Raw genomic sequence first — 131623 nt, 5'->3', positions numbered from 1 at the left:
ACCCAGAGCTCTGTGGGTGATCAGCTTCATGGAGACCTGTACAGTCGTGCCCCGCTTTACAATTGCCCCGCATTATGACGAAATCGCAATATGATGATGTTTTTGCAATCGTTCTTGTGATCACAAAACTATGATCTGAATAGGGTTTTTTTTTTGTTTTACGATGATCGGTTCCCTGCTTCGGGAACCGATTCTTCGCAAAATGACGATTTTCAGACAGCTGATTGGCGGTTTCAAAATGGCCGCCGGGTAAATAAAATGGCTCCCCACTGTTTTCTGGGATGGATTCCTCACTGCACAGGCACCGAAAATGGCTGCCCTATGGAGGATCTTCGCTGGACAGTGAGTTTCCAGCCCACTGGAACACATTGAAGGGGTTTCAATGCATTTCAATGGGCTTTTTATTTTTGCATTACAACGTTTTCATTCTACAGCGATTTCGCTGGAACGAATTAACATTGTAATGCGAGGCACCACTGTAATGGTCAAAACCTGTTTTTTTAGTGGTCTGTAAGGTGTGTGCATGTTTGGCCTGGAAAAAGGTGAAGAACCAGAGAGAGAGAGCAAGGACACAAAGATGGAGACCACCAGGACAAGAGGAACTATGGGACTTTATATTTCTGGCTATAAGCCCTCATTGTGAGAAATACAACTCTTGTGAACTTTTTGAATGATGCTTTCAGTATATTGACAAAAACCATCTGCTGCTAATTGAGGGAGTAGAGCAAACTCGGGGATTAAGAAGACCCTGGTAGAGGATTCTCCAGAGCAAGCACATTCCACAGTTGTCCACTAGTGATGGAAGACCCATTAAGCGTAAATAAAAGTATTCTATACTTTACAATAGGTGATATAAACCATATATCTAGGGGGAAACAAAGAAGCATTTAATGTGCATTCTCAGCTAGCAACCTGCCCCAAAAGAATATAAAAGGAGGGGTCTGGGCAACTATAATTTTTCTGCTGAGACCAAAGGCTTTTGGAACCAAGTACCATATTTTTCCATGTATAAGACACCCCCATGTATAAGACCCCCCACTTTTCTAATCCAAAATTAAGAAATCTAAGTGGGGCTTAGCAAGTGTAGGGGGGAAGGGATCAAAGCGCTGCAGAGTTGCTTTGATCATTGCTTTCCCCTCCACTTGTTTTTTGTTCTCTCTGCAGCTTACTTCCGTGTATAAGACAACCCTCAATTTTTAGTCTAAAGATTTTAGACAAAAGTATAGTCTTATACATGGAAAAATAAGGTACTTTCTTTGGAACTTGGATGATGCAAATCAAAAATTCTTCTTTCTTTGTTGAGTTTGTACATGGCCTGAATGTGTTGAATGCATGAAGCCCCTTTTATTAGAATTGTAATCAATAAGTAATAAACTATACTCATTTTGCATTTATTAATGTGTCTTGTGAGGTCCTTTGCTGTTTAATACATAAATATGGTATAGTTCTTCTTGGGATACAAAAGATCGAGTAGTCATCTTTTATGACAGCCTATATCTGAACTGGTTGGCTGGTTCAGTGGTTTAGGCATCTGGTTGTGTAGCTAGTGGTGAGGAGTTTGAATCCACCTGTATGCTTCTTGTGAATAGAGCCAGCCTGTATGGCCTTGGGCAAGCTGCACAGTAGAAGAGCACCCTCGGAAGAAGGGAATGGCAAACCACCTCCAAATATTCTCTACCTGGAAGACCCTGAAAAAGGGTCTCCATAAGTCAGAATTGACTTGACGGCATTAAAGATATCACTCACCCTTGGCTACCAATTGTGTACAGGGACCACTTTTTTCTTTCTTTCTTGCTCTACTGGTTATCAGTTTCTCCACAAATTATTCAGTGATGAAAAGCCCATTATGTAGTCCAATTCATTACCCCTAAATTAGAGCTTTTATTGGTGTTACATGCTAGGAAACATAATATCCAAAAGTACCTCTGCCTTACTTTGTGAGACGGTTATTCCAGCACTCATCCTGTTCCTCTTGTTTTCTTTTCGGCCAAAAAAGGGAGAAGACACAAGTCAAAAGTCTCTGCCACAGGAAATGGAGATCACGACCGTACCTACAGTTCTTCATGCTGACCCCCTTAATTTTACTGACCAAAATGAAAACGATGAGTACGCCAAGATGTACCTTTTGTGGAAAACAATGAACATTGTCTCAATAGTAATCTACAGCATTGCTTTTGTGTTGGGAGTTGCAGGAAATGGGCTGGTCATTTTCATCACCGGCTTCCGGATGAAGAAAACAGTCAACACGGTGTGGTTCCTGAACCTGGCCATTGCTGACTTTACCTTCACCCTCTTCCTGCCCTTCAGCATCGCTCACGTAGCCTTGGAATTTCATTGGCCACTTGGCTTGGCCATGTGCAAACTCATCAGCGCCCTGACCTTCGTCAACCTCTACGCCAGCGTCTATCTCCTGGTGGTCATCAGCATAGACCGCTGCATTTTTGTGAGGCATCCTGTGTGGGCTCAGAATCATCGGACACCCCGGCTGGCTTCTTTTGTGGCCTTGTGCATTTGGATCATGGCTTTGGTGTTGTCCTCTCCAGTCATCTATGTCAAAGATACAGCCCCAAGTCAGGACATTCCAGATGCAATTGACTGCTACAGCAATTATGGGGACACCAAGGAAAAAAGATGGCTGATGCACCGCGCAATACTCATCAGCCGTTTCATCCTTGCCTTTGTCATCCCCTTCTGTGTCATTGTCGTGTGCTATGGGGCAATTGTTCTGAAGCTGAGAAGAAACCGGTTGAATCACTCAACCAAGCCCTTCAAGGTCATCACAGCAGTGATTGTAGCCTTTTTTGTCTGTTGGTTCCCCCATTATGTCTTCTCTTTCCTCGAGACAAGAGCTGATGCGCAAGAACTGCACTTAGTGTTTCTCATTGGTGTTCCCTTGACCTCTAGCTTGGCTTTCATCAACAGCTGTCTCAACCCCTTCTTGTATGTCTTCATGGGGCATGATTTCAAGGAGAAAGTGAGGCGCTCCCTCTTCTCTGCCTTGGAGAATGCTTTTGCTGAAGATATCAGCCATAGCACTGCAAGCACCAAGGTCAAGTTTTCACTTGAGTTGGAATCCAAGGATTGTAGTCAGTTCTGAAGCTGTCTTGTTTAGCCTTCTGATCAATACAGGAAAAAACAGAACTAAAGCATCCCCAGCTAATGATTGTCAAGCTATGTTTAAAGACACCCAGGGAGAGACAGACCATGATGTTCTTGACCAGTGGTGGCCAATCATGGGTCCCCAGATGTTCTTGGACTAAAACTCCCAGAAGCTATCACCACTAGCTGTGTTGGCCAGGATTTCTGGGAGCTGTAGTCTAAGAACATTTAGGGACCCAAGGTTGGGAACCACTGGTTTAGACAATTGCCTCCATTGTTGAACTACTTTTAGTATCAGAGATTTCTCTTTATGTTCTACCAAAATATAGTCCACTATAGCTTAGGCTGAATGGAGCTATCCTTGCTTTCTGGCCTGGTGAATATGTCACCTCAATGTGCTTTGAAGAAATGTGTTCCAGAAAAGTCTCATTGAATGATAAGAGTTCAACAAAGCTTTGTCAGATACTACATTACATCCTAGTAGTTCTGAAACCAGTTGTATTGGCTCTTGCCTTTCCATTGGACTATTTCATTGATGTGGAGAGGGGGGATTTGCTGCTTGGGTAACAGCCTATCCTCCATATTATTTTAGCAAGGCTTCGTGCCCTGGAAAGGACACTCCAGCTTCGCATACAGTGTCAAAACACTAGACGCTGTTCCAAGTCCTCCATACAAAGCACGTTACCATAGTCTCTCGAGACTGAAGGATGCCTATGATGAAAGGCACACAAGACCCATATCAGCCTGCCAGTCCATTGAATAGAGTGTAGAAAATTCAGGTGTAAGAAATATGTCTCTGAGAATAACTCGGGGAACTACATTACAGAAAAGGTAACTCTTCCAAGTTTTTGCCACCCAGAGTGTTACCTGAAGTTTTTCTTAGCATCTGTATCACTCAAAGTGTGGCCATGATGACCAGAAAGAGGGACTTGTAAGTGGTGGCTCCTCATTTTTGTAATGACTCACCTGTGAAAGCTTCTTGGACCTTCACTATCACCTGGTCAACAACTTCTTTTCATGCTTAGAAGAACTGTTGGTTTTAGCAGTGCAAAGTTGGGGCCAATTTTAGTCCTAATGTCCACTCTGAAGAAGTGTTGCAGTTTTAATTTGTGATGCTAAAGGCAAGCCCTGCATTACTTTAGCTGTGTATCTTGTAGTCAAGAGATTTTGAAAATCAATGTAAACCTTAATGTATGCATCCATGCATTCACTTGTGCCACTCAGTTTTTACTGGAACGGTGGCATTTAGAGAGGGTGGATTTAACACTTTGCTCCTTGACCATAAACACAGTGTAATCACTTCTGCTCTTCAGTTAGCATTATGGCGGAGATACCCCTCCCATTCAACGGAGGCTTGTTGTGATTCTTGGTGATCAACCTGATCTGGGCTTTTATCTGAACTTTATAGAGTGCTCCAAGGGGCTGAGCTCCATCCTCAAAACAGGTTTAGCCCCTATACCAGTGGTTCCCAACCTTGGGTCCCCAGATGTTCTTGTACTACAAGTCCCAGAAACCCTGGCCTGAACAGCCAGTGGTGAAGGCTTCTGGGAACTGTAGTCCAAGAGCGTTTGGGGATCCACGATTGGGAACCGGTGACCTAGACTCCTTCCTTTAAATTCCAGGCTAAACTTGGAATGGATGTAACACCCACCTACAGCATCAGAGTCAATAGCATCTACTGATCCCTATTGGTACCCTATTTGAAGCTTGACTCCTTTTTTCATATGTTTTGTTCTCATGCAGCCACTTAATGTGTGTTTGTTGGAACAGACAGAACTTTCAGGTGAGGATATAATCATGTAGATAAAGACAACCTACGTAACCCTGCAAAATGCATGTACCCCTAAGACTGTGGCTAGAATAAGCAGCAGAGCAGGGTTGCATAAGGGTTTAATCCTAAAACTCGAAGATATCTCTCTCCTCCCGCCCTTAATGACAAATAACCTTTTCAAAATTTCCTTTAAAGTACGCAGATCTGTTTCAGAGTAGTTCCAGTCAACTGTTTATGTATAGTATCGTTTTGTAGCATGTGGTTTAATGCTATACGATAGGTCTTTCTCCTTGTTTCCCTTGAAGTACAACTATCTGTATAAAACAATTTATTGACAGCTATTTAACAGAACAACTTAGCTGTATCAGAGTAACTGCCAACTGCATTATAATTGCTCGTGCCTTCCTGTATGTGAATAAAAGCTGCTTGTTGTTGTGCTGTTGTCTGTTGAGTGTGAATTTGCTTTGGGTAATGGCCTGCTGCCCTTCAGAGAAAATGAACATTGTCTGAAGACCATGGATTTCAAACAGCATAATCTATCCTTAGGCTTTGAGGCTTTTGAGGTGCCTTCTCTGGAATCTACCATCTTCCGAGGTGTGTTTGGTGGTTTTAGAGAACTTTTCACTAAACTAAACTAAACTAAACTAAACTAAACTGAACTAAACTAAACTAAACTAAACTAAACTAAACTAAACTAAACTAAACTAAACTAAACTAAACTAAAAACTAAAGAGATCCCTTTATATTGTTTTATGTTGCAATTGTGTTCTCTTATTTACCTTTGGGCTGAACTGCCTTGACTCCTGTCTTTGGGAAGAATATAATAATAATCTTAGAACTGCCAACCTGGAAGGGACTCTATAGATCATTAAGTCCAGACCCAGTCAAGAGGCACCGTGAGGAATCAAACTCTTAAACTCTGGCTCAGCTTCTTAAAACACTGAGCTAGATTATCAGGTTAGAAAACCAACAAACCAACCAAACAGATTTTGCAGAAGCTATTCAAACTGCTGGTTCCTTTAATGCTAGGTCAGAGACTGGATGGTAGTGGTGGTGGGGAGGCCTTAAGAAGACATGAGAAGGCCATAACACACTTTAAGCAACAAACGCCATTTGTTGACTTCTTGAGAGGTGTCTCTTCTACAGGTGGTTCAAAAGGTGAATTGCAGAAGGTTCCCAGGCGTGGCAATTCATTATTTTTTCTACCAAAGACTTTTGTTTTTGACACGGTGATGTGGGAGAGGTCTAGAATCAAGAAGAAAAACCTTGAGGGACTTACAGGTGCCTTGGGGCCCACAAGAGCTCCATCAACTCTGCAAGGCTGAAGAAAAGACCATGGATGAAGCTAAGAGGCTTGAAGTTCCAGGTCAAAGTTTGCCATGAAGAAACTGGTCTTAGAGAAAAGAGGGTAGGAAGGAACCAGTCATAGGGTGTGACCTCAGTACAGGGGTTCTCAACCTTGGGTCCCCATAGACCCAACTTAGACTACAATGCCCAGAGATGAAGGCTGCTGGGAGTTTTCATCCAAGAACATCAGGAGACCCAAGGTTGGGAACCCCTGCCTTAGTTTATAAAAACATAGAAAAAAAGCATGTGGAAATAACTGACTTTGCACATGCGTGAGCTACACGTGAGGAAAAGGGAAAGAGGAAATTAGGGTTAAAAAAAAAGGAAGACATTTGTGACATACCCTCTTTCACTAGTTTTGTCCCTGCGTCTTCTGCTCAGAAGGCTGAGGGAAAAGGGTAGCCTTGCTGAGGAGTGATGGAATTGTTTTGCAATCTGTAGATATTTTGCTGCTCGTGGAAGAGAACCTTCTGTTGTGGACTATCAATGTGTCAAAGGAGGAAGCCTGCCTACACCAACCACTGATACACAATCTAACATCACTGTCTGTTAGCATACTGTATGCAGTACATCTGTTTTTTTCCAGTCAGCTCTGGATAATCTTTTACGGTGATTCCTGTGGGTGATGAGAGATGAACAAGCCATCAGCATCAGTGCTTGGGACAGAACAAGACAGGGGGAAAGGAATTAAGGGCCTTATTCACTGGAGACTGAGCATGCTCCCCCCCCCCATGACATGGTCTACTTTTGTCACATATGGAAGCAAACAAAATAAGAACAGGAACTGAAACATGCAGGTGAGAGGTCCACAATCTGCAATTAACTTCAATTCTGTTTTATTAAAACAAAACACGTGCCGTTTTGCAGGACAGAGTGATGTCTATGTTGCAGCATTATACACCAGATAGTGAAGAAGTTCCCTTAACCCATTGCTGTGGTCAGAAAAATGCACAGTTGGTCATATCCAAGCCTCATCCACACACAGTTCTTGCTGGAGCTTTGCAGCCTCATCTGCCACCTCTCGTAACTGTGGCTGGGAAGAATCTTTCAGGGCTGGGATAACTCTCAATAGGTCCAGCAGTAACCAACTGTTCCTTCCCTGTCTCTGAATGCAGAGAGAGATCAGACTCTCTGCTAAGAGCTTTCCCCTCCTCTCTTTTATCTGTTGGGTTATTGGTTTGCTTAAAGCAGTCATGTTTTGAGTTTGCTGTTCACTGTAAGTAAATGAAAGCTTTTATTCTTTGTCCAGTTAATAACTCGGAGTGAGTTATTGGGACTGCAAACAGCAATTAATGAGAAAAAGGGATGGACTGCTCTGTGGAACATGAAGCTATTCTGCTCTGTGAATCCCTACACTTCTGCTGTGCAGCTACCGAATTTAACCAGAAATTCAAAGCTCTACAACAGTTCAGTCCTTACGAATCAGGTCCAGATCCATAGGGCTTCCGGTTAGAGTATAACAGCATTCAGAAAAGACAAGGCAGATGTTTCAAAGCTAGAAAAGAAATAAGACTTCATCCAGCCATACAGTGAGACTCCTTTGCTCCTTTTAATACCAAGAAACAAAATAGGATATTTAAAATACATTTTTTTATCATGTGCCAACAAGTCGGTTCTGACTTATGGAGACCCTTTCCGGGATTTACTAGGTAGAAAGTAGAAGGTGTTTCCTATTCCCTACTTCTGGGGATGTCCTAGAACTGTGCAACTTGCCCAAGGCCACACAGGCTGGCTCTACTCACAAGAAGCACAATAGGGAATCAAACTTCCAACCTCTGGCTCTGCAGCCACAGATCTAAGTCGCTGAGCTATCCAGTCACATTGGCAATTATAAATGTATACAGCTTACCTTTCCCATGCTTGGTGCTCAAGATATCTAAAGGCACGGACGCAAATAGATTAGCAAATTGCAAATATTAGAGAAAAAAAAGGCAAAAACAGATTTGGGGAAATGCTTTTGGACTACAAGTCCCAGAATTCCCTTAATCAGTATGGCTAATAACCATAGTGGCTGGGTAGTTCTGGAACTTGTTGTCCCTTTTTTCTGAAACGCTAGTTAAAAGCAGATTAAAAAAAAATAAAACAGCAGCTAGTTATAGGACTAGGCACCAATAGACCTCAGCAGATATAAATAGAGGACCTGAATAAATCAGAACTATCGAGGCACATCAAAGACATCCAGGTAAATTAAAGGCTGGCAAGAAGAGGAGGCACTTCAGAGCTTGATGGACAGCTGACACAGAGGATGGTCTGGGGCAGATGGAAAGGTTTGACAGCTAGCCTGGCATGCCAAGCTGAAGGCACACCAAACTGAGCCGAGTGCCGAATTGAACTGACACGGATCAAGCTGAGCTCAAGCCAACAGTGTGATGTGGCTACAAAAAAGGCAAACACTATTTTAGGCTCTATTAATAGAAGTATAGTTTCCAAATCCCGTGAGGTGCTAGTCCCCCTCTATTCGGCATTGATTAGGCCTCACCTTGAGTATTGTGTCCAGTTCTGGACACAACATGTCAAAAAGGATGCTAACAAATTGGAACAAGTTCAGCGGAGGGCGACAAGGACGATCAGGGAGCTGGAAACCAAGCCTTATGAGGAAAGGCTGAAAGAATTGAGCATGTTTAGCCTTGAGGAAAAAAGAATGAGGGGTGATATGATAGCACTTTTCAAATATTTGAAAGGCTGTCATACACAGGAGGGGCAGGATCTGTTCTTAATCATCCCCAGAGTGCAGGACATGTAACAATGGGCTCAAGTTAAAGGAAGCCAGATTTTGGTTGAATATCTGAAAAAACGTCCTGTTACGACAGTGGAACCAGTTACCTCAGGAGTTGGCAAGTGGTCCAATACTAAGGGATGTGGTGGCACTGTGGGCTAAACAGCAGAAGCCTGTGCTGCAGGGTCAGAAGACCAGCAGTCGTAAGATCGAATCTACGCAACGGAGTGAGCTCCCGTTGCTTGTCCCAGCTCCCACCAACCTAGCGGTTCGAAAGCATGCAAATGCAAGTGGATAAATTGGTGGGAAGGTAACAGCGTTCCGTGTCTAAGTCGCACTGGCCATGTGACCACGGAAGATTGTCTTTGGACAAAACGCTGGCTCTATGGCTTGGAAACGGGGATGAGCGCCACCCCCTAGAGTTGAACACAACTGGACAAAAATTGTCAAGGGGAACCTTTACCTTTACCTTTACCAATACTGGAGGTATTCAAGAAAACCTTAGATAATTACCTGGAAGATATGCTTCGATTGTATTCCTGCATTGAGCAGGGGGTTGGACCTGATGGCCTCATAGACCCCTTCCAACTTCACTTTTCTATGATTCTATGATTCTATGAAGGTCTGTTCTAGGGATTTGTCAGTGTTACTAATTAGATTTAGGCAATTTAAAAAAACACAAAAATTCATGTAAATCTGCAAAATTCATGTAAATCTGCACCCTCTTTGATCCATGCATGCTGTTGCTTTTTCATTTTTGTTTTTAATAGGCGATGAAGTCCAAGTGATCACTAGAGATGGGCATGAACTGCTGGTTCAGTGGTTCATGTTGGTTCGTCCATTGGTCCAACAGATGTTCTGAGCCCCACCTCCTAGGCAGGTGGGCCACTCAAAAGCAGTGCCTTGGATTCCCTGCCCTGCCTCCTCTGGGCACTGTCTCTGGGTGAGCACCTGCCAGAGAAGGCAGGGATTGGAACAGCAGAACAACTTTTGGACCGAGAGATGAACCTGCCCATCTGCAGAAAGGCCCTCTCTTCCATGTCTCTGAGATATCCAACAAGCTGTACAAAGCCAGTTTTGTAAACACAGTGGCCTGGAACAGGGTATAGATTTGGTTAAGTGTATGAAACATTCACATAGACTTGCTGAGCATGTAGGAAGACATGTCAAACCATGGTGGACTCCACTCCTGATGTGGAGCTAGAGTTTCTGTTGCTGGAGAAAGAGGGCACGGTCCAGCTGTCGCTAAAAGCTCCTCTAAAGGCTGATAGGAAGGACCGCTTGCTGGTTTTTCTGCAGTCCAGCCCAAGGAAAGCATACAAGAGGGGATTCAGGCAGCTGTTGAGACAAACCAGTCCATAAGCCAGTGGAAAGCCTAGATCAAGGATGTATTTCATTGCAAGGCTGTCATCCTCCAGTGTTTCAAGAATAGAGAAGAGGTGGTAGGGAAACCAGCAACAGAAGAAGACTACAATGATGGCTATGATGATTTTGAAGGATCGGCTAAATCGGCCAAAGATTTTCCCTCTTAGTTTGATGACAATGGCGCAGTAGCAGGTCAGAATGATGGTGAAGGGGATGAGAAAGCCAAGCACAAATTCAGTAGCCACCAAGAAACGGTGTTTCCATAGATCACTATCGTTGTCCAAACTGAAGGTGTAAATGCATTGGGCAGTGCCATCTTCTGAGTCTTCTGTGTCCCGGAAGATGAAGTACGGTGAGCTGAGAGACAAAGCCATCACCCAGATGACCACAGCCATGAATGAAGCAAGCTGAAGGGTACGATGGTTTAAGGCCCAGACTGGGTGCACCACTGAAACACAGCGGTCAACGCTGATGGCGGTCAAGAAGAAGACGCTGGCAAACATATTAAGGAAGGGGACCACAGAGTCAAGTTTACACATCAGTCTTCCCAGAATCCAACTTTTCAGGGCTAAATAAGCTATTTCTGAGGAGAGGCAAACAGCAAAAATGAAGTCGGCCACGGCCAAGTTGAGATACCATATGGTGGTCACCGTCTTCTTCAGGCGAAAACCAGTTAGGAAGATCACTACACCATTCCCTGTGGCCCCCACAAGCAAGACAATGATGTAAATTGCTACGGAAACCATTTCCATCATGCCCGAAAGGTGGGGAATGTGATGGGAAGAATCGGAGGGCCAGTCTCCATTCCAACTGAAATTGTAGGAGTCATTGTTGTTCAGTGAGGATGGAAAGTCATCATAGGAGAAAGAGGAAAAGGAATCCATGATTTTTTTTTCCAAAGTTTTCCACTGTCTCTTTCTGTGGGATAAGAGTATTTATTTGCATTAGCCACATACCTTCACAGGTACGACACATAAAGCCAACATACTAAAACCAAGAAGATGAATACATAATAATCAAATATTTATCTATTCTCCAAATAAATAAATAAATAAATAAATAAATAAATAAATAAATAAATAAATAAATAAATAAATAAATAAATAAATAAATGGGGAAGTCTGCAAAGTATTAGTTTTGAAATCATATTTAACCTTACTTTAATTGCTGCAAGAAGAAAAGATACATAAAAAATCGGAGGACTGGCTCCATTTGTTATCTAATGAAGAAAAAGTAACTCTTTCAGTATATCTCTATAAAATGAGCAGAACAGTAATACTTGGGTATATATGCCCTTCACATGGGTACATACAGTCTATGACCCTCAAGCAGTGTTGGAGCCATGACAGGAAGTCATGCGCATGGAAAGGCCCTTCCATATTTAGGAACTGTATTCAGAAACTATTTGGATGTGACAGGTTTAGAAAGCAAAAAGCACCACAAGGTCCCTTATGCCAGTGGTTCCCAATGTTGGTTCCCCAGATGTTCTTGGACTAAAACTCCCAGAAATCTTCACCATTAGCTGTGCTGGCCAAATTCTGGGAATTGTAGTCCAAGAACATCTGGAGACCCAAGGCTGGGAACCACTGCCTTCTGCTTAAATAGAAATGATATTAAGAAAGTGATGTGCACAGATTAGTATGGAAGGACGAGGTCCGGACTTGCGTTCCTGTGCACAAGGAGAGGAGCTGGAAATGAGTCCCACCAACCTCATATTTGGAATTCCTGATCTCGCTGTGTTGCAAGGAAGGGTCTGAAATGTGACTTTTAAAGGATATTTTTATAAGCATTCTGACTGAACTTTGATGTGGAGAGAGTCTCGTGATGACTTGAAAGGCTAATGTGTGAATCCCAGCCACAACAAGTCCAAAGTGTGCAAAGGAATGGGGAAAAAAAGGCGAGGGTGATTCTCAGCAAATCTGAATCCTACGTTCTGAAGCCATGAGAAGGGACTCTAAAATCAGGGCAGAGCTGGCTGGCAACATCTCCTCCTCTCAGATTTCAGGCTTTTCAAGCCTAAAATCTGAATGGTCTCCAAAACCTGAGGACAAAACCCGATACCTGGAAAATGCAGCTTAACTTTTAAAAAGTATTGCCTAGACCATTTTCTAACCCATCTCATGACCTTTAACCCTCTCTCCTCCCACCATGCAAGACAAGAGAAGTGAACATTAGAATGAAACGTACGTAAACCTGTATCAGTTCAGGACATAAGAACCATTTCTGATCTCCATTTCAGCTCTTTCATGGATGGTTCAGAAGAAAGCTCACAACACCTGGCATCTTAATCAACCAAGTTGCTTCAAGTCACGGGTTGCTAAATCCAGCCCAGAAACCCTGATTCAAATCCAGCCATTGCTCCCTGTTACGTGTCTGTATTCTGGGCCGGCCCTGCTATTAGGCAGAGGGAGGCAACTACCTCAGGCTTCAGACCAGGGAGGAGGTGCAGAAGCTGCACTTTCCTTAAAGCTCCTTCTGAGTTCCTCGGCCATTTCTTTTTGTCAAAGGAAATGGCCGGGCTTCTGTTGGAGCTCACAGACTCTTCCGCTGTGACTGCCCTATTAAAGATGGGAAGGTGCTCATGTTGCCACCAGGTAGAAGCCCATTCAGCTTCTCTAGGGGCCACGAGGGAGAGGAAACCATCTTGTCCTTCTCCTCAGGCAGCAGGATATTTTGGGCCAGCTCTTCCAGGATGGGCTTTTGCTTCCTTTCCTCCCCTTCCCATTGAAGGTTCTTACTCACCCGATGTGATGGTGTTCTCTCCAGCTTGGCAAGACCACTGGCAAATCTTCTGTCGATGCTTTTCTGGACAGTTGAATGAGTTCCTCCATCTGTTCCTTCCTGTTTATTTATCAGTTTCATCTCGGGGTATCTCTGCTGTCTTTTTGAAGATGCACCACAATCAGGGCAATCACAACTGAAGGAGACCACAACAACACTCCCCCCCCCCCCCCAGGGATGTAGAAGCTTGCTGCCAGCTCTTTGCAAGAATCACTGGGGACAGTTGAACTTCTAAAGGCGCTTAGCATTTATTTTCCTTAAAGAACCAAGTTCTTCCCATCATGCAATGTTCATCTTTTCTTTCTCAGTAGAGTGCTTTCTCCTTTGTGACTTTCTGCTCATTTTTCTCCTTCCTAAAAGCATGGCTTATTTTTAATACTGTTTTGAATCTCCTGGATTCTCCTTCTGCCTTCACACTTTCCCAACATCAGCATCTTTTCCAGGGAGTCTTCTCTTCTCATGAGATGGCCAAAGTACTGGAGCCTCAGCTTCAGGATCTGTCCTTCCAGTGAGCACTCTGGGTTGATTTCCTTTATTTCCATCATGGCAGCCTCCCAATTAGGAGTTTTCAATTAGCAGTTGAAAAAAAAAAAAAACCAAGTTCCGGCAGAGAAGCTCTAACAGAGAAACAGTTTTCTTCAGGATTTCTTAAGAAGCAATGTTTTCCCTAAATGGAAGAGAAATGGAATTTTTGAAGTGGAGTTTGGATGCAAATCCCAGTAAATTCTATCCCCTTTCAGCACCAACAGCAGAAACAAATGCCCACCTGGAAAAAAAAAGTCTCTCAACTGGGCCTAAGATAATAACATGCAACCATCACCAAAACATATTTTTTCCCTTAAATATCATAGGTTATACAACTTTGTTATCCTTTACCATGCATACCAATACGGAGTTATATATACCAATTACCAGAGCTTTATTTATTCTTTGCATTTATATCCTTCTTTTTCTCTTGTGAGTTCAAGACCACCGGGCTCCTTTCTTGGATCTCACTTCATCCTTATAAAAATCCAGGAGCAAAGCAAAGCAAAGTGTGCTGCTTATATACCGCCCCATAGCATTTGGGAGGCTTGGTCAAGCTGAAAGATCATCCACAGAGTTGCATGGCTCAAATACAAACAGGATCCTGTATTTCCCAAATTCCCACTCCACGTTGCCACAACTCTAACCCACTAGTCCACTTGGCTTGATAGAAGGCAACTGTTGGAGAGATCCGTGGTTTAGGCAGAATGTGGTTCCTTGCTGTGCCTCTTGAGAAGGGCTGGACTTGATAATCTATAGGGTCCCTCTGGACTCTGCAGTTCTAAGATGACAACGACAATACATAACCCGATACCATCCCGAGACCATTGTTCTGATCTGATTTTTGAAGCTGAGTGAAATTGCATTGAGTTAGTCCTTGAGTGAGAGACTCTTAAGCGACTTGTGACTTGTAGCTCACTGTTGAGTCTGACTTAGGTTGCTGACTCAACTCAGAATCAACTTGCTTGTTTTCCCCCACTGATTCAGACTGGGCCCATTTTTCTGAGTTGAGTTTTTGAATCTGAGGTCCTTCTCTCTCCTGCCTCCCTCCCAGTTCCTAGGAGGACTCATCATCACCTACAAAGACACAACAGGAAGGTGGTCTCCCCTCTAGCGAGAGGCAGCCTTTGGGGAAGACGAAGCCCTGCTTCCACTCCTTCCTGGCTTTGAAGGAAAGGCTCTGAGGCTTTCCAGCTCAGAAATCCCTTTTTAAGAGGGACTTGAGATTCAGACTCGAAGTTTGGGACTTGAGACTTGGGACTTGGACGCAGAAGCTCAGACTTGGACTTAAGACTCAAAGACTTGCCAGCATTCCTACTATTAGGTAATGCCAAGTATTTCAAGGTGCAGCTAGAAAAGAACATTGCCTGATACCCTTAGAAGCTGTTGCTAGTCCGTTTATAGGGACAGACAAACCAATCTCTGTAAAGCGCAGCTTCTTACATTATGTGCTTCAGTTCTCTGGTAAGAGTGCTGTGAAACAAAAGGCAGATAAAGTCTAGTAGATTTCGACCGGTCAGTCTTAATCCTAGATTAGCCACGTAGAACTGTTGAAACATTATGAAAACTCACAAGAAAAACAGGACCAAAAATTCTGTAAAGACAGCTCTAGTTTCATGATCGGGTCCACACTGCAAAGGGAGTATCTGCTTCCAAGAACAATTAATTGATGAAGATATTTAAGCTCTCTTTTGTGGAGCATATCAGTATGCAGCCATCTTGGAGGGAGTTTTATTAATACAGTCCAGGACAACCTTGAAAGGATGGAAGGCTGAGTCAACCTTGAGCCATCTTCTTGAATCCATTGGGGATTAAACTCAAGTTACGAGTAGAGGTTTGACTGCAGTACTGCAGTCTAACCAGTGTGCCAGGAGACAATATAATAACACATGGTCAACTGCTTCAGCCGTGTCTGACTGACATCGGTGAACATGATGAGAGTAAGGAAATCCTTTTGGAATGGCTGATAGCAGGGCATCAAAACAAAAAGATAGATTTCCATCAATCATGTATTCTGCTTGCTTCTGATCTATGTCAAGGCTTGGGATGGCATGCAGGGAGTGAGGTAGGAGATGACGCGCTCAGTACTGGAACATTGTGGTCTCAGCAATCTCTCTGGTTCTTGAATGATTATCTTGTGCTGGTCCTGTGGCTCCTGAAAGTTGTGTCATCCCCCTGCCCCCCCCCCACTAGCTACAATGGTCTGCCTTGCGCTTTGGTGTGTTTAACCATCTGCTCCATCGCATCGGCGTCTCTGATCTCTCCAACAACTCATCATGAGATGAGTCCGTTGCAATTTATCTTGGTTTCCTGTAGCTCTCATGCTGCTCTAACATTTCAGTGGAACCAATCAGGACTATATTTGCAATGCGCTTATTTTCAGTCCCTTCATGTCATCTCCAGGTCAGTAGTAGCTGGTGCCCGTCAGAAATCACAAGGTGTGTGGGTGGGTAATGGAACAGGAAGCTAAAGGAAAACAGGAGTGCGGGAGACTCATTCCTCCTGCTTCCTCCTGTGTGCGATGACACTGCAGCATGACTCCAAAGAATTTAACATCTAACGGAACTGGAGAACAGACTAGTGACAGAGGCGTCCATGCTGACATCCTTGAGGCTTCGCAGTAGTAAAAGGATGTCACTCCATGGCATGGTTACAAATAAGGACACAGGCAGGGCTAGGCTGCCTGCAAGCAGTCTGACATGGGGGAAAGCCACACTCCACTTTCCTGGTGGATTAGCTTCCTTTATCCAAGTTGCCCCCGAGCCATTGATTCCCAGTTTTGTAAATGTCATAGCCTCTGCAGACGAGTGTCCTTTTTTGCATTAAAAGAAAATTCTGGCTTCTTATTTCCCTCGCATTTTCTTCAGTAGTTGTAGATCACAAGCTGAATATGAATCAATCATGAAAGGCAGCTGCAAAAAAGACAAATGCTATTTTAGGGTTCATTAAAAGAAGTATAATCTTCCAATCCGGCGAGGTGCTAGTCCCCCTCTATTTGGCACTGGTTAGGCCTCACCTTGAGAATTGTGTCCAGTTCTGGACGCCACACTTTAAGAAGGATGCAAGCAAACCGGGGCATGTTCAGAGGAGGGCAAGAAGGTTGATCAGGGGACTGGAAAACAAGCCCTATGAGGGAAGTCGGGGGGTGGTGTCTTATTTGTGGGGGCGCCTTATACACGGAAAAATACGGTATTATTTTCCAGCTGGAAAGCAGTCCTTCCTTGTTGATATCCAGACTACACCACCCCCAGCTGACAATTTGCACAACAGAAAGCAAAGTGTAAAGCTGACATTTGCCCAGAACATCCTATAGCTTTGAGAAAGGGCATATCTTCCTGTAGACAGGATCATATATCACCAAGTAGGAGAGAAAGCCCTGGACACCAGAAATATTGCTGCATTCTTTGCTTAAAACAAAATATGATTTCTGATCTCTGTGGGCCTGATCACAAAACTCAAAGGCAGCTTACCAAAAAACTGCAACACCATAATAGGAACACACAGCAGCTTGATACTCAGAAATGAACCCAATAAAGGAAACAAGCTTACTCTTAAGTAAGTGTGCATTGGATTACAGATACTATATAATAGTCTGAAGATAACTACTAAAATAAATTAAATGTTCTTATTAATTCTTTGTGCAGGAACATCGCCGATGTTTCATCATATTACATTTCCAACCTAAATGACTAGATAATAATGTGAAAGGCAATCAAAGCAGTGCAATGTAATGAAAAAATAACAGCCGTTTGAATAACAATGTTTGTCAAAGGAACATCTAACAAAGCAATTTGATATATAGCATTGTTGCTATATGAAAGGGGCCGCAATAAGTCAGAATTGACTTGATGGCATGTGTTTATTATACAGTGGTGCCTCACAAGACGAATTTAATTCGTTCCATGGCTAAGGTTGTCTTGCGAAAAATTTGTCTTGCGAAATGCGTTTTCCCATAGGAATGCATTGAAATCTAATTTATGTGTTCCTATGGGCAAAAAAAGTCAGAACAAAGTCAAATTTGGTTTACAAAGGGTTTATTAAGTGCTCTTTAAAGCGGTACATACTGTATTGTGCAGATGATTTAAAAAATTCAATCAAAAAAACTTTAACTTTTTAAACATAATAGAAAAACATTTAAAAATCAGCAAACATGAGGCAGGAACAAAAAATGGAAAACATTCGTCTTGCGAAGCATGGCCATAGGAACATTCGTCTTGTGAGTCATCAACCCCATTGCCAAAAACTTGTGAGTTTTTTTTGAGCCACCACTGTAGTCTGTTTAAGTAAGTTGCAACTTACAAGCAATACTTTCTTCCTGTAGATCTCTGGGAACAGGTGAGGCCAAACCTTGTGCTAAACAAAATGAAATAAAGTTGAGAAAAAAACAAGCAAGGAAGCTGTGAGATGACTCGATGTTGGGGATAATTATCAGAATATTATGAACAACGTCTTCACTGTTAGAGTAGTACAACAATGGAACCAATGACCTCGGGAGGTGGTGAGTCCTCCAATGATGAAGGCATTCAAGCGAAGATTGGACAATCCTCTGTCAGATCTGCTTTGATTTGGATTCCTGCCTTGAGCAGGGGGTTGGACTCGATGATCTTTTAGGTCCCCTTCCAACTCAATTATTCTATGATTCTAGGATAAGGGAATTCAGTGTACAGTTTAAGTAAGCCATTGCTATGCCTCAACTCCAGCATTTGGATTTTTGGATTGTCAGTCTGGGGAATGGCTGAGATGGAAAAGTCATCTAACTGAGCTTGGAAAGTTACTCTAAAAAGCATTTTACTTTTGCCACCCACAGTAAGTTGCTATTTTCTTTTTCCTGCCAGCTTTTAATCGAGAACATTTATGTTCACCGCCGGCAGGCATGCTGACACTGTGTTTCGCTGAAGCAGGTTTTATTAAAAATTGTTCCTTCTTAATATAATGCTTTTAATACATTTTCATTGTTTCTGGGGGGATCTGCCATGGGGGAGATTACAGTCCTGGAAACCAACTTAATCAGTAAAATAATGGAAACCATTTCCACCCTGTTTCCAAAGAATCAAAGGCATTAGCCAGGATGGTATGGGAGTTGATGCAAACCCCATAGCTCTCTACACAAGTAACAGCTTCACCTGGTACTTAACATCAGCAGTGTCGGTACATAAGATGTAAATATTAATCTATATCTTGCTAGAATGTCAATCTGATTACAGTTTAGCTCCCTTGTGCTTTCCATTCCCTTGTCCTCCACTGATATCATTACCAAGAGATGTGTTCTGAGCGAAGGAAGCTTTCCTGTTGTCATTGATAGCGCAACAGTCTAAGTAGCAGCTTGGTTTCCAAGCCACCTGTAGGCAGTTAGAAGACATGCGGCTGCTTTTCAAGTCCTTCCCAGGAGTTTCCTTCTTCCTCACAAGGGAAGCTCTCTTCCTCGCACGATTTGCCAGGGACCGCCCAGGAATCTGGAGCGTCGGTAATGAGGAAGTGTGGAGCTGATTAGGGATAGAGATCGAAGGCCAACTTTTGGCAAAGAAAAACAGACAACATATGGCTCAGGGAGTAGACGGAATCATCGAATTAATGAACTTCTGCATTATGTATTTACTAATTTACGAGCTTCGAATAGATGGCTGGCACCATAAGGGTCCCGAAGTATTGAAAACATTATCTGATGAAAATGATCTTTCAGCTGCTCAGCTTCGACAGCTGTAGGTCTATGCAAACTTTTGGTTTACACAACATTCTGTAGTGCTGGAGGAATGGTTGGAAGCAAAAAAGAACAAGGTAGTAAATACAGTGGTGCCTCACAAGACGATGATAATCCGTTCCACTGAAATTGTTGTTTAGTGAAATCATTGTCTAGCAAAAAGCATTTCCCTATTGGAATGCATTGAAACCTGTTTAATGCGTTCCAATGGGGAAGAATCGTCATTGTCTAGTGAAGATCGGCCGTAGGAAAGCCACTTTGCAAACCGCCGATCAGCTGTTTAAATCGCTGTCTTGCGAAGCTTAGGTCCCCAAAACACCCGTTTTGCGAGCGCGAAGGGAGCTGTCAAAATTGTTGTCTAGCGAAAATCAGTTTGCGAAGCAGGGACCAAACATTGTCCAGTGAAATTCCTCCATAGGAATCACTTTTGCGAATCGCTATAGCGATCACAAAAAGCCAATGTCTAGCGAAAAAACTTTCATGCGGGGTAACTGTCTAGCAAGGCACCACTGTAGCTCAATACCCAATATAGTGCAGTGGACAGAGTGACGAACTAGGACCCCTGCTCAACCCTGTTTAATTGCTGGACATCTCAATGGTTTGGGCCAAAGTTGAGACTTGATCCCCCACGGTCTCTCCTTGTATGACTGGCCCTGTTTTAGTCTAATGAACCATGCTAGTGTTGGGGTTTTTTACTACCTTGCACGCTACCTATAGAAGCTGTGGCAGGGAGGGACCTTTCTGGGCTTGGATGACTGTCAGTCTACCCAGCACTATCCAGTTGTTTCATCTCGTCTTCTGAATTCAAAGCGAACCCTGCCTCTCTGCTCAGTGCTCCTCCCCCCCCCCCGGTATCTTTAGAATCTGTTGAAGTCTGCTGCTGGAAGCAGTTTGTCAGTTCGCTGTTTGTTCTGTTCACAACTTTAAGCAAAGAAAAAGATTTTTCTTCTTTCCTCTACTAATGTCTCAGAGTGAGTTACTGAGACTTGTTGATGAGAAAAGGGGTGGACCATTCTGGGGAACTGGAAACTATTCTGCTCTGTGAATCCCTGCATGTCTGCTATGCAGCAAGAGGAATTTAATCAGAAATTCAAAACACTGCAAACGTTAACTACAATTATCCAGAGTCTGTCTGTGGATTAGAAGTGCCAACATGCCATGGCCAGTTTGGCTTGGGGGCTGTCGGCTGCAACCACTTCTTTTCCAAGTTCTGCTGTTGTTTCTATTCGCATCCAAGACATCATTTTGGCTTCTAGGTGCTGGAGAGCCCATTGTTGGTTCCCCCAAGAAGTCTAGCAGAGACTATGCAGAGTTTGAGGTGCTGGCTGTATCCATGAAACAATACAGACCCTTCTGATATCGCACGTGCCCCTTCTTCACAAAAATCCCTTAATTGCGTCTGCTCAACCTTTTGATCACTTATTTGAAAGCCTCTGTAGGAAGCTGTGCAGGAAATGGCCAGGCTCTCCTCCTCTAGATGTGTGAAAAATATGAAATTAACGAATGAAACAAATTGAAAATCTGGCAGGATAGAATTGATGTAGCTGGATTTAGAATTAGCAACCACACTTTCTTTTTCAAAAAAAGTTGCACCTAATTCATATCAATGATACATGTTCTGACATGTCACTGAAGTAGGTCCCGGCTCTCTAGCAACTTGTCCTGTGAGGCAATTTTGTTGTTGCTGTATGTCATCAAGTTTCTCCCAACTTCTGGCCACCCTAGTAGAGTTTTGATTTATGTGAGATGTTCAAGGAGTGGCTCAATTAGGTTCTAAATGGAGCCAGGCATGATCTGGCAGTTTATTTAGCTGCTGAACAGGGGTTTGGCACTTTGAAGCCCTGCCTCCTCCAGCAGACACCCAGTCAGAAGCAGCACCTGGGGGAGGCGGAGAAGGGAAGTTGGAACGATGCCCCTGAGTGGGTGCCCACTGGAGGAGGCGGGGCTTTAAAACACCAAAGACCTGTTTGACTGCTAAACGAACCGACACGAATTGCCGAACCGGCATTTCGTGCCCATCTCTAATTGCAATCTAATTTCTCCAATATATTTGAAGAAGGTGATCTAAAGCAAGCTTTTGTTGTAATAATTCTATTAATCTTAAGTGCTACAGAGCCTTTTGTGGTTTTCTTGAATCAGATTAACAAAAATAAAATGGAGGGGGGAAAATTAACAAAAATTAGCTGAGTGAGGAATGATAAGATTGGTCAAAGACGCTTATAGTCCCTAGGTGGCAGTATAAACTCAGTTCTGGGAAGAAGGAGACTGTTATTATCTCTCATATGATGAACTTCTATTAGAGCTAATATGTGAGGATTAGTGGGTTTGCTGAGGTGGCGTTTTCAGAGGAAAGCACTAGGATGATTTTGACCTTTACGAAAGGTGGCTGGAAGATTCAAGGCTGACAAAGAGAGAAGGGCAGTCTTCCCCATCTTCCTCTGTTCACTCACAATGGATAAGAGCTGAAATTAAGGCGAACAGATCAGCCATGCATGGCTAGGATGTATATATCAAGAGTTACAAGAACGATGAGAACATAAGAAGCCACCTGGTGTTCAATGAGCTTCTTGGTTCTTCTCTCCCATCATCATCAGCTCTGATCTTGGCTCTCTGAGATTTCTGCCAAGATTTGTTCCTTAACCCTTACCCTACAGGGAGAGCCTCAATGTTTTCCTGCAGGTCTCCCATTCAAGTTCTGTTGTTATATTTGTTGTTGTTGCTGCTGCTGAAGCTGTTGTGTGCCATAAAGTTACCCACAACTGATGGCAACCTCATGAACGAGTGGCCTCTGAAATGTTCTCTCCTCAACTGCCCTGATCAGCTTTTTAAAAATCAAGTTTGTGACTTCCTTTACAAAGTCGGTCCATCTTGTATTTGGCCTTCCTCTTTACCAGCTGCCTCCAACCTTTCCCAGCATTATTGTCTTTTCCAGAGAGCCCTGCCTTCTCATGATGTTCCCAAAGCGTGGCAGCCTCAGTTTCAACATTTTTGCCTGCCGAAGTAGTTCAGGCTTGATCTGGTCTACAGTCCACTTATTTATCTTTCTAGCAGTCCAAGGTACTGGCAAAGCTCTCCTCCAGCACCATATTTCTAACAAATTATTTTTTCCCCTGCCAACTTTCTTTCCTGACTAGCTTTCACACCCATACATGGTGATAATGTGTACAAGAGTGTGAATTCAAGTTCTAACCATGTCCAATCCTGCTTAGCTTCCATAATGAGACAAGGGTGGTTTCTTTTGTGGTGATATAATCAAATACAGTGGTGCCTCACATTACGATGTTAATTCGTTCCAGTGAAATCGCTGTAGAACGAAAACATCATAAAGCGATTTTAAAAAGCCCATAGAAACGCATTAAAACCCGATTAATGCATTCCTATGGGCTTGAAACTCATCGTCCAGCGAAGATCCTCCATAGTGTGGCCATTTTTGTTGCCCGTGCAGCGAGGAATTCATCCCAGAAAACAGCGGGTGGCTATTTTTTTCCCCGTGGCCATTTTGAAACTGCCGATCAGCTGTGCAAAAATTGTCATTTTTGTGATGATCGGTTAGCGAAGTAGGGAACCGATCATAGCAAAGTGAAAAAACCCCATAGGAAACATCATTTTGCGATCGCAAAACTTTGTCGTTATGCGATTTCGTCGTAAAACGAAGTGTTCGTCTTGCGAGGCACCACTGTATCTGAATAGAAGCTGATTGCCGTAGTATTGAGAGATAATGAAGTGGCTGGAAATAGTGGAACTACACCAAGGAAATCCAGCTGTTGAACATCCATAGCTGATTTATGTTTACTTCTTATACCTGCAAACAAACACAGCAACATCATCATTCAGAATGAGTGGATGTGAGTGGGGCTATATCTGTGATCCCACTCTTTACTTTCACTCATTTGCCATAGACATCTGATATTTCAACGTTCTTCCAGAACCTTGAACGATCAAGTCTGTAGCTCAAAGGTCTTCAACTTTGGGGCCTCCGAGACCAGAATCTTGATTTGTACGCAGCCGTAAGCAAAAACATGGAGGCCATGGTTGCTTGTTGAAGCAAATTAACGAAGCGCTGATCACAAGTTTCGTTTCACGCTGGTTGCACAACCAGGTATGCGAGTGATGTCTTGGTCTTTTGCTTCTACGTAGAACTCCAACCTGGCATGGTTAATGGTATGAGATTTTGGCACCTGAAATCCAAAACATCTAGAAGACCAAAGATGGCAACTACTGCTTATATATGTGGTGTAATGGATAAAGTGATGGGCCAGGACTGTGATAAACAGGGTTCGAATCCCCCACTTGGCCATGGATACTCACTGGTGGAGTGGAGCTGATCAAACCACTCCTTAAATAATCACACATACCTTGAAAACCCTTTTAAGGTTGCTATAAGTTGGTTCCAACATGATGGCACAGAACACACCTATATGCACCTGTTTCCCTTCTGGTAATCCACAACCATGGATCATAAAATCATAGAATTATAAAAGGACAGAATCATGGAGTGGGAAGGGGCCAACAAGGCAATTAAGTCCAACCCCCTGCTCAATGCAGGAATCCAGGTAGAAGTATAGATGACAGATGGCTATCCAACTTTCCTTTGAATTCCTCCAGTCGTTTAGTCGTGTCTGATTCTTCGTGACCCCATGGACCAGAGCACGCCAGGCCCTCCTATCTTCTACTGCCTCCCGGAGTTGTGTCAAATTCATGTTGGTTGCTTCGCAGACACTGTCCAGCCATCTCATCCTCGGTCGTCCCCTTCTCCTCCTGCCTTCACACTTTCCCAACATCAAGGTCTTTTCCAGGGAGTCTTCTCTTCTCATGAGATGGCCAAAGTACTGGAGCCTCAGCTTCAGGATCTGTCCTTCCAGTGAGCACTCAGGGTTGATTTCCATTAGAATTGATAGGTTTGTTCTCCTTGCAGTCCAGGGGACTCTCAAGAGTCTCCTCCAGCCCCACAATTCAAAGGCATAAATTCTTTGGCGGTCAGCTTTCTTTATGGTCCAGCTCTCACTTCCATACATCACTACTGGAAAAACCATAGCTTTGACTATGTGGACCTTTGTCGGCAAGGTGATGTCTCTGCTTTTTAAGTGAGGTACATAAAGAATGGCTTTACCAGTTCCACTCCCCCAGTCAGTTTCTATGGCTGAGCAGGGATTTGAACCCTGTTCTTCAGAGTCCTAGTTCATAACTATTCATTACACCACAGTGGGAATCCCATAATCAAGCACCCCATCAAGGAGACACGGCGGGGAATTAAACTGCCAATCTCCGGCTCTGCAGCCAGATGCCTAAACCACTGAGCTACCCAGCACTTAAATAGGGATGTGAAAAATGTTGACTAAATTCATCTCTCTTTTTTTGCTCTTTGAGGCTATCTTGACTTCACAACCCAGCCTGAAGACGCATTTCCAACCCACATCCAGAGAAAAACAAGGCAAAGTGGGCTAATTTATGGAAGTCAAGGTCTTCATGACTTCCATAATCTATTTGGACAAAACTGGTGCCATTTTCTTGTGAGAAGCAAAACTTGCACATGGACACACACACACACACACACACCATACAGACATCAGGTACAGAACAGTACTGCCCTGTAACAGGCCATACAAACACTCTCTATGTGCTTTGAAGTTTGAAAAATCCATGCACTCAACCAAAGTCCATCAACATCATTTCACATACAGAGCTTAATTTACAAGCCACTCAAACTTTATTTTCTCTGGTCAGGAGCACCAAAATTGGTGCTCAACCTTTTCTGAAGCAGAAAGAATAATTTTGTAATGATTCCTCATCTGCTGGCTGAGAGGACAAGGCAAGTGACAATTTACAACCTTACCTGTAATTTAATCATGCCACATAAACGTGGATGCAGTACACTTGGAGATCACCATCTTCTAATAACAAGCCTTGGCTAAATAGAGAAGTGCGCCTTTTATTAAAAGCCAGAAATGCTGCTTTTCATTCTGGTGATGAACTACAGTACAGAGAGGCTAGAGCTAAACTGAAAAGGGGCATTAAGGATGCCAAAGCTATGTACAGCCAGAGAATTGAACAACACCTTGAAAGTTCTGACACTCGCCGAGTGTGGCACGGCCTAAGACAAATCACTGGTCAGAGTAACAAAAACAGTCTGTGTAGCAGCAGTGATTTTTTGGCTGAGCAGTTAAATCAATTTTTCAGCCGTTTTGAGGTGGAAACAGGAACAACCATTATTCCAGCACCTACTGTCTATAATACATCACTAGAATCTACCATCAACAGACAACCACTAGTACTGCAGATTTCAGATGTGAGACGCGCTTTCCAGAATATTAATGTTCGAAAGGCAGCTGGACCAGATGGAATCATGGGACGAGTTATTAGGGGCTGTGCTGCAGAATTAGCTGGAGTTTTTACGGATATTTTCAATCTATCCTTGTTGCAGTGTTCAGTCCCCACTTGCCTGAAGACATCTATTATAGTGCCAGTCCCCAAGCAGTCAGCTGTGGTATCTCTCAATGATTACAGACCAGTAGCTTTAACATCTGTTGTTATGAAATGTTTTGAGAGATTGGTGCTGGATTACATTAAGGCTAGTCTTCCACCTTCTTTGGACCCATGGCAATTTGCATACAGGAAAAATAGATCTACTGATGATGCTGTGTCCATTGTACTCCATACTGTATTGAGCCACTTAGAACATCAGGGAACTTATGCGAGGCTGTTGTTTGTGGATTATAGCTCTGCTTTTAATACCATTCTACCAAATAGGTTGTTTTTTAAAATGATCAACCTGGGATTACCTCAGGAGATCTGCATGTGGATAAAGGATTTTCTGACAGATAGGCCACAGTCAGTAAGGATGGGATCTCACCATTCTTCTACCCTGGTACTAAGTACAGGAGCTCCCCAGGGCTGCGTGCTAAGTCCCTTCCTCTATTCCCTGTACACACATGATTGCACCCCACTGTATAACACCAATGCAATTGTTAAATTTGCGGATGATACGACAGTGGTGGGGCTCATAAATAAGAACAATGAGTCTGCTTATAGAAAGGAAGTACAAAGGTTGATACTTTGGTGTAAAGAAAATCATCTCACACTTAACATCAAAAAAACTAAAGAACTCATAATTGATTTTAGGAGGAAGAGATATGTACATTTACCACTGTACATAAACGGTGAGGAAGTGGAGAGAGTTGGTAGTTTTAAATTTCTGGGTACTTACATCTCAGAGGACCTCTCATGGACTATAAATGCCAACATGCTAATGAAGAAGGCACAGAAGAGGCTGTATTTCCTGAGAATGCTCGGCAAGTTAAATTTATCTCAGCATTTGCTTCTGTCATACTATCGTAGCACCATTGAGAGTGTCCTAACCTATGGCATTCTGGCATGGTTTGGGAGTAGCTCTGTAGCGGACAAAAAAGCTCTACAGAGAACCATTAAAATTGCCCAGAATATCATTGGGCTCCAGCTACCAACCCTGGATGACATCTTCACATCCCGCTGTCTAAGGAAATCACATAGCATCCTGAGAGACTCTTCCCATCCTGCTTATAACTTTTTTGAACTGTTACCATCTGGCAGAAGATATAGAACAATTAAGACTCGGACCACACGTTTTCTCAATAGTTTTTATCCCAGAGCTATAATTGCAATTAATAATGAGCTTAAGGACCACCAGTAGTGAATAATTAGTTGGACTGTGTAACTTGGCCTGCGGTGTAGATGTTTGTATTTTTAGTGGCGGACTTTTAGTGGGTGGGGAGTGTTTGGGAATTTTATGTGTGTGCATGTGTCTGGTCTCTGGGTGTCTGTGAATTTCGTTGTATGTGTATATACTTACAATGACAATAAATTATTATTATTATTATCACACACCAGTGAGTCCTGGACCCTTTGTGCAAGGCAGGAGAGGAAACTGAACACCTTCCATGTTTGGTATCACCTGGCAGGACCAAGTTCCAAATAGAGTAGTCCTAGAACGAGCTGGAATTTTTTAGCATGTATACATTACTAAAACAGCGACGTCTACGTTGGCTTGGGCATGTTGTCAGAATGGCTGATGGTCGGATTCCAAAAGATCTCCTGTATGGAGAATTAGTGCAGGGAAATCACCCCAGAGGGAGACCACAGCTGCGATCCAAGGATATCTGCAAGCGGGATCTGAAGGCCTTAGGAATAGACCTCAACAGATGGTAAACCTTGACATCCGAGCATTCAGCCTGGAGGCAGGCGGTGCAGCATGGCCTCTCCCAATTTGAAGAGACCCTTGTCCAGCAGGCCGAGGCAAAGAGGCAGTCCTGAAACCAGCAAAATCAGGGAGCTGGACAGGGGACAGATTGGATTTGTCTTCAGTTTGGAAGGGATGGTCACTCTTGAATTGGCCTTCTCAGCCGCTCTGGATGTTGTTCCAAGCCCTCCATACAGAGCACGTTACCATAGTCTCTCGAGACTGAAGGATGCCTAATCTAATCTTACACACAGTACATGCAGGAAAAGAGTTAATGGGATTTGATTATGTAGACCTGGAGTTTTCTACCACTGACTTTGGATACCTGGGGAGGAGATGACAAGTGAAACTATTGTCTCTGTTGATCAAACAATATCTTGGTGCTTCCATCATATGAACCATTATGCCACTGACGAAGCACCATCAGAACCAGAGCAGTATTTGTTTGTTTGTTTAAAAAACTTTAACCTCACCTTTCCCCTTTAAAAAAGGACCCAAGGTGGCTTACATAATTAAAAACACAATATTAAAAGTTTAAAAAACAAAACAAAACAGGAAATTATCTAAATGTTTTTTTAAAAAATATTAAATACACATATTCTGTTAAAATGGTTGGTAAGAGCAGTACTACAACAGCTTTAAAAGCAAGAAAAATACAAACCATGTCATTTTAATATCTCTGTCTGTCTAAGAGAGCCTGAAGAGAAAGATCTTCATCCGTTTGAGGAAGGACAGCAAAAGAGGCAGCCAGCCTGGCCTCCAGTGGGAGGGAGTTCCTAAGTCTGGGAGCAGCCACAGAGAAGGCCCTCTCCTATGTCCTCACTAATATACCTGTGAAGGTGGTGGGACTGAGAGGAAAGCCTTCCCTGATGATCCTAAGGCCTGGACAGGCTTATGAAGGGAGATGCCATCTTTGAGATATCTTGGACCCAACGATCAAGCCACTTAATGGATCAAAAGACACCTGGATGGGAGGTAGGTGCATATAATTGTCCTTGTTAAGACAGACAAAAAAAAACCAAAGATGAAATTAGGCAGGTTGAGAATATAATATGCATGTTTATTAGAAAGAGGTTGTCTAGACTGTATATTGTTTCTTAGGGTTGGAATGAGAAGATAAGAAGGTGACCTTTAGAAAATGGGCCTCAGTAACTTGAACCTCTCCATCTGCAGATGGCCGAGGGTAAACACAGTGAGTCACATACACCCATAACACCGACCTGTGAATTTCCCTACAACCTGGTGCAAATTAACCTCAGTAACTGACCTGCTAAAAGTAGGGAACGAGTGACAGGCAAGGCCAAAGCCAGAGACAAGATATATGGGTCTCTGCAAAATTAATGCTGACTTCACGGTTTCTGTGTCCCTTCCCTGTAGAGAAATTATGGATTTGTTTGAAAACTGTTCTTCTGTCTCCCCTATAAAGACGGATATTCAGTACATGATCAGAAATACGCTTCCCCTTAATTTGATTCCAGGAGTAAAGGGGGAGGAAGAGATGAATTTCAGAAACTCAGTTCAACACCACCAACAGGGCGGACTTCACAGGAAAAGAAAAGGTACTCCAGACTAAAGCATGGGAGGTGGGATTTCCATAATCCAACCTCAGTGGACACTAAATTAAAAATTCCCCACCTTCCAGAAGCCTGGAGTGAACCACAAACTGTGTGTGTCTCTCTATCTCTCTCTCAAAGCACAAACATGTGGGATATAAGTTATTCTACGCAGCCATCCCTCTCTAGTTGGGCTTTAAAAAGGTGTATGCTAGGGATAAGATTTTTTAAAAAATTTCTTGGATTACAGATCCCATAATTCTCCGTTCTGAGAGTTCTACTTGACAGACAGACACCTGTACAGACATCTAAATGGCCACTGTTGGCCACCTGTACCTTTTTGCTCCATCATTTCCTCTTTTTGCTACTGAGAGGGGTGAACGGCAAGAAGAGAGTGTATCAGTTGCCCCCATCTTCTTATTATCTGCCTTCTTTAAGACAATAATTAATAGGAGTTGAGAAACAGAGTGAGAGGACACTGGCCCAATGGAGGAAGGGAGCCCATGGCACTCAATTTTTTTTGAGAATTCCTCAGAACCAGGAGTTCCAATACAGGGGATAATCGAGGTTAGAAGTCCAGAATTGAAGCCATATGTCCTGACTGGCAGATGTTGTGCTGCAACTTCCATATTTTCTGAGAGTGTGGGAAGTAGCCAGAAGCCTTCCCCGTGGAACCAGAACACAGAAGGTCCTTAGGTCTTCTGATTAAGGCTTCGTGACGTTTCTGCCGCAAGAGAGCTGTCATCCTCTTCGGTCAGTGCCTTACGGAAGAATCCCAAGAAGGAAGCTTGATGATGGAGACTTCTAACCCGTACGTAGCCCACAAAGCAATACAGCACAGGGTTGACACAGCTGTGGAGATACGCCAGGGCGTTTGACAGCTTGAGGCCAACCCCCCATCCATCCTTTTCACTTGATACGGTGCTGACAAATACAAAGATGTGATGGGGCAGCCAACAGATAAAGAACAGGGCGACGATGGTGGCCACCAGAGAGAAGGTTCGATGGGAATGTTTCCAACTCCGTCCGCGAAGCTTGAAAATCAGAACCAAATAGGAGGAGAAGATGATGATGAAGGGGACAAGGAACCCCGCAAAGAATCTACTCAGCCTCAAGGGCAGTTCCGTGGACTTCTTGAGATCTTTCCGATAGACGCAGTAGGTCGCTCCATTCTTGACTTCAATATCACGGACCACCAGATAGGGGACACTGAAGGCAAAGGCGAGAATCCATGCCCCAATGCACATCAGTTTTTGATAGCAAGGTCCTTGGTGGTTTCGAGCCCAAACAGGCCTTGCTATCAACAAGCACCGGTATACGCTGATGACCGTGAGGATGAAGACCCCAGCAAAGACCACGAGGTAGCGAGCGAAGGCATGAAGCTTGCACAGGGCAAGTCCAAAGGGCCAACAGCAGTGCATGAGCTCCTGCACCAGGGCCGGGATCCGGCCGAGAGAAAACAAAAAATCTGCCACCGCCAGATTCAAGTAGCAGATGGAGGTCAAGGTTTTGTGCTTCTCCCGCATGGCTATGACCCATATCACCAACCCATTGCCAGATGTACCCAGCACCAGGATGATCACATTCGTTACTATTGCGATGCGGCGCATAGCATCGTTCACAGTGGTAGCATTGATGGGTCCACAAGAGCAATTCATCATGTCTGTAAAGAAGAACCAAGACAGATTTAGTCTGTGTTTTTCTACCACATTCTGTAATAAGTAAAAGAGAAAGAGAAAGTGAGAGTGTTTTTAAAGTCCACATAACAAGCCAACAGCTATCACAGTTTGGCTTGACAGTTTACACAATTTGCAAAAATTGTGCAATTTCTGCAAAATTTGCAAAATTTGTGTAATTTCTGCAAAAAGTATACAATTCTGAAAACTCTCATTACAGCCATAAGAGACTGTCTCACCTCCTTACAGGTGAGGTGAAAAAAACACCTGCAGTTTTGTGGCTTCTGAGACAAGTTTGAGGTTTCTGAGGATTTGGGGGAAAGCCCTAGTTTCTGCAATTCTCTGTGGAGAGATTACTGGTTAGAAGAATGGAAACTAGTGGTTCTCAAACTTGGGTTTGCAGATGTTCTTGGACCACTGCTCCCAGAAATCCTGGCCAGCACATCTAGTGGTGAAGGCTTCTGGGAATTGCAGTCCAAGAACTTTCCAAGATTGAGAACTAATGGTACAGATGTTATGGAGAGTAGGGATAGCCCTCCTTTTAGTGGTGCTGCATCCACCATCATCCCAGCGGACCGTTCCTTTTCCCCTTCTTTGAACTTTCCTTCTTTCTTGATGCCTATGTGAATGAAATTTGGGAATGCCATTTCTATTTTCCAATCACGACCCTGATTCATCTTTCGTGCTCTCTTACTATGCGAAGAAACGTAACTCTGATCAGTTTTCAAAAATCTGTTTTCACAAACAGACACAGGAATACATTTTGCTGCATTCCTAGGTTTTCCCCCTTTTCTCTCCAACTTTTCAGTGTTTCTACCATGATAACAAATATACTTCAGCAGCATTGAGCATGATATTTGCTGGTGGTCCTGAAGAATGGAACAACCTGGATTCAAACAATATTTGACAGGAGAAGGGTGGGAGAGGATTTCATTGTGAGTTCACTCAGAGGGTCCATAACTTTTTTCAGTGGCCCCTTAGGGTAACATCCTATCAGGGGCATCTGGAAAACTGAATGAGGAAGAGGAGGAATTGAATGGAGCCTTCCAGTCATCAAGGAAGGTGTGACTGGCTGGCTGGCTGGGACTGTGGACTGGAGTCTTCCATGCTACAACATTTTGTTGCTGGGTCTACTTATGACATCTAACAGTGGACACTGTGGACCTGTACCAGCCAGCATGGTAATGAAACAACCACTGAAACCCTGTTGTTTGGTTTTTCCTGCAAACCAAAATACACTAGTGTTTATATCCTATGAACTCTTGTTCCACTACATCATTAGCCCTGGGAAAAGTTAGAAAACTATATTTTCCCATACCTTATCTCTTTTCCTTATAAAGTCTGCTTCCAGATTTGGCAATAAATCCCTTCTTTAATCGTTGTGCCAAAAAATGAGAAGAGGCATCTTTAGGAATAGCAAATCTTGCTTGCTTGCTTCCTTCCTTCCTTCCTTCCTTCCTGGTAGTGAGAATGAGAAACTGCAGGGTTTTTTTTTCACCTCACCTGCAAAGAGGTGAGACAGTCTCTTTTGGCTGTAATGAGAGTTTTCAGAATTGTATACTTTTTGCAGAAATTACACAAATTTTTGCAAATTTTGCAGAAATTGCACATTTTTTGCAAATTGTGTAAACTGTCAAGCCAAACTGATAGCTGTTGGCTTGTTATGTGGACTTTAACAATTATGAAGCACAGAATAGATTTTTTTATATCTTTTTGTTCAGTCTGCTCACTCTTCTGTGTTTGCTCAGGTGGGATGCTTTCCTCCACAAAGAGAAAAGAGATTAAAGGGAATAGTTTTATGCACAGATGCACACGTGCATACATGCACGCACACACACACAAACATGTATGTATGTACCTTGGTTTACGAATGCCTCAGTTAACGTAATTTTCAGTTTATGAAAGAAAATCCATTGAAAATAATGCCTCGGTTTATGATTTATTTATTTATTTTGCAACACGAAGCAAGTTTCTCCAGGATGCATTGTGCCTGGGAGGTTTATAGCACCACCCCCATGCGTGCATTCCTATGGGAAACTGCATTTCGGTTTGCAAATTTTTTTGCAATACGAAACGTCCTGGAGAACACATTAAATTCAAGGCAGAGGAAATAGCAAATCTTCATGACTGTCTGATTGGGGACCAGAAACTCTGTGAGATGACTTCATATATCTTTTTCTAGCATAGACAGCTCATGACTAGAGTTGGCGGGCACTCTTAAATTTTGGGGTATGAGACCCACCTAGACCATGAGCATTGGGAGGATACAGTGCTGATTTGCTCCTTGTAGGAACTGTGCAGCTTTGACATTCCCAGACTGACTGATAAGTTTTCCATGTCACAGCTCATATCAACCTCTTTAAAAACTTATAGCGATGTTGCCCTTTAAGTATGTCATGCTCAACTTGACTGCCCAATGATCCCTCCACAGTGCCTCCTTTCTCTGTAAGCTTCAAGCACCAACATCCTGAAAGGCTGGTTGAGAAACCACCAGGAACAATGAGCTAAGAGAGAAGAAGCCACAACTTCCCCTTCTTGTAGCAGTGAGGGTAGCTTCCTTCTCATGAGCAAACAGAGGGTACCCTGTTTGAAATAGACACTTAAGTGGCAGCAAGCTGCGCTCGTGGTAGGAAAAAATATTTTGTGCATGTAGGTGGCAGATAGGTTGAGAGAAACAGAGAGAGAGAGAGAGAGAGAGAGAGCGCAAAATGGAAAGAGAGAGAAAAATGAAAACTAAATTCAGTGGTGCCTCGCTAGATGATGATAATCCATTCCACTGAAATTGCTGTTTAGCGAAATCATAGTCTAGCGAAAAGCATCTCCCCATTGGAATGCATTGAAACCTGTTTAATGCGTTCCAATGGGGAAGAATCGTCGTTGTCTAGCGAAGATCGGCCATAGGAAAGCTGCTTTGCAAACTGCCGATCAGCTGTTTAAAGCGCTGTCTTGCGAAGCTTAGTTCCTGAAAACATCCATTTTGCAAGCATGGAGGGAGCTTTCAAATTCATTGTCTAGCGAAAATTGGCTTGCGAAGCAGGGACCAAACATTGTCCAGTGAAATTCCCCCATAGGAATCACTGTTTTGCGAATCGCTATAGCAATCGCGAAAAGTCAATGTCTAGCGAAAAAACTGTCATGCGGGGTTAACTGTCTAGCGAGGCACCACTGTACATGCCTTCTGTCACACAGACACTGGGAAGCCCATCAGTAAAACATCTTTCACTTTGTCTTTGGCAGTCCATGCCTTCTGAAGATCATGTAAAGCAGGGGCTGGCAACCTTGGCTAACCCAAGTGTTCTTGGACTGCAGCTCCCAAGAAGCCCCATCAGGAAAGCTTGTGGTGAAGACTTCTGGGAGTTTTAGTCCAAGAACATCTGAAGACCTGAAGACCCAAGGTTGGGAACCACTGATGTGAAAAAAAACAAAAAACACCACCCCGATACATTAAAACAAGGATAAGGGCTGCATAACCTTCTTAATGTTGCTGAACTACAACTCCCATAATCTCTCATAGTTGAGGGATGGGAAAAAATGCTTCCTTTCCATAGTAAAACATCTGTCTGTGTCATCCACAGGCAAAGGCTGATCTCAGGCAATTATCTCATCCCCTGTGTTGCTGTGAACTTGTCACAGGTTTCCCAAACCCCTGCCTCTAATACAACAGATGCTTTTCCTTTCTGAAGTTTTAGAAAAAGGCCTTGATTTTTTTTTAAAAAAAAATCCCTGTCTTCCATTCCTCATTTAAAGCAGATGTGGAACTCAGGTAGGTTGATTCCTTTCCGTGACCATCAAACCCACTCAAACTGCGCACGATATTGAAAGACTTCAGATGGCAGAGCCCAAGAAAGCCTTGGTTGCTCATTAGCACAAAATTTTCCCCCTCCCCCTGTCATTACAAACAGGTTCTGCAGGTTTCCGAAGCCTGGCCCAAACCTGCAAAGCCTATTTAATCGGCGACCACAATGGCAAATCGTTAAAAAAAGAGAACCCAATAATTTCTGTAATGCAGCCACGCTCAAGATTTCAAGCTGCATAGGAATAAAAAAAATTAAGTAAATAAATAAAAATAATTCTCTTCTGGGGTCTTTGCCATCTGCCTTGCACTGATCCATGCTTACCGTGTGCAGATTCAAAATGAGTTCCGCACCGCACCACAAGCTGATTCCAGACTAGGGCTATCTCGAACAGCTGCCTCTTCAAAAACATTTTTTTTAAAAAAAATCCAAGAACAGTGCAAGCAACGTGATTGCATGAAAAAGCTGCTGCTCACAGTCCCACCCTTAATTTTGAAAAACCACAGTACTGCAACATACTGTGTGTGGAAACCAGATGTTTTAACAGGCAAGCACTGCGTTGCTTATAAGGCACTTGCAGAGAAGGTAGATAGCAGCAGGTAGAGGAAAGACCATTACAGTGGTGCCTCGCTAGACAGTTACCCCGCATGACAGTTTTTCCTCTAGACATTGACTTTTTGCATTCGCTATAGCAATTCTCAAAACAGTGATTCCTATGGGGGAATTTCGCTGGACAATGTTTGGTCCTTGCTTCGCTAACTGATTTTTGCTAGACAATGATTTTGACAGCTTCCTCCATGCTCGCAAAACAGGTGTTTTCGGGATCTAAGCTTCACAAGACCGCTATTTAAACAGCTGATCAGCAGTTCGCAAAGCGGCTTTCCTATAGCCGATCTTCACTAGACAACGACGGTTCTTCCCCATTGGAACGCATTAAACAGGTTTCAGTGCATTCCAATGGGGAAATGCTTTTCGCTAGACAATGATTTCGCTAAACAGCGATTTCAGTGCAACGGATTATCATCGTCTAGCGAGGCACCACTGTAGTTCCCTCCTGCCTCTGAATTCAGAGACCTGTCTCTCTGCTCAGCCGTTTCCCCCTCTTTTGAGTCTGCTGAGGTATGTTGTCAAAAGCAGTCCTATTAGTTTGCTGTTTGAGCTATTCAATTGTAAGTAGTGAAACCTTTCATTCTTTCTACCTTTAATGTCCCGGCGTAAGTTATTGAGACTGTAAGTGCCAGCTGATGAGAAAAAGGGGTGGATTTGAGGAACTTGGTCGCTATTCTCCTTCTGCTGTGCACTGGCAGATATAAAATTTGGCACTTGAAGAAGCAGAGTTAAACTGGCCAAAATTCAGACAGCTGATTTCAGGGTTCCTTCAAATATTGCTTTCTTTCTCTTTTTGAAAGCAGAAGTGGTTTGCATCCAAACCAATTTAATTAGTGTTCTGGACAGAAAGTGGTTTCTGGATTTGCTTCTGTTTTCCCGAGAACCAAATCTGGCTGTTCTGCTTAAATCAGTCTGAATCAGGATGATTCTGTTCTAAATTTAGGATTTGCCCAAATCCGGCACAAAGCCCTAGTTCTGATCAGGCGCAATCCGAGCAAAATTCTAAACCTTCTAAGCTGTACTGCTAGTTTATGCCCAGCATGAAGAGAACTGTGTTGCAGATGTTAAAGTGTTGAAGCCTATCAGAAAAAGGGCAGTGACTGCAATTCATCATCACAAGTATAGTGAAGGTATGTCCTCCCCCCCTCCCCCGGAAATCAAAATTGCATTTCCTAAGCCCACAAAGCCACCAACCCGAATGATTAAATATTTCTATTTTGTGTCCTCCTGTGTTTGAATTTTTCAACCCCCTCCTTTCCTCCCGGTGACTTGATGGAGACATGAACACAGTTTAGATGGTCTTATCAAGTTGATACAAGACAGTGCCATGCAGTTCCCTAAACACATCTTGTCATATTTCCTCATTTGTTGAAGTTCGGTCAGAGTTGTTGATAAACTCTAGTTTGTCTTGACACACGAGCTTATGTGGCCGTCTGGTGGTTATCTGAGAAGTTACAAGCTCCTTTGGTTAGCCTGTCCCACTGCGCTCCTGTTCTGTGCCATATATTCTTCAGCAGCTTCCTGACTCTCAGTGGAAATGACCAAATTTAGCAATGTGTTTAAACCTACATAATTCTTTTCCCATTGAGAGAAGGTTCTGGGAAGTTGGAAAAATAAAAATCCCTGTACGAACTGAGCACAGCTGGAGGAAGAACAGAAAAAGCTGGGAAGATACTGCTACACTTTGTTGTTGTTGTTTGTTGTTTAGCATCACCCCAGCATCACTTTCTGGTGTGCCGTTTTAACTGAGTACAGTTGTGCCCCGCTTAACGATTGCCCCATATAATGACGAATCTGCATTACGTTGACATTTTTTCAATCGCAAAAGCGATTGCAAAACAATGTTTTAATGGGGTTTTTTCACTTAGCGATGATTGGCTCCCTGCTTCGGGAACCAATTTTTTGCTTTACAATGATCAAAACAGGTGATCGTCGGGTTTCCAAAATGGCCACCGGCTGCTCAAAATGGCTCCCCACTGACTGACCATAGTCAGGAAGGAGCAGAACCACCATAAAGTGGTACCTCCAACTCCCAACCCAGCCAACCTATCCAGAAGGACACCATGGTCGATGGTGTTGAAAGCTGCTGAGAGGTCCAGGAGTATCAGCAGGGTCATTTCTACAACATCACACACTATCTGTAGTTTGCGAAGGCTTTCACGGCCGGGATCTAATGGTTGCTGTGGGTTTTTCGGGCTCTTTGGCCGTGTTCTGAAGGTTGTTCTTCCTGTCCTCTGAAGATGCCGGCCACAGAGACTGGCGAAACGTTAGGAAGAACAACCTTCAGAACATGGCCAAAGAGCCCGAAAAACCCACAACAACTATCTGTAGTTTGTTTGACTGGAAGGGACTTTTCTCGGCTGGAGTGATTGTCAAATTATCCAGCAGTAACCAATCATTCTTTCCAGCCTCTGAATTCAAAGAGAGCCCCGTCCTTGTGTTCTCTTCCCATCTCTTTGGTTTGCTGGAGGCAGAGTTATTTGTTAATCTGTTGTTGATCTATTCACAACTGGAAGTACTGAAATATTTTTATTCTTTCTCCTACAAATGTCCCAGAGTAAGTCATTGAATTGTGGTTAATAAAAAAGGGGTGGACTATGTGGGGAACTTGAAGCTATTCTACTCTGTAAATCTCTGTACTTCTACTGTGTAGAAAAGAGATTTTACTAGAAATTCAAGACTCTGCAATTTTCCCTTCCATTGAAACTAACTGGAGAGAATTATTCTGTGCTATCTCCATCATAGGAGATCCAGAGAACAAAGACAAATCTAGAAAACCATATCCTGTTTTGTTTCAAAGGTAGGGGCAATGTGGCCATGCAGATCTGTTCTAGTACAGTGGCAATGGGTATTGCAGAGTTTGAGACTAACAGGGCACATTTTAGCATGACTGGCCATAGACCACCATCCACTTTATCTGATGCATAAAGTATGATATTAGAGCTCCAGGTATATATTGACAACATACGTACTGGAATCAGAGTGAAATCAGAGGCAGAAAATAACATGTATGCAGTTTCACTCTCATTCCACATTCCACCTTTCTAACTATGTATATTTTACATACATTTGAAGCTCGAATATTATATTCCATGCACCCCATGTATCTGAGGAAGCGGAGTTCATTCCACAAATTTTTAGGCTAAAATAAAGTAGTTATTCTTAAAGGTGTTAGGGTTTCCCCATTGGGAGCTAAAGCACACACGTAGCAAGCATAGAAGGACTCTATGCATCAAAAAGATGCAAACACCCAATCCAGTGCTTTTCTTTTTAAAAAGTCCATGCAATAAGGAGCAGCTGCCATAATTTAGCCATGTAATTTATCCCAATTCAATAGCTGAAATTCAATTACACCCCTGGAGTAAGCCAATTGAATTGATGGGAGTTTGCTGAGGCATCTCCTCCACAAATGCCACTGATTCAATGAACATACTCTAGTGGTGACTTACTATTGGATTTCAGCCTGCATGTTTTGCTGGACGATAGTCATGGGGCTGTCCTACTGAAAAGAGATCAGAAGTTGATTTTTGGAACCATAGCTTGTTATGGGACAAACACTGGCTTGGAAATTTCCATCAGCATATCCTCCCTCCCCATGCCCTTGGAGAAGAAAGAAGTACCACAGTGGCTGATAAGGTTTATTTTCTCTGAGATCAGATTTGTCTCTCCAAAAATTTGAAATCTCAAAGACCACAGATTGAGTGTTCCAATTTTTGTTCATTATCTGTTTTTCTTTTCTTTAAATGAACAGTTGACATTGGATTTATTTTCTCCATCATCACATACATATTCTGAACTGTTGCAACCAAACAGACATGCATCTCTTGAACTTATGTCATGCATTCTAAGCTTCTGCAAACGCATCAGAAGAGTTCATGCTGTGAACATATGGAAAGGCAGGACAAATTGATTCTAAATAAATAAACATTGGCTCGAATTTACTGTCCCTTAGCACAGTATATGACACTAGAGTAGGGCCTTTGAATCAATGGAGATTTACTGAGTCAAGTGCTCCAGATGTCCTATTGACTCAAATAGGTCTACTCTAGCTGTGACTTACAATGCTAAAGCAAGTCACAGTTAGAGTGAATCCATTTGAATTAATGAAACATATGGAGGAGTGGACTCACTAAATCTCCATTGGTTCAATGGGCCTGCTCTGGAGCAATTTACTACTCTAAGCAACAAGATCTTGGTCAATATTATTATTTATTATTTACAAAAGCAGTGAGGTTTGTGGAAGCAGCCTTAAAGGCAAGAATGCTTGTCCTTAGTGTCCTTGGGCAAAGTGCCAAAGGGAACAGTCTTGAAAGCAGTGACAGGATCAGGGCCAAAGCATTAGCTCAAGCTATCAGGCTAGATGGTCTTTGTAGAAATAACGTGAGGCTCAATCAAGGCAAACGTCCTCATTCTGGACCCTGGAAAGAGAATATTGAGTTGCATCAGGTGGTAATTCCAACTAGAGTACATAAACAAGCAAGCAAACACAACAATCTTCTCATTAACATCATCTTGTTTCCTTTTCCAGAGGTGTGATGGGTCTTGGATACCATGCATATGGGATCAACACATGTTTTGATGCCTCTCAGAGTGTCATAACAAGTAGATATTAAAAAGCCGAGCTTTTAATCACATAACAGCTTATACATCATTTCCAGCTTCCAACACTCCTTCACCAAGGAATTTCTTTCTCCAGAACCAAATATTTTGTCTCCCTGCTTATTGAACTTATATGCAGAATACATCCTGCGAAAGGCAGGACTGGATGAATCCCAAACCGGAATTAAGATTGCTGGAAGAAATCGTAACAACCTCAGATATGCAGATGATACCACTCTGATGGCAGAAAGTGAAGAGGAATTAAAGAACCTCTTAATGAGGGAGAAAGAGGAGAGTGCAAAAATGGTCTTTCAAGGTCATTGATTCTAAGCTTTTTGCCAACACCTTAGATAGCTGTTACAAGTAGCATAAACAAGTTTAGTTTCCCAAAGTTGTTGCCAATAATGTTTTCAGGAGAAAGATTCTTAAGTTTATAACGACAAAGTAATACCAAACTTCCTTCCTTTAAATAATGTTAAGACATAAGACATAAGACATAAGAAATTTATTTGTCATTGCGCTCACAAGTGGGTGCAACGAAATGAGGTGCTCTTCCCCAAGGTAAAACTGGACAACACTACAAAAAATGTTAAAATATACACAACTTTCACCAAATATAGATACCCCGTTTTCTCTCGGCAATTAAAATCCACCAAAAACCTATGGCCCCGCATTTAAACTCAATACTGCACTTGGATAAAAACTGTTCTTGAATCTGCTTGTCCTTGCTTTCAATACCCTGAATCTCCTTCCTGATGGTAATAGTTTAAAGAGCTGATATCCCGGATGAGAGGAGTCTTTCAGTATGTTAGATATCTTCCTCTTACATCTGTTCTTATACAATTCTTCCAAAGAGGGGAGTGAACAGCCAATCATGTTTTGGGCCGTCTTAATCACCCTTTGAATTGCCTTTTTCTCTGCCACTGTGCAGCTCGTGAACCATACACAGAGACAGTAGGATAATATGCTCTCAATCGAACTCCGATAGAAGGTGATTAACAAACTCTCAGTCAATTGTTGCTTTCTAAGAATCCTTAGAAAATACAACCGTTGTTGTGCCTTCCTGATTAATGCAGCAGTGTTTGCACTCCAAGTCAGGTCATTTGTTATGATAGTCCCAAGAAACTTACATTCAACCACCTGTTCCACACAAACTCCATCTATATACAGTGGCTGAATGTCTACTCTTTTTTTCCTATAGTCCACTATGAATTCCTTGGTTTTTTGGATGTTAAATAAAAGATTGTTTTTTTTGCACCAGCGGGATAGCTGTAATACCTCGTCCCGATACGCAGACTCATCATCCCCAGAGATAAGTCCTACTAGTGTAGTATCGTCTGCAAATTTGATAATCCTATTACTGGGATGGTTATTGGTGCAATCCGATGAATAAATGGAGAACAGTAGTGGACTAAGGACACAGCCTTGTGGAGTGCCAGTGCTGAGTATCTTGTCAGTAGAGATGTAGTCATTCAGTTTAACCCTTTGTGGACGATTTGTTAAAAAATCCAAAATCCACAGACAGATAGAATCTGGAAAATCAAGATCTTTAAGTTTGTCTATTAATCTGTGGGATATAATGTTGGTAAATTCTTTAAAAATAAGCTGAAATATACTGCCTATATTGAACAGATACAGCCCTTACTAGCATTAGAATCTTAGAACGGCAGAGCTGGAAGGGACCCTATGGATCATTTTGTCGAGCCCCTTTCACAGAGACCCAGTGGGGAATTGAACTCACAACTCAATTGCTGAGTTATTGGGATCATGTTTTACCTTCCTACCATATAGCTGTTAGGAATTAAGAATCTTACAGAGGGTGGGCAGGACTGGCATTCCTAACTGAGAACTACAAACATGGAAACTAGCCAGGGACAGATTTGCAAGACCTGATCATTCAAACCTCTGTATCTGGAGTGCGATGTATGCTGCTTGGTTTCTGCTAAGTTCATTCAAACTGAAACTGAAACTCAACTTCTATCTGTTCTGAATTCTGAAGAAATTTGGCAGTTTTTGGTACATACTTATACAAATGAATTAAAACAAACATGTTGATCTTGCATGACTGCAGGTTGAAAAAGAACAGAAATTCCAGCTCCCAAGGTTATTACTCACCCATGAAGAATCTGAGCAGGATCCCGGTACCTGTCAGTGCAAGGAGGGACCCAACAATGATCCCAGAAATCATCGCAAGAGACAAATGGAAAGGAGACTCTGAAAACACATTTAAAGTTTGTGGTCAGTAAGAAAGCTTCAGTGTCCTTCATATGTTTTGAGAGCATGTTTGAGAGTCGATGAGAGGTTCATGTGGATCATCTCTCTACCCTTGCAGCTAACCAAATCCTGGGGAAAGGTACTATTAGAAAAACTACAACAACTACAACTTACAAAATGTCCTGGTCAGCATGACTGAGGGGATCCTAGGAGTCGCAGTCTAAAAGAGTGATTCCTGCTGCTCAGGTTGCAACTATGGCTGAAATCCTGGTGCATAGTTACGCATTATATGTAATTTATGGAGGTGAATTGCTGTAAGTTAAGAAATCTCCGTAGGCATTGCCTGTTGCATACTGAATCACATGACTCAGCATGCAACAGATAATGTCTATGAAGTTTTAATTTCTAGAAATTCCTGGAAATCCCATCCCTAATTGCTAAAAGAGCTTGCGTTTTATTAAATTCTTTTAAAACAAGCTGGAATGAAATTCAATGCATGTTGACAAGATTTTGGAACCAAGTTCCAAGTCTGAGTCTGAGTCTTTGGTCCCAAGTCCCAGGTTCAAGTCCCTATTAAAACAAGCTTTATCCCAGAAAAAAATGGAGGGGGTGGGTTGGTCCCAAGTCAAGTCCAAGTCATTGGGGGGAAAAACCCAAGTCACGTCTAAGTCAACCCATCTGTGTGACTTAAGTCTGATCTGACAGTGTGTCTTGCGACTTGAGTCCTCATCCCTGATTCTCAACCTATCACTTTGCAAAAATAAATGAATGAATGAATAAATAAATAATCTGCTGCTTACACTAGAAGCACAAGCCACACACAGGGGTGTGTGTGTCTTTTTTTAAAGGCCGGTTTTGTTAAGGTGCTTAAGTGCTTTCAGGTAAAGGTAAAGGTAAAGATTTCCCTTGACAATTTTTATCCAGTTGTGTTCAACTCTAGGGGGTGGTGCTCATCCCCATTTCCAAGCCATAGAGCCAGCGTTTTGTCCGAAGACAATCTTCCATGGTCACATGGCCAGTGCGACTTAGACACAGAACGCTGTTACCTTCCCACCGAGGTGGTCTCTATTTATCTACTTGCATTTGCATGCTTTTGAATCGCTAGGTTGGTGGGAGCTGGGACAAGTGACGGGAGCTCATTCCGTCATGTGGATTCGATCTTACGACTGCTTGGTCTTCTGACCCTGCAAGCACAGGCTTCTGCGGTTTAGCCCACAGCGTCCCTCCTAAGTGCTTTCAAACTGTGCTCAAAAATTCAAGATCACTGAGGGTGGGTCTTTACTTGTTTTCTTGGAGAGCTTAGGGAACATGTCGATGATACGGTGTCCAAAATTATTGGCTCCTATACAGGTGATGGAGTGGTTATTGTCCTGAACGTGGCCTCCTGTCCAGTTCAGAGTGCTGTAGACTTCATTTCCTTTGGTCCAGGAAATGACCTGCAGGGGTTCTGAGGTGCTGTTTTCTGTAAGATTCTTCCCATCCACGTTCCACAGGATCTGGGGTGGGGGCCAGGAATGGAAGGAACAGACACAGACAAGGACATGGCCCTTCAGCGAACATTTGGTGTTTTGAAATGCGTTGATGGGCTCCGGTTTATCTAGAAAACATTGAAAAACAGGACAAACAAGGCAAATTCAGAAGTATCCCAGTTCAAAGGTAACAGAATTGGGGTGGAGTTCTTTAAAAAGATAAAGGTTCTCCTTGACAATTTATCCAGTCGTGTCTGACTCTAGGGGACGGTGCTCATTCCCATTTCCAAGCCATAGAGCCAGTGTTTGTCTGTAGACAATTTCCATGGTCACGTGCCCAGCGTGACTAGACATGGAATGCCGTTACCTTCCCACCGTGGTGGTGCCTATTTATCTACTTGCGTTTTTACATGCTTTCGAACAGCTAGGTTGGCGGGAGCTGGGAGAAGCGACGGGAGCTCACTCCGTTGTGTGGATTCGAACTGCTGGTCTTATGAACTTGCAGCCCAGAGGTTCTGTGGTTTAACCTTCAGCGCCAACACATCCCTTATAGTTCTTTAAAGGAGGATAAATTTCAGTTTTGGGATAAATCTTGGAGGCACGGGGTTGAGCCACAGGACAAGAGAGGTCCCCAAATTAGGGGGAAATGGATGTAGCATCATCTGCTACTTCTTAGCAGTATGGATCTTTCCCCAAGTGTAAAAAACACCCAGCTGAATCCTCGGCAACACCTTGAAATGTGCCCATCTCAACAAACCTGGCTCCCAGCTCTCAAAAATACATAGTGCAAAAGGTCAACGAACTCTACCCAGCCACAAGGACAGGGGATCACCACACACAAAAGATCAGCTAGTGACACCCATCAACCACAGGAACAGATAATCTCTTCTCCTTAGCACAACAATACACCCACAACAAGACACACTAATCGCCCATCTACAGAAAAAGACAAAAGCCTATCTCACAGCCATAAATACTGCTCTCCCAAGCCAACTACACCAGAGCACAGTGTTGTCCTCTAAAGATGCTGGCAACAGAGACTGGCAAAACGTTAGGAAGAACAACCTTCAGAACACAGCCAAAGAGCCTGAAAAACCCACAACAACCATTAGATCCCAGCCATGAAAGCCTTCGCGAATACAGTGCCCATCTCCATTCCATGAAAAAGCTTGCAATTTTGAGAACTGCATAAACTATGGGATAATTGGCTTGCCTTTTGCATATTCTTGGAAATTGTCCACTGGGTTTTTGTCTTATTATAATGTGAATTATATTTCTCCACCCCTTCTCTCTCTTAAGGTAAGTAGCATATTATTTCAGACTGGAAGAAATTGAACAATTTCAAGGGCACCCATTTACTCTGCATTGTGATCGCCACCGTTATAATAATGCGGACTATTTTCCAACGAGCTTGACTGGGTGCATTAGCACCATGAAATAAATAATCATATTCAATTTACCAGTACCATTTAAAGGGCTTATACTGTCAAATCCACTCAAGACACCAAAGGAAAGCGGTTTATCCTGTCCCCACTTTTGAGACGCTGCAGTCTTGTATAGATCAGAACACGACTGTCTGTCTCAAGCTGGCCAAAGTCCTAACCGAGAATAGTCTTCCTAGAGCACATGGATAGCATCTGATTGACCAGCCTAATCTGGTCCATGATGGGTCAGAATCCAGCCCGCAATGACTCCATCCTGGTTTGACCCTCCTCCATGACAGAACTCAGTGTTCCTAGAGCTCTGGAAGTCTCCAGAAATGACAGAGAGAAAATACTTATTTTTATATCCAGCCTGTGATCAGATTTAATGCTGTTGTTCCTCCTCCTTCCCTGGATGAGAGCCTCCGATTTAGAGGGGTGGAGAAATTGCTTTATACAGGACAAACCTACCACAATGTGCTACTTGTGGGAAATAAAGAGAGCCTAAGAATACTGCTATCACCCCTGCTATTTACAAAAAATCAACACTAAAGTGTTATATTTTGGGAGGCAACAAGCAAATTTTACTTGTGAATCAACATAAGTTAATTGTAGGGGGTTTTTTGGGGTGGAGGGGGGACATTTCTCCATCTTAAAAGATATTTTTTGTAGAGAAAAAGAATAGCAGCAATGTATAACTGATACATTTTCCAGTCAGTAATGTTGTCGTCGTTATCATCATCATCATCATCATCATCATCATCATCATCATCATCACCACCACCACCACCACCACCACCACCACCACCACCACCACTATCTTAGAACTGCAGAGCTAAGTCCAGCCCCTACCAAGGAAGCACAGCGGGGAATCAAACTCCCAACCTCTGCGGTCAAGACACCTAAACCACTGAGCTATCCAGATGTTCATATGTGAGTGGTACATCTGAGTAACAACTACCGGTGTCAAAATATCTTAATGTTTCCAGGCTCTCTTGTGGGGGCAGGTGCGTACCATAACCATGTGCTGCAAATCTCATATATGAGGGGAAGTGGATATCCCAAGGGTAAAACGAGGGGATGTTCATGGGGAAAGGGATAGAAATATAGAACATCCAGAGCTACTCACAGCCCAAGTCAAGGCGGGTGGAATCTTGGAGAAGTTTCCCCTTAGCAGGATACTCAAGCTGGCAAGTGAGGACTTTGCCCTCATCCGCTAGGGAGGGTATGAAGGTGACATTCACCCCATAGGTCCAGGTCCATTGGCTGTGTTCTTTGCTCCACGGATCCTTGCTGAAACTGTTGGACTCAACAGGCCAGAGGAGTCGAGCACGGTTATCTGAGCAGACATTTGGTACTTCACAGATGAATGTAGCTGGCTGCCCCCAGATGATCTCAGGGGGCCTCTGGATTGTCGGGGTTGGCAGATCTGAATGAGGGAGAGCATGAGGGGAGAAATTAGCAGGACATTCACAAGGCATGGAGTAGGTCAAGAAGTTGAGAAGTAAGGATAAGCTTGAGTGTCTCTTCCACTCTGCTGTCCTTGACTCCCACAAAATGTCTAAGCCAGGGTTGTTCAACCTTTCTCCTTCCTTGGGCCACATTAGAAGATGAAAATTTGGTTTGGGCTGCACATACATTTGGTTTGGACCGCATGGGGGGCAGCCTTAGCCTTCCTCCGCAGCCCCACTCCAAGCGCGCTTACTGGCAGCTGCAATCTTAGACAGCAGAGGCTGCCAGCTTGACTCCGGTGGCTTTATGGGGCCGGGAGGGGGTCCACCTATTGATGGGGAAGGTGCAATGCAGTCACGCAGCCCCCCTGTCCCCTCCCCTCCCACTCCTTCCTTCCTTCCCTCTCTCTCCCCTACCGTTGTGACGTGCCCCGGCCACATTCCGGCCGCAAGCACCGGCAGTGTAACTTGAAACTTTGGAATGTCTTTAAAAATAAAAATTTGCACTGGGCCGCATTATGAGCTGACCTGGGCCGCATGCGGCCCCTGGACCATGGGTTGGACAAGCCTGGTCTAAGCTATAGTGCCACACAGGAGAAGGTCTTCTCTTCAGCAAAGTCTACCCTGATTTCAGAAGGCCAGGAGCTCAGAGAAGGCTTTTAGAGAAGTATGACTCTCCCAACTGTCCTCATTTTCAGAGGATTCCCACACAACTGTAAGAATGTGTCATTGGAGACCAAGACCAAGATCATCCACACTCTTGTGTTTCTGATTACCATGTACAGTGGTGCCTCGCATAACGAGTGCACCGTTTAATGAAGAATCCGCATACCGATGCGGATTTCCCCATCGCTAATGCGAGGGCATCCTCGCATTGCAATGGGGGAACAGCTATTTGGCGGTTCCAAAATGGCCGCCGGACACCCAAAATGGCCACCGGAACACTAAAAATGGCCGCCGGGACACCCAAAATGGCCGCTGGGACACCCAAAATGGCCGCCGCAACATGGGGAAACATCGGAGACCAGTGAGTTTTGGGCCCATTTGGAACGCATTAAACGAAGTTTAATGTGTTCCAATGGGTTTCCCCGTCCCACTTAACGATGTTTCCCCATAGCGAAGGTTAATCCGGAACTGATTAACCTCGCTATGCGGGGCACCACTGTATAGGTGTTAAAGCTGGACAGTGAAGAAAACTGAGGGGGGGGGGAGAAATTGAATTGTTTGAAATATGGTGTTGGAGGAAAACTTTGCAGATAACTTTGCCAGAAAGACAAAAAAGTGGGCCCTAGATCAAACCACAGGTAGAGATGTTCTAGATGGGGATATATAAATCTAATAAATAAAAATAAATAAACCAAGCCTGAACTATCTCTGGGGGCAAAAATGTTGAAACTGAGGCTGTTCTGCTTTGGGCACATCATGAGAAGACAAGGATTCTCTGGACAAGACAATGGTGTTGGGAAAGATGGAAGGCAGCAGGGAAAGAGGAAGACCAAATATGAGGTGGAATGACTCCCTAAATGAAGTCAGAGCGTTGAGTTTATAAGAGTTGAGCAGGGCAGTTGGGGACAGTTGGAGATCATTCCTTCATAGGGACACCATAAACCAGAGGTGACTTGACAGCGCATAACGACGACGACGACGACAACAACAACAACAACAACAACAACAACAACAACAACAACAACAAATCACAGAGAGGCACATTCTGTCCTACCTTACTGCTTGCCAGGAAAACTTTGAATTCATTGAAAAACAAAGCCCAAGTCTGCACAAGGGCACCTTATTTCCCACCAGTATAATTGAAAGTCTTCCTTTTTTGGTCCTCTCCCCTATTTTGAGCCTCTAAACTGGACTCCTCAGAACCTATTAGAGGCCTTGCCACCACCAAAGATCCTGCCACCACGGATGTGTTCCCCAAACTTAGTCTGATGTTGCCAAGTTCAAAACTACTGCCTCTGCTATTAACGTAATTTGGCTGAAAGTGTAGCTGCTGTTTGTGGAGCAGGACAGAGTAACGCCTCTTCCCAAGCCATAGGAGTCTGTCAACCTGCATGGCAGAGTCTTCCCTTCCTTCTGGAAGAGAAAGCTAAACATGCCACCATTTTGGTGATGTGAATGGGTTCTTAGGAGATCTCTCTCTTTTTTTGGTGGCCATGGCAGCTTTTGGAGGGGGAGGTCCCTCGGTGGCAGCAATAACTATAGCTGTGGTAGCCAAGTCAGTGACCGAGAGGAGCATAGAAGCAGCTACATGTGGCTCAGCCCCATTTCAAGTAGGAACACAAACAAGGAGCAAAACACGGAGGGGATTGACTGACCTGTCAAGACAATGTGAGGATGGATATGGCCATCATGGCAGGTGGAAAGGAAAGCATATCTGTATTGCTCTCCTTTATCAATTCTGAAGTAGTACCAGCCCCAATCGTCCAACCCTGCATCAATGATGCTGAAGGAACAGTCGCCAAGGGCTGGGTCCCCCGTCAACTTCATATGGGTCTCTTGAGCCTTCTGTCTTCCATCGTTGGTGGCCATAAGGTAGCCTAGCACCCAAAGGTTGGTCCATATCAGATAGTAGCGCCTTCTCATGATCCGAAACCAATAGCCGTACATGGGCTCAGCACTGGCCTTGTATCTCTCAGGGGTGGTGAATTTGCAGGGGACATGGACACAGAAGCCCCGTGGCACGTGGACTGTCTTGGGCACAGTGATTGTATAGTTCATTCTCTGAGTCAGCACCCCTGCCAGTTGGTGGAAAAAAAACAAAACAAAACAGAAAAAGACTTTGCAGGTATTGAGGGTTAACTTAGAGACCCCAAGGAGAAGATGCCACAAGTATCTTGAGACTCAAGATGCCCAGCGAAACTCAGCTTGGGCATTCCCCTCCTTTTGCCACATGGGCTTGGGACCCTAATTGGCCAGCAATGGTCCTCAGTGAATCTCACAGTAAGGCGAAAGCAATGGCTTTAGAGTGCGTGCAGATTCAGTGAAGTCCATGCAGCTCATCGGAAGCTCATCTTTAAATGTTTGCAGAAGTTTAAAAAAAAAAAAAAACAGTAAAGGAGAGAAAAGTGACCTGTTATTGTTACTTTGCATTGTGTTGATCTGGCCTCAGCAGTCAACTTCACATTGCTATTGTCACCTTGGTTTCTGAATGCATTGTGGGTTACGACGTCATTACTACTGACCTTCACTTATTGAGGTGATGCCGGGTGTGTGTGTTCAAGGTTTTTTTTAAATATGGCAACCTTGTCCTGATAAAAATGGAACATCGTCCTGCAAGCCAACTTGATGAAGAGTTAAAGATGACGAAGATGCAACAATAGCGCTACTCACCGCAATGAGTCATTCTGGTGCTGTTTAGAGAGATTTCAGCAACGTGGAGAGGGGGGATCTGCTGCTTGGGTAACAGCCTATCCTCCATATTACTTTACCCAGGCTTCATGTTCTGGAGGGGACACTCCTCAATTCAGAGCATGTTACCATAGTCTTTAGAGACTGAAGGATGCCTATGCTAGAGACTCATTATGCCTCACATGAAATGATGTGTCTGAAGAAAGAACACTTCTTCTGCCCATGTAAGCCCTCCAAGCAAATCCTGTAAGAACTTAGTCTGATCCAGAAGTTTGTTTAAATATTAGACCATACCCCCACCTAAGAACTCTTGGGAATATAAATGCTGAATTACATTTTAATGTTTCTTTTCATGTTTTGGAATATAAATCCCAGAATCCCCTAGCTGACTTGGCCAAGGAAGTCCTAAGAACTGTGGGTTGGAAAAGTAATTTTCCTGATTTCCAGCTTATGTTCAGGAAGCATAAAAGGGCTCAGCTGGTACCCTTTGACATGCTGAAGACCACCTTACGGGCCATATTGCCATGATGTTTCTTTAGAATAGGGACATCATTGGTCATGCTCCTCAACACTGTTTCCACAGAGCTTAAGAAAAGTCCTACAGTGGTTTAGAAGGTGCAGTGATGGTGCTACATTTCCCCCAGCAACAGTGTATTATTTTGAGCAATCTCTGTTGAAGTACCAAGGATTGTGTGTTGACATGGTCTTGAATGGGCAATTCAGGGTCCATAAGTTTAACGAAAGACCTGCCCTTTTGGGAGATCATAAATGGGCCAGAACAGGTTTGTTAAAATGGATCAACATAGCTGCCTGCATTTCCCAAATCTCTTAGGGGTTCCCATCTTTGGGCCCCTGCACTGCAGAATTTGCCACTTGTGGGAACTGTCCAAGGTGATGAAGTTCCACATTCTGCTTCTTCATCTTTGAAAGGTTACAAACTCCCAGTCCCCTGTTCCTCCTTCCTGTTGCCTGGCCTACTTCTTCCAGACATGACCAGATTCTTATCCTTGCCCTCATCGGGCAAAAAAAGATATAATCTGTGCTGAAATTGACAAGGTTTTCCCCCTATGCCGTATCTATTTCATTGAAGATGAAGAAAATCATGATGGAAGAGAATCATGATGGGAATGGCCAGTGGGGGATGAGAACAGGGGATCTTATAAAACAGGGGTCATTTAAAGAGTAGGATGATGTGGAGAGAACAGGAAAACATCCTTGTTTCTGTAGATCACTCTTACCTTTGCAAAGCAGGAGGAAGACCAGGGCTGTCACTTTCGCTGGAGAGGAGACAAAATCTCCAGCCTTCAAGGAAGGGCTCTCAAGCTGACAACTTTTCTCACCTTGCATGGTCTCCCAACTGCAAAGCTATCATGTGGGAGGGACACTGTAAGGAAGAGAAGTGAGCTGAAATTGCAACAAATTGTTGCAGTGTAGGATGCTCCTGTTGCAGTTTCTGGCTTACGCTGTCTTTCAGGATTTTCAATGCAAGTTCCCTTCCTTCTGACATGTTTGTGTGTACGAGCATGTGCACATGTGCATGCTCAGTAGGCCTGCCTAGCACCCACTGGGCAGGCTTGGTTAGTCCCTTCCCTGCCCTGGAGTTTTTCCCTTCCCCTCGCTTTCCTTGTATTTTTCTACTTGTTCAAACTCCAGAGTTCCCCAAACCTCGATTACACCTCAACCATGGATGGTGTCATTTTGACTGCATAAGCACGGGGGCCTAGGAAAATATGCTTACCACCATCCTATGAGACACACCAGTCCTCTGCCCTACAGGACCCTGTCCACGAGGAGCATCTCTTCAATCAGAACCAAGAGAGGGACAAGTTTCAAGGGGCAGCTAAGAAGGATTGGCCATCTCAAAATTCAAGCTACCTGCAATGCTGAGCTTTAGGATGGTTGGAAGGTGATAGCCCATTTGTGCTGCAGCAAAGAACATGCCTTGCATGTCAACAACAACAACAACAACAACAACAACAATAATAATAATAAAAACAACAACAACAACAATAAACCAGACATTCAAATTAAGCCTGTGTTTACTTCCATGGGACTAATCTAGAGACAATGTACCAATGGGAAGTAAAGCTAGGTCTAGGACAAACTGATGGTCCTCAGCTCTTCCTCCAGAACTTCCACAAGCTTCTGAGCACCTAAAGAAGTCCCCATTCTAACCGTGTGCTGAAAGAAGGCATCATTCAGTTTGACTCTCAGAAAAGAGTGCCTCTGAACATGCACAAAGTGCTTGCCACTGAGTTTCCACCACACGTGGACTTCAGAGATTAACAGAAAAGGTTTCCTAGACCAGTAGTTCCCAACCATGGGTCCCCAGATGTTCTTGGACTAAAAACTCCCAGAAGCCTTCACTGCTAGCTGTGCTGGCCAGGATTTCTGGGAGTTGTAGGCCAAGAACATCCGAGGACCCAAGGCTGGGAACCACTGTTCTAGACAGAGTTACTCTCCGGTGCCTTTCATTTCAGAAAGTCACTCTCAACATGTTGGCTTTGCTCTAACACACTGTAGCTTTGTTTGAGCTTTTAACAGGATGGGGTCTGGCCTCCTCTTTGCTTATTTTCTCAAATGCATCTATAGATTTCTGTACATTCTGAATTGCATACATTGCCTGAACACATTTAAATGTGTTGGGAAGGTATTTTTAAAGCAGTTTTTAAAAATGTGGACATTTCCCAGTTCACACTTCCCAAAGGTGTACAGTTTTGTTCCAAATTTTCTCATGGCGTCCCATCAACACCAGGGTCCCAAAGCAGAAATGGCATCTACCCTCCACACACAGGCAGTCCATGATGTGTGGAAAGAGACAGAACCTTGGATAAAATTGAATTCCTCACACATCTCCACCAATAACCTGTTAATAATAGCTAAACCACAAATCAGGAGATGACAAGGAGCACAAAAACCTGTCTTTCTGTGGCCTCACCCTTGCTACTCACCTCGCCTCCTCTCCCTCATTCTATAATGGTTCTAACTTAGAATGGTCTCATCCATCATAAAGTGGAATAATCCGTACCATTATTCTGACAGGGCTTGAAGAACCACTTCACTATTCAAGGGCATCAAGGCAGGCTGCTCCATAGAATCCATTTTCTTCCATAAATTAAAGTGAATAATATGATTCATATTTCAATTAGAACCAACTAGAATTCAACTATTGTGTGTGAGTTTTCAGGTTCTCCTGTGATCTTCATTAGACTATGTAGAAGAGGAGTTCATTATCAGGGCAAACCGGGAACCCATCCTTGAAGTTTTGAAGGGAGGTGTCCCCCACGCCAGTCTATGAGCCACCACCTGGCTAGATGGTTAAAAAGGGGGGCAGGGGAAAAGCATGGCAGCACACATACCCTTATAACCCCTCCACTTCCTGCCTCTCTCATGTTGGAGAAAAGCTGTATCGAGCTTTCCATGGGGGCTGAGACGGGACATCTAAAGAGAGATACTTCTCCTTCAAATGGGGAAGAAGCAGTAAATCTCGGAAATCCTCAATATCTCCAAAGGAGCCACAGCAGAGATGACATCTTAAAAAAGAGAAACGTTCTCATTATTTTTTTTCCCTCCCAGTTCCAAATTGCTGTGAATATAAAGAAATACATGCTGTGACCACAGGACAGCCCAAGCGTATATGAATATAACAGAGGACTTAAAGAGACAGAAGGACCAGGGAAAGCTGGTTCTACCTAAATAAATACCATTTCTTTATTGTTTGAAAAGGGAAGAAGTAGTTTGCAGATGAAGCTTTCAAGACAAGTCTGCTGGATGATGTCCCTGGACAGACAGAGGGTGGTGGTTTCAGAAAGAAGCGGGTGGATGAGAGGCAAGGCATTTAGTTCAGAAATCTGAAAAGTAGAACATTAAATCAATTTTCTTACTAGCACAGCCTTTAAAAATACATTCTTCAGCATCTTGAACCTGCAATTCTCTCCTATTTCAGTGCCTCACCTTGTCTAATGGTAAACCTAGCCATGCCTGAACTGCTTCCCCCCTTTTTCTTGTTCCAGCAGCAAAAAAATGATACTTGTTTCCTTTTAAGACATTTTGAAAGGTGTACCTATTTGTGCCATTCTCTTATGAATTTCCAAGTGACAAAGGAAATACTGTTTTGTTTCCTCTTTTATATTTTTACCAGTCATTTAGAAAGTGCAATGTCAAAACTGGCCACTAGAGGGAACTGGAGAGTATGTCTTGGTCCCTAGAATTTGCATCCAGTTCAGGGTGCTGTAGACTTCATTCCCTTTGGCCCAGGAAATGATCTGAAGGTATTCTAGGCTGCTGACAGTTTTGAGTCCTCCCATCCATGTCCCAGTGGAACTGCGGTGGGGCCAGGGACTGAAGGAACAATGGCAGAGGAGAAAATTTTTTCTCAAACCAATATTTTGCATTTAATGGGTGGTTGGTGGCATCAGGTTCAATGAGAAAGGGAGAAAAACCAGGATGAATGAGCCCCCAAACTGAAAATATTAGATCCAGGTTCCACAAGACAGCATGAGAGGCTGTTCCACAGGAGAAGGCAAGAAAATGAAGAAGGATGGAAGTTCAGAAATGACATGGGGGGTGCATGGGGTCAAATGGATAGATCAAATGCACACATGCACACATTCCAAAGTAGAGAGAGAGTGCAATCAGATGGACATATAGCTTACATTTTGGACCACTTGGGGCACAGTCTAGTGTGAGAAGTTTTCCAGAAATCAGATGATGCATAGGAGATCAGGAACCAGGCCAAGCCTGTTCTGTGCTCAAGGTGGTGCCCCTTTTGGTCCAGCAGCAGGTCTACTTTTAGAAACCAGTTGGGAGCAATTCCTGTTCACACCGAAGGTCACTTTAAGGGAAATCACTCCCGTTTAAGTGACCGTTTCCAGCACGATCCGATGCAACCCTTTATTTTGTCTGATTGGAAAAAAATATTCTGTGTCTTTAGATTGCCTGTTATCTCTGATCACTAACTGGAGATAACATGGGCAGGGTTATGGCCATGAGCTGGAGATTCCCTTCTCTCTGCATCAGTCGTAGATTCACTCTGTTCACTTCTTTATTGCTTCACAAGATTAAAAAAAAACAAAAGACCAAAAAATACAATGCTTTTGTATATTGACTTCCTCAAAACAGATGCATTTAACATCCTTTAAAAAAAGTCACTGTAAAGTTAGGAGAACCAGGAAACCTGAAGAATAAGTGTCTTCTTATTTCTGTTTTTTTTCTTCTTCAGGAAGTGAGGTCACCCACAGTGATCGGCAGGGCAGACCACAGAACAACAAATGGTGAGTGAAGCCAAAAGTGATAGGCAGATTCAGGGTCTAAAGCTGGAGTAAGTCAGGATCTAAAAACTCAGGGTGTGCGTGCAAGTAACCCCATGGCATATTCTGCCCACACCTTACTTGGGGTATTGGAATAAGAAAGAAAGAGCAGCTCGTCATAAGCTGTCCTGTTAATTACTGTGTTTAAAGAGGCCATGTTACCTCCCCGCCCCCATATAACATCACTTTTGAGTCATAACCAGCAAAATCATTTACCAGATGTTATTTTTCAGGTTTTCTTTTCTTTTCTTTTCTTTTCTTTTCTTTTCTCTTTTCTTTTCTTTTCTTTTCTTTTCTTTTCTTTTCTTTTCTTCTTTCTTTCTTTCTTTCTTTCTTTCTTTCTTTCTTTCTTTCTTTCTTTCTTCCTTCCTTCCTTCCTTCCTTCCTTCCTTCCTTCCTTCCTTCCTTCCTTCCTTCCTTCCTTCCTTCCTTCCTTCCTTCCTTCCTTCCTTCCTTCCTTCCTTCCTTCCTTCCTTCCTTCCTTCCTTCCTTCCTTCCTTCCTTCCTTCCTTCCTTCCTTCCTTCCTTCCTTCCTTCCTTCCTTCCTTTCTCGTTTAAGACTATTTTTTTATTCGTAGTAATGTGCTACGAACACATTATCCCAACTCCTTCGGAATAACTTTAAAGAAACTATGTTAGAGAAATGACGAATGCAAATTTGTTAGTCATTTTGCACGATTTCACACGCCATTGCTTGTACATCTTATTATTATCCTTTCTAAGGAGAGCTGAGTAACCCTTGAATAGAACCAGAGGAAGTTCACAAGGCAGGAGAGGAAGAGAAGTGCAAGGGCTACTTGCTGTCCATGTCAAGGTAAATAGATTTCTGGATGGCTTTACCCCTTGCAGAGTTTTCAGCCAGGCTGGTGAGGACTCTGCCCTCATCTGCTAGGGAGGATGTGAAGGTGACATTTACTCCAGGTCCATCTGAGCAGATATTTGACACCTCATGATGGACTCCTGCAGATGATCTCAGTGGGCTTCTGGATCATTGGTTTTGGCTGATCTGAGCAAGGAAGAGCCCCAAGGAAGAATTAGGAGGAGATCCACAGGATATCAAGTAAGACAGAGAAGACCTGAAGATGGACATCTCTGTTGCTACCACTTTGTTACTTCCATCTCCACAGCAGGGAGCAAGGAAGAGTTCCCTTGATGCCACCAGGAAAGGTGCCAAAGTGCCAAGGTAAAGCCTTGTTTTGGATCTACAAAAGGGTCCAGAGATCATTTGAAAACACAGTCCTGCAAGGTTTTCCATTGCTATAGATGTGCTGCCAAAAATATGTCAAATATAGACCCTTCAATTAAATATTCCTTGGATTCTTGTTGGTCCACTTAACACATGTGCAATTCCTATTTTAACCACTAGGTCTTCTAGTGGTCCTTCCCACTACAAGGAACAATTGAGGAAGATGGCATAAAACCTCCCCATGAAGAAATTCAGAAGAAAATATATGATTTTTTTTTTAAAAAAAATGCAAACAAGATCACTTCAACTTTTTCATCAAGTAATCAACATCCCTGTTAAAAGACTCTAGCTTACTGAATGATGATAGACTGGACCTTTCTGACCATCTTGACAGGGCATGAAAGTTACAAGAGCAGTTCAGGAGAAATCATTTTCAACGTCCTCCTCAAATTTTACCTCTGCAGGTGGCAAAAACATCAATATCTAAATTCAGCCCAAGGTGGTTTTTCAGTAGAAGAGACAGGGTGCTTATTTAGCTTTGTATTCTTGTTATTGCTCTACCTTTGGGTAGAGTGGGCGGCATATAAATCAAATCAAATAAATAAATAAATAAATAAATAAATAAATAAACAAACAAACAAACAAATAAATAAATAAATAAATAAATAAATAAATAAATAAATAAATAAATAAATAAATAAATAAATAAATAATGTAGTATCAAAAGCCATCTTATAGCAACCCTAATAGGGTCTTTGAGGTACGTGAGATATTTGAGTGGCTTTATCAGTTCAACAACCTGTGTGAATTTCCATGGGTGAGCAGGAATTTGAACCCAGACCTTCTAAATCTTAATCCACCACTCTGTGTCTCTCTGAGATTTGTATAATGGTTCCTTTAAGCCAAGAAGAGCAACTGAGTCAACTCAACTGAGTTAACTGTATAACTTCTTGGCTAGGCTTTCGCAGATCTCTTTGTTGAGCCCAGATGTTTGGTAGAGTCTACAGGGTCAAAACACCAGGATAATTATGCAATCTCTCTCCCCGTTCCCTTTGAGTTTTCCTTCATCGCTTAGCACACCTGAATAGGAAATGAGTTCGGCTGTTTCCAAGGACGTTTCCAAGGTGTTCAATGAACAACAAAGCTGTAGTGTATCTTTTTCTCTCTCTTACCTTGAAGATGTGTGTTTTTTTATCTGCCCATGGAATTGCTCTACCATTTCAGATTGCAACTATGCTGTGATTACTTGGGTGTCAATCATCTGATGGCAAGACTGTTCAAAATCGTATCTGGAAGGGCAATCATCCAGCAGTTTTTCCCCCTACTTCTATCAATCTGTTCTGTGCCTAGTTTCTCTTCCAGATGAGATTGTCCTATTAAATATTGTTGTTGTTGTTGTTGTTTTAAAGAATTGAATCTGATTTCTGCTTGGCATTGATATTCTCTGGGATCCAAAGTGCATGTTCCTGTCTCCATGGGATGCTGATGTTAATATTCCCATTCATCCAGCAAAGGATCACGCTAGCTGTGACAGAGCATGCCGATGGAGCCATCTTCCTGTACTATCAAGAGTTCTACATCACCTATTGTCTTTAATGAGAAGGCTTCAAGGTGATCATATCTGGCTCTGGACCAGGGCTTGGAAAAAATTGCTTTTTTTTTCTAGATCAATGGTTCCCAACCTTAAGTCTCCATACGTTATAGCAGTGGTTCTTAACCTTTGTTACTCTGATGTTTTTGAATTGCAACTCCCAGAAACCCCAGCCAGCACAGTTGGTGGTGAAGGCTTCTGGGAGTTGCAGTCCAAAACTCCTGAGTAACCCAAGGTTAAGAACCAGTGCGTTATAGGACTACAGCTCCCAGAAATCCTGGCCAGCTCAGCTAGTGGTGAAGGCTTCCAGGAGTTTTAGACCAGAAACATCTGAGGATGCAAGTTTGAGAACCACTGTTCAAGATTACAGTCTTTGAAACATGGATGTATTCATGCTGGCTGATAGATTTTTTGTGTTATAGTGACGAAAACCCAACTTTGTTTTAGAAGATTCTTTTAAGGCAAAAGCAAACAGTATAGATCAACTCCGACCATGTTTGCTTTCTGCCCCTTAGTTAGGATAAACAATTGATATTTAGGATGGGGTTTTTAATGTCTTGGACTATACATTCCATAATTCTGGGAGGGCCAAGCCTTACTCGCATGTAGCTTACAGACAGTTAAGTGTGGCTCGCCTGAGAGAAGAGTTAGCCCGCCGCTAAGTCCGCGGACTTTGAGCGGGCGGGCGGGGTTTGCCACCCACCCCGGAAGGGAAACAAGACAGCGTGGGCCGGGAACGGAAGGGGGAGGAGCAGGCTTTATAAAGCGCTGCTCTACCCCTGTGTCGGCCTCTTTCGTCTGGGCACCCACCCACCCGCCCTATAATCTAGTGTGATTTTTGGTCGCCTATTTTGGGGCCGGATAGGAATTTTTGATCCTGATTGGCCTTGGATGGGGGGATTTTTCGCTTATCCCACACTGGATTAGGGTTGTTGGTTTGTAAAATATTACTCTTGGTCACGTTGGCGGGTAGTGCGGAAATAACCGGTATTTCGGTGTGTCCCAATGGGTAAATCAAATAAGCTAACAGCGCATCTGACCTTCCGGCATTGCGGATCGTGCGATCACGGTGCCTGTGCGGGGAGGATGCTTTGGGCCACTCCTGGACCAACAGGCACCGGTCAAAGATGTCTGGAGGTCTGAGGGTGCTTTATTAGCGGCTAGACAAGATCCGATGGTTGTTTGACCGAAGGAGCTTGGCGGCCGGGGACTCGCCCTTGGTTGGTCAAGGGGTATGATAATACCCCAGTTTTACGGCTTTCCGCACTACAGCAGGCCCCCATATATATCCTGTTTGGCCGAAAGGCAAGTTACCGGAATTTATTAAGTTAAATAAAAGCATGGCCCGCATTAACCCAAGCTAACGTCTCGCGTCTTTATTCCGGGGTTGGGGTGGCAAAAGGCATAGAAGCTTAGCTAGGCCTAGCTTGGCCTAGCTTCCTGTTCAGAATGAAAGCTCCCAGCTAGCATTCTGGCAGGAATTCTTTACAAACCCCACAGATGCAATTTACTCTGACACAGGTGGTCACACACATGCCAAAATGATTTTTAAAAATCATAATAAGAATCAATTCAAGACAAACAACCTCCTTATGGGTGTTTTAAAAACTTGCTACACTTTCCAACCAAAAAAACCCCATGCTTTCCGCCCCCCTCAAAAAAATGGCTGGAAAATTGGCTGTACGTCATGTAGACTGATATTTGTAAATTGATTCCAAGCATGGTAATCGCAGTGCAAAAAGAAAAATATTGCAATGTGTAGCCGAGCCCTTACACATCATCTGAAAAAAAAGGATCCCAATGAGGCAGATTAGGAAGAATATTGTATCTGTTAATTTTATGTACACATGTTGATGACGTTGATGACTAAATTTCTTTTCCATTTCCTACCACTAATGACATCTCAGTGGAGTTTTCAGCAAATGAAATATATACAATATTTCTTAAAACTCCACTGGAAAAAGAAATGAAATGCAAATATTACAATGCAAGCATTAAATAAGCGATTAAAACAATTGCCAGTTGAAATGTTTGCCATGAGCATCTTGGGACAGTGCACTCAAACTGAGCTACACAGTCAGACTGAGAAGGATGTCAACGAAGAGGCAGGTCTTAAAGCAGTGGTCCCCAACGTTGGGCCTCCAGATGTTCTTAGACTACAACTCCCAGAAGCCTTCACCACCACCTCTGCTGGCCAGGATTTCTGGGAGTTGAAGTCAAAGAACATCTGGAGGCCCAAGGTTGGGGACTACTGTCTTAAAGAAGAGCCTAAAGCATGCCCCAGTTGAAATGGAGAGATGAAAGATGGTGGCATCACGTAGAAGACCTACTTCCAGGTTATGGTCAGATGACTATTTGCCAGTTGTGTGGCAACCAAGAAGGCAGCAAGGGAGATGAAAGTGGAGAAATAATCACTACCATTTTAAGGGGATTTACAGTGTTGTAAGCAAAGATGGCCCACTTATTTCAAGAATCTGAAACTAAGATTGGATTAGGCCCAATTGTTTTGTTCATTTTTCATTAGCCATGGGTAATATCCATTCATTAGTAATGGATATTCTATGGCTGAAATCCTGTTGCTTAGCCCAGTGGTTCCCAACCTTCAGTAACCCAAGTGTTCTTGGACTGCAATTCCCAGAAGCCTTCATCATCAGCTGCACTGGCTGGAGTTTCTGGGAATTGTAGTCCAAGAGGTCACCCAAGGTTGGGAACCACTGGCTCAGCATCTTAAGTTGCAACTGGAGGAGGCTCATGGAATCAGTGGAGATCTGGTGGGTCAACTCTTTCAAAAGTTTCCATTGATTTAATGAGCCTCCCCTCATTGTGTTTTACTATCCTAAGCATGAGGCATTCAGCCATTGTCTTCTCTGCTTCCCTGCGACTGAAAGCCTGTCATATTTTCTTTGTGGCAGAGTTCCACTCCTTTCATACACGAAGTTTCAGGAAGAAGTGTAAAGATAAATAAATAAATTAGGCTTCCTCTCAACTGAAGATGAAGGATAGAGGGAACAGCATCTGACAAAACTCCCTGCACCCTGCATTGGTTGATGGAGTACATCTTCTAGAAGAGGAAATTCAGGCACACTTATCCTTGATGTAAGATAAACTTTCCTACTGCATCTTGTGCCTGTCTTCCTCTAACACCAAATATATCACTATAGAAACAAAAAGAACAGTGCAGGAGACTGGAAACAATTTCTGTAAAATGTGTCTGTGCATCAACGGTGTCCACTTAGATTTTGTAATGACTCAAGTTGCTGACATTAGTGTGGGGAGAGGGATGGCCTACCTTTGACCCGATATAATTACCCTTACATCTTACTTCTGCATCCAAGGATGTTGAAAAGACTGTGAGTGATTTCTTGCCTCACGTATCACAATAACTTGGGTAGCTTTGGATAATATGCAACGTGACATAGCGGCTGAAAAGCTGCCGTTTACTGCTCCGCTTCAGGCAGCAAAATCGCTGGGGCCGGCACTAAAAGCGAGTATTCGAGGCACGATAAATGCCATTGTCTGTATCAGCCAAGACGACAAACTGACATAAATTATCAGGAAGGATATATTGCCTCACCTTTCTCAAGGAAAAAAAAAAGCTTTCAGGAACTGAATTGAAGAAGCTAAAGCTTTCTTGATAAGCTTTTCTGAGAAGCAGATCTCATACATTTCTCTCCACTAAAATGCTCTGTGTTGCAGTATTTTTTTGTCCCTTGGAGCTTTACAAACGCCTAGGCCAGCTGCTGCAAAACAAGTGGATCAAAATAATCAAGTAAGGGTAGATGTATCCATCTATTACAGACAAATAATGGACCAAAGAGTAAGCTGGAATGGCCATTCTAGTTGTCCTAGAAGGTTTGGTCTTGACCTGGAGAAGATGGGAACTCCACACCACAGCCTGGAGATCATGTCAAGATGATGAGGGAGATGAACATGTGAGGAGGTGGAGAGAAGTGAAGATGAAGACTACAAAATATGGTGAATTGTAGATGTTACAATGATTTTGGGGAAGGAGTGGACAAATACATGGAAGATGCAGCTCTTATTTAAGCTTGAAGAGTTGCCTTGAGTTCTGTCCTTTAGTAGAAAGTTGGGCTATGAAGTCTATGAAATGGGAAGGCTGGGTGGTCACTTCTCCTTTTCATTGTTTGAGATGGGGAGACCTTATGTCCCTTGAACAAGAACTGCTAATTCTGGAGGCCTTCAGCATCAGGGAACACAAACAAATAAATATGGGGAAGACTCTGGGGTGGTCCAAAATGCATTTGAGGGCAGTACACATTCGGATTCAGTTTGTCCACTGCTTTGTAACAGTTTGACGTGTGTCTCTCCCCTAATGATTGTAACTGCACCACCCCCAAGACCTAGGGACCTTGGAAAACTACATTGGACTTCCTTCTTTGATCCTCTTCCCCCCAATTAGATTTCCAGAAAGAATTAAATGTACATTTTATTTTTAAAATTTACCAGCACCAAGAATATGTCTTTCCTTTCGACAGTCATAAACTAAGCACAAAATTTTGCCATCCTTGGCTATTATAATTCCTATTTTTTCCCCTTTGTATGTCTATCCAAAGACATCCGGAGGACTGATCTATATGGAGCAAACAAAAAGAGTGGGAGGAGTGTGATGTTGCCTTCACATGGGCACACACATATATATTCACACCAACACACATTTACATAGACACAGGATAGAAGATTGTTGAGTTTTTCCTCCACAGTAGGAAAACTGTTACACAGAGTAGTAATTCTAATTAGAGATGGGCTTGAACTAGAGATAGGTTTGGCACTTTGTACTGGTTCCTTCAGTGGCTGAACAGGTGTTCAGCACTTCCCACCTCCGCCTCCTCTGGCAGGCACCCCCACTTAGAGGCAGCAAACAGAGGAGGCAGGGCAGGGAAGCCAAGGGGCACCTGCCAGAGGAGATGGGGCTGGAAAGTGCCGAACACCTGTCTAGTGCTAAAAAAAAAAAATCCTGCCAGATCTGTGGTTCAAGCCCATCTCTAATTCTAATCCATAATTGTGATTCATGACTCACAATAAACTCAACAATAGTTTTGTCTGTTACTGATGCCCTGCTTTTCTATTAAAATCATAGTCAGAGCTATTTGCAAAAGAATTAAAAGATGCTCAAAGTCCAATAATAAGATTTGAGCATCTTTTACAGAGGCAAGAATCCTGTTGTCAATTTATGTTGGCATAAGTGTAGTAAACTGCAGCAACAATTTTTAGCTAACAAGCTGTTGCAGTTTACTCTATTACACTTATGCCAATGCAACTTGCATTTGCAATTACATGCCAGGTTGCATGATTTAGACATGATGAGGAACATGCACCACAACTTAGTAATTTGCAGCAATTTGCCACCCTAATTTAAACCATTCCGATGATGGTTGCTGTGGGTTTTTTGGGCTCTTTGACCGTGTTCTGAAGGTTGTTCTTCCTAACGTTTCACCAGTCTCTGTGGCCGGCATCTTCAGAGGACAGGAGTCAGAATGCTGTCTGTGCTCTGTTGAAGAGCAACCTTCAGAACACGGCCAAAGAGCCCAAAAAACTCACAGAAACCATCAGATTCCAGCTGTGAAAGTCTTCAAGAATACGTTACGATGATGGTGCAAATCCACAACAGTGTTTTGGCAGTAGAAGTCAGAATATCAACATGGGAGCAAAGCCCAAGCCTTAATGCATTCATATATTTGAAATGGTAAAATAGCAGAACAAAGCTGAGCTAGAGTAAAAATATATTTACCGATGATAAAAACACATTAGGAGAGAGGACTGTCTTTTGGAAGGTAGCCTGACAAGCATCATGCCAGCACTAGGAGGTCCATGACTCAGCTGCCGGCATGCTCATTTATTTTCCTGGAGTAACTGCTCATCCGCTTACAAACTGGTGATGTTGTAAGTGAGTCTTAAGGCAGAGGTAGGAATCTACTGGTAGTAGAATGGATTCTACTGGTACATATGATTTCCAGCAAATAGTCATCAATTGTTTGTAAGCTGTGAAGTTTTAAATTAGTCAATCTAGCTATGCATCTGAGTGTTAGTTCTAGAGATACTCTACTGACCAATCTAGAAAATAAAGCTTGTATTAGACATCCTAATACACAATAACTCAGATGCAGGTTTGTATTTAACATAAACACCATGGCAGGCAGAATGTAGACCTCAGAGTGATTTGCAGTATATTAATGAAGGATTTTTTTACTCCCAGTGGATTTGAAATAGGCAGCAATGAAAGTATCTTTCATTTCTGCTAAATTAGCCAACAGAAATCAAGAAAGTTTCAAGAGGGGCCCCAGAAATAGCTTTGCGCATAAAAAGATGTCCATGCAAACTCCATTTCTGATACTAAAAATAAAATCCTTGAGTTGTGTGTTGGATGAGAAGCATTTCCTTGTCCAGAAACCATGTCCATTTTCCTGAAGTGGTATTGCATAACTGTCTTTGGTAGTTGGATCTAGAGGTAAAGGGTAAAGTTGATCATGCAAGACTAAAAGTTGCAAATGTCTGCTGTAGAGTTTTCACAGGGTTTGATGGACTTTTCCGCCCTGGGCCTGTTGAAATCCAGGAGTGGCCATCTGTCTCTATCTGTATCTGAGTCCTGGGCAAAAGAGATGCAGTAGATCCAGCTGCTGACCCTTTGCAATTCTTTTGTGGAGCAGTGCGGTCCTCCCATTGAAATGCCAAAAGCTCAAAAAGAAGAACAAGAAGCAAAACAAGACTCTGGAAGCAAATGTTGATGGAAGAGAACCGTTAGCCTTTCAAGTGGTAAAACGGCACCGAAGAGCGGAAAGGCATGTTTGAATTTAGACACAAGAAGCACTAATGGGTATCAGAACAAAGGTTCCCTGTTGTTTGGAAAAGTTTATTTTTGGACTATAACTCCCAGAATCTCCCAATGTTAAGGTTCTCAAATGATGGCCTCTGGGTCTCACATCTGCTAATTCATATTGTGAACTCCATTTTCTAGACTTCAGGCTTTGAAATCTCAGGAAATGCAATGCTGCCCAGCCTGGAAAGTCAGATTTTTGGAGTTAATTCTCCTGGTTTCGGGCCATGCCATTTCAACATGCTCAGAAGCACTTTTCTCATCTTCAAACTCTCGCAAGATCTAGAAAAGCAGCTGCTGGAATTCACACATAAGTCTTTAAACTCATTATAGAGTCTGCAGCACATTGACTGTATGTAATTTACTTCACAAGTATGAAATGGCTGCTGAAAGGCCAGCCTCTGAGGCCTCACAAAGCTACACCTCTTCTTACATCATAAGGTCCCACCCCCAAGTCTCAAGCGTTGGCCCTAAAATTTCAGAGAATAAGATGCTGCTGAGCAGGCAGTCTGATCAGTAGCCTTGCTGGCTATGAGGTTCTGAGAGTTACAGTCCAAAAAAGTAACTTCTATTAGATCTACTTGTCCTCCAATGTACTTCTCATGATGACTTATAGAAAGTAGCAGCCATTTTGGGAATATGCCTTTGTTTGCCAAAAGGATCTTCAAAAGCAAAACAATCCAAAGAAAGGAGGAAATTAATTCAAAAACCCAAATAATGGCTCAGCTTGTTAAGTGTTACACACTCCAGGGTTGGGAAGGGGAAAGAGAAAGGGAGGTAGTAGAGATCCAGGCAGGAACCCAGCCAGCATTTCCCTGCCTCCCCAGGCAGCCATCCACTCATTGGCTATGCAGGGAGGCTACCCATCCCGCCTTCTCACCAGAGTGGTTGGCTGCCTGCGGAGTCGGGGAAAGATTGGCTGGGCTCCTGCCTGGATTGGAGTGTTGCTGCCAAAAAAGGACCCCAGCAGCATGCAGAGTCTGGTAAGTGGACCAGCTGGCCTGAGGGGAGAAAGATGGAACTCAGCACCACCTGTGGTCCTGTGCTTCGTACAAAGATGTACGAAGCACCCATTTCGAGAAAGTAAACATGGAATGAAAAGTGAGGTTCAAATAACTAATTCAATCACCTTGATTCAGTTGACTTGTCTGAAAAATAGCCAGATCCAGTTCTGGATTGAATTTACAATTTTTTTAAATGGATCAAAAGCAAAATAGAAAGACCCCTTTTGGTTTTCCAAGGGAGGACAATATAAATGTACGAATTCATTTGGATCTAGGGCAGAAACTGAATGGGGCAGGATATAAATACCTCCAGGCTCAATCAGGATACATCTGGCAGTCCCAAACTGGCCTGCCGATTAGATCTGGAGATTTATGCAGAACCTTAAAATGGAATGTCTTAGAATCTTATCTTAGAACTGCAGAGCTCGAAGGGACCCTCTGGATCATCAAATCCAGCCCCTGTCAAGGAGGCACAGCGGGGAATCGAACTCCCAAACTCTGACTCCACAGTCAGAGGCCTAAGCCATTGAGCTATCTGAAAAGAGGACATGACACATCACCAGATTTTGCTGGAAGTCCCACTGAGTTGCTACTTTCCCTTCTTTTTTATTTTGCTTTCCAGCCAAATGGGCCCTTAGGATCAATACTGACAAAGCCAGAACAAGAACCACTTACTTGATCAAGAGGAGGCTCAAAAAGAGAGGAATGGCAGTGCTTGGACACAGAGACAGCACTGCGTGTTTCTCTTGGTCGACTGCTTCTGTAAGGGTGGCAGAGGAGTAAGAAAATAGAATCAGCATTAACAGCAAAGACGACCCAATGCCTGCTTTCTTAACATCCCCTTTAAGTGTACCCTGCCAAAGAACGAAGCTGACATTAAAGCTTGACTAGAGGGCAGGGTACCAGGATTTGGGCTATTCTATCACATTTCCTATACTTCCCCCAATTCATTTAGGTAAAGATAAAGGTTCCCCTTGACATTTAGTCCGGTCGTGTCCGACTTTAGGGTGCTGTGCTCATCCCCATCTCCAAGCCATAGAGCCAGCGTTTGTCCATAGACAGTTTCCGTGGTCACGTGGCCAGCACGACTAGACACGGAATGCCGTGACCTTCCCACCGTGGTCATAACTATTTATCTACAGTGGTGCCTCGCTTAATGAGCGCCTCGCTGAGCGATGAAATCGCTTAACGAGGCGCTCTGGGCCATCGCTGGAGCATTCGCTCAGCGATGGCCCCTATGGAGGTTTTTCGCTTTGCGATATTCGCTAAGCGTTTCGCTTAGCGAATATCGCATAACGAAGCCGGGAGAAGAGCTGATCGGCGGTTCCAAAATGGCCGCCGGAAGGTCCGCGCTGCATTTTTGCGCCCTGCCCTCGCTTACCGAGGGCGCGAAAATGGCGGCGCTATGGGACAACATCGCTTAACAGTGAGTTTTCAAGCCATAGGAACGCATTGAACAAAGTTCAATGTGTTTCTATGGCTTTTTTATTACCGTTTAGCGATGTTTTCGCATAGCGAAGGTTAATCCGGAACGGATTAACCTCGCTATGCGAGGCACCACTGTACTTGCATTTATATGCTTTAGAACTGCTAGGTTGGCAGGAGCTGGGACAAGTGACGGGCGCTCACTCCGTCGCATGGATTCGATCTTACGACAGCTGGTCTTCTGACCTTGCAACACAGAGGCTTCCACGGTTTAACCCACAGCGCCACCACATTTCCTATACTTCCCCCAATTAATTTACTACTCATATAAAGAGATGTAAATCTGCACTTGTTTCGTTCATGTACATGAGAACAAAACGTTTCGGAATATGCGTCTCCACTGGATGAAATGAGGAGAATCATTTCTAGTTTTTTTTTTTTTTTTGTATTGCATGTTTGTGTATGTGTGTAAAAATATTTCTTGGTGGGTGTTGTACGAAAACCTTTTGTGTTGTGCTGAAAACATCATATGTTGTGTGAAATACATAGTTTTCTGTGCAGAATATATCCCCCCCCCGATGTTGCCAACTTTATTTTTAAAGAACTGGCTTTTTTAGCTCCCAGGTTGGAACTTTAAAAATGTACAAAGGCAGACAGTTTTTAAATGGGGTGTCTGAACCCATCAAGATAACTTTCTCACTGGAATGAGAAAATTGCAGATATTCATTAATTATTGCCAGTACTTTAGAAATTGTGATCGGGGAACAACTGATTCCTAGGAAATAAAAAGAACTTTTCATTAGCTAAGCTTTCAAATGAATTAAGCCAATTATGCTGTGCTCGTACAAGATATTTGGGGATTGAATCTGTATTAACTTTTCTATAACTGTATGTCCCAGTTCTTCTGAATAAGTGTGATTGCTTGTATTTGATTTTAATCAGTCAGTTGAATTAAACAACTAACTTCTTAGTATGTGGAGCTATCACTAAAGAGTGTGTGTTTATCCATCTGTCCATTTCCTACCAATGGGTGGACACAGCAAGTTTGCCAAGCTGAGAAATGTATACAAACCACAGAGTAATCAATGGAGAAATGTGTAATATATTTACATCAAAAATAAATAAATAAATAAATACATCATCATCATCATCATCATCATCATCATCATGTGCTGTCAACTCAGTTATGACTTATGGCAACCTATTTTGCAATATTGGCCAGGTAGAGACGATTCAGAACTGGTCTGACATTCCCTTCTTCTGGGGTGCCCTGGGACTGTACCGCTTGCCCAAGGCCACCTAGGCTGGCGGTTTGATTCAAGAGGCACAGGAAGGAATTGAACCCGAAATCTCTGGCCCTGCAGCCCGATGCCTAACCCCCTAAGTTATGCAGCTTTTTTTTAAGTCTATGAAATACTATATTAATACTTATCAACCTTTAACTTGCTGTTTCAAGGGATTGTGAAACTATTTAAATGGGGCTTTGGCTTTAAGATGTAAATCACCCTGGAAAAAGCTTTTCTGTGGAAGGGTAATCTAGAAATAGATTGACTCAACAAATAGATTAGAACCCAGGCAGTTAAAAGAGAAAATGAAAGTGGTGCCATTGTACTTTCATCAGCTCTTGGTTCCATTCAGCTGTAACAGGGCTGGTTTGACACTGGGCATTCGTAGCATTCGTGGGTATGAATTAACGAAGAATGCAACCCACACACATGGAAAAAAAACACAACAAAACAAAAACAGGCTTTTAAAAAAATCAGCAGTAGCAAATAAAATTGACTGACTGACTGACTGATTGATTGATTGATTGATTGATTGATTGATTGATTGATTAAGTTTGAGACTTTTGGGGGGTGGCAGACACAGAGCTATGCAATTTGTGCAAAAAAACCTCCCCAGCTATTTTGCACAAAAAGGTATTTTGCCTTTAAAGCCTTATTCTTGTCCAAGGTACTTTCTTTTCCACACAAAATAGTTTTCTGCAACAACTGAAAAGGTTTTTTTTTTCTTTTCCACAAAACCGATTTCCAACAAGTTTCCACAAAAAAGTGCCAAAAAATATCACGAAACTCCCGTAACTTCATCCAGCAAGGTGGGAAGGGGGAATTTATTTCATTTTATGATTTTGGACCTTAGGGTCAAATCAAGCGACAATTTATATGCCAAGAATATCAAGTTTGCATGGGCCAGACTTCCGTGCCGCTGATGGTCAGAGCACCAATAGCAAATGAAGCCATTTAAAATGAAAACTGTTGGAAAACGGTTCGATTCGCCAGGAATATGTATCACCCGAAGATAAAGCCAGACACACGTCCAGAAGATAAAGCCAGACATACTGTACTTCCAGGCACTCACTTGTGACTCTCAGAGATGGCTGGGTCATAACGTAACTATATTTTATTTTGCCTTTCTCCACTCTGAAAAAATAAGGCCTTTCGTCACCCTTTCGGGCCTCCGTTATGATGAGCGAACAATCTCCTTGTTCCAGTCCTTCAGAAAGATGAAAGCGATGCCGAGTATAATCTGCTACTTCTTTCTTCTCATCGTTGGTGGCCACAGATGGGTCTCTGTAGCTTCGGCTGCCTGTCGCATACCAGTACCCATATAATTCAGAGGGGCTACTTTCGGGCGATGCTGGATATGCAAAGGTACAGGGAATTATGACACAGAGTCCTTCCTGTACTGTGACCACATTCGGGGCATCGAGGATATACGCATCGGACTGACCTCGCACCTCTGCGTGGAAGAGAAAGTGAGGAGGTCAACTCAAGAAGTAGAGAACATCATCTTCATTTCCCCAACTCATTCCTGCAAACCGGCCCAACCGTTAGGCGTAAGGTAGAAGTTTTGGCAGATGCTGGGATACAACAAAGTCAGTCTTACATTTTTACCTGCTTGAATCTACAGCTCTTTCCCCTTTTTCGGAGAACACAGGTAAGCATTTTGTATCCACGTTCTGCATTCTTAACCCTCCTTCTAGCTTGTGATTTGGTAGAGGTCACTCTCGAATCCCCTGATTAGAATTAAATCTCAACAGTTGGTTCACCTATAGTTTCTGTCAATTGAATTGGGAGGGAGGGACAAATTTGTCCTTCAATTTAGGCAGGAAAATGTCTCGGGCTCCCCCTGCCTGTAAATGACTGGCTAAACAATTCTGTCAGTCAAGCTGGGCAGGAGATTTAGCATGTATTTAGAAGCAATGTTCCTTCAAGGGACAAAGGACATTTGCTTAGCACAGCATGCATTTTCTTTACCACTGCATCTTGAATTTAGCAATGCTTTGTTTTCTGATTGGTCACTGAAAGGTAAACACAAGCTCAACCTGCAAGCCTGTTTGCTGAGACATGTATCTTTAAGGAAATTCTATCCTTGAAAGGAAAATATGTACATCACAGGGAATCCATATCTTTCTTAATATCAAGTCTGAATTTGAATTTCTCATCCACATCTCTCTCCTCCTTACCCTTCCATAGTAGGCAGGTCATAACTAGTCTGAGTGCAAAGACTTCAAGGGAATGACTCATCTTCTCATGTCTTCGCCTGTTTTCCTGAAATTTCACTTTCTCTGCAGCTCTGTCATCACTTGCAGCAGCCTAAAAAACTGGACCGAGAGGCAAAAGGAAAGCACGAAAATAGAAAGAAGCTCCTTTCCTGCAGAATTACGGAAAATGGGCCAGAAGGAATCATTTTTTAAAAAAAATTAAACACGGGAGAAAACCAAATGGTCAGAATCACTTATCCAAGCAGAGAACTTTGGCTGCTATTAAAACTCTGAATTTTAGTTCCTGACTATTTAGTTGTGTTTGTTAGCCATGAATCAGGGCCAACATTGGGATGAAAGATGGGCACAGGACAAACCATGATGAACCAACCCCCCCCCCCCCCAACAACAACAATAACCCCATGAACTGGGCTGGTTCATGGTTCATTTCATAGGTGCTTCAAGGAAAGGCGCTTTCACAAAGTCAAACGAAACACCGATATTTTTCATCATTCATGTTTCGTTTCACCACATCCCTCCCCCGAAATGCCCCCTTCACGGGCCCTGGCACCTTCCATACTCACTCTGAGCCTCTTCCTCCCTTTCTCACAATACCCTAAGCCTCCCAGGAAGTACTGGGGCAAGAGGAGGGCCCCAGAAAGCCTATGGTACTTCTCGGCTGGACAGCACAGTAGTGGAAGGGGACCCGTAAGCTCACTGCTAGGGCCTGTGAAGGAGGGCTTTCGGTGTAGTTTTGAGCAACACAGAAAGACCTTCATCATTTAGACATGGGTCTGAACTGAACAAACCATGAACCAGTTTATTTATTTATTTTTTTAAAAAAGCTCAGCTTGGTTCGTGGTTTGTGGTTTGTGGACGCGAATGAACTACAAATTATCACAAACTGCCAGATGCAGATGGTGACAGCAGCCATAAAATTAAAAGACATGTGCTTCTTGGGAGGAAAGCGATGAGAAACCTCAACAGCATCTTAAAAAGCAGAGACATCACCTTGCCAACAAAATTCCAAAGAGTCAGAGCTATGCTTTTTTCTGTAGTGATGTACGGAAGTGAGAGCTGGACCATAAAGAAGGCTGACTGCTGAAGAATTGATGCTTTTGAATTGTGGTGCTGGAGGAGACTCTTGAGAGTTCCCTGGACCGCAAGGAGAACAAACCTATCCATTTTGAAGGAAATCAACCCTGAGTGCTCACTGGAAGGACAGATCCTGAAGCTGAGGCTCCAATACTTTGGCCATCTCATGAGAAGAGAAGACTCCTTGGAAAAGACCCTGATGTTGGGAAAGTGTGAGGGCAAGAGGAGAAGGGGACGACAGAGGACGAGATGGTCAGACAGTGTCACTGAAGCGACCAGCATGAATTTGACCCAACTCTGGGAGGCAGTGGAAGACAGGAGGGCCTGGTGTGCTCTGGTCCGTGGGGTCACAAAGAGTTGAACATGACTTAACGACTAAACAATAACAACAAGCCATTGTTCCAGTTTGTGCCCATCACTAATTGGGATGTAAGAGAAAATGAAACCCACAGATTGATCCACTCCTACTGGATCCTGCCCAGTGATGGATTAAGGATTAATGTAATTTATTGGGGATGGAAGAAAACCTTCCAGGGTCTTTGGGCCTATGTACTTGGGTCTTCCCATATTGGGAGAAAAACAACTCAGAGGTTTTAAAAAGGAGAAAGTGATTCACCGGGAAAAGCAGAAGTGGTCATGACGTGTCCCTACCCTTGCAAACGGTCGTCATTAAATTGCATGATCATAGCTTTGCACACAGATTCCAAGTCAAAGTGATGCTGCTAGGCAACGCTTGGGAAAGTTACATTTTGGACTTCAGCTTACATTATCCACCACCCAACAAGACCGTACTTAATGGGGGATGTTGGGAATTGTAGTTAAAGCCCCCTCAACTTTTTCAAACTCTGCCGTTAGGGTGGGTCTTCAGGCATAAATAATCCAGTTATCTTGGCCCTTACTCTTACCCTTCAACCTGGGTTGGGGTGACTCCAAGACCCATGTATTTTGGCCAAAGTTACCTTGGGCAAGAACATGTTCAAGGGAAAATTGGCCAGTTTTGTTCTCGGCTACATTCATATGAAGAAATTTGTGAGTTTTCAAGAAACTCTTTTTAAAAATGGACAGAAACTGAATTCTCATCCCCTTGTAGTGCCTTGAATCAACAGCTATCTTTAGCTTTGGAGACCAAGACCAAGATTACCCATACTGTGGTATTCCTGATTACCATGTGTGCATATAAAGGCTGGGCAGCAAAGAAAGTAGACAGAAAAAGAGTAGATTCCTTTGAAACATGGGTTGGAGGAGAGCTTCATAGATACCATAGACTATTAGAAAGACAAATACCTTATTTTTCTGTGTATAAAACGCCCCCATGTATAAGACGCCCACCATTTTTCTAACCTAAAATTAAGAAATCTAAGTGGGGCTTAGCAAATGTAGGGTAAAAAGGACCAGTGCTATAGGAATGCTTTGATCCATGCTTTCTCCCTTTGTGCTAAGCTCTGTGTGGCTTAGCAAAAGGAGGGGAAAAGGGATCAAAGCAATTCCACAACTGCACAATCATTTTGATTCTTTCCCCCCTTATACAGTCACGGAATTGCTTTGATCCTTCCCTCCTCCTTTTGCTAAGCCCCATGGGAATTAGCAAGCAGAGGGGAAAGCAGGGATCAAAGTGCTCCTGCAGCACTTTGATCCCTGCTTTCCTTTTGCTAAGGCTTGGCAAATAGAGGGGAAAGCAGGGATCAAAGCCGTGCAGGATCACTTTGATCCCTGCTTTCCCCTCCACTTGTTTTTTTCTCCTCAGCTTACTTCTGTGTATAAGACAACCCTCAATTTTTAGTCTAAAGATTTTAGACAAAAGTATAGACTTATACATGGAAAATACAGTAAGTCAGTGCTAGGTAGAATGAAGCCTCTCTTAAGACTGAACATGAAGAAGTCAAGGCCATTATACTTTGGTACATGGAAAGAAGAAAAGACAATAACGCTGGGAAACGTCGAAGGCTGTTGGAGATGAAGAACACCAGATTGGAGACAGATTAACTCAGTAAAGGAAGCAAACACATTGAGTCTGCAAAAGATGAGCAAGGGTGATAATGATAGGATGGTTCGGATGTCACTCATCCAGACCCTGAAATCCTGTTGCTTTGTTACACATGCAGAAGGCAAAAGGCAAAACATGCAGTCATTCTTAGCTGGTAATTGACAAGTCATCTCCTTAACTGCTGCCTAGGAACAACTGAATGTTACACGTTTTGTTACTCAGAGCCACAAGATTTCAGCCGTAGGACCGCCCCATAAGGAAAATGAAGGGACAGAATAACATCTTGATTCTCAGCATGAAGAGAACTATAAAGCACTTTCTTGTCACATAAAATACCTTTGTTCAGTCATCCCCTCCCCCACAAGGAGGTCTGCTGTCTTGCAGGTAAGCAGAGTTTTCCACTCGTAATGAAACTTAAATAATGCAACATTGTCCAAACTGGAGTGGTAATGTGGTGGAAACTGCACCTGGTGAACATCCTCCTTGATTACATGGGTTAAAAAAACCTCAAAGGTTTGGTTCTCTGGATGGACAGTTCTTTCAGTTTTATTTTCTCTCATATTTGATTTTTTTTAATCCCTCATTCTTCCAATCTGAATATTTATTTTTTTTAAAAAATTGCTAACTCTGGAAAATATTTACATGAACTTAATTAAATATAACATTTTGACCACAACCCTCCTCTCTGCTGGCTTGCTTCCCAACCCACACTCCTGCCCTCCACCGGCCTGCTGCTTTTTACATTAAAGAGTTTCTACGCCTTTAATGGAGACTTAAACAACGTAGTTCTGTCTAGAGTAGAGTAGCAACATTGCGAAAATTGCATCTGATGAATTTCCCCGCAAATGAATTTGTTCAGGGAGCAAATAAACTGTCAGAGGCAGCTTCCACCCAAATTCTAGGAGTACTTACCTCCCTCCATGTTATTGAATCGTGCATTGACTCTAGTTCTCAGCTGTGATCTGATTTTTCAGAGTGCTGCTGCCACAAACTATAAGTACGGACGTAAGAAAAACGGAAGAGACGGGAAGTGGTTTGTGTAAAATGTGGTTTTGTGTGTTTCTTGGGGCAGGACTTGAAGCGTTACCACATTTTCCAGCTTAAACCCCTAAGCTTTCCATCCTGTTTGCTTTAAATTGAGCCTCTTTCCCTCAATTTCCCTCAAATGGCACACTTTCCAGTGGAAGGCTGAAAATGGAGGAAAAGGGAACAGGGTTGTTCCATCGTATCTTGTGAGAAACAAGTTCTCCCTTTGACTTCTGCATCCTCTGAGCACATTCCATTCCAGCTGGCCAGTCCATGAATTCCCATGGACCTGCATACATTTTGGTGTGAATGCGATTGACCGCCATAGGGAAATGTCGCAACAGCTCGAGCAGTGCCTGCCAATTTATTTCTGTGTATTGGTAAGGGAAGGTGTAAATGCCAAACAGAGTTGAGGGTGGAAGAAATAATATGAGCCAAGGTGACCTACATTGACACATGCCATTGAAATTAAGAGTGTGCAAAAAGTTGCTCCTGGAAGAGCTCAATCCACCTGTCTAGAAAATTAATTATTACTACAGCACTCAATGTTAATTCATCACACTCGTTTTTTGACAGTGTTTGCTTTGCAAATAGATACTTGTCTAATAATTGTGTGCTGTCAAGTAGATTCTGACTTATGGTGACCTTCTCCAGGATTCATTCATTCATTCATTTAAGGGACGTGGTGGCGCTGCGGGCTAAACCGCAGAAGCCTGTGCCACAGGGTCAGAAGACCAGCAGTCGTAAGATCGAATCCATGCGATGGAGTGAGCGCCCGTCGCTTGTCCCAGCTCCTGCCAACCTAGCGGTTCGAAAGCATGCAAATGCAAGTAGATAAATAGGGACCACCTTGGTGGGAAGGTAGCAGCATTCCGTGTCTAAGTCGCACTGGCTATGTGACCACGGAAGATTGTCTCCAGACAAAACCGCTGGCTCTATGGCTTGGAAACGGGGATGAGCACCGCCCCCTAGAGTCGAACACGACTGGACAAAAAATTGTCAAGGGGAACCTTTACCTTTACCTTTACCTTTTCTCCAGGCTCCACTAGATAGAGATATGATTACTCAGAAGTGGTTTACCATTCTCTCCTTCGTTGGGGGATGGGGGGGGACTCCCTGGCACTGTGCAGCTTGCCCAAGGCCACACAGGCTGACTCTTCTCCCTGTTAGGCATAGTTGGGAATTGAACTCTCAATCTCTGGCCAGGTACAGTACCCAAACCACTGAGCTATTGACAAGATGTTCTGAATTGCATTGCAGATGGACTACATTCCTGGAACATTCTGGAAAAATCTGCCTCTCTTTGGGATCAGATGTTTATCCCCATGTTCCTTGTTAAGGATGGGCCTGAATGAAAATTCCCCGAATAACTTTTTCTTTCTTTTTTATTAATTTTGCAGTCTAAAACTAATGATTGCAGTGTATAACATTTCATCTCAATAAATATACATCTCAAACACATACTTCTTTTAAGACAAGTATAAAGTATGACCTTGAAGAGTACAATGGAATGGGACAGAGAGGTGCTATTCCGAGATGTATCCTGAAAATTGAAGTTATTTTTTTCATAACCCAAAGAAATCATGGAAGGTATTGTGTGTTCCAAATACACAGAGGAACACTGTGAATCAATACAACAGGAAACCAAGAAGTCCACCTTTTAAATGCACTAGAAGGCCATCATCTTTCCGGAAAAGTTTCTGTTTCTCTTTCACCCTGTTACTAATTTGTCTGTGAGGGGCAGCGATTATGGTTTTTTGGGGAAATTTGCCAGAATCAGAAGATTCCATGGTGTTTTGCCACCTTCTCTTTTTCACCTCCTCCAACGTTGAAGACAAGAAATGTAAGTGAGGATGAACCGAATGGTTTAGCCGCCAGACGGGCGCTTGTGCCCTGGAACGGTGCGGCTGGTCATTGCCCCAACGTCCCCGGATGGCGCGAGACCGTTGGGAGCCACGTGTGCATGATGGGAGGGGGAGCGCGTTTATTTAAGTGAGCGCTCCCCTCTACTCGCCCTCTTTCCTGTTCGGGCACCCACCCGCCCTCCCTAATCCTAGTGTGACTTTTGTGGTTGCCGTTTTGGAGCCGGATAGGAATTTTTGACCTTCAGCCTGATTGGCTTTTGGCTGGGGGGATTTTTCGCCTATCCCACACTAGTAAAAGGGTTGTTGGCATTTTGGTGGTTTATTTGGTCACACTGGCGGGTAGTGCGGAAAAACAGGTTGTCTCGGTGTGTCCCATGTGTAATTCAAGCTAGCCAACAGCGCATCTGACCTCTCGGCTCTGCGGATCGTGCGATTACAGGGCCGGTGTGGGGAAGATGCGCTGGGCCACTTCTGGACCAACAGTCATCAATTAAAGATGTCTGGAGGTCTGGGGTGTTTGTTAGCGGCCAGCCGGGTTCTTGCTGTCACTAAGCCAGCAGGAACCTGGGGCCGGGGACTCGCCCAATGGCATCCTTAAGGGGTATTTTAATACCCACGACATATCCTGTTTCCGCACTACAGCAGGCCCCCATTTCTTGTTATAATAATTGGCAATTATTTATTGAATTTATTAAATAAAGTGTGGCCCATATTCAAATCCATATGGTTGTCTCGCGTCATTATTCCGGGGCTGGGGGGGCAATGGCTGCCAGTTCCTCCAGCATCTTGATGACATTCCTCTTGTCTCACTTCGAACAGTATTTTTATCCCATACCTTTTGTCCTTCCCCAAACTCTTGGTTTTGTTTTATACTGGGGGAAGGGCTTAATTCTATAGCACTGCCCTTCCCCATCAGAAGATGGCTAACAAACGAACTAGTGAATGAAAAGACTCCTGGCACTACATGGCATGCATCCAAAAACTGAATGAATGAATGAATGAATGAATGAATGAATGAATGAATGAATGAATGAATGAATGAATGAATGAATGAATGAATTTCTATACCACCCATCTAACTACTGAGGCCACTCTGAGCAGTTCCCAGCATAATAAAACAGCACATAACACTTTAAATAAATTCACAACACATAATTACAATACAAGAAAGCCAATTAAACATATCAGTCAATGAAAAATATGACATGAAAATGTTATTTTTTTAAAAAAGGAATATAGTGCTACAGTAAGCCCTTTTGTAATCAACCCACCCAAAAGTGGAGATGTAGAGGAAATGAAGTAATCAAAGGAAGAAAAGAAGCGGCGTATACTTCCTTGGTGCTGTTGTTTCACCAGCTTCACTACCAAGCACTTTTGACCTCAGATTAGCCATCTGTATGAACCTGTGCAAGCTCTGGATCCAATGAATAAGTGGTGCTTTATGACAGCGAAGCATAGGATATGATTTTATCTCATCCACTCCAACACTGGAGGAGGAAATTCACATTCAGTACCCCAAACCACCAAGGAACGTGGTAGCACTGCGGGCTAAACCGCAGAAGCCTGTCCTGCAGGGTCAGAAGACCAAGCAGTCATAGGATCGAATCCATGCAATGGAGTGAGCTCCCGTTGCTTGTCCCAGCTCCCGCCAACCTAGTGGTTCGAAAGCATGCAAATGCAAGTAGATAAATAGGGACCACCTCGGTGGGAAGGTAACAGCATTCCGTGTCTAAGTCGCACTGGCCATGTGACCACGGATGATTGTCTCCGGACAAACGCTGGCTCTATGGCTTGGAAACGGGGATGAGCACCGCTCCCTAGAGTCGGACATGACTGGACAAAAAATTGTCAAGGGGAACCTTTACCTTTACCTTTACCCCAAACAGCACAAATTGAGGAGGGGGGAGAACAACATCAAATGCTTCATCTTGAAGACTCTGAATGTAAAAACCGAAATATAGAAGAGAAACTAGGGTAGCATCTTCGTTCTAGTTTTTCCCACCAGTTTTTGAAGAAATGGCTTGCTTTGCAAATTAAAAAATACCCATTATATACAGTAGTACCTTCCCTTGAAAATGGATTTAATTCCTCAAAGTTTCTGTATGTATGTTCACAATGAGAGAGCAGCTGAAAGGGCTCTCACACTGACAAGATAATAACAAATCTCCAGTCTTCCTCAATGTGCCCCATTGGTCCACTCTGTCTGAAATTTGGCAGGTCTAATTCTCTATGAGTGGTAGTTAAAGTGCTCGCAACTATCATGCTAATTACATGAGGAACACATGCTTCCGTGCTGGAGAAATGCATTTATAGAAATAGAATTTATTGAATGGAAAGCTTATAGAAAACATGTCTTTCTCATTGTGGAGAAAATGCTATTACTTAATCTATCCCATGTTTGCAGAATATCATACTTTGGTGTCCAGTTGCTGAAAGATTTATGGTATTTAAGTAGAAAACGCCATCTTAATTGCTTCCCAGCATCTTTCTCCTAAAATGTGTTTGTTCTGCAGATCTGCAGGTACCTTCACTTTGCACAGGGATGTGCTGCTAGAAGACAGAAAGGTCCATATTTAAGGCAGGATCAGTGGCATACCTTTGCTAGATCTTGCTAAAATCAGTCCTGCTCTTTTTCCTTCTAAAGCTGTCCTCCCTGCCAGGTGGCCTGCAAATTCTTCTCCCCCTTGGCATCACAAATTCTGAACTGGAAGGCTGAGAAGCTCCCTGGTGTAGTTTTTTTTCAAGAGATCACAGATGAATTATGGGGAGGGGGGAAAATCCTGATTCTTTTGATGCTCAGCACCAAAATACACAGCTGGATACTGGACTTCCAAGAATAAGGGTGCAACCCAACAGCTGCAAAGGGACACAGTTGGTGGCCCTGGAAAGGGTCATTTTAATGGGAGCGATCTCCTTCTGTCTGCCAGGGAATCTCTCTAGCCTAACTTCAAGGTCCAGCTTGGGCATGGATCAGGGTTGGTCTGAGTGTGTTTTCCACGTGTCATGTGATCACTGTGAAACAGATTGTACAAGAGCGTTCCATAAGCTTACAATGGTGATATATCTCCCTGTGCAAGTACATCCTAAGTCTACTTGTTGGTATATGAAATGGATTATTCACAAGCTGTCAGTCACTTTTGCCCACCTGTGCCAGCTCATGTTCATAGCTGTGTAAATGGTGAGCTTCCAATGAAGCTTTTCCAAATGAATTTAATCAGTGCATTGAAAAGATAAACTGTCACACCATAAGGCCTCATGTAGGCAAGGTCATTAGAACAGATTTCCTTATTGCCCAAATGCCTTATCCAACCTTACACATGGGAAACAGGAAACAAAAAGGAAGGCCAAATGCAATACATGATCTTCTACAGTGGTGCCTCGCTAGACGATGATAATCTGTTCCACTGAAATTGCTGTTTAGCGAAATCATTGTCTAACGGAAAGCATTTCCCCCATTGGAATGCATTGAAACCTGTTTAATGCGTTCCAATGGGGAAGAATCGTCGTTGTCTAGTGAAGATCGGCCGTAGGAAAGCCACTTTGCGAACTGCCGATCAGCTGTTTAAATCGCTGTCTTGCGAAGCTTAGGTCCTGAAAACACCTGTTTTGCAAGCGCGAAGGGAGCTGTCAAAATGGTTGTCTAGTGAAAATTGGTTTGCGAAGCAGGGACCAAACATTGTCCAGCGAAATTCCCCCATAGGAATCTGTGTTTTGCGAATCGCTATAACGATCGCAAAAAGTCAGTCTAGCAAAAAAACTGTCATGTGGGGTAACTGTCTAGCGAGGCACCACTGTACTTGATTAACTCCTTTGCTGGCTTCCCAAGTGTGTGTGTAGAGGACATAGAGAGAAATACTCTTCGCCCGCTGCATTTGTCACATGAAACTAGCCCATGAATCTTGTTTGTAAATGATGGAGAAGAAGTAATTTTCTCACTTCTAATTTTCTATCTCTTAACTTGTTTGGGAACCTGACAGTGGATATTATAAATAATTTGGAAGAAATCTGCTTGCACAGATCTCCATGATTTGTATTCTGAACGGTCATTGTCATTGCCTGCAAGCTACCTAACTTCTAATAAATTGGTCTGTGTCAGAATACCATAATTTACTTCTGCTCCCTTGAAGTTCTTAATAACAAGAGGGATCATAGATTTCTGGCTCAGCTTGTCATTTGGATCAAGTTAAAATTCACAGCTACGTATCTTGTGACGAGTGCTATTTTTTAAGCTGGCCTCTTGAGCCTGCAGGACCAGGTTACCGTGTCTGATAGCACCAAATGGAAAGGCCTTCCTACAATGAATGGAGAAAAACAGCTGAAGGAAACAAAAAATGAACTGAGAAGGAAGGAAGGAAGGAGCTGATGATGGACAGAAGGAAGGAAGGAAGCCTGTTTGAAGAGAAAGGTCTTTGCCCGCTAGCAGAAGGACAGCAAAGATGGGGCCAGGCTGCCCTCCAGTGGGAGGGAGTTCCACAGTCTGGGGACAGCGACAGAGAAGGCCCTTTCCCATGTCTTCACCAAATACACCAGTGAGGATGGTGGGACTGAAAAAAAAAGGCCTCTCCTGATGATCTGAACATCCAGACAGGTTCATAAATGGAGACAGAGTCCTTTTTGCCCTAGAGCTGTTCAAGCCCATTTAGGGTTTTATATGTCAAAAATAACACTTTGTTGGAGAGAAATGCACAAGCCGAAAAGTCTAGTCTAGGCCAAAATTAATTGCAATAACATCCTGCAATCCTAAATATTTCTCAGATAATAATGCACATGAATCAAACATCTCCCAAAGCTGAAAAAAAAGTTTCTTTTAGTTATAAGTCTGAGACTTTCATAGCCAACATGACCACTGACCCTACTGACTTGAGGATTCTGGAACTTGTAGTCCAAAAGTAACTTTCCCAAACTCTGCCAACTTAACAAATCAACTTACACAGAACTGTAGCCTTTCCTCTTTTGATCTTCCTGTGAGCTTTTTAAAAATGAAAGTGCTTCAAAGTTCTTGACCTTTGTTAGTGAATCCCCAATTATGAGATGAACAAGCTTACCCCTTGGTATGAGGGCTGTCTTGTTTCAAACCATCCAGAATCTCTGTACCAATGCACCTGCCCTGCTGTGTTCGTAAAAGGAGTAATACAGGAAGTGTATTACAGGAAATCGTGTCAAGACAGATGCAGAAATGAATCTCCTTTGTGTGCTGAACACCACTGCTAAATCGTAATCTAGGTGAACAGTGGGCTGTTGTGCTCTGCACAAAACAGGGAAATGAATTATACTAAAAAAAATTTTTCTTACCTCAGCTATTTCCTAAGTTTCACCAAGTTGAGACTTCCCTTTTAGAGCATCAAGATTTCTTGGCTTCAAACAAAAATGAGACATAGGTTTTGGTCCCCCACCCCCGCCATTTATTTCTGATTGCTTCTTTTGTGCTGAAGTGTTGTGGAAGAAACTGTCAAATCCTGTGCAGTCTGATGCACATTCCAGTAAATTGTGTGCCAGAAAAAAAAACTTATTTTATTCTGGCATCAAAACAGTTCTCTACAGACTGGTGTTTCTTTAAAGCAGAGTAAGCTTGTCAAGAGTGGTCATTTTGGCATGGGGTGGATCAGGCTACAAAGGGTCTCTTGAGGTTGTGATATTTGGGTTGGTCATCCCATCCAAACAACAAACATCTTGTAGCATGATCAGCTGTCAATTAAGCACTTCCCCTGATCATCTTCAAAGGGTCAGGGGAAGCTTCTTTTTAAACATTGCTCCTCTCTCCCTCTGTCAGTCCTGTTGCATTTTCTCCCTTCCCTCCTCCCTGTTTTCCTTCCATTTTCCCCACCATTTCTCTCTCAAATGGTCCCTTGGAATCTGCAGGTACTGGAGGCTCCAATTACCCAGCTAATGAGCATGCCAAAAAGAATGCATGTTCTACCACTGAGCCAGAAAGGTGCACGGCAGCCCTTAATGGAGAAAAGGTCTTTTTCCAATCTGAATCGTGCAATCCATATATTGTATGTATAAGCCAATGTGGACAAGCCAAAAGAAAGAAAGGAGAACAAAAATCTAAGAAACCCCATGAGATTTCCCGGGGGGGGGGGGATCTTGCTGCAAGTGAAAGAAAAGGGATTTGAAAACTCATAAGACATAATAAAGGCATTGGTTGTTAAAGTAGCATGAGAAACTTTGCCGTTTTTCTTGCAGCAAGAGTACAGAAATAAAACTCCAGCTATAACAGGATCTGGCCAAAGGGAAGGGAGAGTTAGTTCATTGTCTCTCCCTCCCTGCCACATTAAAGTAGTGAATCTACTCTGGGTTTTATCCAGGTTGGAACTAGCAGAGCTGTTGAACCCTATCCTCAGACTAGATTCAGCATTTCACTAGCTCTGAAGTTCAGACTAAAATGTCAAGCAGGTTCATTACTGACACTGGAATCTCTCTCTCTCTCTCTCTCTCTCTCTCTCTCTCTCTCCGTGTGTATTGCAGAGTTTATTTTAAAGAGATTGTTATGGCTAGGCATCCTTCAGTCTCAAGAGACGATGGTAACATGCTCTGTATGGAGGACTTGGAACAGCATCTAGTGTGGGTGAGAAGGCCAATTCAAGAGTGACCATCCCTTCCACACTGAAGACAAATACCATCTGTCCCCTGTCCAGCTCCCTGATTTTGCTGCTTTCAGGACTGCCTCTTTGCCTCAGCCTGCTGGACAAGGGTCTCTTCAAATTGGGAGAGGCCATGCTGCACCTCCTGCCTCCAGGCTGAATGCTCGGATGTCAGAGTTTCCCATCTGTTGAGGGAGATCAATGATTAACAAAACAGCAAGGATCCAAAGGAGTACATGGAAAAATGACTGAAACTAGAAACAGGCTGATGCATCGGTAACCTCGGAAATATAGCTTGTTTTCCAACCTTGAGTATTTTCTCTCAGATTTTCCAGAATATTCCAAACAGGAAGAAAGGCAGGCTTCAGGATGTCAGTAATGATGCCCATCATAGGGACCAGGAGTTGGTCTGCAGTTGTGCGGTTATTTGTTCAGAGGGGCTACCAAAGTTTGTGTGTAGTGCTAATCTGCTAGCTGGTAAGCTTTCCGGGAGGAGATTGATTCCATCACTCCCACATCCACTTCAGTGAGCTTTCTTGAGAACGGAGAGCTTTCCGCTGGAGCCCTGAAAGTTAATCTGGGAACCCATGGGGGAAAATGATACAAAACAACAAACAAACAAAAAAGATAGTGGAAATGCTTTCAGGGGTATTTCCGCTATGATGAGTGCTTGATATTGAAGGATGAAAATGCTCTCTCTGGAAGAGTCCTCCATCATGAATCTCATGGATTGACTTTGAGGCCGTCACCCTCTCTCCCTCTACAGTTCTGACTTCCCTCAAAGGGTTGTTGTGACCACGAAACAGCGATGAGTAGATAGATCTTCTCCACCTTGAGAGCATTAGAAAAAATACAGGAAACATGTGTGACTCATTAATACTCAAATAAACCAAGCAGCGCTTGGCCAGAGCACGCCAAGAGGTGCTTGGGTGATTAAAGCTGGAAATAGGGAAGTGGTTTTTACAGAAAACCTATGATTGTGAGGTTCCAGTTTCATCTTTTCTCTCCTGAATGCTGAGTGGCACCATAGACAACTTTGTGGACCACCGTTTCTGAACAAGTCAACTAAAATCACCAAGTGAGTAAACCATAGCTGAAGAATCAAAAGGGCCGGGTGAGGGAGAAGCAGGATTTGAGAGCTAGCTGCCTGAGGTTATCATCCTAATTTCTGCAGTTGTGGTCTTATGGGATAAGAGAGAGAAAGGTGGGACAAATATTTAACTACTATGGGATCCGGAGCTCTTAGCATTCTTAGATTTCATACCTCAAAGGGAAATGGACTTGAGAGATTAATATGGCCAAGCTTCCAGGGTTATATTGCTAAAAACCAGTGGGGTATCATGTGTTCCTTTTTTCTCTTTTTTCTCAGTTTCTCTACTTTTTTCCACCATTCCATTCATTTTCTTCCTCTTCTTTCCTCGGTCTGCGGCTCAAATGTCTATCTTTTTTCAGGGTCTTGCAGAAAAAAGTATCGTAAGCTCACTTTTCACAATGGCATAACCCTACTTTGAGGAGAAGGTAGGAAACGTTTTAGAACCATGGAGGCTTGGACAGAGAAAGGAGAAAACAAACAGTTCCTTAAATGGTTTCTGACGAATTTACAGCAGCCTTGCTGGAGGAGTGCTGCGGGTTAAACCGCAGAAGCCTTTGTGTGCTGCAGGGTCAGAAGACCAGCAGTCGTAAAATCGAATCCACGCGATGGAGGGAGCTCCCTCTCTTGTCCCAGCTCCTGCCAACCTAGCAGTTTGAAAGCATGTAAAAATGCAAATAGATAAATAGGTACCACCTCAGTGGGAAGGAAACAGCGTTCTGTGTCTAGTCGTGCTGGCCACGTGACCACAGAGGATTATCTTCGGACAAATGGTGGCTGTATGGCTTGGAAACGGGGATGGGCACTGCGCCCTAGAGTCGGGCACAACTGGACTAAATATCAAGGGCAACCTTTACCTTTACCTACCAGAGGAAAAGCTGATCACTACAGTAGCTACCCTACTATTGAACCTAGTTGCTGAAGTGGCCACCTGCTATAGGAGTGTCTATTTGTCTCTGCTATGTTCTCTAATGCCAAGGGGTTACAATGGTCAAGATCCTGTTGCTAGCTGAAGCAATGGACCCATTGTATCATTTGCTGAATTGTAAACTTCCTGAGCCGATGGGCCTCCTCTAGGTGGGACTAGCAATAAGATACTGATCCATTTGTTTTCATTTCTCTCTTACATAAAGGAAAATAAATCCAAAAGATCTGAGTCTCAAACTTCACACCAGTCATGGAAATAGGGTCATATGAAGGTAACTTGCGGGCGGAGCAAGACAGGGGACTTACCCCATTTCAGAGGGGCCTCCTGCTGGCCTGGGCATGAGCAGGACTGTGTGCAAATATTTTTTTTCAAAATTTCATTTTAGGAATGGGGGGGAGGAAGTTGTGATGAGAGATATTTCATTTCTCCCTATAATAAACAATCCTTTTGTGATTTCATTTCACACATTTCCGCCCTGAATTCTGAGCCAAATGTGAAATGAACTTCCATATCCCTGCACTTCTAGGCAAGTGGCTTGAAAAAAGCCAGGATGGGCATAGGTAGAGGTCACAAAGAGTTTCATGTGTATGTTTTAGTGTGAGCATTAATGCATATTTATTGTTCTGGAAACAGGTTTCACAGCGCTCCTGACATGGTGTCTCCTATTTTCTTAGGGCTAAAAATAGCGGATCAACCAAATTTGATGAGCTTGGGATGAAGTAGGGAATATATATTCCAAAAACCTCATGCCTAGCGGTTAGATGTGGAATACCCTATCTGTTCGAAGTAAGAGAGGAAAGGATCTCTGTTCAAGTAACTCATTCATTCGTTAGCCATCAGTGAGTTTCCATTTCTTGTGGCCTATGCTTTACATATGGAATGTGGAGAGAGTGTTCTGCTTGCTTTCACAAAAGGAACCCTGAATCTCTCAGCTTTCAGAGACAGACAAGATCCTGAACCTATTCTACCTATCAGGTTCAGGACCTTGAATAGCTCCTATAAAGTTCAGAGCAGATTTGCTGCTCTGTGACATCAGAGCCAGTAGCTTCCATTTCTGTGGACGAGCAAGTCCAATCCCAAAAGATTAACATCACAAGACCCAAAAGGCGGTGTGTTGTTTCTTTGTCCCTGACTCTCTCTATCTCTGTCTTTCTCTATCTCCTTTCATTTAACAACACCTACATTTGGGTGGTCAACAGAAGGGGTGTGTGCTGGCAACTGTATGACATATTTCCAAAAAGATTGAGAGATGCAGTGGGGGAGATGAATCTTTTGGACTCCATGAGAGGATTCTAAAGATGAAATGGCAACGTGGATGCCATTTCCTTGGAGGAATGAAGATCTACTACTAGGAACTGTTGAAGAACGTATTGCCATACAGGTTCTGCAGTGTTCGTTGTAAGACAAAACCTCGAACCTTCAAAAATGGTGCTGAAAGTGGTCTTCTAACAATGTTTCTTTTGATTTTTATAGTTTTGGTCATTGTTGGGCTAGTCCGACCCGCGATTTGGTAAGTTTGGGAATGGACAAGAGGCCCTTAGATCATCCAAAGCTGCTCACTTCTGCAACGCAGGAGGTATTGAAGACTAAGATCTCATCTTTTCCATCTTCCTCCAGGTCTTCATGGACACCAGTAACATGTCCGTCCTTCTGGGGAATTCCTCAGTTAGAGGAATGAATGTCAGCACCAGCCACTTTCCTGCAGCCATAAAGCCACTGAACCTCTTCATTGCCTGCTTTGTGTCAGTTTCCTTCCTAGTAGGAACAACAGTGAATGGGCTCTTCCTCTGGGTACTAGGGGTGAAGATGAAAAGGACAATCAATACTCTCTGGTTTCTCCATCTGATTCTTATTCATTTGATCTCTTCTTCCTACATGCCTTTCTTTGTCGCCTACATCCTTCTTGGTTCACACTGGGCTTTTGGCAAAGCTCTGTGTAAGGTTCTCAACTTCTCGAGTTCTCTAGGAATGTTCACCACAGTCTTCCTTCTCACCATCGTCAGTCTGGACCGCTACCTGCTCACCTGCCACCCTATCTGGTCCCAGCACAATCGCACAATATCTCGAGCACAGAAACTGATCACAGGAACATGGCTGGTTTCCTTTGCCTTGAGCGCCCCTTACCTATTTTTTCGAGAGACTCAAGAGACAACTGAGGGCAAGATTCAGTGTGTCAACAATTATGCCTTATCCAATAACTGGGAGGCAGTTGAAATGCAGGCCTTCAGGAATCGTGTTCATTTGGTTTTCTTTGTTGTTCGGGTTCTGTTGGCTTTCGCAATTCCTCTCTTCATCATAGCGGGTTGCTATTATTCTATCGGTTGGAAAATGAAGAAGAAAAAGTTAACAAGAACTGGGAAGCCCTTCAAAGTCCTCACAGCTGCTGTGGCATCGTTCTTCATCTGCTGGTTTCCATACCATCTCTCACAAGCTTCACTGGTATTTCAGGCATCTGAACAAATGGTGAAGATCCTGCAGCTAATGTCTATCATTGGCGTCTGCCTCAACTTCTGTTTTACTCCCGTTCTGTATCTTTTTGTTGGAGAAAAATTCCAGCAGGTCTTCAAGACATCTGTCCTTGTGCTGCTTCAAAAAGGTTTCGCAGATGCTTCCATCATCCCTGAAGGCAATATCAATCCTAGTGAGGAAGTTCACCATTGTGTTTCTTAATGGAGTCCAATCCATTGAAGATGGACATGTGCTAGAAGAGTTTCTCAATGTGAAGGTGTCTCCAGAGAATGATCTGCCATGTCTTATAAAAAAGCAACTTTGGGCCAACGTGCATCTTGAAAATATAGCTCCCTATATTTACTGGAAATTTCCTTTTTACCATGTTTTAGTGTGATATTTGTTTGACTCTTTTTTTAGTATGTGTATACTCACTGTCTTAAGCTTTACATATTGTCTTCTAATGATGGCAGTCCCCTTGGCTCTCTTTTGATAAAGGTGGGGTAAAGATATTTTAAATAAATAAATAAAAATTTTAAACTCAAGACCAGTAGAGGACAAAGGCAGAATAAGAGAGCACACATTTTCATTTTTGTCCTATAAAACTTTAGTTATGCAATTATATCATAGAACAATGGAGCTGGAGGGGGCTTGTTTTGGTGAACACAGCTGACATATCACATCAGGAATACTTTGATGGGGCTTAAAAAAAACCTTTCAAAGCATCACTGATACATTAGCAAGAATTAAAACCAGATGCAAAACTGTCTCCCTTGTCCTTCAAAGGAGAGCCAAGTGGAAGCTTCCCGTATCTCAAGATCATTTAGCAGCTTCACCAAAAGGACAGGCAGGCAGCTGCTTTGGTTTGATTCCAGTGATCACGCAAATTGGAATCAAACCAAATGGAGTGATCCCACCTGCAAAAGAAGAGTTCTTGATGGGGAGGCAAAAAATGTGCAGGTATGAATGTTCTGGGGATGGGCTGGTTCATGCTGGCACTTCCATCGTGTGGTTGTTGGGAAAAGCAGTGAACCAGCCCAACCCTAGAGCAGACCAGTGGAACAAATCCATGTGTATTCACACCCTCACTCTGTTTTTCTAAATCAAGCCTCCCACAAGGTTCAAGCCCAAAATTAAAGCACAGAAGGCACCAGGAGCATAGACAGTGTTCTGACTCCTGTCCTCTGAAGATGCCGGCCACAGAGACTGGTGAAATGTTGGAAGAACAACCTTCAGAACATGGCCAAAGAGCCCGAAAACCCCCACAACAACCAGCACCAGGAAATCTTGCATAAGCCTCTGCTTTTCAGCCTGCCCTACTTCACTTTGCGGTGAGAATGAAGCAGGAAAGAGGGGAAAGTGGGATGTTAGAAGACACAGGTGTTTAGAAGAATGTCAGGACATATGGAAGTAAATACACCATGTTGTCCTGCCCATAGAGGACAAGAAATGGGAGACACGCAGCAACTCATAGACCCTAAGTTACAAATAAAGACGAGGAAGTGGTTTTCACACATCACCTCTGTGTGTGACATGTCTTTCTGTCTTTTCTCACAAAATTATCTTGCATGCTTGGGGAGCTTTTCTCCCCCCCCCCTTCAGTGCTATGGCGTATAGGAGAACAGTCTGAGACCAGCCAATTTTACACATTCGGATCAAGATCACCAAATGGGTGGTACACTGAGGAATGTGGAGGGGGAGGGAGAAGGAAACCAACTTTCCTAAGTTCTCTTCAAAGATGACAGAACATGGGGTCTTGAGAAGGGGAAGGGAGAAGGGATTCCAGACTTCAAGAATCAAGATGGTGCAAAGGCTATTAGCCAGAGTTCTCAAGAACTTTTGGACATACAGTAGTTACTGAATTGGACTCTTTTCACTTAGCTTGGAATACCAGTAAGAACAACAACAGTGTTCTGTCAAGTTGATTCTGACTTATAGAGACTCTTTCCATGACTTTCTAGGCAGAGAACAGACAGGAGTGGTTTATTGTTCTGTTCTCCTGGATGTACTTCTCAGACTCTGCAGCTTGCAAAAGGCTACACAAGCTGGCCCTTCTCCCATGAGACAAAATGGAGAACTGAGCTTCCAACCTCTCTGGTTCTGCAGCCAGATACCTAAGCCACTGAGCTATCCAGCTAGCATGTATTGGCTATAGGTAAAGGCAAAGGTTCCCCTTGACATTTAGTCCAGTCATGTCCGATTCTAAGGCACGGTGCTCATCCCTGTTTCCAAGCCGTAGAGCCAGCGTTTGTCTGAAGACCATTTCCATGGTCACGTGGCCAGCGCGACTAGACACGGAATGCTGTCACCTTCCCACCGAGGTGGTACCTATTTATCTACTTGCATTTACATGCTTTCGAACTGCTAGGTTGGCAAGAGCTGGGACAAGCGACGGGAGCTCACTCCCTTGTGTGGATTCGATCTTACGACAGCTGGTGATCTGACCTTGCAGCACAGAGGCTTCTGCGGTTTAACCCGCAGGGCCACCATGTCCCTTTTGGCTCTAGGGAGAGCAAAAAATAGGCTGGAGTATTAACTATTTCTCTTTCCTCTGTTCTTCTTTGGGCCACCCCTACCTTTGGGAAGAGTAAAGCAATTGCCAATGACTGGGGACACCAGGACCAACCACCCTGCTTGTTCTTTGCTACAATCTGGCAAATCTTGCTGTCCCTTCCACCCAATGAAGGCTTCCTATCCTCAGGTTCAGTGGAGGGTGCTCTCCGTCAACAGTGTTGATGTAAAGATTAAATGTTTGGCGGTTTCATTTCTGTGCATAGCCTGGAATGTCAGTAGCAGCTTGTCCTATGCTTCCAGCAACAAAGCATTGTGGGCTGGCCCTTCCTTATGTTAATTTATATGAAATCACAGTACTTTTCACTTGGGTTTCCCACCTCCCATCACCTGCTTTCCATGGAGATCTTCTTTTCATCTTGCATCAGGACCTTTCACGCAAAAATATCATCCTTCTGTTTTTATGTAATATCCCACAGAGTTTGGGAAGGTGATGCTGTCCAGAAAGTGGAATGCAGCAGACATTTAACTTCAAGCCAATGGCAGTAGGAACTGAGAAAAAAGGAAGAGTAGAACATTCTTCTAGAGGGTCAGACTTGTCCAGACAAAGTATTTATTTCCCCCTTAAATCTTGGGTTCTGTATTTAACATAAATTCCCCCCAGCTCCAGATCACATTCTTCCCATCATATTTTGTTCTAGTTTCCTTAAAAATCATGTTTCTGCATTTCCTATTGCCATCTAAGCCTCTGATTAAAATTTATACTATTTTATACCAAGGATGACATTAGCACTATGGCATTTCCAGTGGAGCTTTCTGTGGGAGTGGCATTCTTCAGTCTATACATCCTTATGGATTAAAGAGCTGAATTAAGAACATTCCCCTCTCCTATCAAGAGCATAGACTAGCACCACAATTCATTCATTCATTCATTCATTCATTCATTCATTCATTCATTCATTCATTCATTCATTCCATTTCTATCCCACCCATCTAATGCTGGGGCAACTAACAACAATTAAAATACCACAGTCCAATGCCACTCTTAAAAAAACAAACAAATCTGCATTACTGCAGTATTATAGGGGGTGAAATACAATTCAAAGTTATGCCAGTGTAAATATCCAATTGCCCGGTGCTACTGATGCGCTGGCAGGAGTACTTCATAGCACTTCTGGCCCAGGGCTATCGTAATTCCCAGCATGTACAACGTCAAGTTGTACCTGCATAGTTGCGCAACTGGATTATTATCGATATGACAACTGAATCACTGCAGGATGGAAAGGCGCTCTCTCTAAAGTCTCCCACTGGGACTCCACTCTCACTTTGCCTGCACCTCCCGTTTCCTGTTGGAGCATCTCTCCAACAGAAATGCTGCCTGGATCTTTCACTGGACCTTCCTTGATCTTGCTGCTGTTGGTAGCCACACCCAGGGGAGACAAAGGAGGCCTCAAGCAAGATGCAAGCAGAGTCTAAGTGTTACTAATAAATAAATAATAGATATATTGTTCTGGCACTATTTTTGACACATCTGACTCCTTCTCATCCATCCAGGAAGGAGAATTTGACTGCTCTGCTGCTGGGCAGGTTCGGCCCTCCTGTTCCTCTTTCTTTCTCCCCCCCCCCCCACTCCATGCCACATGTTGGAGGAAGCCAACAAACTGAAGATACTGTATTTCTGCTGCTTGGCTTGTCCAAGAGAAAACTGACTCGGCTCTTTTCAAAACCTTTGCTGGTGTCTGTCTGTTTCCTAGTGGCACTCTAGCCTGCAGAGGAAGATGGGGGCAGGAAGGAAGGAAGAGAAAAGCAGGGGTATCTCAAATCATGTTTGAACATGGACATGACAAGCGATGATGAGAAACACCAAGATGTGTGACGCTGGGTGAGGAAAAAGAAGTGATGCGGCGTGCAATCAGTGGCATTTTTGGAACAGCCCTTAGACAAAAAGCTCCATTTACTGTCTTGCTGGAGGAGATGTTGATTACTTTGGCATTTGCTCTCCAGGAATCGAAGGCAACGTGTAAATTTGTTGCCTTCCTGTAGCCTCTCTGGTGTGCTGCTTGTGTGTGTATAAATCATTCCCCATATTTGAAAGAAACCACATTTCCCTGGTCTCGCTCTCTCACGCAGAGGAGAATAAACCCTGGAACGCTGACCCTGAAATTTGTCACTGTTCGTAAAAAAAGGAATCAGTGGTGGTTAAGCCTGGTTTGAGGAGATGGGAAAACAGACTTGGGATTCCCAGAGGAAGATGTTGTGAGAAGTAAGGATCTTATCATTTCCCCACCATGCATTCCTGGTGTCTTCTTATGTTTCTCGAAGTGGGAGCAGTCACTAAGAACCAAAAATGTTAGAGTCAGCATTGCTGGGAATAATCATTGTAAGACAATCCAGTTATGGACTGAAGTCACTGACTGAGCAGGCGCCTGCTTAGAGGAAGGCATGAGGAGACCCCAACTGTCCTAGAATAACTTCTTGGTTATAAGCCAGGATCCAGTTCATCACCATGTCTTATAAAGTCACACAGGTATAACTTTGCAAAGCATTATGCCCAACCAATGTAGACTGTGTGATTCAATCACACAATCGGCTGTGTGGTTCCCATCACAATCAATTGCGCAATACACTGGTGAAAGTGCTTCATGAACAGCATGCCTGCCTTAGTGTTATTGTAGCTACTGTGGGTGGAACACCGAATGCATAGATCTGAAGTCTGAACTTGACATTCAAGTAGAAATGGTCTTGGGTAATGACATCAGTATGATCCCCAGTGTGGTGTAATGGACAGAGTGTTGGACTAGACACCTGGGTTTGAATCCCTGCGTGGCCATGAAAATTCATGAGAACTAGTAAAAGCACTCCTTAAATTCCTCACTTACTTTAAAAGTCCTATTAGTGTTGTTTTAAGTCTGTTCTGATTTGATGGCACGTAGCATACCATGGAATCCCACGCTGGAATTAAGATTGCCAGAAGAAATATCAACAGCCTCAGATATGCAGATGATACCACTCTGATGGCAGAAAGTGAGGAGGAATTAAGGAACCTTGAAATGAGGGTGAAAGAGGAGAGCGCAAAAAATGGTCTGATGCTCAACAGAAGAAGAAGAAGAAGAAGAAGAAGAAGAAGAAGAAGAAGAAGAAGAAGAAGAAGAAGAAGAAGAAGAAGAAGAAGAAGAAGAAGAAGAAGAAGAAGAAGATGATCATGGCCACTGGTCCCATCACCTCCTGGCAAATAGAAGGGGAAGATATGGAGGTAGTGACTGATTTTACTTTCTTGGGCTCCATGATCACTGCAGATGGTGACAGGAGGCCCCAAATTAAAAGACACCTTCTTCTTGGGAGGAAAGCACTGACAAACCTCAACAGCATCTTAAAAAGAAGAGACATCACCTTGCCAACAAAAGTCCGAATAGTCAAAGCTATGGTTTTTCCTTTAGTGATGTATGGAAGTGAGAGCTGGACCATAAAGAAAGCTGACCGCCAAAGAATTGATGCTTTTGAATTGTGGTGCTGGAGGAGACTCTTGAGAGTCCCCTGGACTGCAAGGAGAACAAACCTATCCATTCTAAAGGAAATCAACCCTGAGTGCTCACTGGAAGGACAGATCCTGAAGCTGAGGCTCCAGTACTTTGGCCATCTCATGAGAAGAGAAGACTCCCTGGAAAAGACGCTGATGTTGGGAAAGTGTGAAGGCAAGAGGAGAAGGGGACGACAGAGGATGAGATGGCTGGACAGCGTCTGCGAAGCAACCAACATGAATTTGACCCAACTCCGGGAGGCAGTGGAAGGCAGGAGGGCCTGGCCTGCTCTGGTCCATGGGATCACGAAGAGTCGGACACGACTTAACGACTAAACAACAACAACAAGCATAGCATAATCGCATCAAGGAAGCTAAGAACTAAGACACGGTGGGTTGAATACTAAATACTGTTGCGTCAGACACATTATAAATCTTAGTTCCACTTTCATGGATGGAACACACTCATATCATTCCTGCCTCACTTCTTTTTAATATTTGGTTCAGGAAATGAAGTGGAAAAATGGCGGTGAGGACAGGGAAGTTTTTCAGCATCTTTTGGTTATTTTCTACTCTTCTGATCATCCTTGACATACTTTTGAGGGACAGCTGAAAAAAGCATCTTACATGCTGTAGTCGTGAAATGATGAGGGTGGAATGTCATATGCTTCAGCTGTGGGTTTATGCTGTAACTTGTGAATGTTGAGGTGATGACAGGGTGCATGGAGGAAAATAACCTTCGTTCCTTTTTCTCGCTTTGAGCACCAACCCAAAGGGCTAAAGTAACGACCAGCCATAAGCCTGGTGGTTAATTAGGGTTGCACTATAAGCCTGCCTATAGCCAGCATCTTATGGAGGCTGGGAGTGCTGGACTGGGAAGCACCACATTTAGGTCTCATTGAAACATATTGGGTGACTCAAATTTGACAACTGTCTGTCAGCCTGACACACCTCTCAAGCTGCTGTTGTTCTTGTTGTTGCTGCTGAGAGGATGAAATGAGGAGAGAGCTGTTCTGAGCTCCATTTGAGTGGAATATAAATAAATGTTGCTAATCCGTTGAGCCTCACAAGACTGCCCATGTGACTTTTAAAGCAAAGCAAAAGCAAAGTGTGCTGCTTTTATACCTCCCCATAGTGCTTCAAGCACTCTCTGGGCAGTTTACAAGTTAATTATGCAGGCTACACATTCCGGAAAGTCTTCAAAACATCCATTCTGATCCTGTTTTGCAAAAGTTTTGTGGATTATCCTGTCGTTCTTCAAAACAATAGCAACACTGTTGGGGAGTTTGACTACATCCATGGCAAAACTTTTCAGTAACCTCAGAGGCACCAATCAACAGGACCTTGAAGAAGCACCTTTGGTTTATTTCTAGAGAGAAACTTGAGTTCTATACTTGACAGTTGATCTTTCTGCTGATTACTCAAAGAATTTTTGTTCTGAAGTCATAGTGGGCCGCATGATTGGATGTTCTGATTGTCTCCATCCCATTAAGTGTAGTGTGTGCAATATATTGATTGGTGATCCAGACCGACAATGATGGTTCAAGACATGTATCATTGGATTAACTAAGCTCCATATATGTTGAATACTGGCCCACAGGATCCCAACAATCAAAGCATTACAAGGGGTACCACTAATTCTGGAGTTGTCTGAAGATCTTCTTTCTTTCCTTAAATTATTTTACACTGTCTTTCCCCTTTAAAAGGGACCCAATAATTTTTTTCAAGACTTCTTGCCTTGAAAAAGTTCATTATTGGAGAGTATGTCCAATAACGTGGTGGCGCTGTAGGGACGTGGTGGCGCTGTGGGTTAAACCGCAGAAGCCTGTGCTGCAGGGTCAGAAGACCAAGCAGTCGTAAGATTGAATCCACGCGACGGAGTGAGCGCCCGTTGCTTGTCCCAGCTCCCGCCAACCTAGCGGTTCGAAAGCATGCAAATGCGAGTAGATAAATAGGTACCATCTCAGTGGGAAGGTAAACAGTGTTCCGTGTCTAAATCACACTGGCCATGTGACCACGGAAAGATTGTCTTTGGACAAAACGCTGGCTCTATGGCTTGAAGAGCGGGATAAGCGCCGCCCCCTAGAGTCAGACACGACTGGACAAAAATTGTCAAGGGGAACCTTTACCTTTACCTTTATGTCCTCAAAGAAGAAATCATAACATTGCCTCAACCTCATCCCAATCTTAAAATACTGAATAGACGGTATTGTGTTTGCAAATGTTGGAATTCCCCTTCAACAGTGTTTCTGGAACCCTGCGGTGTATTTTTTTTTAAGGCTTTCTATGTTATGCGACTATGAATGCATTATTTTATATGATGGCATGATGTCACAAGGAGAACCAATAGGATGTTTTTGTCTACAAAATGGGTGAACACAGTGCTAACAGATCTTGTGTACACTCTAAGGCCTGTATGATGCTTTGTATTGATTTCTGATGTGGTCCAAAGTGGCCTTATTCAATTTGAGCTGAGCCCATAATTCTGAAAACCAAATGTCTATAAATTTTTGCTGCCTCGCTGAAGTATGTGAAATTGAAGCTATCATAAAGAGTAGAGTGAACTTGCCAAAGTTCAGGCAACTACCTTCTGAATTGCATGCTAGGCACTTTTAATCTTTTTTTTAAACAAAACAAAACAAAACACAAAACACAATTGTTGAAGGCATGGGTTGAGTGCTCAGTCCTGCACATCCATACTGCTTTTGTGCTTTTACTATTTCCTTCACCTTCCTTAGAAAATTCACCCCTTTGAAAATTCTGAAGGGAATAGTTGAGAAACTGTACACATAGGTAGGGATAGGCTGGTAAACTCAATGTAAATGGTGCAGTGAATCCCAGTGTTTTTTTTTTTTAAGAAGTGTGCAGCGCATATATTGCCCCATAATGCTTAAAGCACTCTCTGGGCAGTTTACAAGTGTAAAGTGAAGTGCAGTGAACCCAATGTGGGATTTTGTCTTTATTTGAAAAGAACTCTCCAAGGTGCTGAACCAATTTTGGAAGCAGAGCTCAGTGTCCTATAAAGTTCAGAGAAAAGCCTGAAGGGAACCCCTTGTTCCTGTGATGTCAAAATTACCAGCATCCCCACCCCAAGGCTGAAGGGAACCAATTTCCTGGCTGACAGCTTCCTATCAGCCCATCTCCCACCCCTAGCAGCTATGGGCTTGATAAGTTCCATACCCCAAAACTGGGACAAAATACAGGTTAAGTCCGGTGGCAATGCATAGGAGAAACTTTTCTGTTGTGGCCCCCAGTGCATAGAACACCCTGGAGATCAGATGTTTTGCCTCTTTGCAGGTAATGCTCCACAGTGGATCAAAAACTAGATTTCTTTCAGCAAACTTTCTATCATTCCTGCTGCTTAGATTTTTTTTTAAAGGTCATTTCTAGAGTATTAATTTAAGTGGCTTATGTATCTGGTTGTTGGAAGTTCAGTTCCCTACTGTGCTAGTATAGCCAGCCTCCGTGGCTTTGGGCAAGCTGCACAGTCTCAGAAGCACTCCCCGAAGAAGGGAATGGTAAACTACTTGTGTATTCTCTTTCTGGAAAACCCTGAAAAGGGTCATCATAAGTCAGTATTGACTTGACGATGCAGGTTTATTAACTTAAGTTGAGCTCTCAAGATGTTTCCTGTGTTATGTTCACCTTTGTCTTACTTCTTGAAAAGACATTGGTACAGATGTAGTTACTTACCAGTTATTTTTTAATTGATGATTGGGTAGCCACATTGGGCTCAGACCTTTTATGACCAAAAGCAGTTGTATTTTCCCAAACAGTGCATACAGTTTTATGATCTTCCCTAGTTAAGAAAGAGGAAGCATAAAAGGGGAAACTTGACCAACCATCTCTGTAGAAATGAATTTACGTCTGCTTTTAATTATAGCAAGAATGGGAATCATGACACACTTCAGATGTTTTACGCTGAAATCTCCATATTTTTTCAATCACTTTCCATGTCTTGTAATTTTTTTTTTAAAAAAGGGTGGACATCTGTCACCAGGATGCCTGTCTGCAAATGATACAGATTTGCATTTTTGACAGCTTGGAAAAGTCATTTTTAATGAAATTTCCTAAATATCCAAGCAAGCATTCGCACTGGTCTTGCTGGATGGGGGAAAATACTGGAAGCTACAGTTGTTTAAGAGAGCATCACTCTTCTTTGACACATTCGCCCACTTCTTGAGCCAAAGCGATCCAATCGGCTGGGTTGGACAGAAGTCATTTCCCAAAAATTGAGAACTGTACACAGAGTTGTTGGCTTTATCCTCTTCCCTCAGCATCCTCCATCCTCTTACTTTGGAGCTTTCCTCCAGTTTAAATTCCAACAGTTGCAAAGGATGATGACGCAGATACAGCAAGACATCCTTAAAATGGGTTTTGAGGAAACAGATCAATCAGAAAAGCAGTGAAATGGGCAAAACACCAAAAGGCTCAATAAAAGTCTGGTGAGTACATCTGGGTAGATTACAGGGCTGGCCCTACCACTAGACAGAGTGAGACAACTATCTGGGTAGTCAATGAAGGAAGGTGGGGATTGGTGAAATGTTTTAGGAGGTTTGACTAGCCCAAGCATTAAACAGAGTAAAGCAACCATCTTAGATATCTCAGACGATTGCCTCCTGATCTTCTAGAACTTATCCAAGAATTTGCTTCGTTGGCTGATGGAATGGAATTCGCAACATGGCCTGCAGTGGCTAGATTACCTTGTTTGTCCTGTTCACCAAGGGATGGGGTGGAATCCTTGGGACAATAAACAGAGGCCCAGCAGAGAAAATCAGGCTCAAAAAACCCAAAGCTAGAGTCAAAACACAGTCCAATCCAACACAAGCTGAGCAGGGAAAGTCCAACAATACAGTCAAGTTGGTCCAACAAAGCTTTCTCAGCAGCGGAGTCCACAACAAGAGTGAGGATACAAAAGATTCAGAAGTAAAAACCAAACCAGTGACCAGCAGTTTCCAGCTAAGGGTTTATCTAGGAGGGTCTTAGAGATCCCACCTAGTGCTCAGCTGTAAACAAGTGGCCACCTGGTACAGGTATACAAGTACCCTGGTTTCCCTGGGAGTAAGAGCTTTCTTCCCCCGGAGACTAGGTGCTCCCAAGGAGACTCTTTCTCCTGAGGAGCCATTTCCCAGAGATATACACTTCATCTGAGTTTGTGTATTCATCCTCCATTGCTAGATAGAGAACCTGCTTCATCCTCTGGTTTAGCCATAGAGCCATTAATAACTACTTGTTGAGGTTTTGGGACCTCTGACATTCCAGGGCCTACAGGACTTGTCAGTTCTACCCCCATGTCACATTCTGGGGTTCTGGTTCATCCTTGCTGGAGGATTCTTTTGGAGAAAAAGAATGGCAACTGCTCCCTCAATATATAAATTAAGGATTCTAATGTTTATGGTGGTTCCCAGCTCCCACGATCCAATCTGGAGGCCAATTCAGGGGTTTGGGGTGCATCACAATTTCCTCTGGAGCAGTTCATGATCCATCAAATTCAATTCATGCTCCTGATATCTGTCAGCTTGTAAGCTGTCCCTTGAATCGAATCAGAAAACCAAAATGGTTGTAACTTTTCTTTTGCACTGATAAAGATGAAAATTGCCAATGTGATAGCTCTTAAAAATGTAAGTAAGCTTGCAAACTTTCAGACATCTAGCATCAGGCATTTGCACATCTTGCCATTATGCTTTGATCTGAACCGCCTGCAAATTAATCAAGCCAATTTAGTTTCATTTAGAATTCATGATTTGGCTGAATCCAATGCACAGCCCTACTGATATGACTAGAAGCCCAGCCAGGTTCTGATTACAGAAGAGTAGAGAAGACACCATTGCATCTTCTGCTTCAGAGAGATAAATGCTGTGGGCCAATCCTGGTTGAAGGATGGTCCTACGTGTGCCTGGTGACTTGGCCTCAAGATAGGTTGTGGGTGGTAGAAGATGCCATATCGTTATCATCACTGTGCAAAAAAGGCTGAACTTCCAGTATGGCTGGGTTTGTATCACTAAAGATTAGAAAGCCATGTTGCTCTCTATCTCAGGCAGCAAAATATCCTGGCACTGTCTTACTGTACTGCTACTGGCAATTTCCCTCCCGTATTTCCCTGGTCAAACAAGTTCTGATGGCAAATACCAGACTCAGAAGAAGAACCACTTACTTGTTTATGCCTAGCTGAAAGAGAAGTATGATATCAACATTTGCAGGAAGAATCATTTCGGGAGCTCCTGAAGCTGATAGGAAAAACAAAGCTTAGAAAGGATAACTGCTCATGCTCTTGAAAAGTGACAAAGTTAATGCTGTTGTTTTAAAAAATAAGATGGCCAAACCAGACCTCCTGCAGAGGATCTTAATGCCTCTGCAGGTATTTATTTATTTATTTATTTATTTATTTATTCATTCATTCATTCATTCATTCATTCATTCACTCACTCACTCACTCACTCACTCACTCACTCACTCACTCACTTACTTACTTACTTACTTACTTACTTACTTATTCATTCATTCATTCACTTACTTACTTACTTACTTACTTACTTATTCATTCATTCATTCATTCATTCATTCATTCATTCATTCATTCATTCATTCATGGATGTACTTATTTATTTGGCTTTTATACTGCCCATCTAGATGAATCTACTCCGGGCTTCTACCTGCATGCCCTTCTACTTGCCTCCGTGTGGTCTCCTCTTATCTTAGCTGTCATGTTTTTCACTACCACTGCAACCACAACTGGCAGAATCAATGACAATAGAATGGGCATACAAAGGGTGCACTTCACCCCATTCTGATTCTTTGTAGAGGGAAAACTGGAAGTCCAATTGAATCAAGTCAATTTAAGATCATGTATTACTTGACCCTCATTTTTGGAAGAAGGTGGGGGGAACTTGTAGACATGGTTTATAGGACTTTCAGCCTCCAGGGATTACATGAAATTAAGATGTCATGGCTCTTCCAGGCAGAAAAGCAGCATGAATTGCTTAATATGGATTTATCTTGATATATTAGCTACTAAAGATGCAAGAGAAAGGGAGATGGCTAACTTAAATATGTGTGTTATTTCTGATGCAATTTCCATTGGTTATCTGTCCTTCGGCAGAAGGTGTGGGATATCCTGTGTCATTGGGCTCACGCTACAGGAAGCCGGATTTAGGCTGAATATCATAAAAACTTCTTAACTGTTAGAGTAGTACAACAATGGAACCAATGACCGTGGGAGGTGATGAGCACTCCAATAGTGGAGGCATTCAAGAGAAAATTGGACAATTATCTGTCAGATCTGCTTTGAGTTGGCTCCCTGCATTGAGCAGGGAGTTGTACTCACTGGCCTTAGAGGTCTCTTCCAACTCAACTGTTTCTAGGATTCTACGGGAAAACAGAATTCTTAACTTTGTCTCTGCAGTACAAATTCCAAGAGGTTAACCTTTATCCTAAGTCACTCACATTCTACAAACAGCGTCAACATCCCCTGAGCAGAACCGAGAAAGTTGTCTGTCTGGCACAGGTATTGGCCTTCATCTTTGGAGGTCAAATTGACAAGTTCTAATATTTCATCTGTGAGCTTCTCCAACATTGGATTGATCCAAACTGTTGTAGCTGGAGGGTTGCCATCTGCCTTGCAGAGTAGCTGTAATGAGTCACCTTCTTGAACCACCAGGTGGGAGCCATTGACCAGAGAGACTGTCACCCTGGGGAAATCTGTAATCATAATATAGTTCAGTTATGTCCATGAAAAAACCAATGGACTCTTCATAGAACCTCAGTCTTCTGTACCCTAAGGCTGTCTCTTACCTTGAATGAGCGGTGGGTCCCTTTCAAAAATCTGGGAAATGCTGAACGTTGCAAATCGTGGAGGGTCTGAAACAGGCATATCAACATTTGATTAGACGCCATATTTCCTAGCCCAGTCACATTCAAATGTTTTCAACTACAGCTCCTATTTTCTCAATCCAACATGGCTAGCATTGAGCAATGGTGGACGATGAGGCCAAAATATCTGTGGACTCAAGACTGAGAAAGAGAAAAATAAGCTTTGTGAGTCACCAATGGTTATGAAAGGAAGTTTTCTTTCCCTTTTCTGCACACATTGTGTCTGTACTCCAAGATCATATAATATGACATCTGAACATTTAAAATATTGCAGCATTATAAGGATGGTTCAGGATGTCTGCATTCTAAACCCATCCTCTCCAAGCAAATACACTTCCAGAAAAAACAAATGTCTACTTACCATTTTCTGTACTTGGAATAAATTCTGTAAATCGAGTGTTGCAAATATTTAATTAATTCGTAACTTATTCTACTTCTATCATTATTTCCGTATGGATGTAAGTCCTCATACACTAAATAGGATTTCCCCTCCTTGCCATAGGATGGTAAATTTTTATGAGCATTTGCTCATGACTATTTTTATAGATTCATGTAAATGCACAAAATCAAGCAAATATGGTAACTGTGTGTGCTTGGCCAGAACAGATAGTAGAGACGTTTTATACAAGATGTTTTATATATTAGTACAGAGACCTGTACAAATCATAGCATGGAGGGGGAAAGCACATATCAAGGACTCCTGATGATGGGATGTTATCTTGCAAAGACCTGATAATCTCTATATTGAGGCAGACTGTCTCCACTAAAAATGAGAGATTGGCTAAATAACTTCACATCAATTAGATTTTTTAAAAAAAATTGATTTCAAGGAGCAACTGAAAAGGAAGAATATTGTGGATGAAAACTAGCAAATAAAAGGGTCTGTCTTTGGAAAGCTAAACACTATGCATAAACAATATATGTGTAATAGCCCTGAAGACCTGAAACACATACAAGATTGGTTGTGGCGCTGTAGTGAACCACCTAGAATAAGGAAGAAGAATTAATTAGCAAGAAAACTGCAGCTGTGTTTATTTCTAGAAGTCCAAGAAACTGAGAAAAATAGGACCCCCATATACATGGATGCTGAAAAATGGAGATTATAGTGATTTAAATAGCGAACACTGTACAAAGCATGGTCTCCAGCTCTCTCTCTATTGACTAGTTCTGGTAACTTCGTCTTTTTACATTTTTAATATCTTCAGACTGCGGATAAGTGAATCAGTGGATACTGATCCCACGGAGAAGGGGGTCCCACTGTACTCAACTGTGGAAGAATGCAATTATCAAGTGCTGCAAAAATTAAGCAAGCGTGCTTTCTAATGCTATTGCAGGTCAGATACATATCATGAACATCTTTAGACAAAGGCCCCCAAATAGACTACGTAGCTCCTTACATTGCACTATTAGGTGGATAGTCTCTGTGGCTGAGCCAAAGTCATTTTCTGCCTGGCATTTATACTTTCCAGCATCCTTCGATGTGGCTGAAGAAATCTCATAGGCGTTCTCATTGCCCTGCTTGGGAATGCCGATACTTTCTTTGTCCTTCTTCCAAGTCAAGGTGAGGCTTGGCCTGCCCTTAGCTGTACAGAGCAGCCTAACTGTGTCACCTTCCAGGGCCACCTTAGCACCCAAATCTCTTTTCCGTGAGGATCCTGCAAGAGAAATAGGACTGCATCATAATACTCATATTATAACTGCCTGCTTTTAAGTCAGACCCTCCAGATACTAAGCTGAACATGTTATCGATTCTATACTACACAGAACTACTAGCTTTAAATTACTGCGTATGATCAAAACTAAATTAGAGAGTACTTGTGTGGGTGGGTGTTAGGGACAACCACAGGGGAGAGTGAACAGCGAAGAGACGTTAGCAGGGTCACACGGCTTTCTATAGATTTTTCTACTTTTTCCCCCTTCCCTTCTTTGACATTTCCCAACCAGTAAAATGTCCACAGTGTTTTCTTGTGAAATCCTAAAGTCTAAACCGTGTAATAGATCAGATCCTGCACAGAAATTGGATGTTTTTCTCCCCATGATTCCTTATCCATCCTACTTGACAATTTCACTCTAGCTAAGGCAACCATTTGAAATTGACTAGGAGCCTGAAATTGACAAGAGCAGCCGAGAGGTACAGAAATCTGGTGGAGGGTATTCCCTCAGGTTCCTGCCAACCTAGCAGTTCGAAAGCACGTAAAAATGCAAGTAGATAAATAGGTACCACCTCGGTGGGAAGGTCACAGTGTTCCGTGTCTAGCCGTGCTGGCCACGTGACCACGGAAACTGTCTTCGGACAAACGCCGGCTCTACGGCTTGGAAACGGGGATGAGCACCGCCCCCTAGACTCGGACACGACTGGACAAAAATTGTCAAGGGGAACCTTTATTGCTTCTGGAACAAATCACCCAGGACTGTCAGACTTAATCTTGCGCAGAAAGTCCACAAGAAAAGATGGGAGCAAAACTTCAGCATTCAGTATTTATGCCTGCTGCTGCTCTCAAAGACCTCTCACTTTTCACAGGGATCCAGGAGGGATTCTCTGCTGGGACAAAATATAAAAACAAATCACCTACAGCTAAACAATTCTTGAGTATTCATTGCACCCATCTACTTTCTACTTGGTAATACATGCTCCAAACATTGAGCTTCTACAGCCGTTCTTGATTTTTTTCCAAGTGCCCAGAGATATACTGAACTGGAGAAGCAGTAAGAGAGTAGAGGTGTATATAAGAAGGTTCAGAGTTTCAAGTCTCACCAGGCGTTTGAGAATTTATTATGACCACTTTGATTTTCACATCCTGAGGTCCTTCTGAAACATACAAAGGGGGAAGGGTGAGCATATGGAGTGGATTATTTGCAAAATAAATAAATAACAATGGCATGCCGTCGAGTCAATTCTCATTTATGGCAACCCATTTCAGGTTTTTCTAGGTAGAGAATACATGGAAGTGGTTTGCCAATTCTTTCTTTTGGGAGCATCCTGGGACTGTTCAGCTTGCCCAAGGCTACACAGGATGGCTCTTCTCCCTGGAGACACAGTGGGCAATTGAACTCCCAACCTCTACTTATTCCATTGAGCTATCTAGCCGAGGCAAAGAAGCAGTCCTGAAACCAGCCAAAATCAGGGAGCTGGACAGGGGACAGATTGGTTTTGTCCTCAGTGTGGAAGGGATGGTCACTCTCGAATTGGCCTTCTCAGCCACACTAGTGGCTGTTCCAAGACCTCTGTTCAGAGCATGTTACCATAGTCTCTCGAGACTGAAGGATGCCTACTTCATCCAGTCAGCAACGTTGCTTATTGGCAAAACCAAGAGCAACACTGGAAAAAAAAGATGCTGACAGTTTCAGAGGAAGAGGCTGCTGAAGGATGGGATGAAGGGATAAGGGTTGCGTAGAACTCAAGAAGGAAGAAGATAGATGATCCTTGCTTGCTTGATTGCTTGCTTGCTTTTGCCATAGCCTTTGGGATTTTGAATGCTGTTCCAAGGAAAACATGCCTGGTGCCGATCCTACTCTCCTTTCAGTGCCAAGATGAAATCTTTCCCCCAAACATTTCCTACTGTCTGCTTGTGAATTTCGTTGTATGGTATACTGTGTATATACTTACAATGACAATAAATTATATTATTATTATTATTATTCTTAAGTATTTTAGCATGTCAACATTTTAAAACATAAAATACCCAGAGTGTGGTGTCATAGATGCTGAGTTGCATCTTTTTGGGGCATGGCCAGGAATTATAGGCGATGTTCTCCAAAATATTTGGTGGGTACTGTTGCAGCGTTTTCAGTTTACGCCTAGGTCCCTCCAGCTGCACAGCAGAAGTGCGAGGCTTCACAGAGCAGAATAGCGTCAAGTTGCCCAGAATAGTCCATCTCGTTTTCTCATTAACTGGCACTTCTAGTCTCAGTAACTCGCTCTGAGACGTAAATAATAGAAAGAACAATAACTATTTTCTTTACTGACAGGGGTGAACTGATTAAAAAAGCAAACTGACAAACGGACCTCAACAGACTTAAAGAGAGAAAGAGGTGAATTCAGAATGAGTTGTTTGTGTTGGATAGATTGACAGTCACTCCAGCCCAAAAAGGTCCCTACCTCCCACACCTTCTCCAGGCAGCGTGCGAGGTTATAAAAACTCCCAACATGTACCACTGCTGCACTGGCTACAATCAACTATCTGTTGAGCCCACAAATGGGCTAAATAATGGGTGGGGTGAAGAACTAACTGGTTCCAGATCCCAGCCTCCTCTAGTGTTCAATGGCAGAACCACAGAGTTCAGCCAGGGTGAGGTAGACCTAAGTAACATTCAACACCCCTAAGCTAGGAGAGGAGAAGATTCAGCATAACATCAGCTCCCCTAGTGTTAGCTCAGCTGGCCTTCAGCTGTCTCAACTACTTAGGATCACAACCCTTAACCCATTAGATGGAAATTACTTGCCTGTCACAGAAACATGAGGTGATGTGTATCCATACGTGGTAGAATAACTGAACTTTAAGCCCTTGTCCCCTATAATTCTGAAGTAATAGGACCCCTCGTCTTCTAACTGGGCTTCTGTAATGATGAAGGAGCAGTTCCCTTTGTTTGGATTTCCGGTCAAGTAGAAACGGTTCTCAGCAGATCTCTCAACCCGCTGTGCGTCGTCACTGGTTGCTACGAGAAGACCTTGAACACAGCCTCCAGAAATGGCTCCCTGAAAACAGTATTCAGCTCCTTCCTGGTTCTTCAGCCAGTAGGCAGAGAAGTCCTCATTCATGGAAGAGGAGTCACTTCTGTAGGTGAACTGACAGGGGATGTGCAAACAGCGTCCTTGCCACACAGAGAGAGAGGCAGGTGCTGTCAATGTGAAACCTTCTATCCCATTACTTTCTATACCTGCCAAAGGAAAAGAAATATATATTTTTTCAATAAGTGGACAGGTGACCATATAAAGTTAAAGTGGCACAGGTGAGGGAGTCCCATGAAATGATCAGCAATGCTTCTTAGAGTTATAGAGCTGGAAGGGACCCTATAGATCATCAAGTCCAGCCCCTATTGAGGAGGCACAGTGGGGAATCAAACTCCCAACCCCGGGCTCCACAGCTAGGGACCTAAACCACTGAGCTATCCGGGAGTTCTTGGAGGTTGAGGCTCTTGTACTTTTAATTATTGTGGGGGAAAATGTTTCAGCAGATACAGCTTGTCAATGGGTGTCATTGAAGGAGACTCTCCAGGAAGACAACGACTCTGAGCCTTCGTCACTTCTAGTAGACGAAGAAGCTTGAGAATGCATTAGGATATGACCCCGCTCTTCTTTGTCATTTCATTTATGGCTAAGCGTCTACTTTATTTGTCTTGGAGGATATGAGAAACAGCTGTTCAGGGCAGGATCTACCACCAGGAGTGGGAGTTTCCCCACCGCTCAAGAGGAACTGAGCTACAGCAAAGGCTATGTCTTCCAGAAAACCTTGGGTAATGACAGATTTGGCTCCTACTGACTGTTTTGCCCAGTCCATTGCCTGAATTTAATTTCTGCCTTGGTGGGTATAAGGAAAGATAGGTAACTTAGAGCATTGGTTCCACGCCAATCCAGAACTTTGTGTGCCAATTGAAAGGCATTGAATGGACAGTATGCCATAGATTCTCCATCGCAGCACTAGAGGGATCCCGAGATCATGCTATATATAGTATTCACTGTTAAAATAGTGTTTGCCATAATCCACATTTGTCAGCATCGGGGGGGGGGGGCTTGGAACCAAGATGTACAGAGACCCTACTAAACATCTGTAGAGATATAACCGGGTGTAATCCCCACCTCTGGCTACTTCTCCATGCTTCCAATCTCCCCTTTGGAGCTTAAGCAACTCTAGCTGCGATGGCTTTTAATATTGGCTTCATCCCTTCCTCGTAAAGACTGCTGATGGATCCCAAGGTCTGTTCCTTCCCTTTCTTTTCTTTATATTTTGGTGGTCCTGAAAAGGTATCACCAAACTGCTGGTTTTGCTGAACGCTTTGAGATCACACATTCCATATATTAAATACTTCTTAGGAGACATAAGCTGGGAAGTTTTTGTTTCACTAGAATTGTGAAACTAAGCTGACACAGAGCTAGGTTATCTATGACAGTGGTCCCCAACCTTGGACCTCCAGATATTCTTGGACTACAACTCCCAGAAGCCTTCACCACCACCTCTGCTGACCAGGATTTCTGGGAGCTGAAATCCAAGAATATCTGGAGGCCCAAGGTTGGGGACCACTGATCTATGACATGTATTTCTAGGATTTATCCTCTGCCGTTCATCACACCTACCTTTGCAGAAACAGGCAGTTAGCATAGTCAATTTCATGAGCTTCGCCCAGATTGCAGATCTCCTGTAACTTGCCATTATTTAGAGTACGGGCACTTTTTTCTTGGATTTGAGAACTAGAAGAGAGACAAAAGATATGGCCATGAGAAGTCATGGGGTGGGGTGGAAATACAGACAATAAGGATGTTTGCATATACAAAATCTGATTTTAAAAATCATGCCAAAGTTCTAGAGTTTCAGGAAAGTGCTAGGCGAAGTCACCCCCCCCTTTAGTTGTAAATTCACCTGGAAGACCAAACTTACTATTAGTCAGCATGTAGCAATCACTTCGGGCAGAAGAAAGAGCTGCTTCTAGAGGTTGGTTCAATTCTTCAAAAAACAAAACAAAACAAAAGACCCAAAACTTTTGGTTTATGAATTTGGGATACGGTGCTTCTGTGTCCCTGATTTAAAATGCCAGGAAACGGCCCAGTATTGCTGCACAATATCTTGGCTCAGCAGAAAAAGGATGTGAAATTTTACACAACAAATGGCAATCTGAAAGCGGATGACACCAACAGGAACAATCAACAAGTGGTTTGTGTTTAGGTGTGAAGTGGTTTACGGATGGAAAAAGGAATTGGGTTCTAGGACTTCCCTCTGCTTGGTGTTTCTTGGCAGTGAGCACAAGAGGGTATTTGAAAACCATCTTGACTGCTGATGTTGGTGGCATCAACTTTCAGGCTCAGAACTCTTGAGGCAATGTTTACTGTAAGCACTAGAAAATATACAGAGCTGCTAACTGTTTTTCTAAACAGATAGAAATACTCTGAATATGCCTCATGAAACTACAGGCGACACAATGTGAAGGTACATAGCAGAATACTCCACTTTCTAGAGGACTTTCGCTGCATTACTTTCCTTAAAGCAAACCTGTCTGTTTCTGTGGCCCTTCCAATACACCTTCCTCACCTGCCCATGAAGTTGAAATGTATTAAAAATCTTGGTGGCAAGTTTGAACCAGTTTTACAACAAAACTACTGTTTCTGTCAATTGAAAGGCTTTTTTTTTTTTTTTGAGGACCAACATTTCAGCTCTTACAGTTTAGATTCTTTTCAAAGAAAAAAAAGTGGGTGAGGTCAACCATTCTCTTTCAAGACAAGCAAGATTGGTCTTTTCAATCTGTATAAGATATTTTAGATCTGGCGACATTTAAGGTTGCTTGGTTCTGCAGGGAGGGGAACAGTTTGAAATTTTAAAAAAATCCTAAGTCAAAAACCATTTGCCCAAATTTCACCAAATTTGGAACAGAGTAAGAACAGAGTATCTGCTTCATTTGTGCCAGATTTGGTGCTAATCTGAAGCCTGTTTTGAAGTATTTTCAGTAGCAGTTTTTTAAAAGTAACACCAATAAATAAAATCCACTATAAACACGTATCTTCTTTTGCTTTTAATGACATTGGAAGTGGTGATTCAACTTCATTTAAAGTTCTGGATCCCTCTGACCCCGCCTACTCAAAAAATGACAAAGTTACTTCAATTTTATATTTAATAGGAAGGGTTTAAAAAGTTATGTTTTTGGATTATAACCGCCAGCATCTCCTGCCAGCCTGGACACTATGGTCAGTCAGAAGATTCTGTGAATTACAGACAAATCAGGTATCTGCCCTAATTGTAGCTTTATAGAACTTAGTCAAAATTATTCTATAGATAATACATATGTTTGTTCAAAAGGACGAAGTGGTTCTAGGAAAGCAGATGTAACCCTGAACAGCTGATCAGTTTTAAAAGAAGTGAGTATTTCGTCTCCGTTTCTCCTGTGGCTGAGTTTTCCTTTTCCAGACCTCCATTGAGAATTCAGTATAAATGATTTTGAAGAAGATCTGCACCATAACTGTTATTGTTGCATAAATAGGCTGTTTGATACCTGTGGGCTCTGGAAACAGTAATGAAGGTGTGAAGAGGAAACAGTTAGAGCAGGGGGGAGAACTGGTTCTTGAAAAAAAAATCCATTCTCTACAGTTTTTCGATTTTTATCATGCTGAGATCCATAATATGGTTGTCCCGCAACACCAATGGGATTTCCCCATTTCCCACAAAAAATTTTTTAAAAGCCTTCTTGTTCCATCCTCTAATTGTTTTTATCAGTTTTTCACCCACTATTCCTCAAATTCTGTGCTACATTATGCTCCTCCTCACAAATCCTGCGTTGTGAAGATGCATGGCTCAGCAATTCTAACCATCCTGCACAACTTAGTGACCCTTCTAGTAAAACAACAACAAAAAAACCCAAAAAAAACACAACAACCACAAACTATTAGAGGACCCCTACAAGATTTACACACAAAAAAAAGGCCAGTGTGCTGCCATGGATCGGAGATCTTCTTTCATATCCTCACTTCACCATGGGAAACTACTGGTGTGTGTATGTATGGAACTGATAAAAACAGCTCCTTAAATATCTCGCCACTCTGGAAAGCCCTGTTCGAGCTACCATTTGGCACCGCTTCGCAGCACAAAACAAGCAACACAGAATAAATTCAATAAATAAAGCTGTTTCTAGTATGAAAAGCCCCTATGTTGAACTTCTTGTTACCGAAATGTAAAGGAGCCTCATAGGATGTCTCTCTCCCTCTCTCTCTGTCTCTCTCTCTGTGTGTGTGTGTGTGTGTGTGTGAGACACACACACACACACACACACACACACACACACACACACACACACACACACACACACACACACACACACACACACACACACACACACACAAAATAGGCAAACCTTATTCAGGACCAACATGGTTGAATACACATGGATACAAAACCAGACTTTTAAAAATTCAGTATCCAGTGCTCTAGCTTGAATACACAAAATCTGCCACTTGGAGATTTTCATCCCATATTTACCTCATATATTTTGCAAACTGTAATAGAAATGAAGTGAAACACAATTACAGTACCACCTAAATCTGCCATCATGATGATATTGGACCACCAAGGGGAACAAAGCTGCCAGGACGAAAAGATATGCAAATGTACTGATGGAAATATAATTTGAACGTCTTCCAATGATCTTCACCTTCTTCGTCCTCCATCTTTCCCCCTCCTCTTTATCAAACAATCCCTTGTCTTTTTCTTACAAACAAGACTTGAGTTTAACACATCAGACTCCTTTCCTATAGAACATCCACTGTTTTGCCCACCAAGAGACCCCAAATATTGGACAGGTGGGAAAGTGCAAGGATCCTGTGAAGCAGATGTTTTGCTTGGTGAATTTTCCACTGGAAGACACGAGGGACAGGGGCATAGCCTCTGTCAGCTACAACAGTGGAAACAAACTGCTAGCATCATCTTGCTTGTTCGTCCGGCCTGCTTTGCTGAGATGAAGATATTTTACAAATTCCTTCCTCCTTATTTTTACTTTGCGTGCTCCTCCTCTTGCTGCCATTTCCTTAGCCGGTAGCAAGCTAGCGCAGCAGCCGAAGTAACTTTCCCACATGCAGAGGCGTGGTTATAATAATGCCTAATTACTTTATTTTTAAACTTAAAGTTTGTTCCTGAATTCGTCAACCAGATCTGCATGCAGAGCCTTGTCTAAGTTTTCCCAAATCTTACATTTCTTTAAAAAAATCAGGAGTTTGAGGGTGCAATTACCTTTACCGAAGGAGGATGTGCTTCCTTGGTATCTCTAGCTCCTGGTTGCAACTTGAGTTCTGACAAGAAACTGGTAAAGATAGAAACAGGTGGGCACGGTAGTACAGAAGCATGGTACAGAAGCAGAGAAAATAGGAAGCAGCTCCAGAACTGCATTTATGAAAGGCTTCTGTGCATTGCTGTTTTTCTTCCCACTAATTTATTTATATAATGGTGGAAAGGGAAGTAGAAAGAAGATGGTCTAGCCCATCTGTGTTGAACAGCTGTTCTAGCCCATAACCATTTCTACACTGTCTTGGGGCCAATGGAATTTGTAGTTTCAAATATCCAGGAGGACGCTGCCTAGCCTATCCATGATGCAATCTCTGGCCACAATCCTGTCAGTTACGCCCACCTTTATTACAAATAAAACTATAAAGCCTTTCTCAAAATATATATGAAAGTTTGCAACAAGACCATGTCATGTACAGTGGTGCCTCGCTAGACAGTTACCCCACATGACAGTTTTTTCGCTAGACATTGACTTTTTGCGATCGCTATAGCGATTCGCAAAACAGTGATTCCTATGGGGGAATGTTGCTGAACAATGTTTGGTCCCTGCTTCGCAAACCGATTTTTGCTAGATGACAATTTGCTTTTCGCTAGACAATGATTTTGCTAGACAGCAATTTAAGTGGAACGGGTTATCATCATCTTGCAAGGCACCACTGTATTGCAAGACAGGAATCCAGGAGCAAAGGGGATTCTTGCCAAATGCACTGAAGGACTGGGTCGCCAGAGTTTTGAAGAGAGAGGGCACAATATGAAAGGCAAGCCAGACATCTGCAGAGGTGGTTCATGGATAGCACCAGCCACTGCACCCACTGCACCCACTGTGGCAATTCCAGTTGCTTTGTCACTCCACATAACCTAAAAAGAAACAATTCCAGTTGCCACGACTCAACGTCCAGGTAACCTCACCTGGGGGGCTGAAAATCTTCACAGATATATTCCACTTGCTTTGGTGTAAATCCACCATAGCAGACTTTTTTAAAAATTTTAACTCTCTGAATCTTTCAGTCAACAGAGCTCTCATGACAGGTAGCTTTTGAAGGTCAAAAAAAGACAGGGGGGTAAAAGTTGGATTCTCTGAGATATGATCTTGGATAAGGAAGTGGAATTACTGTATTTTTTCATGTATAAGACGCCCCCCACTTTTCTAACCCAAAATTAAGAAATCTAAGTGGGGCTTAGCAAGTGGAGGGGAAAGCAGGGATCGAAGCCCTGCAGGAACAATTTGATCCCTGTTTTCCCCTCCACTTGTTTTTGAAGTCTCCTCTGCTTACTTCCGTGTATAAGACAACCCTCAATTCTTAGTCTAAAATTTTTTAGACAAAAGTATAGTTTTATACATGGAAAAATACGGTACCTTAAACATGGTTTTCCAGGAAATCTTCATTACCAGGTACTGCATAATCCATCCTTTAAACAGCATATCTTTTGGAAGCATCTTCATCTCCCTTCCTCTCAAGGAATTTTGGGTAGTTTTGTTTTTTAATAGATATCCAGTGGAAGCTAAAAGAAATGTGAAGTGACAGGACATGGGAGAATGAGGTGGGACTAGTTCTAGACACTTCATTTACTCCCATACAACACTATGGAACTTGGTTGTCCCCAAAAATTGTATCAATGTGCCCTCATGTGACGAAAGATAGGAGTAACAGAAATTGGGGATATGCTATTGTTTTGAAGACAGCTTAGAAAGCTCCAGTAGTGTAAGCTAGTGATTCCCAATCTTGGGTTCCCAGATGTTCTTGGTCTACAACTCCCAGAAGCCTTCACAACTAGCCGTGCTAGCCGGGATTTCTAGGAGTTGTAGTTCAAGAACATCTGAGGCCCCAAGGCTGGGAAATACTGGGGTAAGCCCATCGTGTCAAGGCAAGTTGCTGTTGCAACCTACAAGTTTACAAACACAGATGCCATAAAACACATGCTTTCAAGATGCTGGAGAGAATGCCCTCATCCGAACACTCTTGCCAAAGTTCCCTCCAGAGGTCTAGAGGCTCCCGAACACATAGTGCATGTTTGATAAATTCCTGGCATGATGAAAAGGTGAAACAAGAATGTTAGATGGCATCATTACAGATCAAATGCTTACAGTGAACACCCTGAGAAGAAAATCACCTCCAGCACATCTCTGCTTACATTGCATAGCCACGCAAAAACTGCAGTGAGCTGATCTTCTGCATGGTTCTGATACATCACAGCATCCTTTATTTGATCTGGGATAGAAGGACTGAGATTTCTGTGCTGGTGGTTGCCAATCATCTTGCACCCCTTCTTTGTCATGTGGCTGGGATCAAGCCCACTCTCAGCATGACACAGCAACTTGACCAAGACGTGAGGGGATAGGACCTAATGCCCCATATTGCCCATTCATCATTTCATGAACTAATCCCCTACCCTCAGATGTGGCAGAGGACCATTGAGATGAGATTCTAAAGGTGGTGTGGAGGTTCCTCTGCATGCTACAGAGGAGGGATCAGCCCTGGGAAGAAGGACAACATAGAACTAAGGGAGACGCTCAAAGGCTGCATCAAGATGGATGCGGTGTTACATTGGTGGCCACACAACAAGGTATTGGATGGAACATGTGATCGCTTTGCTTTAGTCCATCATAAAGTCGGCAGGATCATGTCAGATCTATCAGTCTAGCTTCCATTGTTCAGTTCATGTCTCCATGGAGACCTTCTTTGCATTTCCAAAGCAGGAATTCGGCATGGGGCCTCACAAAGAAAACCAGGTCATATAAATTCCAAATCTTTCATCTGCCAGGTCTAAGCAAGCAGACATTCCCAATACAGTGGTGCCCCGCTTGACAACGATAATGCGTTCCAGCAAAATTGCTGTACAGCGAAATCGTTGTCAAGCGAAAAAAACCCATTGGAATGCATTGAAAACCGGTCAATGCATTCCAATGGGGGAAATAACTGATCATCCTGCGAAGATCCTCCATAGGGCGGCCATTTTCCGATTCCTGTCTTGTGAAAATAGGTCAGCAAAACAGTTGGGAGCCATTTTGCGAACCGCCGATCAGCTGTTTGTAAATTGTCATTAAGCAAAAAAATCGGTTCCCAAAGCAGGGAACTATTCATTGTCAAGTGAAAAACCCTATTGGAATCATCGTTTTGCGATCGCTATAGCGATTGCAAAAAAGTCAGCATAAAGCGATTTCATCATCAGGCGGGATCATCATCAAGCAGGGCACCACTGTATGGGAAAACAAATTAAAAGAGTGATGACAGAACATTCAGGTTGCTCATCACATGACCTGCTTTTCTTCACTTGCAAATCTTTCATTTGGTGTGCCTATGAGTTATTCTGCAACCGCTGGAATGTCATTCTGTAAGACCATAAAGATGGGTCGCCTTCATGCTGGTGACCAATCTTCTGGAGGGCTCTCTCCTATGTAGTCTGAGAAGCAGAAACTGGGTTCACTTTCAGATGACTGAAGTTGCCATCTGCTGAAAACACAGTTATGCAAGCAGGCCTGCCAGAGCTGATGATGACTCAAAGTTCTGTTACTGAATTATGCCTTTTTATTGCTCTGTTTGCCATTCTTTAACTGCTTTATGTTGCATTAGTATTATAGTAGATGCACTAATCTGTTGAGAGGTTTTATTGTTTCAGTTGTTATACGTACAAGTGCTATAAATCTTATAAATGAAAGAGAAATTCTGTTTGTTTGTCTCCAGAGATCTCTGCAATCATAAGAGCTGGAAACAAGAAAAAATTGCATGGATACTACTGATTTTCCAAATTAGATGATGCAAGGGTGGGGTAATATCTCCAACACAACCTATCTTGTCTGTTTGTCCCCAGAGGTCTCCAAACCAGTTAAGAGCAGAGGAAAACCCCATCATTTTGCACTATTACTATTGATTTCCAAACTGAAATAAACACATAAGCTACATCTTGAACAAAGTCCATTGTATCTGTCCAGACAGAGCTCCAGAAGAGTAAAAGGTACGGATCAACTTACTCATGCTTTAGAGCAGGGGTCCCCAACCCCCAGTCGCTGTCATGGTATCGGTCTGTGGCCTTGGCAGGACCGGGATGTGGAGACAGATTTCCCGTCCCCCCGCATGCACGTCCCCCACATGTATGCACGTATGCCCCCCTTGCATGGATGCATGCACACCCTGCCCACGGATGCACAGATGCATGCTTGCCCCCCATGCACACATAGAGGCCCCACCCACCCACCCACTGGCACATGTCACCCCCCACCTCCATGCTAAACTGGTCCGTAGTTCATAAAAGGTTGGGACTACTGTTTTAGAGTATGTGGAGCCTAGACATACTGAAGGAAGTGGACTAGACACACACTCCTTTGGTGTCCGATTAATCATGGGGGGAACTCGGGTTCTGGATCATGGGGAGAGGTCATCTAGATACAGCGGGCATAACATTTTCTTATGATCATGTTTCTGAGATTTAAACATTGATGGGAAAGGGTCTAGGGCAGTGGTTCTTAACCTTTGTTACTCAGATGCTTTTGAACTGCAACTCCCAGAAACCCCAGTCAGGACAGCTGGTGGTGAAGGCTTCTGGGAGTTGCAGTCCAAAACTCCTGAGTAACCCAAGGTTAAGCACCAGTGGTCTAGGGTACTCCTCTCAACATGTGTGGAATCCCAAGTGAGTGAATATGTGAAGAACAGAGATGTTCTCATTCATGTTCTTTTTGATGTTGGCTGGATTGACACAAATACTTCATGAGGAATTTCCACGTCCTACAAAATTCCTGCCTGCTCCGCCAACGCGTTCAGCAATTTGCACAAAACGTTTCTGTAAAGTTCTACACAAAACTTATCAAACATGCATTATGTGCTTGTGGTCCTTTGCATTTGAAAAGCAACAAATGCAAAGCTAACACAGAAAGAGGAACTGATTATTTAAAAGACTCAAACAACCAATCCACTGCAGCTGCCTTTTAGAAGTCCAGGCGACATGGCCTCAGACCTCAGTTTTGCACAAGTTGCCATCAGATAATTCTTGCTCTCATGACAAACTCTTGTAAATAGTATCAGAGAATATCGCTTGAAAGGAAGGATTTTTTAAAAATATTCATTCATTCATTCATTCATTCATTCATTCATTTGGCCATTCCTTGTCTTTGTGAGACAGACGAGGACTTATTTCCAAAGTGGAGAAGTGTTTTCTGAAGAGGGCTCTTGAGAGTTGTAGCTGTTAAGTGCCACCATGTTGTCTCTTACTCATGGCAATCCTATGAATGAGCCGTCTCCCAAATGTTCTGTTCTCAACTGCTCTGCTGCAGACTCGACTGTGCCTTCCTTTAAGGAGTCAGTCGATCTCGTAGAAGATCCCAGGTTCCCAATCTCTGCTGAACTACAAGGCCCACCTGGTTAACTCACCTGGCCTAAGTTAATCTGTCTAATGTCCTTCACAGGGTTGCTGCAAAGAAAAACTGAGAAGAACAATATCCTTGCCCATCAATTAAATCCTTTCCAAGAAATGTCAAAAAAAAATGGTCTGCATTTACATATTTGTTCACATACGATACACATCCCATTTATCTATCTGTCTACCTTCCTATCTGAACAAAGATGGATGGGTGGGTGGGTAGGTAGGTAGGTAGGTAGGTAGATTCCGCAACTTGGAGAGTTCCTTTAAATGCAAGTTGAAATCTAGAGCAAATTCACTGGCTTCCTAAAATTCAATTCACTGCCTCGTTCATGTGCTCAGGGACTCAAGAAGGAAAGGAGAGAGTTATTATAATCATCTAAGACAGTGGTTGGGTGGGACGTGGTGGTGCTGAGGGCTAAACCGCAGAAGCCTCTGTGCTGCAGGGTCAGAAGACCAAGCAGTCGTAAGATCGAATCCACCAAGCAGTCGTAAGATCAAATCCACGCTTGTCGAAGCTCCCGCCAACCTAGCGGTTTGAAAGCATGCAAAATGCAAGTAGATAAATAGGAACCACCTATTTTTAGATCGTCTTCGGACAAAAACGCTGGCTCTATGGCTTGGAAATGGGGATGAGCACCGCCCCCTAGAGTAGAACACGACTGGACAAAAAGAAAATTGTCAAGGGGAACCTTTAACCTTTTAAAGTCAGTGGTTCCCAACCATGGGTAACCCAGTTATTCCTGAACTGCCACTCCCAGACAGACTGGCCACCAGAGCTGGTGGTGAAAGCTTCTGGGAGTCGCAGTCCAAGAACACCTAGGTTGTCCAAAGTTGAGAACCATATCTAAGAGCTTCCAGGACAGCCACTACATTTTGGGTATATAGAGCTTCTCAGTAGCACTCCAATCAAGCCGTTTCCCTTCTTCCCTCAGTCATCCAGTTTTCTGCCCCTCTCCACTGTTATAATTCTGTATTGGCTCCATAAATAATATCAGCATGCATCCCCAGACATTGCTCATAAAGGGAATAATGAAAAACAAGCCTCGTGTGCTCTGTATGAAACATTGGGGGAGGGGGATCGAACATTGCAAACCCTACATTGAGAAACCAGGTCCACTTTAGTAGGCTCTGACAGATGTGCTGAGAACATTCGCACGTCATATTCAAAAACAACTCTGGCGGCTAAACTTGTATAGAAGTGAGAAAAGGTTACGTCAGAGATATATCTAATTTTCTGGATTGTTCTCAAAGATCTGAAAGTAGAGAAGAAGGGAGAGATTTTGAATGCAAATGAGCCTACTGTGCTGTGAATGTTTTGTACTTACAGAACCCTTGACAAGCAAAAAGTACTTTCAGTGGAACATCATCATAAAGAAGGCAGTGAGATGAAGCCAAAATGACTCGTCCATGGCCTTGTAACTCAGTATCAACCAAAATAAGCAGTTGGTTGATTCCAAATTTAACTCCTTTTGATTCCAGGTATTGCACCCATTCTTTAGGATGATGATTTGTCAGTTTCTGGACACTTTAATGTAAATTCATTTCTGGAGTCCATTACATCCTGTTTCTGCATTAGTGCACTTCCCCCCTCCCCCCAAAAAAGTATACAGAATGTGTATTTAAGCATGCATTTAAAGATATATCTGTGGCTGCATTTCTGCACATCATGCATATTTAGGAATGTACTTTTGAAGCCAAAAATCACCATGCACAATTTGATTAAGTGTAAAACAAAACAAAGCAAAAACCCCAAAGATAATGAATTAGGCAGATATGGTCCAGGTCACTTCCCAGCAGGGTCAACCAAGATTAACTCTTTAAAGCCTCCCTATCTGAAAGTTCTGTATATTCTTTCCAGAGCATTTAATTGAAACCAAATCAGACTGAAACCCTGTGGATAATCTCCTGGAGACTGGTTGCCACTGGGGGGAAAAAGATCAGCTAGAGAGAAACTGAGGAACAAAGCTACTCACGTTGAATTCATGGTGCTAAGAAGCCAGCTGCTGCAGTTGGGAGGTCACGATGCCCTTTTCGAACCTTGTAATAGCATTTTTTTCCTAGATAAGTAGCTATTTTCAAAAGTTCACTCAAACCAGACTTGTGAAGTGCCAGCTAGAGAAACCGAAACTCTTCTGCACCTAAAGAATCAGTGCTTGGAATTAAGTTAAAAATAAGGGTGTCTGTCTCTATCGCATCCCTCTTTGCTACTGTTTTCTGGAATCCGAGAGAGAGAGAGAGAGAGAGAGAGAGAGAGAGAGAGAGAGACATAAGGTTTCTGGATTGTTAGTTATGCCTCTGCATTTTCTCCCTATTATTCAAACACTGATTAAAGCCCCAATCGTCCAGCAGCTGCACAACTTATACAAACCATCTGCATGTGTTCTGTTTTTTTGTTTGTTTTTAATGCAAATAACATGAAACAAAATAAGATAAAATAGCAAGAGGTAAAAATGGTGGGAATTTCTGGGATTATTGCTTGAAATCATCATCATCATCATCATCATCATCATCATCATCATCATCATCATCATCATCATCATTATCATCACCATCATGTTCTATCAAGTCAATTCTGACTTATGGCAACCTCTTCCAGGGTTTCCAGGTAGAGAATACTTAAAAGTGGTTTACCATATGCTTCTTTTGGGGACGCCCTGGAACTATGCAGCTTGCTCAAGGCTAGACAAGTTGGCTGTTCTCTCAAGAGGCACAGTGGGGAATTGAACTCCCATCTAAATCACTGATATTTTTCCAGGCAGTATTGCTTGAAAGACTTTATTTGATATGTCTTCTCACATCCTGAAGGTTGCATGGCTTTATTCATGTTTATTAGTTCTTGTTATACCGTGTAGATGCCAGCAATTTGAGGTTTGGCTCCAGAGAAGCTTGCTGGGAACCAATTCATCAGAAAGTTGCCTCATGCTAAACTCAGTAACCCTTCTTCTCAGACAATGATCTAATATTCTTGACACTTCAGCTATAAACTCTAACCATCCCTAACCTAGGTTGAGAAGTGGGTTTGTGCGTTCACAGACATCCAGACTGTGTTTCCAGCCTGGTTTTGTGCCTCAAAAAATGTCCCCATTCAGCAGAGATGGTTTCAGTGGTGGGCCATCTCAAGTTGCCTCACCAATAAATAAATAAATAAATAAATAAATAAATAAATAAATACTCAATGCCCCCAATATTTTTTCCCCTTGGAAAAAAATAATGAACTTAAAAAATCCTCATATTGCCATCTAGTGACTGCGGGAGGGATTTTCACTGTTTTCGGGCTCTTGTGAACTCTTCTTAACTTCTGATCAATTTCTGGTTTTTGGAAAAGACAAGGAAAGAAAAGAAGCCTCTCACCTTGAAAAAGGTAGGGGATAGGACAACAATTAACCACGCACCACCTAGAGGGTGCCAGGATATTTTTGAGTAATTTATTTTTATTTTGATTTTTTAGAACAGGAGATGTGGAAGTGTTAAGAAGTTCCAGGAGTGCTGAAGGGTGGCTGGAGTGTCAGAGGGCAGACCTGGGTTCAAATCCCCACTCAGCTGTGAAAAAAAACCCACTGTGGGACAGCAATGCTAAACCACTCTTTGAACATCTCATGTACCCCCAAAACCTCATTAGGGACACCACAAATTGCAAACTACTTAATGGCACATAACCACGATGAGATATAAGGAAGCTACTTTTTTTCTTATGACTTTTCTTAATGCCACTCTGTGATGCAATGGTCAGTTTTTACTAACTTTTAGAGCTGTGAAGATGTGGCCTCACAAAGTAGTAGAGGAGGAATAAGGCTCGGTAGAAGCGCTGCTCATGCTACATCTCATGAGGTTGGTTTTCAAAGTAATCACATTAACTGTTCAGTTACTTTTAAGAAAGGTGACATAAAGAATTACTTTTCAAAAACTGTAACTACCATGGTAGCCATTCACTGTTGTTGGGCCTCAGAATTTATCTACAGTTAGTAAAATTTAAATAATTTTCTAGACTCATCAAAGACAATATACCTCTGAATTTCCAGTTGGTAAGGAACATAGATAAGAAAATGCTGTTAATGTTATGCCTCACGTATGGAGTGTCCCAGCTGGCCTCTCCTTGTGGTTTTAAGGGAAATACACACCTCTGTTTCCTTCCAGCTAGCAGCAAAACAAAACAAAACAAAACAAAGCAGCAGCAGCAGCAGCAGCAACAACAACAACAACAACAACAACACTAGTAAATGCAGTAATGCAATAAAATTGTTTTCCCGGCCGCCACCTCCCAAAATTGCCGCCTGAGGGGACTGCCTCACTTTACCTCACAGAACAGGCTTGGCACCCACGCATTAGGAAAAAAACAACAACTAAGCCGTGATGGGATAATGTATGTGAAGTGCTTGTAGCACTTAGTCCAGGGGAGAAAGCATAATGTGAGTGAAATAAATACCATTATTTACAAGCTTGGAAGGTGGTTCAGAGAGAGAGCTGTAGTAAATTGCCACACTTGAACAGTTTCAAAAAGAGGAATCTATCTGGCCTCAGAGTCTGTCCTCCGCAGGTTCGCACCAAATAATCCCAGGAAGCCAGAATAGTAATGGAAGTCCCATTGTTTCCTTAGGACAGGTTTTTGACTCCATCCCATCTTTCATTTTCTGTAAAGTAAAATGTCTTAGAACATTACACGCTCAGAATACACACGTGTGTGTGTGTGTGTGTGTGTGTGTGTGTGTACGTACACACACACACACACACACACACTTACTTTTGTACATACAAATGCAGGGATTTTCAGTTTGATGTAATGTACAGAGTGATGGATGAGGATTCTAGAGAATAGGGTTCAAACCCTCACTTGGCCATCTCTGGGGGAGTGGAGCTGATAAAGTGACTTCTTAAATATCTCATTTACTTTGAAAGCCCTGTTAGGGTCACTATAAGTCATCTCTCTCTCTCTCTCTCTCTCTCTCTCTCTCTCTTTCTTTCTTTCTTTCTTGGTTTCACACACAGGATCTAACAGTGTCTCTGGCATGGCTTAACTTTTTCTTTGCTTCTTCATCTGGAGAGCCTGCTTCCGGGTGAAACAGCAAACATCAGTAACAGATATAAAACCCCTCACACTTGATCGTTGTCATAACCTGCTCTTGCATTGAAATTTGGGGGGTGGGGGGGACAAGACAGCCTCCGCCGCCTCCTCCTCCTTCCTTCTGGCTCATTTCTAGGGTCACCCTAAGCTGGAGGCAACTTGGTGGCAGGGAAGAACCGTAGCAGTCTCTTGCAAGAACTATGGATGTCCGTTGGACAGCCATGGAATCTAGGAAAGAACTTGGAGGAGGAGGAACTATGGTGAGGAGCTGTGATAAACAGGAGTGGCCAAGGATGGTTGCTTGAAAAGGAAAGTCATTCCAAGATGCAGAACATATTGTTGGCCATATTGTTGTAGTTAAATGGTGGGACTGCTCGTGTCTGTTGAGAAAGATCCACCAAATGAGAAAAAGAGTTTTGAGAATCTGCAGCGCTGGTAGCCTGTATGGCGTTCTGGCTCGGTTGTCCATTTGGGGCTTGGGAAGATTGATCATTCATTCGTTCGTTCGTTCGTTCGTTCGTTCGTTCGTTCGTTCGTTCGTTCAATACCCCTCCCATCTAGTCTTACGACCACTCTAGGCATGTTCTAATCTCTGCTGAAGCATAAAGTTTATGGGATGACCTCGGGCAAATCACATTCTCTCCACCTAATTTACTGTGCAGGCATCTTGTGAAGTGGGTGGGCAGGCTGGCGGGTGGGGTGGGGGGAACCAGTGTCTCTTCTTGAGCTCCTGAGAGGAACATCAGAATATGAATATAACAAACGAGCAAACAAATTAGAACGTCAAGCTAAAGATCAAGAACAGGACGTCTAAATACCAACTTGTAACGAAATATCATTTAGGGCTACTAATTGTTCTTTAACAAAGCCTACCTAGTGTTCATCATTTCTTGGAAGATTTGAAGCACAGCCTTGAGGACCGTCCTGTAAGGATGCTGTCACCAGGTTTCTTGTCAACGTGATGATGTTAGAGATCTTGCCAGTTCTGAGATGCAATGTGTTTGCCTGCTTCTGCAGATCAAATTACTGTTTAAAGCACCCAAGCGTGGGGAGGGTGGTCTTCTCTCTCCCTTCCCTGTCTCTTTATAATTGCTCCAAATCTTTTTCTGAGTGGATCTTAAGAGATGTACTTTTTCCCCTTTGAAGGACGTGCAATGCGGATGTGGGGAAGAGCACCTGATAAATTTATTACAGGCATGAAGCTGTTTAAAAGGCAAGTCTTCTACTGGGGGGAAAATGGCATAAACCTCCTAACTTAAATACTTTCAAGAATTTAACATACAGTTCATAGAACTCCAAACTATAGCATGTGTAACATCTCTGGATCCTGTAGAAATTTAGCAGAACGCAGTTAGCACCACAAAGATATTAAATTTAGAAACAAGGCAGATAAGCAGAAATGAGAGGAAACAGTTTGTCGGAAATGAGTGGTGCCTTACATACATGCTTCCCCATTAGATTTCAAGGCCTTTGGCTGCTGTATGTTAAGACAGAAATTGAACAACAGAAGCCTTTTCCAACACTGGAATACATAATGTGTGAACTTCCCACCTACTGAGCCGGATGTTTGCTTTCTCCGCAGAGCCCTCGCCCGACAACCTTAGCTGAAGAGGTCAGTGATGCTCAGAAGTCTGCATGCTGCAGTGAATGCCCCTTGAAAAGTATATGCATCATTTTAATTTTGCAAGAGACCATCATTACCATTTACAGTAGTTAATCATTTATACGACATCCTTCTCGAGGCACACACATCAAAAGGAGAGGCTGAGAAAAAGCCCACATGAGCTGATCCAGATATACGTTTGCCCAGCAGCTTATAAAATCCTTCTTTAAGGGAGATGGCTGTCATCTGCACTCTGCGTTGTTACGTTTAATTTGTATTTTGGTTAAACTTTATTAAACAAAACTCAGGCCATCTGTAAATACAAGCAATAAAAAGGTTACCAAAGAGAGTGAGGTCTTGAGGCTGAGAGACAATCATCATCATCTTAGAACTGCGAAGCTGGAAGGGACCCTATGGATCATCCAGTCCAGCCCCTGGCAAGGTGATACAGGGGAAGAATCAAACTCCAAACTTCTAAACCACTAAACTATCCGTAATTGTGTAATTTATTTATTCCTCTTTCTTCTGCTTTATGGGGGGGGGGTTGTCTCAAAAGTCTCCCATCACCCCCAACTGAGAAAAGTGCTTGCCAAGTCAGCTTAGCCCCCCCCATGATCCCCCCCAAAAGGGGGGGGGAGATCCAGTTGGATCTACAAAACCCAAAATCCCCCAGCCAGCTTTCCTCCCAGATTTTGGAAGTTTGGAGACCAATCCGGCAAGGAGGGTGTCAGAGTAGAGCGGACAAAGGATCCCGAAGTTTTGCTTTGTTTGGAGGTCGCCTTTCTCCCAAGGCGGAGCATACATTAAATGCTGACCATCCCCAGGATAGGACGGTGGTATGACCTCCAGCTCTTTAAACTCCCTCCCTTCTCAGTCAGGCGGTTTCCCTGAGCTTCCACACGGGGAGAGGGAACGAAACAACCCAAAGAGGGAAGAGTGGGGGGCGAACCCCCACCTCTAGGAAGGAATGCGAGGACACAACCCTTCCCCTCTCCTCCCTGCTATTGGGCAGCCGAGCATCGCTGCCTATATAACCCAGCTCGATCGCGCCGGCGTTGGTCGGGTGGCTTTCCTCCCCAGGCGCGGGCGCGCGCATAGAGGGCGCGCACACGCTCCCTACACCGTCTCGCAAGGTAGCCGCTCCTCGGCGGCTCGGCTTGATGGCTGGGGCGCCTCCATCACCCTTGGGGTTCGGGGATACCCCACAGAGGATATCAGCCCCCTTTTCTCCTGACCGATGGGCCGCAAAGAAGGCGGCAGCGGGACCAACCTGTTGACGAGGAGCGGACAAACGTGAGAAGGAAGGTAAGACACGCATCTCTCTCTGTGTGCTATAGATCGTCTCCACGGGTTGGCCATCGTCGGCTTTCTAAAGCTCTCTTCCCAAACGTGATGTGAAACATCTAGGTAATAATCCCAGGACCCACACTAGTGCTAATAACAAACCATTAAAAAAACACTAAGTTTCTCGATAATAATAATTACTGTTTCTCATAGTAACAATGACGCGGAGATGGTTCTCGTGAAAGTAACGCAGAGGTGGGTTTTAGTTCCACAAATATTTCCCCAGGAGCTAATAAAATCCTTCTTTACGCGTGCGGTGGAGGTGCTTTTTTGAGAGGGTGTTATTATTATTATTATTATTAATGGAGAGGTGGTTTTTAGAAAGGCTGTTATAATTACCGTTAATGAGGAGGAAGATGGTTCTAAAAAGGCTGTTCTCATTATTCACCTGCAAATGAGTCCAGAAAGATTCTTGCTGTTATTGATATGTAGATGGTTGTAGCAAAAGCTAACCGTAGTCATAATAATAAAAATAATAGCCATTAACTGTCTGGAAACCTTTCCCCTAAAACTGTAATGAAGTAGCGAGAACTGACAATAGCGAAACCATTGTAAGATAACAATCCTAGCTTTTCCGAAAACATGGTTAAGGAGACCGAGAAAAATCCGCCCACCAACTTACTCGGTCGTGTAAATATAGGATAGGCTGTTTTTGACATAACGGTATGGTTCTGCGCCTCGGGCTCCCTTTTCTCTCTCAGCTATAGGGGAATCTAACGTATTGATTAAAAGCCAATCATTCGGTCGCGCAAGCGCGTCGGTCAGGAAACTGAGGCAGAGCTGGAGAGAAGCGTTGGAAGGAATCGGAAGGAGATCATTCTCGGTCTCGTACACACGCACGCACGGCCCGCAGCACTTCCGAACCGGCGGAACAACACATGTAGTAGCAGCTATTGAATGGGGGACGTTCAACAGGTGTAGCTGTGGCTGAGATTCTTTGCTGGGCTCATCGGAAGAGCGTCTTGTGCGCTCGGACGCTCAACACTAATAAAGGGCTTCTGGTACCTTTTATTAAAAGACACTGTGCAAGTATTTTATCTCCTTCACCCTTAAGGGGTTTTTTAATAAGCAGAAGAGGAGGGGAAGAGATACAGCGGAGAGTTACCAGTGGGCGACTCAGTAACAGCGGGTCCCCTGGTGTAAAATTGCGGAGAACTTGCTTTATGCAGAAGCACTCCAGATCTATGGCACCAGTGGGGGCCCACCCACCACACCACCTCCTCCGTTCCCCTTTCCAAATCCACGCTGGCCACATAGGCTCTACAGAAGAAAAGCAATAAAGAGATGATCAGTTCCTTTTGTCCCGTGCGTCCCACCTAACATCACAGAATCGGGGGTAAACTGCTCCTGAAAATGGAGGTTCTCTCCTTTATGGTCAGGGAGGTGAAAATGCTGCACACAGAAGCACCGCAGGGTTTGGGGAAAGAAGCTCACAAACAAGACACAAAGGGAACTGGTCCCTCCTGGCAGGGCTGAAACAGACTGCCACTGAACATGGAGGATCCACCTTTCCACTTCTTGCTTTTCAAGGAGAGTGTCAGACAAGGGAGCCCCATCCTGTAGAGCAGTGGTCCCCAACCTTAGGCCTCCAGATGTTCTTGGACTTCAACTCCCAGAAATCCTGGCCAGCAGAGGTGGTGGTGAAGGCTTCTGGGAATTGTAGTCGAAGAACATCTGGAGGCCCAAGGTTGGGGACCACTGCTGTAGAGTTTGGGTTCTTGTGATGCCTAAAGAAGATGGTGGGTGGATCAGAATATTTCTACAAGGAAAAGAAATGTTCAAGGAGGTTGTGATGGAGAAGGCAGACTCATGCCTGGGAGCGACGGTCGCGTCTGCTTGAAAAGCAAAACACACCTGTCACTGAGTTAGGACAGGTAGGTGGGAAGGTGAGGCACCTGAGATTATTTCCTGGTTTGATCAATTCTCCCGAAGTACATTAAGTAGCCTTAGCTCTGTTTGGTCAGCATTTGCTGTCTATAGAAAGTAAGTGAGAAGATCGAGGCCCTTTCACAAGGGCAGTGGCGTGCAGCGGTTAAAGCAAACGGGGCTTGGAAATGGATTGCGGGGGGGGGGCGGTCTAGGACCCCAAGCAAACAACCGACGTGCTTTTATTTTCTCTTGTCGGAGGGGTGTCTTTTTGGAGACTTAAAGAGAAATTCAAGGGCGCCACTCTGAACGGCTGGGTAGAGAGTCGGAGCAGCAGGACGCTGAGCTCCATCACGCCGTGTTCTCGGCCTCCCAATTAAAGCCCAGCTCATCATCATCCCCCCCCCCACCCCAGGTCCTGAGGATTTAATAGATTAATCGCTAATCTGTGACGGCTCGCCGGGGTTTGTCTGTCTCCATGTACCGACAAACAGCTGGGCACGCATCAATTAGCGCCTCTAATAGGGCCCGGCGGCTTCAGAGCACGCGTCCCGACGGCTCGCTCATCATCTTTGGTAATAATGAGCCGCACCTCCCCTGTCGCCGGCCTCCGCCCGAGGAGGGACGCATCCAGCCCCGCGGGCCACAGCAGGACGCAGGAATGGGAGCTGGCCGGCTTCCGCAGCGCCCGCGTCCCGCCGGAGGGTTGATGATGATGATTAATGATCTTGATGAATGAGCCCGTTTGGAAGTATTAGCTGGTCTTTAACACAAGCCTCGCCTGCATTAGCAGTGGGGGAGAGGCAGCCTGTTGTGTCTCAAGCCCTACCTCGGGACTTTGCCATAGAATGCCGGATGCCTATCTCGGTGGGTTGGAGTACCTGGGTATAGGGGTTGGGAGTCTGATTCCCAATTGTGCCCCCTGGAGAAAAGTCCCAGACGATTTAGGCATCCTTCAGTCTCCAGAGACTATGGTAACGTGCTCTGTATGAGGTCTTGGAACAGCGTCTAGTGTGGCTGAGAAGGCCAATTCGAGAGGGACAATCCCTTCCACACTGAAGACAAATCCAATCTGTCCCCTGTCCAGCTCCCTGGTTTTGCTGCTTTCGTGACTGCCTCTTTGCCTCGGCCTGCTGGACAAGGGTCTCTTCAAATTGGAAGAGACCCTGATGCACTGCCTACCTCCAGGCTGAAAGCTCAGAGGTCAAGGTTTCCCATCTGTTGAAGTCCATTCCTAAGGCCTTCAGATCCCGCTTGCAACTGTCCTTGTATTGCAGCTGTGGTCTCCCTCTGGGGCGATTTCCCTGCACTAATTCTCCATACAGGAGATCTCACAACATTCTCACAACATGCCCAAGTCAATGTAGACATCGCTGTCTACATTGGGTTGGATTGTAGTACCTGGATGTAGGGGTTGGGAGTTTGATTCCCAACTGAGCCCCCTGGAGAAAAGTCAGCCTGTGCAACCTTGTCCAGTCCCAGAGTAACCCCAGAAGAAAGCAATGCTAAGCCTCGAAAAGCCTGGAAAGGCTTGCCAAAAGTCAGAATCAACCGGACAGCACATCATAATGACTAATCAACATGGGAGATGTTTAAGGAGTGGGTTGACATTCCAATTTGTTTTTCCATGACTGAGCAGGGATTTTGAACCCAGGTCAACTGAGTCCTATTCTGACTGTTCTACACCATTCTGGCTTTGGGTCACATAGTTCCAGGATCCCAACTGGAGCCGAGTTTTCCTTGGGTTGTGAGAAGCTGCACAAGCTGTGAATCCGTTTGGTGACTCCTGTTTCAGAGGTACTGAGGATCCATTCTGGGTCTTAGTGTGCACTTCAAAAGGACTGTCCAAGGTTCTGGATCTATTTGGAGGATATGTCTCAGCCTTCTGGATAGCTCTATTGACATGAAGAGTAAAAGCTGGAGCAGATTCATAATATTTCCAGAACTGGAGTCACCAGCTGCTACCGTGGAGCTTTGGTGGGCCCAAGGTTGAGAATTACAGCTTGAAGGAATATTTGTAGTTGTATTGAGCTGTCACAACCAGACTGCTGTCACACAAGGGAATACACACTGGCCCAGAATTTCACCACAACAGATTGTGTTTTCCCTTTTTAAAAAAAGTTCCCTATCTAGAAAATGTCGATGGGACGTGGTGGTACTGCGGGCTAAATCGCAGAAGCCTGTGCTGCAGGGTCAGAAGACCAAGCAGTTGTAAGATCGAATCCACGCGATGGAGTGAGCACCCGTCGCTTGTCCCAGCTCCCGCCAACCTAGCGGTTCGAAAGCATGCAAATGCAAGTAGATAAATAGGGACCACTTCGGTGGGAAGGTAACAGTGTTCTGTGTCTAAGTCTCACTGGCCATGTGACCATGGAAGATTGTCTTCGGACAAATGCTGGCTCTATGGCTTGGAAACGGGGATGAGCACCGCCCCCTAGAGTCGAACACGACTGGACAAAAATTACCTTTACCTATCTAGAAAACTAGAAAGAAATGATTATTGATATTTGCATATGGACTTGGTCAGAGGGTTGCTGAGAGCTTTGATTAAAATGATGCTCTAGAAATGTCCACATGGAAAATTGCACATCTCTTGCCTAGCATGCAAGCTTTCCTCTAAGGCATGCACCTGGGCATTCGAATCTGCCCTCGTTGTCACAGGGCTCCTCCTCCTCCTCCGTGCACCCACAGCAATAGTTCTCAGCCTCATTGGCTCCCAGTTATGATGGATCTCTGTATGGGGTCAACATCACACCCATGCCGAATTGACCTTGCGCGTGCGAGGGGCCTCATTCTGCCCAGTTAGAAAGTTGCTAGCATCCCGAATGCCCATGTTTCAAAGGTGCGTCTTTTTGCATAATAAATAACATATTAAAAATTAATTTAAGCATTCAAGATCTCTTTTTTTGCATATCAGTAATAAAATGTGAAAGAAGATTCCACTTTAGTTTATACTGTATTTGGTTTTCTTTACTTTTGCTGGCCTGGCTACTGTGCTTTGAGCAGGTACTCTAATAGAGTGATGAAAGTAGTTGCAGGTTTCCAGTCACAAAGCAAAGCACCACCTCAAGTTCAGAGAGCAGAGCTGGTAAAAAACAATGGTGACTTTTCTTTCTTCCCCATCCCGTTCATCGGGGGAGGGGGGGGGGTGCATCTGTAGCTGTTGTTAAAACACCTTGGATCCACTGGCAGGAAAGTTACACAACATCCAGTCATACAGAGAACCTTCCCAGCTGGGCAGAGGCAACAATAGCTATGTAAATAACACAACCCCAGCCGTGTTGCATAACCAGATCACATCGCTATGATAATCAGCAACCAGTGGGAAATCTGAAAAGAGGAGCCGAAAATTAAAGGTCTCTTCTATTTGAAGACCTGGCCCGTGTTCCTAAGAGAAAAAGGGCAGATTGGCTGCAATATTTGATTGGAATTATATAAATCAACCCCACTCTTCCTGGTAAAAGCTGAAACATCACAACTGAGATCAGAAGGCATTGCTAAGCTAAAGCAGAGCGGCGAAGGGTTTTGATGTGCTGCAATATCACGTTGCTTTGAGAGGCATCAGGGGACGCGGATGATGGCATAACAGGACCTGACATCAAAAGAGGAGCGGTTGGTTAACACTTGTCTTTATTACTAGGGTGGTCGGGTTTTTGATTCAGAATGCTGAAATCTGCTGCTGGAAGGGAGTGAACCCACCCATTAGGATTTGCTGCTGAAAGGGCACAAACTCCCAACAAGCACGCCGTTCCCGGGCAGAATTTGAAGCGATGGTTCTAACCTACAAAGCCCTAAACAAGTTGGGGCCCAAGCTATCTCAAGAATCATATCTCCCTCTATGAGCCTGCATGAGCGTTATCATTAGGGGAGGCTTTTCTCTCAATCCCACCATCTTTGCAGGTGTGTCTGGTGGAGAGGGCCTTCTCATTTGCTGCTCCCAACCTCTGGAACTCCCTCCCACTGGAGGCCAGGCTAGCCCCAACTTTGCTCTCCTTCTGCAAGCAAGCAAAGACGTTCTTCTCCAGGCAGGCTTTCCCTGAATGGATGGCTGCCAAGCAGGATATTTTAAATGGAACGTTGTACCTTACTGCATTGAATGTGTTTTGGTGTTGCTTCTGGTTTTGTTGTTGTTGTTGTTGATTTTTGTACAGTGGTGCCTCACTAGACAGTTACTCCGCATGACAGTTTTTTCACTAGACATTGACTTTTTGTGATTGCTATAGTGATTCGCAAAACAGTGATTCTTATGGGGGAATTTCGCTGGACAATATTTGCTCCCTGCTTCACAAACTGATTTTCACTAGATGACGATTTGCTTTTCACTAGACAATGATTTCGCTAGACAGTGATTTCAGTGGAACGGATTATCATCATCTAGCGAGGCACCACTGTATTGTATTCATTGATCCTTTTCGTATTGTGTACTCCTTGTTACTAAAATACTGTTTTTTAATTATTGTAAGCCACATCAGGACCTTTTAAAGGAGAAAGGCAGGTTAAAACAAAATTAAATAAATACGGGCAGAAGGAGACACAGAACAGGTGGGCTTAATTGTGAAAGCAAAGGTGACTGTTGTTCTCCATTCCTCCATCTTGTCTCGCACGTACATCAGTAACATGAGCTTCACTTAATAGGGTAGCAAAGCCCTATATTTGGAAATTAAGCCAAGGTCACATGAAATTAGCAGTGTGACCCTACAGGTATTAGCTGGCAGTCCCAGAACAGATAGTCTACATCTGGCACATAAAACACCTTTTGCTGTCGGTGGCTTTATTTATTGGTTTGGTATTAGTGCAGAGAAACTAGCTGATTTTTTTTGTTTTGTTTTGTTTCCAAATCCTGTAAATGACCTTCTAAAAGTGGGTTGGACACACTCTGAAACCTGTAAATTAAAGTGTCAGTAAATTAAAGACAACCTTCAAAAATGCGTATGTTCACAGATCTGAAAAATTAACTGTTTGATTTCTGGGTGTGCAGCTATGAACACGCAAATACTTTGCTATTCTTGAACTTTCCCTA

General features: G+C 43.3%; 7 protein-coding genes across 7 annotated transcripts in view; 3 read left to right on the top strand and 4 right to left on the bottom strand.

Moving 5' to 3' along the window:
- The window catches only part of LOC110086517 (chemerin-like receptor 1), a 6676-nt gene extending 1368 nt beyond the window's left edge, over positions 1-5308 (top strand). The window contains exon 1 of the mRNA XM_020807467.3: positions 1-5308. This exon is cut by the window's left edge and continues 1368 nt beyond it. Coding sequence (XP_020663126.3) covers positions 1895-3097 — 1203 coding nt within the window. The 5' untranslated portion in view covers positions 1-1894 and the 3' untranslated portion in view covers positions 3098-5308.
- A 4775-nt stretch (positions 5309-10083) lies between these two features.
- On the bottom strand, positions 10084-19712 carry LOC110086510 (chemerin-like receptor 1). The gene has a single exon (XM_078380300.1). It carries the CDS (start codon positions 11180-11182, stop codon positions 10100-10102), a length of 1083 nt encoding a protein of 360 aa, XP_078236426.1. The 5' UTR covers positions 11183-19712; the 3' UTR covers positions 10084-10099.
- An 8841-nt stretch (positions 19713-28553) lies between these two features.
- Positions 28554-34941, bottom strand: LOC110086523 (chemerin-like receptor 1). Its single transcript, XM_020807477.3, has 2 exons — positions 34862-34941; positions 28554-30730 (listed from the first exon to the last, which is right to left on the bottom strand). The coding sequence occupies exon 2, from the start codon at positions 30726-30728 to the stop codon at positions 29760-29762; it is 969 nt and encodes a 322-aa protein (XP_020663136.3). The 5' UTR covers positions 30729-30730; positions 34862-34941; the 3' UTR covers positions 28554-29759.
- Positions 34942-39090: 4149 nt separating this feature from the next.
- Positions 39091-74621, bottom strand: LOC110086509 (sialic acid-binding Ig-like lectin 12). The gene is made up of 11 exons (XM_078379976.1): positions 74477-74621; positions 70468-70597; positions 69360-69740; positions 66252-66336; positions 64337-64466; positions 49637-49656; positions 48622-49139; positions 45979-46278; positions 43242-43556; positions 41861-41959; positions 39091-39564 (listed from the first exon to the last, which is right to left on the bottom strand). The coding sequence occupies exons 1-11, from the start codon at positions 74501-74503 to the stop codon at positions 39503-39505; spliced, it is 2067 nt and encodes a 688-aa protein (XP_078236102.1). The 5' UTR covers positions 74504-74621; the 3' UTR covers positions 39091-39502.
- A 9403-nt stretch (positions 74622-84024) lies between these two features.
- Positions 84025-88038, top strand: GPR33 (G protein-coupled receptor 33). Its single transcript, XM_020807482.3, has 2 exons — positions 84025-84117; positions 86675-88038. Exon 2 carries the CDS (start codon positions 86681-86683, stop codon positions 87725-87727), a length of 1047 nt encoding a protein of 348 aa, XP_020663141.3. The 5' UTR covers positions 84025-84117; positions 86675-86680; the 3' UTR covers positions 87728-88038.
- A 9652-nt stretch (positions 88039-97690) lies between these two features.
- On the bottom strand, positions 97691-111415 carry LOC110086521 (sialic acid-binding Ig-like lectin 13). Its single transcript, XM_072979965.2, has 9 exons — positions 111326-111415; positions 107695-107808; positions 105846-106280; positions 104158-104217; positions 102800-103057; positions 101325-101390; positions 100977-101231; positions 99688-99760; positions 97691-97897 (listed from the first exon to the last, which is right to left on the bottom strand). Exons 2-9 carry the CDS (start codon positions 107768-107770, stop codon positions 97825-97827), a joined length of 1296 nt encoding a protein of 431 aa, XP_072836066.2. The 5' UTR covers positions 107771-107808; positions 111326-111415; the 3' UTR covers positions 97691-97824.
- A 13149-nt stretch (positions 111416-124564) lies between these two features.
- The window catches only part of LOC110086503 (C5a anaphylatoxin chemotactic receptor 1), a 12558-nt gene continuing 5499 nt past the window's right edge, over positions 124565-131623 (top strand). The window contains exon 1 of the mRNA XM_020807443.3: positions 124565-124698. The gene's annotated coding sequence lies outside the window, so the exon portion shown is untranslated. The remainder of the gene's footprint in view (positions 124699-131623) is intronic.

The sequence above is a fragment of the Pogona vitticeps genome, chromosome 9, assembly GCF_051106095.1.
Source record: "Pogona vitticeps strain Pit_001003342236 chromosome 9, PviZW2.1, whole genome shotgun sequence".
In the NCBI taxonomy this organism is placed as follows: domain Eukaryota; kingdom Metazoa; phylum Chordata; class Lepidosauria; order Squamata; family Agamidae; genus Pogona; species Pogona vitticeps.
This window is presented reverse-complemented; position numbering and strand designations above follow the sequence as displayed.

Bases quoted from the DNA above. Each gene is read 5' to 3' on its own strand.
- LOC110086510 (XM_078380300.1), bottom strand. From the start codon at position 11,182: ATGGATTCCTTTTCCTCTTTCTCCTATGATGACTTTCCATCCTCACTG.
- LOC110086523 (XM_020807477.3), bottom strand. From the start codon at position 30,728: ATGATGAATTGCTCTTGTGGACCCATCAATGCTACCACTGTGAACGAT.
- LOC110086509 (XM_078379976.1), bottom strand. From the start codon at position 74,503: ATGCACGATTCAATAACATGGAGGGAG. The intron at 66,337-69,359 runs GTGAGTGCCTGG...CCACCCTTACAG, and splicing joins GCCATCTCTGAGAGTCACAA to AAGCAGTCGACCAAGAGAAA. The intron at 41,960-43,241 runs GTAAAGACCCAC...ATGTGTTTTCAG, and splicing joins TAAGCTCTCCAAGAAAACAA to AGTCTCCTTTCCATTTGTCT.
- GPR33 (XM_020807482.3), top strand. From the start codon at position 86,681: ATGGACACCAGTAACATGTCCGTCCTTCTGGGGAATTCCTCAGTTAGA.
- LOC110086521 (XM_072979965.2), bottom strand. From the start codon at position 107,770: ATGGCAAGTTACAGGAGATCTGCAATCTGGGCGAAGCTCATGAAATTG. The intron at 106,281-107,694 runs GTAGGTGTGATG...TTCCTTTGGCAG, and splicing joins AACTGCCTGTTTCTGCAAAG to GTATAGAAAGTAATGGGATA. The intron at 101,391-102,799 runs GTAAGGAGCTAC...TGCCTGTTTCAG, and splicing joins TATCCACCTAATAGTGCAAT to ACCCTCCACGATTTGCAACG.